The sequence below is a fragment of the Pleurodeles waltl genome, chromosome 1_2 (assembly GCF_031143425.1).
Source record: "Pleurodeles waltl isolate 20211129_DDA chromosome 1_2, aPleWal1.hap1.20221129, whole genome shotgun sequence".
Taxonomy (NCBI): domain Eukaryota; kingdom Metazoa; phylum Chordata; class Amphibia; order Caudata; family Salamandridae; genus Pleurodeles; species Pleurodeles waltl.
In genome coordinates, this window is record NC_090437.1 from 1,291,449,446 (window position 1) to 1,291,593,624 (window position 144,179).

The following is a 144,179-nucleotide window of genomic DNA, read 5'->3' on the forward strand; positions in this document are numbered from 1 at the left end:
GATGAAAGACTCACCATCAGAGACACAGAGAAGACCATCGCCACCATGGAACCAGAACTTCAAGTCTTCCTGATGATCTTCTAGGCCATGCTCCACCTGGAACACCAACGCCAACGAAGATGACGATGGTGAGTACAGCCACCTAGCACACAAAGGAGGGAGGGAGGAAAAGGAGAGTGACAAAAACACGCACAACACACACCAGACGCACACACACCATACACACAACCAGCTGCAGAGAAAAAACAGTCTCACAGGACAAACTTCACAGTAATGCAAGGACAACATTTATCCAGAACTGATAGTGTAATTTGATGCTAACAGCCACCATATTATCTATGTGACAAGAAATACATAAGTCACTGTTGAGAAAGGGCCAATGGGCAATCCAAAGTACAAAAGGTCCACATGGCCACAGGGTACAGTCCAAGGTCCAACTTGTCCCCTGACGTAATCCGCACTACACTGTGCAGGGGCATCATGGTGGGAATGGCCAGGTACCTCAGGGGGAACGGGAGGTGGGGGGCACCTCAGCTGAAGTGGGGAACTTGCCCACTGGTTCTGGAGGGGAATGCATGCCCATTTCTCTTTGCTGGGGAGTGCAAGCTCATAGTCTCTGAGGTGGGAAACTTGCCCACTGGTTCTGGAGGTGGCTCCGTGCCCATTTCTCTTTTCTGGGGAGTGCAAGCTCACAGTCTCTGAGTTGGGGATCTTGCCCACTGGTTCTGGAGGGGGCTCCTTGTACAACAGACCCTGGAGGATGGCCTACATGCCCTGTGTCTTAGCTGGAGGTGAGGGCTGCTGTGTCCCAGCTGGAGGTGAGGGCTGCTGTGTCCCAGCTGGAGGAGAGGGCTCCTTGCCCACTGTTGTTGGATGGGGCCTCTTGTCTGTCTTAGTTGGTGTAGTGGGAACCTTCCCTTTCTTGGGTGGTGGGGTGGGATCCTTCCCTTTCTTGGGTGGTGGACTGGGATCCTTTCCTTTCTTGGGTGGTGGAGTGGGATCCTTCCTTTTCTTGGAAGGTGGACTGGGATCCTTCCCTTTCTTGCCTCCACAACTAGGAGGTGCCTCCACTGTCCCTGTGGACTGTTTGGCTGAGGTGCTGGGCTGGGTCGTTGTGACCCTGCTCTTACGGGCAGGACGGGCGGGTGGAGGGGGAGGGAAGAGGTTAAGTTGGGCAATGAAAAGCTTCTTAGGGATCATGGGGCAGGATGAGGGAGGAGGGATGGGAGTGGAGGTTGAGGGAGTGGCTGTTGGAGGTGTATGTCTGCTGGACTTGGGTGCAGGTGTATCGGCAGTGTGCTGATGTGAGGTGGATGGCTGTTGGGTGTATGAGTGTGTGCGTTTGTGTCTCTTAGGAGGGGGCAGACAGGGTGGGAGAGGACACAGGGGACGCGTGGATGGATGTTGTGGAGGTGTCTGCAAGTGAGGTGTGTGTGCTGCTCGGTGTGGTGATCGTGGTGGTGGCTATTGATGCAGTGCATGCAGGTGTGATGGAGGATGTGACAGTGAGGTAGGAGTAGGGGGAGGGCGAGCCAGTGGAGTCAGTGGATGTTGTGTGTGCAACTGTCTGTTGTTTGTGTGAGTGCTTGTGGCCTAAAGTGTGCTGCCTGTGTTTGTCTGTGCCACTCTTGTGTGATGTTTTGTGTTCATGCTTGTCTGTATGTGTGCATGGGATGGGTTTGGGTTGAGGAGATTGGGACTGGGAAGTGGTAGTTGGAGGGGGGACAGTAGGAACAGGGACAATGGCTGCAATCAGAGAGGAGGCCAGAGCCTGGAATGATGTCTGCTGGGCCGCCAATACACCGTGAATGCCCTCCAAGAATGCATTGCATTGCTGCATCTGGGATGCCATTCACAATGGTTGACTGCCCTACAGAGATGGATTTCAGGAGGTCAATAGCCTCCTCACTGAGGGCAGCAGGGCTCACTGGGGCAGGCCCTGAGGTGCCTGAGGCGAAGGAGATGCCCACCCTGTTGGTTGAGCGGGCACGGGCAACTCGATGAGGGGCTACTGGGAGGGCGGTGCTGGTATGGGCGGCGGCGTCTGTACCTGTAGCTGAGGTGGACCCAGTGGTGTCCGATACCACCAGGGAGCTTCCATTGGAGGAGGAATCTGAGTCAGCGTTCTCACCTCCTGTCTCCACCGTGGTGCTCCCCTCACCCTCCGTCCCACTGGTCCCTTCGGCGTCGGTGGACTCTGCCTCCTGGGTCCTATGGGATGCAGCTCCCTCAAGTGCCAGTGCCCCTACTCCTCCGCCAGATGATGCTTATGCACACATGGACAGGATGACAGAAGAAAAAAGGGGATGGAGAGAAAAGGAGCACTGGGTCAATTGCAGCACCAACACCACAGATGGCACACACATTGCCGTCACACACAGGGATCAGGACTGAGCACCATGCATCGCACTGGCATTCCATTGGCTAGGTACCACAGCAAGATGTGAGCCGACCCCCGCCAACTGTACCACTCCTGGGAGTCACTAAGCCCTGTCCGACATGGAATGCAACCTAGCTAGGTTACCAGATTTAGCAATACAACGATTACCCTTGAGCTGGATCATGCTGCAATCTCTGACCTGGCATTAAGGGGCACCCACTATCTGACACCCACAACCAGGATCCCATGCCACCTACCAATTATAGTTGTAACGCCCACTGTACTCTCCCCCTTGTGGCTGCTCCGATGCCCTCAAGTACCCATCCGGCTCTGGGTAGGCCACCGCCAATTTGTGGGCCATCAGGGTGGGCAAGTTTCTGACGGGCACCTCTCCCTCGTTGGGAAGCCATCCCAAGCTTTTCCTGCAGGGGTGCTCCTCCTGCTGTAGACCTCCAGGGTCCGCAAGTCATTGGTGATGGCACGCCACAATCCCTTATTCTGATTGGTGCTGACCTGCAGAGGATACACAGACAGGAGGACACCATTACACATACAATCCAGCCTGTCACACATATGGCCCACAAATCCCTTTCCAGCTCCATTGGCACACACATCACCCAGCGCCCACCATGTACACTACCACCAGATGCACCAGACATACCACCCCCCAAATGACTTGATGCTTGCACACACATCTCCATGCAACCTTGTCACATGCATTGTGCCCAAGGTGTACTCACCTGTTGGTCTGGAGGCCCATACAGCTGCTAATACTAGGGTAGGACCCCATCCACCAAATGCTCCAACTGCTCCGAAGTGAAGGCAGAGGCCCTTTCCTCAGTCACACGGGCCATGGCAGGATCCAGACACAGGTCACAGCAGCACATGCAGTCCTGTCCTGTGGTCCTGTGGAAAGTCAGGAATCAAGTGAGGTTATAGACAGAAAATGGTGGTCACGTCCGCGGCAGTGTACACTGTCACCACCGCCGGTGATCCCCATTCGCCACTGTACTCCATAGAGCCCCATAATATCCAATGAGGAATAGCATGTCGGTGCAAGACCGCCTTCTGCCATGACGTGCATCGCCAGCAGAGTTACCTCACTTCCACCTGTCCCTACATACAGGACAGGCAGTCACCATTTTATGGTGGTGGACAACATACAGATAATCGAGAACTGCACCTTTTCTGTAAATTGTACGCACATTGCCATTCCCATTGTCCCTTCACATTACTGCTCTATGTACACTGAGGGTTCCATTGTTCAAATTGTGACAGTCTACTCACTCTTGTGTCCATTAGATACCTACCACTGCCAAGGAATCAGAGGAGGAGACAAGACCCCGTGTACAGACCTCTTGTGGACTTGGCTACACTGGAGGACAGGCACATACTACTGACCTATAGACTGGACAGGGCCACTATCACAGAGCTGTGTGCTCAATTGAATCCTGATCTGATATCAGCCATCCATCATGCTACTGGGATCCCCCCTCTTGTGCAGGTTCTATCAGTGCTCCATTTCATGGCAACTGGTTCTTTCCAAGTGACAGCGGGCTTGGCAGCAGGAATGTCACAGCCAATGTTCTCAATAGTGCTGGCAAGGGTTTTGTCTGCCCTGGTGAAACACATATGCAGTAACATTGCTTTCCCCCAGGTGGAAGATTTGGCCACTCTGAAGGCAGGATTCTATGCAATGGGACATATACCCAATATTACTTGGGGGACTGACAGTACACATGTTGCGTTTGTCCCCCCCCCCCGCCAGAATGAACAGGTGAATCTGAAGAGTTTCCACTCACTCAGTGTGCAAATGGTGTGCCTGGCTAACCAGTACATCTACCACGTCCCTGCCAACTATCCTGGATCGGTGCATGATGCTTTCGTCCTGAGGAATAGCAGCATCCCAAATGTGATGTCACAACTACAGAGGCACAGGGCGTGGGTAATTGGTGAGCCTGACTCCACACCCAATGTATGTCAGTGTATGCCTTCTGATGTAAAGCCGATACCATTGTGTAAGTCTAATGTTTGTCCTTCAGTACTTGCAGGCGACTCTGGCTACCCAAACCTATTGTGGCTCCTGACCCCTGTGAGGAATGCCAGGACAGGGGCTGAGGATCTTTATAATGATGCACATGGGCAAACCCGGCAAATCATTGAAAGGACCTTCGGCCTCCTGAAGGGCAGGTTCAGACGCCTCCATCTAACAGGTGGATCCCTATGCTACTCACCAGAGAAGGTCTGCCAGATAGTAGTGGCATGCTGCATGTTGCACAACCTGGCCCTCAGACGACATGCACCATATCTGCAGGAGCAGGAGCCTGGAACTCCCCCTGTGGCAGCAGTGGACCCTGAGTACAGTGAGTATGTTGAGGCAGAGGATGAGGATGTGGACAACAGAACCTCAGTTATACATCAATACTTCCAATGATACACAGGTGAGACAGTGGAACTGACCATTCCATGGATTATTTATGTTTTCTGTGAGGCTGTAGCAGGATGGCATTCACTTCCTTTGCATCTCTACTTACTGTCACCTGTGGCTTCTCATTTTGCAGATGTTGGTGATATAACAACTGTGCCTGATGTGATCACTACAGACAGATACAGGTCATTAAATGTATGCCATCGCAGTGTTCAGATCATTTGCACCTGATGTGACTGTTTCCATATATGCACATTTTCATCACATAAAACACTTTCACCCAGGTTGTGTTCAAAGGTGCTTATTGTAGTGCAAATAATTGACGGAAAAGTGCAATGAAATGGGGTTATGGTTGAGGAAAGTCCAGGGTATTGTTCCAGTCTGTTTGTAGCACAGGTCCAGTGTCCAAATGGCCATAGGAAGGGGAGCAAAGGCTGTTCGAAGTGGACAAGGTGACAGGGTGGGACACAAGGGGGACATTCAGGAGGGTCTTATTTCCTGGCGGTGGTCTTGGTCTTGGCTTCTGTCTGGGTTGCAGGGAATGTTTGCGGGGTGGTTCACCTTCTGCAGGTGGAGCTGTGCTGATGGCCTGTGGGTTCTGTGGCAGGGCCTCCTGTCCACTAGCTGCAGCGGAAGTGGTGGGCTGGTCAGTAGACTGGCTAGTGGTAGGGACCCGCTGGTGTGCTGCCCATTCCCTCATGATGTTTGCCATATCTGCCAGCACCCCTGCTATGGAGACCATGGTGGTGTTGAGGGCCTGCAAACCCTCCCTGATCTCCTGATGGTCTACCTCCTGCAGCCACTTGTTCTCCTGCATGTTGGTAAGGATCTGGCCCATCTTGTCCTGCGATTGTTGGTAAGCCCCCAGGACATTAGTGAGTGCCTCCTGGAGAGTCAGTTCTCTGGGCCTGTCCTTCCCCTGGTGCACAGCGGTCATCTCAGTGTCCCTGTTCCCCTGTGCCTGTGTCCCCTGAACAGTGTGCCCACTGCCACTGACCCCAGGTCCCTGATTGTCTTGAGGGTGAGGTGTGGACTGGGGTCTCTGTACAGGAGGGCACACTGCTGATTGACGTGTCCTGGGGACAGAGGTGTGGGGACATTCGGTGGGTGCTGTGGTGTTAGACACTGAGGTGGGAGGCTCTGTGGTGGACTGTGAGTGGGCTGGGGTGGCCAACTGACCAGTGGTCCCTGATGGGCCAGGTAGTTCATCCAGATCCTGAAGTCTAGAGTTACTGTTATCACTGGGGGCATCTTCTGTTGGGGGACTGGATAGTCGTGGCACCTCCTCGCTGCTGGGATAGGCTGGGGCACCTGTGGGGATGTAAGTAATGTATGATGTCTGTGACATTGCACCACTTTATAACGACTTGCGCCACATTATACCTGCGCCAGACATAATGTATGTAAGGAGGGCTTTCCAGCCCTGGAGGGGGGGCATAAAAATGGTGCAAAGTAATCCCATATAGATTCCTTTGCACCATTTGTATTAGCATTTTCTAACACCTCCTAAGTGCAGGCATTAAAAAGAGGCTCCCATTGTGTTTAATGGGCCTCTGGGTGCTTTTTAAATATGGCTCACACATGGTGGTGTTAGGGGGCGCTAACAGGCACTTTTCATAAATCTGGGCCTAAATGCTCTTATATGTCCTCCAACAAACCTAGCGTTCTTTTGCTGTTATTCCAGGATTTGGAACTCTCTCCCAGATTCCATTCCTGTCTTCTACTCTTGTAACATTTTAGAAATACCCAAATAACACCTCTTCAAACAGCCTTCAATATCAGGCTGTTCTATAAATTTCTCTAAGTTAAAAGAAAGGGTTATATATTTTCTGTTGAGCTTCCCCCAGCGAGGTTCATGCTTTAGAAAAATAGATATAAATAAAAGTGGTAAACTTATAAAAATATGAAAACCTAATATTTAATATAAATCAGCAACATTCTTCACTCTAGCCCTGGTGTGTTAATTGGCATTGATGTCAACATTACAAATCTTAAAAAATACTCAGCCTAACTAAACTATTCCTATGGGCAAAGAGCACCCAGTCCTACCTATTCTCTCAGCTTCTTTCTCTTTGTGACACATTATTCTTGGATATAATGACCCAGAAGTAGGTCAATGAAACCAAAGGGAATATACCAGGCTCATAAGCCTTTGACGTTAGATCATCAGAGTCTGTTTGAAACCTATTACATTGGCGAGATTGACCTCCTAGTCCATAGCAAAGCTAGAACTGTATCTGGAATTCAAGCTAAAATGATTAGTTATTGTGAAATTACAAAATTAACTGGACCCCAAACTGCAACTCAGAGATCTATCCAAGCTGGTATTGAAAATATTCAGCCATCTCTGTTCAAGCACAGATTTACAAAAAGACGATTGTAATAAACACAAAACTGTGTTAGCAACATCACTAGCAACAAAGTACAATACATACCATAATATAACCATAATATAAAGAATGTTCCAATACATAAATCACACTGCATACTTCTAATCAAAGCATTCCTTGGGTATGTTGTCACTGGAGAGTGCGAAAGCATTGGTAAAAGCTCTTCGACATACATAACAGAAGTAGATACATTGCTGGCACATGATTCTTGCACACAACAGGACACACCTAGAAACTTGGGTCAAACATATAAAATTGTGTGTGATTGCCCATAGAAAGGAGATCTTACGTATTTCATGATGTTTCTATATACTCTACACTCTGATCCTTTCTCAGAGTGTAGGCTCATATTTAGCCCATGACAACAAATCTGCCAGTTTGCCAATGTATGATGAGAGAAAACTACATGACAAATAACGTAAAGTGTTGTTGACTAAAGAACCCCACTGCCTAAAGGCAACCATAATAACATTGAGTGAGTTGGCAGCTATGCCTAAGAACACTACTAGAAGGAAGCACATAAAAGAGATGAGGGAAATTGACATCTAGGGCCAAATGTATCAAAGGTTTTTACCCAATCTGTGTCTATGGGAAAAAGTGTTTGTACATATGGCCCCTAGTACCTTACTTAATAATGGTTAAAAGATCATAAGGGAATAACTCCAACTAAAATTGCTATCTTTCAGTATTCTTGAAACCATGAGCCTCCTGAAACTGAAATACTGACACATACGTCCCTGATTCACACGGAATTAGAGTTACTCATCACGTTTCTCCTTTGATGGCAGAGAATTCGGGATTTTAGATGATTCAAAAACATCTCCAGAGTGCTTGTTGAAAGATACAAGAATCTCAGATTTCCATGCTTGGCACATACTTCAGTGAAATGGTCACAGACAACCCAAAATATTATGTACTATGGACACTCTTCTCTGTTCTCCTAGCTAGAAAATATTTTTTTCACCAAAAATATACATATAAAACTGTGTTGGAAGAAGCTGTTTGTTTGTGAGTACCCAGGCGGGTATAACGTTTTGGACATCTACCAATTCCCAAAGTCCTCCCCAATGCAACTGGTGAACACTCATGTTCCCACCTCTAATCCTACTTTTAGAACTGTGGAAAATCCACCCAAAAGGTTTTGAAATTAAGACCTACTTGTCAGTTTCCTCACTTCTACCCAAGAACAGGTTTCAGTAAAATAAACAGCTTGAAACTCTGAATCGTGATGGCAGGGTTCTGTCAATCATTAAAGCATCTTTTTAGGAACAAAGGCATACCTTCGTCACAAGACTCAGAGATTGCCTTGCTAGAAGAGCCATGCCTATATGAATTATGTTGGAGTTTGTGGCTTGAGAATGTGCTGGTGGAAATATTCTGAGTTTAACACTTTTAATTGAGTTGGATTACAGAGATTAATACATTTAAAACTACAGCTGGAAAAAACTACCAAAGTTCAGGTCACTGCGCAAGTCAACAAAGTAGAGAACACAATCCTGTAAACTCGGGGCCTGATTTAAAGTTTAAATGATGGTGCTCAATCTATCAGGGTGATGGAGAACATTACGTGCTGATGGACTATCATCACTAAATTTAGAGATGACCACCATATCAATGGTCATTTCTGTACATTGAAAGGAATCGCCTATCAATGTAATAAAAGGTTTGGTGGATGGCCACCATAAATTTCAACAGCCACTCACAAGCTTTTACAAAAGCAGAAGTTTGATCTGAAAAACTAAAAACTATTGACCCTCAGTTTTCTCCCAGATTATGTGGGTCATTATTGTTTTTTTGTTTCATCCCTGCAGGTTTTTCCTGGCAGTGACGAAGAGGAAAAAAAATACATTATATTGTCCACCCTAAATAGGACAGGTGGTGTAATGTCCTTTTTTCTGATGACCCCGTCTCCATTTGGCCATTGAAAGGAAGGTTTCCATCAAAACAGTCAATGGGGGCTCCGTTGACAGAAAAAGTAAGGCCCATCCATCTCTAAAGGAGGCGGGCAGACTGAGGTTTTGATGGACAAGGTACTTTATTGCGTATCCTGTCCATCAAACTCTAAATCAGGCCCTCACTTCTGCTTACAATTTGGGGGTCAAGCTTGAGTGCCTTAATGCAGCTGTCAAATGCTACTCATTCGCCCTTCGCCTTCTAACCCTGAGGGTACCATCACACATTTTTCAGCAAACTGCACAGGGTCATGAGTACTTCATCACTAAATGGAATATGCATCAGGGCCACCTAGTTCACTCTGAGCATCTCTCTTCTCGTAGATCATAAAAAACAGACAACTTAAATGACTAATTAGACACCACATTACACACAATCACTGCCTGTCTCTGAAAATGAAGTCAATGAGGTTTGATGTGGAGGGCTAACTCTGCCACCAGGTCACACTTAATTAACCACCAGAGAAAGAGGCAACCTTGCACACACCAATGTCGCTGGGAAATCTGTCACATAAAAGCCTTTTGATATTACTCATTAAACCTGCGCTTTACTGGTGATTTTCAAGGCAACCGGGACTTGCTGTTAATTTCCAGTGTGAAAATATATTCATGGCAGACTGACATTGTGTCACAGAGACAAAAGGTTTAATAAATCTAACATTTGAGTTTTTCACATTTAATAATGCAAAGAAAATATCACGCTTGGGAACTGTAACGCTGCATATTATGCAGCCATTTAACAGTTCTGGTTGATTGTCTATAAAAATGTTTCTGACTGAGATTCTTTCACCCTTTACACCTTACCTACGATGCTGCAGTGCTCACTGCTCCTTATCGGTTCAGCTCTTTGACTGTCACAAACGGTATTTGCACCTGATTTTAGCATTGCACCTATTAAAAGTGGAGACTTAATTGAGCTAGTTTGGGTTTTGCGTTTTTTCATGTCTTTTGCTGGTTGAAAGTCACGCATGACATTGTAAAAATTCAGTAATAACCATGCCTGGGCGGAGCTCGCGGAGATCTGCTACGCGGAATTCTGCAGAGCTGGCTAAAAACTCTGCAAGTTTAAGTGGAAATACGCAAGTGGGCAGAGCTGCTTGATGCGCCCCTTCACGCTATGTTTTGACGTTTAAGAGCATGATGCAAGCTCTGGAAACTGCGCACGAAAGGCACCATGCAATTCGCATTTGTGTGGCCATTTTGTTTTCTTCTGTTCTGTTCATGGTGCTGGGCCCTGCTTTTTTTAATCCACCCTTAATCTTTTCAATCCTCCCCTATCTGATGCATCCACCCCTCATTTTCCTTTATTGTATCAGTGTGTGTCTTTGGGTTTGTGTATTTTCCTTTCTACATTTTTGGGTGCTTTTCATGACTTTTTAGTACTTTTTTGTTTTTCCTTTACTTGTTTAGTTTTTTCTTTCTTCCTTACTTTTCCTAGCTTTTCCTTTTTTTTTTACCACCCAGCGCCATGGCAGAGCACTTTGCTGTCGTCGGTGCCACAAAGGGGTGCAGCCCGCTCCAGTTTTTCTGAGGCGGAGATGGAAGCACTTGATTTTTATGTGCAGCACAACCTCCCCTCCAAGCTGGCAGCAGTAGCAGGTCTGGGAGCGGCTACACCATGGGGGACTGTCGACTGCTGTGGGGGATGGTGCGCCTGTCTGTGCGTTGGCACTCTGAGGTCCAACGCACCCAGCAGCAGTTAACCAACCACTGGGTGGACATACTGGACCGCGAGCAGGACCTGCTCGACCTGCTGGGTGTCAAGGTGTTGGGGCTCGGTGAGTAATTAATTATTTGTTGTGTTCTACAGTGCTAATGTTTTTCAAATAGCATAATGCTCACACTCAGAGGTAAGTTAAGTTTATGTTACAATGAATATTATGTTATCCAGTTTGAGCTAGGCAGGTGCTCAGCGCTACCTAACCGTAAACATCAGCGCTCACTTAAAATGATTATTTAAGAAGCCATGCAGACTCATCTGTCCTGTCACTAAGATAGTGGTAGTAGTAGTAAGTAATATCAGTGAGTTATCGTTCTCTGTGCCTTTTTTTATGTAGTTCATATAGTCCGAATCACAGTCTCCCACTGATGAGTAGTATGCATCTAAGTATTGCAAAGGGAGAATGAGTTGGCCCATCAAAGGTGGTTGAGAAGCAAAGATAATTTGTTGCAATGCATTTGTAGTTCCAAATGTAGTTTAGGATTAGGAAATTTGGAATAGGACTTAGGTTTTAGAAATTAAGAAGAGATCACCTTGATACTAGTACTATAGGATATCTGATTTAGAAAAGTACAATATTACTGCGTTTGCCTTCGCCTGTCAAACTATTTTTTGGGAGATTAACTGTACTACTAATCCATTTTTTTATCTTCTTTATTTCTTACCTCAGCACCCAAGGACAAAAAGAGGGCAAGTTCGGAGGCAGGTCAAGGAGACGGATGTGACACCACCAGTGCTGTAGCTGGTGGATCTGCTGGCCCCAGTAAGTCCTCCTGGTTTATTATCATTATTTCCCTAAATTTTACCTTTCTCCATTTAGAATAATTTCCTCTTCTTTTGTTTACTGTAACTGTCTCCTTTTTTCCTACTCCTCTTCATTCTAGCTAAGGTTTGTTAAATTATTGTTATACCTGCATTATCGTAGTTTGTTTCTATATTTCATGTTCCTGTAACTGACTTTCTCCTGTCTATACTAGTCTGTAGCTTTCTTTTAGTTTGTTAGTAAGCTTTCCGTCTCACTTGATATAACTTGTGGACGGGTACTGTAAAACGAAAAGAACAAATTTTACAATAGGTACTCTACCATAAAGATTGCATGCCCAAATGATCGCAGGAGTAGCAGGAGGAATGGACTCTGGTAAGTTAAATCTTTAACTACTTCATCCCCCACCCTACCTGCATGCTATCACATACCCCCAGCCTCACCCCCATCACTCCAACTCCTCACATATGTCCCACTATCACAAACCACACATCCCAACACCAAGCCCTGCATGCAACAACAAAGCATGGACACCCATCACCAATGCATGTCCACTACACATACCCACACATACCCCTAAACAATTATCACACAAGGTCCTATACAGGAATGGAAGCACTGGGGTACAGGGTCACCCACCCATTGCACACCATGGCACACACAGATGCAATAATCATGCCTTTACACCCCTGCAGGACCCCTACCCAACGTCACCGGACAGGAGGTTCCAGACATGTCTACTCCACCCACAGAAGAGGCCCACAGTGATGACAGCAGCTCTGTCCAACTGGATCTAGATTACCAGCCTGGCCCATCTGGGACCTTGGGACAGTCGGTTCCCCTGACACAGTCACAGGCTACCACAGAGCCTCCCTCCTCAGGAAACACAAGCACAGCACCCACCCAGCGGGCCCATACCGCTGTCCCCAGGACACATCAAGCAGCAGTGTGTCCACAACTACAGGGACCCCAGGCTAACCCACCACCCCAAGAACAGCAGGGACCTGGGGGCAGTGGTAGTGGGCACACGGTTCAGGCAACAGAGGCCCAGGAAAACCGGGGAACTGGGAGGGCTGCTGTGCGATAGGGGGAGGACAGGCCCAAGGAACCCACTCTCCACGAGGCCCTCTCCAACATCATGGGAGCCTACTATCATTCCCAGGAGACGATGGCAACGGTACTGGCCAAGTTTCAGGAGACCCAGCGGCTGCAGGAGGAACAGTATATGGGGTTCAGGGAGGAACTAAAATCCATCAATACCACCCAGGGCACAATTGTAGGGGTGCTGAAGGACCTCGTGAACACCAGGAGGGACACTGTGGCACAACAAGGGGCCCCTGACACTAGCCTGGACAATGAACTGCCCACCACCTCCGCCGGCGCTAGTGGACAGGAGGCACCGCCAAAGGACCACGACACCAGCACCCCACCCCCTGCAGATGGAGAACCACCCTGCAAGCGTTCCCTGAGATCCAGGACAAAGACAGACAAAAATGCCAAGACCCCAGCCAAGAAATGAGACCACCCTGATTGTCATCCTTCTGTCCCACTTTGTCACCCTGTCCATCCTTAAACTTCCCTAGCTCCACTTCCTATGCCCCTTTGGACAATGCACCTGTGAGACAAATAGACTGGACTCTGCCATGGACATTCCTCCCCCTCTGACCATTTTACAACCCCCTCCACTATTTAGCACTTAAATAAACACCCTTAAATCACAAAACAATCTGGAGTCAGTCTGAGCTTTCACAATTGTGTATTTGCAATAACTGAGGGAAATAGCAATGTCCATTGTATTGTCAACATACCTATGTCACACAGCTCTAGTCCAGTGGTTCCCAACCTGTGGTCCGGGGACCCCTGGGGGTCCGCGAAGCCTTCTCAGGGGGTCCGCGACTGCTTAGAAAATTAAAACATATTAATAAATATTGACAAATTAGGTCCCAAACTTCCACTAATGACTCAGTGGGGGGGTCCCCGGATTCCAGTAATGAATCAGTGGGGGTCCCTGGGTTCAATTAATGATAAAGTGGGGGTCCACAGAAGTCAAAAGGTTGGGAACCACTGCTCTAGTCCATGAAGTAACATAGCAGAGATCACACAGTAGGAACCACATCTGTGAAATCGAAAGGCAAAGGGACAAATCAGGGCCCATACACTAGGTGAAAGTGACAGACAGATGAGAGGTCAAACAATTTTATCAGATGTAGGAGGCAGTGATGTCTTCTTACCTGTGTCTCACTGGAAGTATTGATGGATCACGGTGTTTCTGTTGTCTATGTCCTCTTCTTCTGCCTCCTCTTCTTCACTGTCCACAGGTTCCACAGCTGCCACAACACCTCCTTCGGGATCATCCTCCTGCAGAAAAGGCACCTGTCATCGCAATGCCAAGTTGTGCAGCATACAGCAGGCCACAATGATCTGGCACACCTTCTTTGGTGAGTAGTATAGGGAACCACCTGTCATGTGGAGGCACCGGAACCTGGCCTTCAGGAGGCCAAAGGTCTTCTCTATAACCCTCCTAGTTTGCCCATGTGCCTCATTGTAGCATTCCTCTGCCCTTGTCCTGGGATTCCTCACTGAGGTCAGTAGCCATGACAGGTTGGAGTAGCCAGAGTCACCTGCAAATGTCGAGGGACAACTGTTAGACACACACTAACCCTTAGGGACAACCCCAGACAACTATTCACACTGTATAGGATCCATGTCCTCACCTAATAGCCACACACTGTGCCTCTGGAGTTGCCCCATCACATAAGGGATGCTGCTATTCCTCAGAATGTAAGCGTCATGCACTGAGTCAGGAAACTTGGCGTTCACATGGGAGATGTACTGGTCGGCCAAACACACCATCTGCACATTCATTGAATGGTAACTCTTCCGGTTTCTGTACACCTGTTCACTCCTGCGGGGGGGGGCAGGGCCACATGTGTCCCATCAATGGCACCTATGATGTTGGGGATATGGCCCAGGGCATAGAAGTCACCTTTCACTGTAGGCAAATCCTCCACCTGAGGGAAAACGATGTAGCTGCGCATGTGTTTCAGCAGGGCAGACAACACTCTGGACAACACGTTAGAGAACATTGGCTGGGACATGCCTGATGCAATGGCCACTGTTGTTTGAAAGGACCCACTTGCCAGGAAATGGAGTACTGACAGGACCTGCACTAGAGGGGAGATTCCTGTGGGATGGCGGATAGCTGACATCAGGTCTGGCTCCAACTGGGCACACAGTTCCTGGATTGTGGCACAATCAAGTCTGTAGGTGACTATTACATGCCGCTCTTCCATTGTCGATAGGTCCACCAGCGGTCTGTACACCAGAGGATGCTGCCATCTCCTCACCTGCCCCAGCGGACTTGCTCTATGGATGAGAACAGCGATCAGAGGGTCAGCCAACACTGAGGTACGAAATAAACAACTTTATTGCACACATTTGTCAATCCGCTATGTGCCTGTTTGGAGTGGTGTGAATGGGAGATGGGGGGGAATGAGGCGTGCATGAAATGACGGTGAGTGGATGTGCATCAGGGCAAGGGTGGAAATGTGGGCCAAAGACTGTGACGGTCCGGACGGTTATAGTTTTTCCTTTTCCCCTGTACTATTCCTGTAGGTCAGCACCCACCAGAAGACGGATATTTGGCGTGCCATCGCCAAGGACATCCGGGCCCTGGGGGTCCACCACATACAGAGCACCCACTGCTGTAAAAAATGGGAGGACATTCGCCGCTGGAGCAAGGAGACGATGGAGGCCCAGCTGGGGATGGCCTCCCAATGTGGGAGGGGTGCTGTAGGAAGCTGGCTCTGTATGTACTATTTCAAAGTAAGAAATAGCATGCACAGAGTCCAAGGGTTCCCCTTAAAGGTAAGATAGTGGCAAAAAGAGATAATTCTAATGCTCTATTTTGTGGTAGTGTGGTCGAGCAGTAGGCTTATCAGAGGGTAGTGTTAAGCATTTGTTGTACACACACAAGCAATAAATGAGGAACACACACTCAAAGACAATTCCAGGCCAATAGGTTTTTATGTAGAAAAATATATTTTCTTAGTTTATTTTAAGAACCACAGGTTCACGATTTACAAACAATACTTTATAATGAAAGGTATTTCACTCAGGTATCTTAGGAACTTTGAATCAACACAATATCATGTACAGTTTTGGCAAAAATGGCAATAAGCTGTTTTAAAATTGGACACAGTGAAAAATTCAACAGTTCCTGGGGGAGGTAAGTATTTGTTAGTTTTCCAGGTACGTAAAGCACTTACAGGGTTCAAAGTTGGGTCCAAGGTAGCCCACCGTTGGGGGTTCAGGGCAACCCCAAAGTTACCACACCAGCAGCTCAGGGCTGGTCAGGTGCAGAGGTCAAAGTGGTGCCCAAAACATATAGGCTTCAATGGAGAAGGGGGTGCCCTGGTTCCAGTCTGCCAGCAGGTAAGTACCCGCGACTTAGGAGGGAAGACCAGGGGGGTTTTGTAGGGCACCGGGGGGGACACAAGTCAGCACAGAAAGTACACCTTCAGGGGCAGGGGGGCGGCCGGGTGCAGTGTGCAAACAGGCATCGGGTTCGCAATAGGTTTCAATGGGAGACCCAGGGGTCTCTTCAGCGATGCAGGCAGGCAAGGGGGGGGGGGGCTCCTAGGGGTAGCCACCACCTGGACAAGGGAGAGGGCCACCTGGGGGTCGCTTCTGCACTGGAGGTCGGATCCTTCAGGTCCTGGGGGCTGCGGGTGCAGTGTCTTTACCAGGCGTCGGGTTCTTTGAAGCAGGCAGTCACGGTCAGGGGGAGCCTCTGGATTCCCACTGCAGGCGTCGCTGGGGGGCTCAGGGGGGTCAACTCTGGCTACTTACAGGGTCGCAGTCGCCGGGGAGTCCCCCCTGTAGTGTTGGTTCTCCGCAGGTCGAGCCGGGGGACGTCGGGTGCAGAGTGGAAAGTCTCACGCTTCCGGCGGGAAAACGTGTGGTCTTTAAAAGTTGCTTCTTTGTTGCAAAGTTGCAGTCTTTGTGGAACAAGGCCGCTGTCCTTGGGAGTTTCTTGGTCCTGTTAGATGCAGGGTAGTCCTCTGAGGCTTCAGAGGTCGCTGGACCCTGGGGGACGCATTGCTGTTGCAGGTTTTCCTGAAGTGGGGAGACAGGCCGGTAGGGCTGGGGCCAAAGCAGTTGCTGTCTCCGTCTTCTCTGCAGGGCTTCAGGTCAGCAGTCCTTCTTCGTCTTCAGGTTGCAGGAATCTGATTTCCTGGGTTCTGGGGTGCCCCTAAATACTAAATTTAGGGGTGTGTTTAGGTCTGGGGGGCAGTAGCCAATGGCTACTGTCCTTGAGGGTGGCTACACCCTCCTTGAGCCTCCTCCCTGAGGGGAGGGAGGCACATCCCTATTCCTATGGGGGGAATCCTCCAAAATCAAGATGGAGGATTTCTAAAGGCAGGGATCACCTCAGCTCAGGACACCTTAGGGGCTGTCCTGACTGGTGGGTGACTCCTCCTTGTTTTTCTCATTATCTCCCCTGGACTTGCCCCCAAAAGTGGGGGCTGTGTCCAGGGGGCGGGCATCTCCACTAGCTGGAGTGCCCTGGGGCATTGTAACACGAAGCCTGAGCCTTTGAGGCTCACTGCTACGTGTTACAGTTCCTGCAGGGGGGAGGTGTGAAGCACCTCCACCCAGAGCAGGCTTTTGTTTCTGTCCTCAGAGAGCACAAAGGCCTTCACCACATGGGGTCAGAAACTCGTCTCTCAGCAGCAGGTTGGCACAGACCAGTCAGTACTGCACTGAACAATTGGGTAAAATACAGGGGGCATCTCTAAGATGCCCTCTGTGTGCATTTTTTAATAAATCCAACACTGGCATCAGTGTGGGTTTATTATTCTGAGACGTTTGATACCAAACCTCCCAGTATTCAGTGTAGCCATTATGGAGCTGTGGAGTTCATTTTTGACAAACTCCCAGACCATATACTCAATATGGCCACACTGTACTTACAATGTCTAAGAATAGACTTAGACACTGTAGGGGCATATTGCTCATGCGTGTAGGAAAGTACCATCTTGCCTGGCATGTTACCCCCATATTTCACTGTATATATGTTGTTTTAGTGTATGTGTCACTGGGACCCTGCCAGCCAGGGCCCCAGTGCTCATAAGTGTGCCCTGTATGTGTTCCCTGTGTGATGACTAACTGTCTCACTGAGGCTCTGCTAACCAGAACCTCAGTGGTTATGCTCTCTCTGCTTTCCAAATTGTCACTAACAGGCTAGTGACCAATTTCACCAATTCACATTGGCATACTGGAACACCCTTATAATTCCCTAGTATATGGTACTAAGGTACCCAGGGTATTGGGGTTCCAGGAGATCCCTATGGGCTGCAGCATTTCTTTTGCCACCCATAGGGAGCTCTGACAATTCTTACACAGGCCTGCCACTGCAGCCTGAGTGAAATAACGGCCACGTTATTTCACAGCCATTTACCACTGCACTTAAGTAATTTATAAGTCACCTATATGTCTAACCTTTACCTGGTGAAGGTTGGGTGCAAAGTTACTTAGTGTGTGGGCACCCTGGCACTAGCCAAGGTGCCCCCACATCGTTCAGGGCAAATCCCCCGGACTTTGTGAGTGCGGGGACACCATTACACGTGTGCACTATACATAGGTCACTACCTATGTATAGCGTCACAATGGTAACTCCGAACATGGCCATGTAACATGTCTAAGATCATGGAATTGTCACCCCAATGCCATTCTGGCATTGGGGAGACAATTCAATGATCCCCCGAGTCTCTAGCACAGACCCGGGTACTGTCAAACTGCCTTTCCCGGGGTTTCACTGCAGCTGCTGCTGCTGCCAACCCCTCAGACAGGTTTCTGCCCTCCTGGGGTCCAGCCAGGCCTGGCCCAGGAAGGCAGAACAAAGGACTTCCTCAGAGAGAGGGTGTTACACCCTCTCCCTTTGGAAAAAGGTGTCAGGGCTGGGGAGGAGTAGCCTCCCCCAGCCTCTGGAAATGCTTTGATGGGCACAGATGGTGCCCATCTCTGCATAAGCCAGTCTACACCGGTTCGGGGATCCCCCAGCCCTGCTCTGGCACGAAACTAGACAAAGGAAAGGGGAGTGACCACTCCCCTGACCTGCACCTCCCAGGGGAGGTGCCCAGAGCTCCTCCAGCGTGCCCCGGACCTCTGCCATCTTGGATTCAGAGGTGTGCTGGCACACTGGACTGCTCTGAGTGGCCAGGGCCAGAAGGTGGCCAAACCTCCTTTTCTGGCTATTTATGGTCTCTGCTTTGGGGAATTCTTCAGATACCGAATGCAAGAGCTCACCCGAGTTCCTCTGCATCTCCCTCTTCACCTTCTGCCAAAGGATCGACCGCTGACTACTCAGGACGCCTGCAAAACCGCAACAAAGTAGCAAAGACGACTACTGCAACCTTGTATCGCTTCATCCTGCCGGCTTTCTCGACTGTTTCCTGGTGGTGCATGCTCTGGGGGTAGCCTTCCTCCTTCTTGCACCAGGAACTCTGAAGAAATCTCCAGTGGGTCGACGGAATCTTCCCCCTGCAACCGCAGGCAACAAAAGACTGCATCACCGGTCCTCTGGGTCTCCTCTCAGCACGACGAGCGTGGTCCCTGGAACTCAGCAACTCTGTCCAAGTGACTCTCACAGTCCAGTGACTCTTCAGTCCAAGTTTGGTGGAGGTAAGTCCTTGCCTCCCAACGCTAGACTGCATTGCTGGGTACCGCGTGATTTGCAGCTGCTCCGGCTCCTGTGCACTCTTCCAGGATTTCCTTCGTGCACATCCAAGCCTGGGTCCCCGACACTGTAACCTGCAGTGCACAACCTTCTGAGTTATCCTCCGGCATCGTGGGACTCCCTTTTCTGACTTCGGGTGGACTCTGGTTCACTCCTCTTCTAAGTGCCTGTTCCGGTACTTCTGCGGGTGCTGCCTGCTTCAGTGAGGGCTCCCTGACTTGCTGGGCGCCCCCTCTGTCTCCTCATCCAAGTGGCGACATCCTGGTCCCTCCTGGGCTACAGCAGCATCTAAAAACCCTAACCACGACCTTTGCAGCTAGCAAGGCTTGTTTGCGGTCTTTCTGCGTGGGAACACCTCTGCAAGCTTTTTCACGACGTGGAACATCCATCCTCCAAAGGGGAAGTTCCTAGTCCTCTTCGTTCTTGCAAAACACCAAGCTTCTTCCATCCGGTGGCAGCTCCTTTGCACCCTCAGCTGGCATTTCCTGGGCATCTGCCCACCCTCGACATTGTCGCAACTCTTGGACTTGGTCCCCTTGTTTCACAGGTACTCAGGTCCAGAAATCCACTGTTGTTGCTTTACTGGTGTTGGTCTTCCTTGCAGAATCCCCCTATCACGACTTCTGTGCTCTCTGGGGGTTGTAGGTGCACTTTACACCTACCTTACAGGGTCTTGGGGTGGACTACTTTTCTAACCCTCACTGTTTTCTTACAGTCCCAGCGACCCTCTAGAAGCTCACATAGGTTTGGGGTCCATTCGTGGTTTGCATTCCACTTTTGGAGTATATGGTTTGTGTTGCCCCTATACCTATGTGCTCCTATTGCAATCTACTGTAACTTTACACTGCTTGCATTACTTCCTTTTGCTATTACTGCTTATTTTTGGTATTGTGTACATATATCTTGTGTATATTTGGCATCCTCATACTGAGGGTACTCACTGAGATACTTTTGGCATATTGTCATAAAAATAAAGTACCTTTATTTTTAGTACATCTGTGTATTGTGTTTTCTTATGATATTGTGCATATGACACCAGTGGTATAGTAGGAGCTTTGCATGTCTCCTAGTTCAGCCTAAGCTGCTCTGCCATAGCTACCTTCTATCAGCCTAAGCTGCTAGAAACACCTCTTCTACACTAATAAGGGACAACTGGACCTGGTACAGAGTGTAAGTACCCCTTGGTACCCACTACAAGCCAGGCCAGCCTCCTACAATGCAGCTATGCCCTCACCTGTGGTATAGTGCACCCTGACTTAGGGCTGTAAGGCCTACTAGAGGGGTGACTTACCTATGCCACAGGCAGCATTTTGTGTGCATGGCATCCTGAGGGGGATGCCATGTCGACTTTGCCTTTTTCTCCCCACCAACACACACAATCTGCAATGGCAGTGTGCATGTTTTAGGTGAGGGGTCCCTTAGGGTGGCACAACATATGCTGCAGCCCTTAGGGACCTTCCGTGGTCACAGGGCCCTTGGTACCACTGGTACCTTTTACAAGGGACTTATCTGTGTGCAAGGGGTGTGCCAATTGTGGAAACAATGGTACATTTTAGGTGAAAGAACACTGGTGCTGGGGCCTGGTTAGCAGGGTCCCAGCACACTTCTCAGTCAAGTCAGCATCAGTATCAGGCAGAAAGTGGGGCGTAACTGCAACAGGGAGCCATTTCCTTACAGGTGCCCGTCGCGCCATGACCCCCCTGATGTTCCGGATCCTGGCGGTGGCGTATCCAGAGTTGGATGGGCGCTTGAGGGCATCACAGCAGCCACAAGGGGGTGAGTACACTGACATCCATCTGATTCAGTGCGCATTGGAGGTGTCTGGGTGGGGGAGGTGGACTGTGGGTTCCCCAAGGCTAGGGCGAGCCTTGTAGGCAAGGACCCTTTGTGAGGCAGGCCCAGTGGCACCCCATCCCCACCAGTGGCCATGCTGTTTGTTTGTACCGCCGTGGCGGTCAGAGTGTTAAAGTGGCTGTCTATGTTGGTGGTTTCCGCCATGGTCGTGATTCCATTTTTTTTACCGCCGGCCTGTTGGCGGTCTTACCGCCGCTTTAACACCGACCGCCAGGGTTGTAATGAGGGCCATAGTTTTGCCAAATATGATCGAGTTTTGAACACACACTGCAGCCCACCCGTCATTTAACTTTCATGTCATTGTTGCATTTTCTGTGCCATCTACAAAGGTCTTACAACTACAAGATAGTTAAATAAGCCAATTCAGTTAAACCAATTTTACCCATTCTATTTTAGCGGCAGTGCTGCATGTTTTAGCAGTGTCACAAGGTTAGAGACCCTAATACCATTCTAGAAAAGGTGACAAGTTTGGGGCGTCTATGCAGAAAAGTTGAATTTTGCAGTCCATATTTATCAAGTGGAAGATGCCCCTTGATGAATTCTTTCACTTTGCATATGGTCACCAACCCCTTTTAGATGTGGACATTCAATCAATGGTTTGGGAAAGCAGTTGCACACCACTGACACCTGAACCGTGATTCAAAGTCGAATGCGCAAAAGTGCACATTTTAAGTTGGAAGGATTTTTCTAGTTAAAAAATTGCGAATTGCCTCTTTGAGATTCTATTCTATGTCAGGACCGAAGGCGAGGATAATGCAGATCTTTCTTCACTGTTTATTAAATAGCAAGTTCAAAGTTTAATAGAAAAAAACACAAAGCGACTACAAGTCCCATGAGTCTGCATCCATGGCAACCAACATCCAATGAGGAGCCGCTCCACACGCTCGTATCAATATCCCCGACCACGTCACTCTTCCTCTTTAGTCACTGCTCATAGCCAGATAAGTGCCTTTACTGCTTCTGAGTGATTTCTTCCGCATTGTTTACATTTCTGTCATGCGCTGTGTTGACTGCTGGAGCATGTTCGGCTGCGTTTATTTTTAGCAACGAGCGTTGCTAACAACGTGTTATCACAGCACAGTAGCCTTTCAGCCTGAGCGAATTTTTTCCTTCATGGTAATGCGTCGGGCCCGCTAGAGGGCGCGCATTGGAATTTTGACGCACGCGTTGAGCGCTCGAGACGCCTAGGCGCTCGGCACTCAATTACCTCAGCGTCGAGGAATTTAGAGCCTAGGCTCTGTTTTTTCCACACCCTGCCCCAATTACACCGTGTTGCGGTTGATTACCCCAGCAGGGAAGACATTTACAGCTGCTGCTTGTGACTCTTCGTGTTTTTCAGACAGCAGATAATTATTTTCTTTCTCCCAACAGAAGTGTGGGGAGGGATTACCCTCTGTAGATTTTTTGGGGTGTTTCTTCTGTCAGGTACCCCTGAGTCACAGGATGCAGTCCACACAGGACCACGATTCTTTTCCCAGCATGTCCCCTGGTGAGGGACCCTGTCACCGCGTCCTACCCCCGGGGTGGATATGCTGTTTTCACACACTATCGCTCAGGCCCTCGCTCCTCTCAAGGAGAGCGTGGCGCAGCTTACTGAACAGGTATCCAAAGGGACGGCATGTTTGGGGCGACGGGGTCGGAGAGTAGTACCTCTGCACTAACGGCCCCCAAGAAATCGCGCAAGTGCGACGCGGGGCACCTTGAAGACGTTGCGCTCCTCTCCGACGCCTTCAGTAAGAATGCCTGCGCGCACAAGCGCATACCCTCCCGGGAGGGGTCGATACCCGTGTAATGCGTGAAAAGCTTCACAACAAATGGGACCCTGATACCGGGTTACCTAAATGCATCACAGGAGACTCAGAGGGGGACTCCTCCTCTTTGGAGGTATTGCCGCTCTCCCTTAGTCAGAGCTTCGATGCCCCCGGGCCGGAATGAGCTCTACAAATACCTCCATCCATCCATCCATCCATCCATCCATCCAGGATCCCAGCCACTCCTGGCGCCCTGGAGCGTCCTTACCAGATCCTCTGGATCCAGGGGACTCGGACTCCGATATGTTTGAACCAGAGGGGATCTACCACCCTCGTTCCTCGGAGTGGCGGCCGGATCACAAGGTAAACGAATATGTAGCCAGTAAGATTCAGTAACCTCTAGATAAGGAGGTGCGGGCCCGCTTAAAGGCAGAATGCCCGCGTCCGACATTATCGGACAAGGTTGCAGCTACGCCGGACATTGATTCAAAGATGTATACCTTCTTCGCGAAGTACACTAAAGACCCTTAGAAGGGTATTGACCGGTCCTGGAGGGCTTGCCAGGACAAGCTCCTTGACGTGTTGGGACCCCTGACACAGATCATCCAACTGGCGGAACGTGCCAAGCAGTCTAACACGCCCCTTCCGACAGATATCGTGGCGGGATGGGCCCAGAGAGCTGTTTGTCTCCTGGGCAACGCCAACTGTGCCATTTCAGCTGAAAGGCGCAGGTCTTTGCTCATTAAAATAGACCCCAAATTGGGGGAATTATCCAACTCGGAGGCAGGGGCAATTGCCCAGGGCAACTTATTTGGCGATCCCTTTGTCAAAGAGTTGGGCAAGTTCGTTGCTACCTTTTCTGCCCTGGACAAAGCGCAGTCTTCCATCAAGAAGATTTTTCCGGGCAAGGTTTTTGGAGGGGCCGGACGAGGCAGGGGTCGCTCATCTGGCCGCGTTTCCTACAGGAACAACAGCTGGCGTGATGGTCGCCAAGGAACTTTCTTCCCCAATAGAGGCAGGGGAAAAGGCAGAGCAAACAGGATCGCCCGGGGAGCAAATAACGCCCCAGGAGGACCTTCTGGTAAGGCTTATCCCTTCTTCCTCTCAAAATCTTGGAGGGAGGTTACGCTTCTTCAGAGACAATTGGAGACGCATCTCCTCCGATGCATGGGTGTTGCAGACCGTCTCCGGGGTTCAGATCGAATTTTGGGGAACCCCAACCCAAGAGAGGATTCCCACGCCCTTGGTATTTACAGTTGCGAAGTCCAGGCTCATAGATTCAGAGGTCCAGGAACTCCTCCACAAAGAAGCCATATGCTTCACGTCTTTCCATCCCAGGGGTTTCTTGAGCAACATTTTCCTGGTTGAGAAAAAAGACAAAGGGTTTCAGCCGGTAATCAATCTCCGGTCATTCAACGACTGGGTGATACACCGACATTTCAAAATGGAGGGTATTCACATGCTTCGGGATCTCCTGTTACAGGGGGACTGGATGGTCTGAATGGACCTCAAGGACGCATATCTCACAGTTCCAATTTTTCCTCCTTATCGCAGGTTCCTGCAATTTCTGTGGAAAGTTCAGGTGTACAAGTTCACCTCTCTCCCCTTCGGACTGCCATCGGCACCATGGTGCTTTACCAAACTCCTCAAACCTGTGGTGGAGGTACTTCGGTCGCAATGGATCCGTCTCATCATTTATCTGGACGATCTCCTTTTTAATGGGCCAATCCAGGTCTCAACTTATATCCAATGCAAGCACAACTATTGTGCTTCTGCAGGAGCTGGGTTTCGTGATCAACCAACAGAAATCAGAACTTCTGCCTGCTCAGTCAATTATTTTTCTGGGTTTCCTCATAGACTCCCGGTCAGCATCTCTCAGTCTCCCGATCCCAAAGATCTCCAAGATGAAGAAGGAGTTAAGGAAGGTCTTGAGGCGCGACAGGATCTCGCTACGTCAGTTAGCCAGAATAGTGGGCCTGCTCTCCTCGTCGATTCAGGCCATCTTTCCAGGTCCCCTCCACTACAGGGCCCTTCAACGCCTCAAAGCCTATCACCTTCAACGCGGCGTGACGTATTCCGAACTAGTCTCCCTTTCTCCGGAGGTGACAACGGAATTACACCGGTGGCTAGACCATATGGAGGCATGGAATGGCAGGGCCATTTTTGGAGCCTCCCTGGATCTGGTGATAGAGTCGGATGCCAGTCGCCATGGATGGGGAGCGCGATGCGGCAACATCTCGTTCGGGGGACGCTGGATCCCTCAGGAACTCACCATGCACATCAATTATCTGGAACTCCTTGCAGGTTCTCTTTCGATCAGATCCCTGAGGCGGACAAAATCTCCTGTGTTGTTCTCCTAGCAGAGTTGGCGAATTTTTGGGGGCATTTTTGCCTCCAACATCAGATTTCCGTCACAGCGGAGTATCTCCAGGGGTCCCAGAACGTTCTGGCAGACCGGAGTTCCCAATTTCTGACAGATTCCAGCGATTGGCAGCTGGATCAGATGATTTTTCGGGCAATCATGGATTGATGGGGTCCTTGTTCAGTGGATCTGTTTGCGTCCAGGTGGAACTCCTATCTTCCTCTGTATTTCAGCTGGCGCCCGGATCCGGGAGCGGCGGCAGTGGATGCGTTCCTGCAGAACTGGGGATCGCACCAGGGCTATGCATTTCCCCCCTTCCTTCTTATCCCGAGGGTTTCAGCTCAGGTTCACCGTCAGGAAGCGACAGTGGTTCTCATAACCCCCTTTGGAGATCCCAGGCGTGGTTTCCGACTCTACTGGAACTCTCGTGCGATTTGCCAATACGTCTTCCGGTCTTCCCCTTGATTCTCCGGGACCTGGCAGGCCTCTTTCACCCCCTAGTCCTCCAAGGACACTTACCTCTAGTGGCATGGAAGATTTCAGGTCTCGCTGGCAAGACTGCCGACTTTCACAAGAAGCTAAAAAGTTCATTGCACAGGCCTGGGCACCAGGGACAGGCAAATGGTATAGATCCGAATGGAATCAATGGTCTCGCTGGTGCATGGACAGACATTTCGATCCCATGGGGGCCTGAATTACGGACATCATAAACTTCCTTGCAGAATTAACGGAGACTGGTCTGGCTTATTGTACTATAAACTCTTTTAGGTCAGCCATCTCAGCGGGTCATCCCCCTCTTGATAACCGCCCAATCGGGGAACACCCTTGGGTCTGTAAACTTCTCGAAGGTATCAAGCTTTTCAGGCATCCGCAACCCAGATATTCAGAGCTCTGGGACTTCAACCTAGTTCATCGTCTATTATCCTCGTGGCAGGACAATCAATATCTTTCAAGGAAGGAGTTGTCAGCTAAGCTGGCCATGCTGTTGTGCCTCATTTCCTGCAAAAGGGTATCGGATGTTCGAGCCTTAGATATCTCAGCTAGAGTGTTTTCTCCGGAAGGAGTAACCTTTATGGTTTCTAGGAGAACAAAGAATAATACCAGGTCAGTATCCTACCCTGTTTTTCCTCATGCTCCCAAATTATGAGTGGTACGGTGCCTGAAAGTCTATGAGGAGGTAACAACGAAGTTTAGACCTCCGGGTGAAAAGCAGCTGTTAATTTCCTTGAAGAAACCTTTTAAGGCAGTCTCCTTCCCTTCCATCGCCAGGTGGATCAGATGGATTTTGACTGAATCAGGTATCAACGTACGGGTGTTCAGGGCACACGCTACTCGAGGTGCCATGGCCTCAAAGGCCATCCAAGTGGGTGGCAGGTTAGAGTGAATGCGGCAGACTGGTCTTCCGACTCTACTTTTAAAAAGTTTTATTTTAAACCAATACACAAGGCAGACTCCTTGGTGGTGAGTAAGCTTTGAACTTGCATATTCCTCGCCTCCGGTCCTGACATAGAATGCAAAATTTCCTAGCTCTCGTGAAGGAAAGTTTCAATTCTATTAAGGACACGGAGGCGAGGATTATCCCACCCTACACTGGATATGTGTTTTTCCCACCCGAAGATTTATGGGAACTCGTACTGAGGTGGTATATTTATATATATGTACAGAACCGTTTTTTCTTACACGTTTTAGATCATAATGTTAAATTCTAGAAGGATTAAACCCTTGCTAATTATGTATATTTTTCATTGGAGTTGTCTGACATCTTGTAGACCAAACAGGTTATTTTCACTTTTCATTGGTGACTAGCCATGTTTTTCCTCTGGTTTAATCATGCATATCTTTCCATAGGATCCGAGACAACGGCCACTTGAGAAACCTATCATTCCTTTTGCAGTGAAGTCGAGGAAGAGTGACGTGGTCGGGGATATTTATACGAGCGTGTGGAGCGGATCCTCATTGGATGTTGGTTGCCATGGAAGCAGACTCATGGGACTTATAGTCGCTTTGTGTTTTTTTCTGTTAAACTTTGAACTTGCTATTTAATAGCAAGTGAAGAAAGATCTGCATAATCCTCGCCTCCTTGTCCTTAATAGAACTGAAACTTTCCTTCACGAGAGCTAGGAAATTTCGCATTCACCTGTGCTTTTCCAAAAGGAAGGCTTTATGAATGCAAAAAGATTTGTACCTCAAGTGCAAGATGTACAAACACATTTAGTGGTTGTAAACCATTTGATTCGGGAAATCTCTGGGTTAACAACCAGTAAAGGATTTTTTCAAATGGATTACATTCATTTAACATTCTGGTAACATGTTACCGAATTGCTAAATGGGTTTAGGAAACAATACTGAATCGATATTTGGAAGGGGCGTTTTCAGGGCGTTCCTTCCAAATACTGGGTCTTTATGGCATGTACTAATGTTTTGCAACTGAAACAGGTCACAAAACATTAACTTTTCACCGACTACTGGAAGGTAGTGGTAACTTAAAGCCAAATGTGAAGAGGTTCTTTTCCCTTGTGTGTATGGTCAAACTAACATTTTTCAGGAGTAGGTAGTGGCCCATTGGACCACTGCCTACTCTTAACAAAAGTTTTTAATTTTATAAACACATCCCATTATTCTTTAAGAAAGACACGCTGCATTTAAAAAAAAATCTTTTATTTAAAAGCAGTCAAAAACACGGTGGTCTGCTGACCCCAATAGGTCACCATCCCTGTGAAATTGTAGTGGGTCAAAATGTGCGACCTACCCCAATAATATTGAAAAGGCAGGTCAATTTAAGGCCCACTATGATATGTTTTTTTTCGTGAGCGGACCTATTAGTTCATATGTTAGTTTGCAAAATATGAACACATTCTGCAGAAGTGGGCGCGCAAATTGTGTCCCCTTTTAGTGAATGTATTCTTAGTACATCTGGCCCAGAGTCTCTCAAATGTCAAGATAATGAGGACCATTTCCCTGGATTGCTGTTTTCTTTATTGACTTTTCAAGTTACTTGTTCCATGATAATGACTGGAAAATAGTCCTGTTACAGCTCAATGTTGTCCTTTGGAAAGATGTAACAAGCTGTGATTCACTGTAATTCACTACAATTTGAAGTGGTTGGTGTTTGTGTGCCTCACGGTTGTCATAGACGGGCTGAGGCTGTAAAGTGAGGTCACAGCTTCTATTGGGACCTGGATGTACCATCTTATATTTTGCATTTTAAATGGGATAAAGAAACATACTTTTGCACACTTGCTTAGAGCTTTTCATTGAGGATGAAGATGATATTCAGCCCATCTGTGCAGTGATGGGCTCTAGTTTTTGCATGTCAGTTTTTCATCAGTTTCCTTTTTGTTGATTCAGTTGTGTTGAAGTTGCTGTGTGGTTGTTGGGCAGGAAGAATGATCAGTTTTATATTTGTACATTATTATTATGGGTGGTTTTGTGTCAGAGTAGTTTGTGGTTCTGCAGTGGCTGTGGCTTGTTCATGTTGGAAGAGTTAGATTACGGTTGAGTAGATTTTCCTTGTGCTTGCTGGGAAGGAGATATAGGCTAAGGTTCTCTCTATAAAGTGTATTCATAAATACATGTTAAAGAAGGAACTGATCTGTAAAGGCACTTGTTGCAAGCAGTTCAGCATATGAATGCAGTATTGACAAATAGTGGTGGTTGAGAGCAATTGTCGATGCATGAACTATTCATCGCATAACTTAACCTCTTTGCTGTGCTAGTTTTACACTCATTACAAAGTGTGCTGCCACACTGCATAAGTTTTATCCCTGGTTAAAAAATATGTCTAATGTACTGTTGACATTGTTTGCTGTCATGGTAGCGTGGTGCTCCAAGACTATCATGCAGTCTATGCAGGCCAAAATGAGGTGTAATGAGCTGCTGCAAGACTGCCATGCAGTCCATGCAAATCCAAGTGAGACGCAATTAGATGTTGTGGGGCTGACATAAGGTCCTTGCAGAGCACGGCATCATGTAATGAGGTGCTGAAGGTTTTTCATTAGGTCCTTGCAGATCAGTGTGAGACGTCATGAGGGGCTGCAGGGCCGCCATAAGGTCCGTGCAGATCAAGGTGAGACGTCATGAGGTGCTGCATGGCTATCATGAGGTTCATGCAGATCGAGGTGAGAGGTCATGAGGCTCTGCATGGCTATCATGAGGTTCATGCAGATCAAGGTGAGCCATCATGAGGCGCTGCATGGCTATCATGAGGTTCATGCAAATCAAGGTGAGACATCATGAGGCGCTCCATGGCTATCATGAGGTTCATGCAGATCAAGGTGAGACATCATGAGGCGCTCCATGGCTAGCATGAGGTTCATGCAGATCAAGGTGAGATGTAATGAGGTGCTGAAGGGCTGTTGTGGTCATTGCAGATCAAGGATGCAATGAGGTACTACAGGGCTGTCCTTAGGTCCATGCAGATCAAGTTGAGCTATCATGAGGGGCGGCAGAGCTGCCATGAGGTCACTGTGACATTTTTTCTGTCATTTTTAACACCTGTCCAAGACAGGTGTTAAAGTGACGCTCCCAGTGTTTCCAGTGGGCTTCCCCACGCATTGCTGGACTTGCACCATAATTTTTGGTGCTAGTCGACCAATGCACCACAATAGCATCAAAAGTGTTGACGCTAATGTGCACCATGGTGCGCGGCATTGTAAATACAGCACTACCATTGTGATGTTAGGGGGGCACAGAGGGGGTGCAAGAAAAGTGGTGCATCATAGCTGATGCACCACTTTTGTGTACATGTGTCCCTATGTTTTTACATTTTGGTTATCTCTTGTCATTTGCGACAAAGGGCTCTTTTTGTTGTTAAGTGTAAAGTGGACTGAAACTCTCTTGGATAAGATCGGAGTTGTATAAGAATCACAAAGTGACAACTTCCTAATTGTCTCCACGGCCCATAGTGAGCTGTACATGATGGGAATGGTATAGTTGAGGAGGTTAGAGCAAAGGCCCTTGGCGGATACGCCATCATTCACAAAAGCTTGTGAATGTGATGCAGAGGTCATGTGACCTGAGGGGCAGCCATTCATCACCTTGGACTTGTCTTATGAATGGACCAATGTGGTGAAGCGAGCAGGTGGATTGTCTGGGTTTGGCACAGTGCTGATATGTAGTTGGTTACTTATCCAGAAACTATTATATCAACACTCAGAAAAAGACATTTTAGCCTGGCATTCCAACAATATTCTGCTTCTCACTAGCCTGACCACCTCACTCCATGTCATCACAGACACTTTCCAGTCTCCCTTTCCACAGACGCTTCATTGCGATCAGGTACACTGCTTCCGTGCTGCGGAGCCACCAAAAGTCAAAGGTTTTCTGAAATGCCCAAAAGATGAATCTTTTCTGCAGATTTCACTTCGGTTTCACAAATTTAAAAAACATGCAATTTAGACACTGAGGACATCCCACCCTTGGCAGCATATGTAGAGTTAGGTCACAAGAACAAAAATTACTGCATCAAATCTTAATCCAGTGTGCTTTAAAAACTAATGCCACCATTAGGGTGACCACCCGTCCGTAAATTTCACGGACAGTCCGTAATTTCACCCATTTGTCCGTTCTCCGTGAAGACTTCTTTCACGGACGCCATTTGTCCGTAATTTCAATGGTTTTGGGTGACAGCCAATGATGTGGCTTGTCTCACCCTCCTATAATTATGCAGGACTTTGTATAAAGTCCCTAAAAAGCACCTAGGATTGGCTTGATATCCATCAGCCAATCCTAGTGCTCGCTGCTCCACTGGAGGACTTCTCTCATTGGCTGTGACCTTGCTTTATCAGGACGTGCAGAGCACGTTACCAGTAGTTACCTACTTTGTTTTTCCTGTTTGCCCCTTCGGAAGAGCGACGTCGTGACTTTCCTAGTCCCAGAAGAGCCAGTGGGAACACGAAGCCAACTGCCAGTCTCCATTACACCCTGCGATCGCGTTTTTAAAAGGTAAGTTGCAAAAACGTGCTGGATTTTTCTTCCGTTCCAGCAGCCTGGAAATTAGACAAACCCTGATAGGAAGCTAGTTTTCACTAGCTAGCTGGAGGGCTTGGATGGCAAATATTTTCAACTGTGTTACCTTTATTATTAGTTTTACTACTCAGCTGAGGAGGGAAGTGAGCTTGGCTCTGGAAAAAGTCTGTAAATCATCACAAACGCCTCTGTGGAGCTTGTTGTTTCTATGATTTAGGTAAACATTTGTAAAAATCTACTGTATAAAGATGGGTTGGTAGTTACACAGACAACGCTTTTTTCGTGAATCGGGTTAAAAAGATCTGGCAGATGTAATAGAAAAAAAAGCCAGGGATGTGCGCATAAACTGTGGCTGATGGTTATATCTCAGAATGGCGCAAGCAAATATCTACAAGAGTCTTCATATGCAGAATTTCAGTATTAACTACCAAAATATCAGAAATCTAATGATATGTGGTAGATGTACAGTATATATACCGATATGCAGGGCGCAGTATGCTATTAATTACATCGCTAAATGTGGGGAAGGAACATTTGAAGCATCACGTGGGTCATGATGCTCCTATCTCACTCAAAAATGGTAACGTGTAGCCCATTACACCATGCACATGTGCATATATGGTTAATGCCGCAATATTACTAACGTGGATTTGTTTAAATTGAAAGCATTTATTCAAAACCAGGATGCCAAGTTTTAACTGTGTGAATTGAGGTATAATCATGTTGAAGAGTCCTCTTGGCCAGTGGTTCCCAACCTGTGGGCCAGGGACCCCTGGGGGTCCGCAAAGCCTCCTCAGGGGGTCCGCGACTGCTTAGAAAATGTAATAATATTAGGGCTCCAGAATTGATAAAATGGGGGTCCACAGAAGTCAAAAGGTTGGGAACCACTGCTCTTGGCTATTGGGATGGTTGTTGTCCTGTGTAAAATCATAGTAACAGACAATTTCTGAGGCAGTAAACCGTGTTTTTCTTATCAACATATCTCTACTGTGTTAATAAGATGGATTTTGAACTTTGTACTTTAGGAGTAAATGTGTGTGTGTGTGTGTGTGTTTATTAGTGGAGTAGATCTAAATATCAACAATTAGAAGATCATGTATGATTTCATCATCATGTTTATATATTACACAGGCCACCTTGGTATAATTAGGTCTGACTTTCTATCGAAGGCCTGTTTTATTGGATTATAGTTTTTGGGTCACCACTTGAAAAATATGCACGAAACCTTATTTAGACATGCATATCCATTTGAGTTCTGTATGACGAGCTTTATGCAGATCAATCAAGTAGGGGGCAAAAAGAAGTTGTTCAAAAAAATTACATTTCTCATTTTAACTGCTTTTTGAAGATAGATTTTGATAGCTCTACAGAAATGAATGGCAGAATGGAATTACACTAAACTTGGTATAAAGTAGAACATCACTGAAGTAAATGCCTTTTCTTGCTGTGGCGTATATCTGAAAAAATGAGACTTAGAACAGTGGTTTCTGTAGGCCTCACAATGAGATGAGCTATCAATCAAGACTAAGGGCCTGATTTAGATATTGGGGGAGGGGTTACTCCGTCACAACGGTGATGGATATGCCAAAATAATCTATATTATTGGACAATGGAGCTTTTTCCCTCATCATTCATTTCGGAACCATGAACCGAAAGAAAGGGCCACAAACTTAGTGTACTGATTGACTGCACAATACAATTTTCTCTTGCAGATGCCAAACCTAAATGTGAGGTATGGCCCCTTGGTCCTGGAAAGAGGTTCCAAAAGCCATAAAAAGGTGTATGGTGGTTGCACCCTCACAGTCAGACCCAAGTGGGGATGTGTACCTGTGTACTGTGAACATTTCTTATATCCTACACATGTTTTTTCTGTCTTGAATTGTGTTCTAACTGAATGCCAACACTGCAGCATTATTAGCACTTGTGAAACTCCCATATAGCTGAATGCAGTGGTGTCATGGGTGCCTACTGGATGTTGAAGTTTTGCAATGAAAACCCTTTCATATTATTTAACGGTTACCTCAGTGGCTCGCAGTTGAGAGTGTGATTGTTTGTTTAGTTCGTGCTTGTTGTTGGGAATTGGGTTTCTGGTTGTCCGAGTATGCACCCTGCCACCAGCATACTGAAAAACCATGAAGTGCATGTTTGTCCACACCACTCCAAGTTGCACGTCACTATGCTTCCTAACATACACACCTCAGTGATCATCACAGAGGAAAGTAAGTGCCTGATAGACTTAATTTATTCATTGAAGAATTGAAGACAGTATGCATCTACATAAAGTCTGCTGAGTATTTTACAGAGTACTTTAAAAAACACAAAAAATGTCTGGTTATGAGTCGGGCGAAGGTGCCACAGAGGCAACATTCACATCGGATTTTGAAGGACTTTCAGATGCGACATCTACCTCGCAGGCATACTCCGTGCCTGAGCCACCCAAGAAAAAGGCAAAAAAACGCTTTGTGAAGTACCGACCAGAATGGGAACTTAGACACCCCAACATCCGGAAGTCTTCAGACGATGTGTACAAGGTCAAGTGCAACATCTGTAATAAAGACTTTTCCATTGCCTATGGAGGAGAGCGGGATATTAAAACACATGAGGCAGGATCACAGCATAAGAAAAATGCCTCAGGCAGGGCGAAGATGGCAACAATTTCGGCATACCTGCAACCAAGCTTTCAGCCGGAAGTAGCTAAAGTAAGTCATTGTATGCATCATCATAACATATCCTAACTCGCATGTAATTCATATACACTCTTCTTACTTTGTCACACTCTTTGTACGGCCCGCCCTGCTGTTGATTATGCCAGCATTTGTGTTTACCAAGTCAGGTTGCCTTCAACATGTTTTTCTCACTCTGTCCATATCAAGAGCACATTATAACTGTTTTTGGCTTGGTAGCTGACACTTGAATTTAAGTTTGCAGCTCTAAGAACCAAAGCGTTTTCTTCATCAGTGGAGACTTAATCTACGTGCCGCTTATACCCCTTTTTCATTTTTTTGGGTTTATTTTAGGTCACAGCTGCAGAGGTGACCCAGGTGTATCATGCTGTCAAACATCATATCTCCTATCGCTCCCTGGATTGTGGCTTTAAGCTGTCCAAAGTAATTTATCCAGACTCTTCTATTGCGGCAAAAGCATCCTGTGGCCGCACAAAGGCATCAAGTATCACAAAAACAGTGCTTGCACCTTTATCGTTGCAGCAAGCATATGAAGACTTGCAGGATGGATATTTCTCAGTTTGCAGCGATGCCTCCAACAAAGGAAACATTAAATTATATCCGCTTTTGTTGCGGCACTTCAATTTCACATCCGGTGTGACCTACACTCTGCTGGACTTCTATGATGATGATGCTGAGACTGATACTGCGATTGCACAGCAGATCACAAACAAATCAAAAGAGCATGGGTTGAAATTGGAGCATGCTGCTGCATACTGTGGAGACAACGCAAGTGTCAACTATGGCCGACATCACTCTGTGTTTCAGCTTTTGAAGAGAGCAAATGAAGACATTCTGCCTGCAAACTGTCCTGCCCACATCTTACACAACTGTGCTAAACAAGCCATTAATGGCCTCTCCATGGATGTTGAATCCTTTGTTCTAAAGGTCTACAATCACTTCTCTTCTTCAGCAAAGCGAACAGCGGAGTTGAGAGAATTTTTTTCTTTTGTGGACCTGGAGTGGCAGCCTTTGTTTCGGCATGTCCCAACAAGGTGGCTCACTTTGTTCCCAGCCATCGATCGACTGTTGAAGTGCTGGGCAGCCCTAAAGTCCTATTTCCTTTCTCTAGGTCAAGAAAAAACACCTACAGCAATATGGGATTTTCTAGGGCTAGAAAGTGGGGAGGTCGCCATGTCACGCGGTGAAGCTTACCTTTTCTTTGTTCATGAGATTTTGATCATATTCAATGTGTCTATTCTGCAGCTTGAGAAGGATGAGTTGAGCGCACCAGAGGTACCAGGCATCTTCAGGATATTGCGGAACAACTTAAAAGACAGACTGGAAAATCGGTTCTTTGGTTTCCAAGTGCACAATTATGTAATGTCCCATGATTCAGAGTTGAGCGCAACCATGCAGAGAGATTTTTTGACATTTTTGGAGCGCTCCTTAAAGTATTTAGAAAAATGGTTTGATTTTTCAGAGAGCCATTACTTGTCAGCAATAGAGCCATGCTGTTTAAGAGAAGTGCTCACCTTTCAGCAGCTCTGCAAAGCTGCTGATGCAATTAACTTGAGCCGTCATCTGGACGTGCAGTACTTATTCAATGAATACAGTTTAATTGCTCCTGCTTTGCGGGCTGTGGTAGGCTCTAACTTGCCATGTGCACAGAAGTGGTTGAGTGCTTTCTCAAAGTTGCCATGTGATGTCCCCAATATAAAAAAACTGATTTATACTTAGCTTGCCGGGCAGCAACGCACCAACCGAGAGGATTTTTTCACAATTGAAGTTCACCTGGACTGACACACGTAATAGGTGTGACGTTGAGCTTGTTAAGGCAGAATTGCAGGTCCAGGTGAACATGAAACATTCATGTGCAGATTTTTATCAGTTTTCTCTGAGGAACAAAGAACTTCAGACTTCTGCTAGTTCCGATAAAAAGTACAGTTTCAAAAACAAGCACTAAAACGTATAGTGCTTCGGTCCGTGACAAATGTCTGATACATTGGTGGGCAATTTTGTTTGGTGTGTTTTACTGCTTTTTAACCTTTAATAAACATATCTTGACTTGTACTTATGTTGGTTATCTATTTACTTACTTGTATACTATTGCGTGACCTCCTCTGAAGGTCAGTAAAACTTACCTTTTGTTCCGAATTTTTGTCCTGAATTTTGACCCTTTGTCCTGAATTTTTGTCCTGAATTTTGACCCTTTGTCCTGAATTTTTATACTCACTGTCCTGAAATTACACCCATGCCAGGTGGTCACCCTAGCCACCATGTCAAGAGAAGCACTTGATTGGCTATTAAAACTAAGAATGACTGATGGTGGCCTAGTGCACTTTTTTAACCAATGCATAAATATTTCAGTAACGCTTAGTGATGCGTGGGACAAAGTTCACTCTAGGTGCTGCATTTTCATCCAACTGGTCTTGCCTACATGTTTTAATGAAAGAACACATTCATACATGTATTTAAGCTCTTCTACAGCTGACGAGTTTAAGAGTCAATCATCCATTTTTGTAAATAGATTTACAGCAACAACTGCTTTCCAGCGGATGAAAATTATCTAAAACATATGTTTCCTTTGGTGCGTTTTATTACCTTCTTGTGGAGCTGGGGTTTAAAATGGCGGATCAATCAATTAGATATACGAGGAGATTAATCACACGCAGCATCATCGGAGGAGATTATGCGAAGGAAGGCGGAGGAGTCATTTGTTGGGGTGCCGTGGGGCTCCCCTGCAGCCTTTGCATCATTAGAGCGCCACATGTCTGATTGCTTCCCGGGCTTCTGTGATGCAGCGCGCGCCTCTGTACAGGTGGCGCGCGCGGAGGGGCGAGCATAAGCTGCTGCTTCTTCATAAACAGGTATACTGCAGACACAAGCAAAAATAGCTTATGTTGGACCACTTTCAAGTACTTTTGTTAGAAATACTAACTGGCCACAGTGGAGGTGTGCTAACCATTTTCGTAAGCACACTCGTGTATTTTATTGATGGCAACTTCTAGCATTTATATTCCAAATTGCATTATTCTTGGTCTTAGATCTATCCAAAGTTTTATGTTACAGTTCGTACAAAGTGCACAGATCAAACGAAAGAAAGGTGTAACAAGTGGTTCAATTTACAAGTAAATAGTTGGGCTGGGGCAGAGATCAGCTCAGAGCCATGTACTAAATATGACCTGCTGTAGCTCTCTTACTCTGTGCTAGCGCACAAAAGAGGATGACTCGTGCCATGCACACACCCCTGCACCATAGTGCAAAGGGAGGGTGTGTGTGTGTGTGTGTGTGCGCACATGTGTGTGTGTGTGCGAGCATATGTGTGTGAATGGGCTGTCCAGCCTAGGTTAGTCTTCCAGAACAAAATCCTAAGCTTAAACATTTTTTTTATGCATTTCTTACATTGAATGTGTGCTGTACTGTGATAGAGCGTTCCGTACTAATAATTTACCTGTATTTTGGACGCTCTTTAGGCCGATGAATCTTTTGGCTAAGTGAGACTCTCTTCACCCGAGATCAGTCAATTTAATGTAATCAATAATCAATATCGAACATAAGCAATGCCCTGATCAACATAACACTTAACAATTAATCCAGAATACATTTCGGCGAACCCTGACCTTTCAGTCAGGAATAACCACACCAGTTTATTCAAAGTTAGTGAATTTATTTCCCTATATTAACAAAGCTAGCACAATATAGATGTGTCTCAACACCAAATGATAAACATAAATGAACATTAATAGCTGTCCATAACGGCGGAAAAGATGCAATCTATGCAGTTTTTGGATAACAAGGCATTCGATAATAGCAATGCAAACCACTAAAACTATAATCTGTAATGAGCTAATTGCATACATTGGTCAGCATAGCAAGGTCTCAAATTGCATCGTGCAACAAAAGGAATCCTTATCTAACCTCAAATTAGCATCGGCATGTGGGACTTCATGCAAAAACAGTTTTAGCAACATTCATTTGGAAAACTCCTAACTAGGGATCTTATCAAAATCAGCAGTTGGTTACCTAAAAGAAACACAATGCAATTGTACAATTTCCTTTCATATTTACCAATTACAATCAGCATTCAAGGAAGTCTTCGTCTCACAGGTACCGTTTCTCGATCAGCATGGGACGGGGCAAAGGGGCAGGGGTGGACGGGGCAGTTGCCTCTCAGCGGCAAGGTAAAACTACTACTTCATGCAAGGGGATCAAAGTTAAAGTCTCTAAGGCGAGAATTAATTAAAGTCTCTAGAAGACGGCAAAATGACGAAGTCAGCAAGATGGGCCATAATGGCCAATGTCCTGCAAAATGGCGGGTATCGGGCTCGTAATGTCAAATAATGGCTGTTTTCCTCTCGTGATGGCGCATAATGGCTGGTAACGGCAATAATGGCTACTTTCTCCTTGTGCACTTGGTTTAAATAGACAACAGTTCAAATCCAGTAGGGTCTTCCATTGGAGGGTTCATAGGTTGGCTTCAAATTGTCCAATCAAAAACAACAGTTCTCAAGCTTTTACTTAAGCATACATTATCTTTGGAGACGGGTACGCAAGTTGCAACATTTTATACCAATTAACTCACTTTCAGAGCTTCCATTGTCCGCACCTGCAGATTGACCTTGGAGCAAAGAAAAAAAGATGCCAGGCTGGCACGAAACCTTAAGATAAGCATGTGAACGATCTCAGTGGAAAAGTACAGCTTCAAGCAGAAATACACGTTTATTAGCACATTGGAAAAACACGAGCATCTAAACCGTGAGACCAGGCAACTAGGCCAAAGCCTCCACTAAAGTTATGCTAAGCTAAAACATTTCAAACAAGCAAATCATAGCACACGTTTACGATTATGTCAGATTCGTGCAATTCTAATACATCACGTTATATAAAGCACGCTTATAAATGTTGGCAAACTACTCTAAGGGCACATTTGTCCCCGTACAATCTTTATTAGTTCGGTTAAAGTCACACTTGATTATTGCAGCACTACGTTTAAGCGCTAATAAATGTAAAACCTTCATTTCTGCGTCATCAACTGTACAGCACATGTGTTATTTTTTTGGCGCAATCACCCCAAAAAAGTAACACCCACGTAACAATCAATCAATCAGTGATTTGTAAAGTGCGACTAAGCCCCCATAGGGTCCCAAAGCACTGTTTGTGGGCGTGCTGCTCTGTAGAAGAGCCCGGTATTGAGGTCCTTCCTGAACTGCTTCAGTGATGCGTCTGCCTGAGCTTGAGAGGTGGCGTGTCCCATGTCCGGGCTGCGAGGTAGGAGAAGGATCTTCCTCCTGCTGTGATTTTCTAGATCTTGGGAACGGCTGCAAGTGCAAGCTGGAAAGAACAGAGACATCTGTTGGGTACGCAGAAGGTGAGGTAGTGCTTGAGGCATTCCCGGTCCTATGTTGTGCAGTGCCTTGTAGGTGTGGATCAGGAGTTTGTATGTGATGCGCTTGTTGACTGGGAGCCAGTGTCGGTCTCTGAGGTGGGAGGAGATGTGGCTGTGTCGGGGGAAGTCCAGGATGAGTCCGGCTGCTGCATTCTGTTTTCTTTGTAGTCTTGATTGTAGTTTCTAGGTGATGCCGGCATAAAGTGTGTTACCATAGTCCAGTTTGCTAGTGACTAGTGCGTGGGTGACTGTCTTTCTCGTGTCTGAGGGTATCCACTTGAAAATCTTTCGCAGGAGTCGGAGGGTGTGGAAGCATGATGATGAGACGGCATTGACTTGTCAGGTCATGGGTAGAGAGGAGTCCAGGATGATGCCCAGATTGCATGCATGGGGGTGTTTCCCAGTGCCATGGGCCTCCAGGAGTCATCCCTGGTGGAAGTGGTGGAGCCGATTACGAGGATCTCTGTCTTGTCCGAGTTGAGTTTGAGGCAGCTGGCTTCCATCTGGCGACTGCTCTTATGCAGTTGTGGAAATTTCTCTTGGCCTTTGCAGAGTCCTTGGACAGGGAGAGGATCAGTTTGTTATCATCGGCGTAGGAGACTCGGGCATATTTAGGAAAAATGGCACTGCACACAGTGCAGCGCCACTTTTCTTGCACCTTTTACTGCTGCTTGGAGTGCGGTTTCAGTGCTGTGGTTGCTTCTGAATACAGATTGGGATGGGTCTAGGATTTGGTGTGTCTCGAGGAATTCAGTGAGTTGCTGGTTGACAGCCTTTTCCGTTACTTTGGTTGGGAAATGGAGCAGAGAGATGGGTCTGTAGTTTTTCAGCTCCCTTGGGTCGGCGTTGGGTTTCTTGAGCAGAGGGTTGATCTCGGAGTGCTTTCAGTCTGATGGGAAGGTGGCGGTCTCGAAGGATCGGTTGATGGTTTGGCAGAGCTCTTGTGCTATGGTGGTGCTGCCAATGTTGAAGATATGATGAGAACACAGATCCCAGTGTGCTCCCAAGTGGATGGAGTTCATGAGTCTTTGGGTGTCCTCTTTGGTGATGGGGGTCCAGGAGTTCAGGATCGCTCCGGTGATGCAATGTAGAGAAAAGCAGGACAAAGCTGTAGATTTACAAAGGTTGTTTTCTGGTTTGCATCACTTTTATAACTTAGAGCAGATGCAAAATCCTTTTTTGAATATACAAACCAAAACAAACCAGTACTGCACTGTACAGCGCACATACAATGTTGGATTTTTTTAAAATTATGTCAAGGCATAGTATTTTGTACTGGAAGGCTACCCTTCCAGGACAAAAACTGTGCTCGACACTTGTTAGACCAAGTTGCAAAGGTATGTGTATGGCGCACAGCTGCCTGATTGTGCACCTACACTAGGGAGAGGGGAGGAGAGTGCTATATCCCTGCAGATATGGCACTCTTCTGCTTTCTCCTTGTCACACAATGCAGCACAGCAACTTTAAGTGCTGCACTGTGTTGTCTGGCATTGTTATAAATCTGGCCCTACTTGCGTTAAAAGAAGGACAACTTTCCAGCAAAAAAAATCGTTGCATTGGAAAGTAAATACTTTATCAAGACTTTGTACTGCTAAGGGTAATTTTGTGTGAGTTTGGCATGACACAGTCTTGCTAAGTCTTTACTAAATCACAGATTGAGATACTGTCATTTCCCCCCTGCCTTCTACAAGGTGATTGGTTTGGCTCATGACATGGTAGACTTCCTTTAATAGTCTTTGCCTCAATCCAGTCCTTCTTGACAGTGCTTAATTTATAAGAGAAAGAGTGCCAGTGACCGAAGCCTTACTCAGAAGCCCACGGCTCGAGGAATGAAAGATCATCACACTGAATATCAAGGCTGCGTAGCCTTGAATGCACTCCACGCCTCCTTAATTCACTGCCTTTAGCTCACTCCTAGAGGTCCCTGCTTTCTCCCTTCATGCCGCTTTTCCATCTTTCTCTTCATCCTTCTTTCCCGTTTGTGTATGTTTTCCATCTTCTGTTCTCGAGAAATATCCAATCAGGAAAAATAAGTGCTGGTGCTCAAAAAATATGTGCCGGTGGTACCTACCGGAAACCACCGGCTCAAATTAAGCACTGAAGGTCAATGGTACACATCACTCCTTTGGCGTTTGAACAGCACCTCCGAAGGGTTACTATTCTGTTTATTCCTGCAGCTTCACTATATACCTCATATGATACACCATGGAGATTTAACAGTGGCTCCAAATACTTTAGTCTCATGATGCTACTAGGGGAGCTCCATATGCAATAATGAACCCTACTGATGTACATCAACTGTGGCTTCTATGTACAGTACACCCATGCAAGCCTATTCTCACATCAACTACAACACGTGCTCATGGGCAGCTACATTAATTGGGCTGTGACCACATTATGTTGTCAAACCTTACCCAACATGTCCCATTAAGGCCTAACCACAAACATTACACTTTCATCCGTGCATTATGAAAAATGTCTAAACACTGCTCAGCAGGTGTTTAGAATGCTTACTCTGTCCTGCATGCTGTCAGGGACATTTAGGAGGGCCAAGCATCAACATGGGCAAGGACCCTGCTGGACCCCCCGTGACTTGACCCTCCCACCCTCTTTGCAAGTATCTACAATGGAACTGTTGTCTTAGCAAAAGCTGACTCACTGGCAGCTACTACCCCTCGTTTGCCCAATCATTTATTTTCTTCTGCTCTACAGTGCTATAGCTATGATGCACACACCAGCGACCTGCCTCCTTAATTGCCTGTGGCTTTTATGTGCTATTTACTCGGCTCCTCCGCTGACCTTACCTGAGAGGCGTGGGGTATCAACCAACCTACCATGTGCTCCAGGGTACATTCATCTGCCAGTCCATGTATTGCTGGGCCCCACCTCTTTCACCAGGAAGCAGATGTCCCATTTCAAATAGTAGTAGGTAAAGTGGGTGGGACTGCCCCAGAGTGCCGGGAGGACCTCCATTCCCTACATGGAGCCAGTTGAATTTCTTGACTCACTCTCCGCACAAACGGCAAAATGGAAATTGTGGGTGTTGCACCTAGAGATGCTACTGGCACCCAGCACTAAAGATGACTGGATACAACATCTGCTCATTCATCATTCAGGTGAGGGCATTTTCAAACTGTTCTTGTACCTGCCCGAGTGGGGCCATTACATATCTACTCTAGATGCCCATTTCATCCCTTTAGGGAATACAGATGATGAAAGTTTGCTCCTGTGACAAGCAAAACAAGGGTCAAAAGAGTCTGTGGACAATTTTTATGCCTGTTTCAAAGAACTTGCCAGCACATGTATGTCACATGACAAGAATAAAGAAATATGGGCCGGTTAATACCATGTGGTGCCTCCCTGAACCTACAGTGACTCATTCTCTGTGAAACAGGCAAGCCTCTGCCTGATATCCTCACACTCAGATGCTCCATTGTTTCTCTCCAGTTCTAGAGCATGACACGGAGGTGGCATTATCCACCTCTATGGAATCCAAACCAAACAACAAAATGTACGAAATAGCTGTCAAAGACGAAACAAATCAAAATGGGAACACTAAGGGGGTGTATTTCCATACTTGTGAGCATGGCCTGCCCAAAGAAAGAAGTACTCATCCTGTGGGAAATTAATCCATTTTGCCAAGGTCTGTTGTCTCAACTACCTCTCAACCCTCCCACCAAGACCCAACAGCACCATCCAAGAAAATATGTACAGTCACGCCAGTGCAGTACACCAGAGCTTGCTGACTTGGATGATGAAGAAACAGGCTTTTTACAGCCCCCTGTTCCCACTTTTTGCCCCTATTTGTACTACTAGATGCTGTGTTTTTGACTCTGAGGGTGCACTGAGGCCTGCTAACCAGACCTTAGTGCCAACATGTATGTTGAGGTGGCTACCCCCGATTGGTATAAGCTGACTTACTTAAAAGTCCCTAGTATACAGTACCAAGGGTACCCAGGGCATGTAAGACAGAGTGTCTCCCCCCATGCTGCAGCACTGGTTGTGCCACCCTGTGTGTGACAAAGTACAAAATGGCTCCCAGCCTGCCATTGCCATGGCGTCCCTGGAAGAGAAGTTTTGAACTTTAATCCAATGTGACCTTTAATCCAATGGCAAAGCCCCCCACTTCCCGTAACAACATGTGTAACTTTCTGCTAATGAAGTCCTATAGAGCCCCAAGTCAGGGAGTTGAACATTATTGAGTACATGCATTTTTAGCATGTATTAACAGCAATGCTTCCACATTGTTGTGTTTGCTGTGGAAATGTTAGGAGCTCTATTAGGTAACACAGAGTTACCAGTTGACCTCTGTCTGGCTAACTTTTAAATGGGATTACTAAAATGGATGCTTAAAGGTATCAAAATAATCATAGCATTAAACCTGACTTCAAGCCAAAGTGGAATTTAATGTCACTTTTAATGAAAAGCAACCCCGTTGTCCAGTGGCCTTGCACGATTGCTGGACACCGGACAGCCTTCTGCCCTCCTGCAGAGTTCTGTGAATGATTCCTAGGTTCAGGGAAAATAGTAGCTTACTACAGAGGGAGGTGTCACTTCTCCATTGCAGGAAGCCACTGAAGGTGTTGGACAAAAAGGCAAGCTTCAAAGGTGAAACCGCATTTGGTGGGCAAATGGTGATCACCCTCCTGAAGGGCTGCCCCTTTGCTGACCTAGACAAGCTGGCGGTGGGAATACAGAGGGGAGACCAGTGCCTAAACCAGTTTTCTTGTGGGTGTGTAGCCCACAGGTAGCCAGACCTCTAGGGTGGGCTATCAAGCTCGTAGTATCCAAGGGAGGGTTCAGAGATATTGAGAGTGGACAAAATAGAGCACTTTGCATCAAAAGGTGGAAGGGATCCTGGTAGCCCATCGGCTAGTGCCCACATCACCCCCAGGGCACTTTCTGGGCATAAATATGGCACCTCTGGCACTCTGAACCTCAGATCATCATGGGACTGGAGAAGGACTGCTCTGATGATTACTAGACCAGCCAAAAGAGGCAGCACCATTTGCTGGACTGCACCTACCACACCTTGGGCTGGCAAAGAGAGGAGTGTGCCAGTGGCTCTTGACTCATGTCAAGTCACTCCCAAGCCCCAGACCAAAGAAGTGACTCCAAGGCTCAGTGGGCTGACCCCCTGGAACCAGTACCAGGGCCATCAAAGCTAAACAAAAGCCCACTCCAGGAAGACAGTAGCCACATTCTTCGAATCCCCATTGACAGCGGCTGGGCAACACAAGAGACCAGTCGGCAATGACAAAAATTTGCACCTGAGTCTACTGGACCCAGGAGTGTTATATGAGTCGTATCCAGATTGGTCGCTCAAAGATGGACACCAACCCTCACCAAAGGATCTTGCTGGACTTGCTGTGTAGGGAGATCGGTAGCCCAGCCGCAGCTAGCATCTACTGTCTCAAAGAGGACTTTGAGGGATAACGACCACTGTGGCCAAAGTTCCTTCACCTTATCCGTAGCCCATGATATAACTGTAAGCACACCCCCAACAGCACCCAGAGCATCTTTCAGCATTCTCATCATCCTGTATCCCCAGCATCAGGACCACTCCATTGACGTCTATGGCGGTTTCAATGTAAAGTGTGGGACTGGGCTTGAGACTACTTTGGTGGCCATGCTTACTGGCCTACCTGAATTTCTCCCTGCCAATTTGGTCACCCTACTCAGGCCAGAGTAGCCAAACAGAACTCTTTCAAACTTTTCAAAAGTCTAAACCTTATGGTTACCAATGCTTGTTTGCACTTTGGACTAAAAAGATAAGATTTACATTTTACTTAAAATTCTATAACTGGAACCCTCCAGTGGATTGTGCTCATCTTGGTGTCTAAAATTCATAAACGCAAAATCTCTTTTTATAGATTGGTTTCAGATTACTTTTGTGTTGCTTGGCTTTCTATTTAAGCCTTGCTGCTCGAAGCCATAGCTACCCACGGCTGAGCTAAAGGTTTTACAAAAGAGCCTTACTGGACACAAGACAGTTTTGTGAGTGTATTACACTATTAGGTTGCACAATTATAAAATAAAATACACCACAATCCTCACATGTTGTATGCCATCAATCTCTGTGAAACAAAACTAGCAATCATAGACACCGGCACATCGATCAATGTACAACTGAACCACATGAACACAACGCTCCCACTGCACAAAGTATTCATGTTTGCATTCACACAAGAAAACTAGTGTGTTGCCACAAAATTCTGCTGCACCTTGTGCATTTCGCCCATGGTGTTTGAGTCTGAGACCTTGATACTTTGCAACATGCCTTTGATCTTCTCTTCTAAGACATAGGATGCATGAGCAATAAAATCTTTTGTGTCCACATTGATGGTATATTTAGTTAGAGATGACCATTATATAAATAAGAACCTCATGAGTCTAATAAATACTTTTTTTTCGGTATATATGTATTTTTATTAGCATTTCAAGGTAAGCAAATATTGTTTTATAAAATGAGGGTGGTGCAGAAATCACAACAGTAATGGTATCCAGCATGTTCTAATTTCTCCTCCCTTGTACTGGCATAACTTAATCCAATATATCTAAGGGCACAATCTTCCGCTATGTAATAGTTCACACCCATTTGCATTATGACTAAAACATGTTCATATGATAATAAACAACCCACTATAACTCCCCTACCTCCCCCTCCAGCTTCCTTAGTCAGTTGGATTTGAAGGAATCAAGTTCATATACGTGGTAACACTTGTCTTTTGGTATGATGGGTATAAGATAGTCATGTGTTACAATCTGACAAAACATTATACGTGACGTAAGTCAGGGCATAGCAACTTGCGAAGAACTGGCTTCTAATTAAGAGGATGTGGGGTCATCTAATACTGTCACCAGTGTTTGTGTCATCAACCTCCATGGAAGCAGATCATCTGATAACTTTTTGTCTTATCTAGTGCATCTCATATGAGCTTCATCGGTCGTCACGTTCCATGAAATCACCTCTCCACATCCGTATAGTTGGAGGTCTAGGACTCAGCCAGCATATTTCAATACTTTTCTTGGCTACCATCATTCTTAACACTGTATACTTCCTGCTCAACTTCTTTTTAGGGTTTACTGGAAGGAAGCCTAATAGGTGATAGCGCGTCCAGTCCTTATAAATTACTTATACTTGGACACGCCGGAGGTTGGTGAATCTTTTGACCGGTTTGAGCTCTCCTCATCCAAAGAATTGTCGGATCCCTCAAATCAATAATCAATAACCAATTATTATCAATAACCAATACTCAATTAGTAATCAATCAACAAATTAGTTAAACAGAAAATCAGTAATTAGACACACCATGACCTTTCAGTCATGAATAACCACACCTGTTTATTAAAGGTTAATGAGTTTATTTCCCTATATTAACAAAGCTAATACAATATAAGTAAGTCTCAAAATCAAATGATATGTGTATACGAACATTACTAGCTGTCCATAACGACGGAAGAAACGCAATCTACGCAAAATCTGGATTATAATGGACTTGTTAATAGCAATGCAAATCACTAATAGAAGTAACTGAATTTGACTAATTGCATACATTGGTCAGCATAACAAGATTTCAATTCAACATGGTGCATCAAATGAATACCTCAACTAACCTCTGATTAGCATTGGCATGTGGGGCTTCATGCAAAAGAATTTAATCAACATAAATTTAGAAAACTTCTAGCTTAGGCTCTGTCAAAATAAGCAGTTGGTACCTAAGAAGGAAAACACAATGCATAATACATTTATCCGTTCATATTTACCAAATACAATCAGCATTCAAGGTAAGTCTTCGTCCTTCAGGTACCGGTTCGATCAGCATGGGGCAAATTTCAAAGGGGCAAAGTTTAAGTCAAGTTTTCCTTGCGGCAGCAAGGAAAATGGGGCAAAAGTTATTGCATGGGCAAGGCGGGGTAACGTTAAAGTTAAAGTCTCTAGGGTGAGAATTCTTTAAAGTCTCTCTCTCTCTCTCTGGAATAGAGAAAAAGCATCATCAGAGTATCATCAAAATGGCGTCTTGAATCTGGCTTCAAAATGGCATCAAAGAAAATGGCTGACTTCTCTTTGTCCGGTGGGTTTAAGTAAGAAAACGTTCCAAATTCTTCAGGGTCTTCCATTGGGGGGTTCATAGGGTGGCTTCTTTTTGACCAATGAATAGTGTCTTTCTCTTAGTACTCAACACAAGTAGCAACAAAGTTTGCCAATTATTTCTGTATCAGTGTCTTTATTGTCTGCACCTGCGGAAACTGACCTTGCTTCAAAGGGGATGAAACTTGCCTAGCACGAAACCTTGAGATAAGTGTATTAGTCATTCTACTGGAAAAATACAGCTTTAAAGGCACAAAATATATGTTTGTTAATACAAGTGAAAACCACGCAGTCAAATTTGAGACCAGGCAACTAGGCCAAAGCCTCTGCTAAATTTAAGCTAAGCATATAACAGTTTCAACAAGAAAATCAAAAATACATCTGCAATTATGACGGATTACTACATTGTCGATTCTTCATGATTAATTAAGCTCGTTTATAATAATGGTGAACTACCTCGTGGGCACATTTTCCCACATACATTATTTTTCTTTGCTAAAATCACACTACCTTATACGATTTTGTTACATGATATATGAATATTTGTTAGCCTTTCTTTTTCTGCTTCATCAATCCCTCCTCTGATGACTAATTATGTCATCACATCAAATCTTCCACCACAATTCTTATTTGATTTAAAATTCTGTTTTAGTAATTTGGCATTTCAGTCAATTCCCTCTTCCTTTTTGTTCCCTTTGATTTTTCCCTGTATATTTCTACTATTTTATTTTGTTCTTTCGCTTCTCTTCTCCTCTTGCTTCTTGATTTCAATATTTTAATAGCCTTCCAGATTCCCCAAATACCTATTAAGCAAATCAGTATTATTAATATTCCTTTTTCTATTTTCAGTAATAGTCCGTTCCAAATGTTGCTGAGCCAATTTCCCACGGAAGCAAATCCTTTTCCCATACTCCTGGATCTTTCAATTCTTTCAAATCTGCACTCTTGTTAGATAAATTCGTAAGCATATTTCTAGTTTGCCCACTGTTGTCTGGTATGTAAGAACAACAGTGACGTGCACTAAGCATTTTGCAAACGCCGCCATTCTTTGCTAAAAGAATGTCTAAAGCAAGACGATTTTGAAGAATCATAACTCTTTCTGCAGCAAGTTCAGCATCAATCAGGATCATTGCTCCTGAGAATTTTGTTAACATGTTATCCACAATAGTAGACAACTTTTGTATTTTGATTGAATTCAATATAACTCCCACTGAAGGAATCATTGCTCCAAATATATCTCCTACCACACCAGAAGCTGTCTCACTTTTCTGAATACGATGTAATTCAGACAGCTTTGGAAATTTCTTTAAGTCATCCAGTTGAAAAATCTTTGGAAATACTATTCCCAAATAACATCTCCCATACCATCCCTTTGGAAGACGATAATAGGCGTTGAGCCCACAAATATAGTATACTCCTGGAGTAGCTGGATCTAGGCCATTTAACATGAATGTCCATGTGTCATAATATTATTTAGGTCTATATATACAAAGCTTCCCTACGTGTATTGTATCTAAAGCTAATTTCCCTTGTGTCTTTATTGCGGCAAAAGCATAGTTATCTACAGATGTCCTTTTGTGTAATTCTTTTTCTAATTTCTCCTTTACCACTTTCCTTCTATCTTCAGTCTTCAGTGTGATCTAAAAAGCTTTTCTCTACCGGTGAAAGCAAGCATGTAAGGTTTTCTCTATGAGTTTGAGCTGTGGAAAAAGGTGATAGTGGTTCAAAGAAACCCCTGACTATTTTTATATAATAATCTCTTGGTACTTTACTCAAGTACTCTATTATGGGGACATATGAAAATATGACATCATGATTGGAATAGAAGTATTGAATACACTCCTGGCCATAAAATCTGGTTAGTAGTAGAATACATGTTATTCCATACGTAAGAGGCATGCTATGATATGTACCTCCTTCTATTACTGAGGTAGGTATTTGTGTGCACACATAACAGTCTTTCGCATCCATTGTCTCAACATACTCATTCAGCAAGCGATCGAAGACGTTAGAAGAAAGGTCTTTCTTGTTGTGTAAATATTTCTCATCTTGTTCGAGTTTCTGCAAAGGAGTTAATTCAGTAGTAGTTTTAAGAGCAGAAGCATAATTCACGTCTCTTTCATTCCCTCCATGCATCCCAAGAATGATTGCCATAATTATTAGTACGCATGCAGTTATTAGACCTATACACATATATTTACAATACTTCATTTTATGTCCTTTTGTATTACTGCCTGGCATGATCTATATAGAATCAGAAAGTTGAAGACACGTTATCAAATCAAATTCGCAGGTACATATAGATATATAGATGAACGAGGTCAAAGTTCACAAGGTTTTCTTTAGCAGCTTAGGTGGTCATTACAACCCTGGCAAGCGGTGTTAAAGCAGCGGTAAGACCGCCAACAGGCCAAAATTTGCAATTATGACCGTGGCGGAAACCTCCAACAAAGACAGCCACTTTAACACTCCGACCGCCACGGCGGTATAAACAAACAGCGCGGCGGTCACCGCCAACAGACTGGCAGAAGACAATGTACCGCCCACAGTATCACAACCTACCAATCCGCCATCTTTTCCGGGGCGGATTCACCACGGATAAAAATACGGCGGAAACAGCCATTTCAAAGGGAAAACGCTCACCTCTACACACTCCAAGAGGAAGGAGGGCACCATGGAGCCGGAACTTCATATTCTGCCAGCGCTAGTCTTCCTGCTCCTCTACAAGGATCATCAACGGTGGCGGCGAAGACCACGGTGAGTACTGCACCTACGACATAGGGGAGGGGGAGGCAAAAACACAGGGACACACACACTCAACACCCCAACCCCCACCCGACCCTCACCCACTACCACACACACACCAATGCTTATCTATACATTACAGTAACACCCCCAACCCCCCTGGAAGAATGCAAAGACAAAAGGAAATGAGTGGAACCATTGTAATATATCAAAATACAGTAAGCAAATATATACATATATATATACACAATAAACAAAATATACACCACGATTAGTAGTGCAGGTATTGCACCATTCATAGTCCGTGGACCACTGGGCCCAAAATGCATGGGCGAGGCCCACACAAGATACCCGATCCAAACGGAGAGAACACTGCAGGGGCATCAGATAGAAATACAACAGGCACCTCAGAGGGAAGGGAAGGGGGGGCACCTCAGCCGGATGAGTGCACCACGCCAGATCCACGAGGGGGCTCCATGCCCATTGATGTATCCTGGGGAGTGCAAAGCCACAGTCTCTCAAGTCTCTACAGTGGGTGGGTTGCCCACTGTTACATCCTGGGGAGTGCAAAGCCACAGTCTCTCAAGTCTCTATTGTGGGTGGGTTGCCCACTGTTACATCCTGGGAAGTGCAAAGCCACAGTCTCTCAAGTATATACAGTGGGTGGGTTGCCCACTGTTACATCCTGGGGAGTGCAAAGCCACAGTCTCTCAAGTCTCTACAGTGGGTGGGTTGCCCACTCTTCCATCCTGGGGAGTGAAAAGCCACAGTCTCTCAAGTCTCTACAGTGGGTGGGTGGCCCACTGTTCAATCCTGGGGAGTGCAAAGCCACAGTCTCTCAAGTCTCTACAGTGGGTGGGTTGCCCACTTTTCAATCCTGGGGAGTGCAAAGCCAGAGTCTCTCAAGTCTATACAGTGGGTGGGTTGCCCACTGTTACATCCTGGGGAGCGCAAAGCCACAGTCTCCTAAGTCTCTACAGTGGGTGGGTTGCCCACTCTTCCATCCTGGGGAGTCCAAAGCCACAGTTTCTCAAGTCGATGCATGTCTCCACTGGTTCTGGAGGGGGACTGGTGCCCAGAGTGCTTCATCCTGTGCAGGACAGACGGAGTGGATGCATGTATCCACTGGTTCTGGAGGGGGACTGGTGCCCAGAGTGCTTCATCCTGTGCAGGACAGACGGAGTGGATGCACGTCTCCACTGGTTCTGGAGGGGGACTGGTGCCCAGAGTGCTTCATCCTGTGCAGGACAGACGGAGTGGATGCACGTCTCCACTGGTTCTGGAGGAGGACTGGTGCCCAGAGTGCTTCATCCTGTGCAGGACAGACGGAGTGGATGCATGTCTCTACTGGTTCTGGAGGGAGACTGGTGCCCAGAGTGCATCACTCACCCCGTGACGGTCACAGTTGCATCACTGCTCCTGCCGCAAATGGGCTAGCAGTGCTTTCCATGGCGGCCTTTGCCCTGTTCAGCGGTCCTTGGCCTGTTCAGCGGTGCTTGAGTTGCCAGTGTCAGACCTGTTCAGCGGTGCTTTCCATGGCGGTCTTTGCCCTGTTCAGCGGTCCTTGGCCTGTTCAGCGGTGCTTGAGTTGCCAGTGTCAGACCTGTTCAGCGGTGCTTTCCATTGCGGTCTTTGCCCTGTTCAGCGGTCCTTGGCCTGTTCAGCGGTGCTTGAGTTGCCAGTGTCAGACCTGTTCAGCGGTGCTTTCCATTGCGATCTTTGCCCTGTTCAGCGGTCTTTGCCCTGTTCAGCGGTCCTTGGCCTGTTCAGCGGTGCTTGAGTTGCCAGTGTCAGCCTTGTTCAGCGGTGCTTTCCATGGTGGTCTTTGCCCTGTTCAGCGGTCCTTGCCAAAGCGGTCCTTCATTGCCCAGCAGGGCTGTGGCTGGCGGTCTTTCATGGGTCAGCTGGGCTGTGGCTTGCGGGGCCCTCCTGGCTAGCTGGGCTGTGGCTGGCGGTGGCCTCCTGGGCAGTGACGATGGGGCTGGAGGTGGCCTCCTGGGAAGAGACTCTGACGGTGGCCTCCTGGGCAGTGACGATGGGGCTGGCGGTGGCCTCCTGGGCAGTGACTCTGGCGGTGGCCTCCTCGGAAGTGACAATGGGGCTGACGGTGGCCTCCTGGGCAGTGACTTTGGCGGTGGCCTCCTGGGCAGTGATGATGGGGCTGGCGGTGGCCTTCTGGGCAGTGACTCTGGCAGTGGCCTCCTGGGCAGTGACGATGGGGCTGGCTGTGGCCTCCTGGGCAGTGACTCTGGCGGTGGCCTCCTGGGCAGTGACAATGGGGCTGGCGGTGGCCTCCTGGGCAGTGACGATGGGGCTGGCGGAAGCCTCCTGGGCAGTGACGATGGGGCTGGCGGTGGCCTCCTGGGCAGTGATGATGGGGCTGGCGGAGGCCTCCTGGGCAGCGGGGATGATGGCGGTCTTCTCCGCCACGCTGCTCCTCCCAGACTTTGAAGATTTCTTCTGCCCCTTCCCCACCTTGGGAGGAGTCACAGCTGAGTCGACACTCCCCCCGGGACCCCTGTGAGCGGCTTGGCTGGCTGGAGTCTTCCCCCTCTCCCGCCGGGCACTGTCCAACTTCTGGTGCTTCACAGGGGGGGGACTGGCTGTGCTGTGGCTCCGTGCCACACTGGCTGGCCTGGTGGCCGGTGCACTCCACATACCTGTAACAACAGGCACCACTGGTCCCGGAGATTTTTTGGCTGAGGTGCTAGTACGAGACCTATGAGTTGGACGGGGGGGTGGTGGGAAATAGGTTAAGGGGGGACAGGAAAAGTTTTTTTGAGACACTGGGACGGGTAGCTGGAGGGGGTTTGGGAGTGGAGGAAGAGGTGGTGATTGTAGGAGGTGTAACTTCTGTGGATTTGGGTGCAGGTGCATGGGCTGGAGGCTGACGTGAGGTAGATGGCTATTGGGTGGGTGTGTGCCTGCGTTTGTGTATCTTCGGAGGGGGCGTCACAAACACACTGGGAGAGGATACAGGGGACGTGGAAATGGTAGTGGGGGTGGTGAGTGCACATGAGCGGGGTGTGGTGGTGGGTGTGCTGGTGCGGGACGTAGAGGCTGTAGTGGTAGTGCATGCATGTGTGAGTGTAGACGAGACTGGGAGGGAGGAGGGAGATGACGAGGAGGGGGACACAGTGGAGGCAGTGGATGTTGGTGTGTCTGTATGTGTGCGATGCTTGCGTGAGTGCCTGTGGGATGTGTGGTGCTTATGTTTGCCTGAGCTTCCCTTGTGTGGTGAGGTGTGTGCAGGCTGGTCTGATGGTGTGCTTGGGATAGGCAGAGGTACAGGGGATTGGGTCTGGGTGGAGGAAGTTGGAGGGGGAGGCTAGACACAGGGACAATGGCTGCCATCAGTGCTGAGACCAGAGTCTGAACGGTTCAATGAAGGGCTGCCTGACCAGAATGAATGCCCTACAGGAATGCATTTGTGAGTTGCAACTCCCTTTCTACACCCTGGATGGCATTCAAAATGGTAGACTGCCCAACAGTGAGGGACCTGAGGAGGTCAATGGCCTCCTCACTGAGGGCAGCAGAGGTGACAGGGGCAGGGGCTGAGGTGCCTGGGGCGAAGGTGATGCCCACCCTCCTGGGTGAGCGGGCACGGGGTGAAGGCTGAGGGGCTGCTGGGAGGGCGGTGCTGGTAGGGGGGGTGGCGGCTGTACCTGTTGAAGTAGGGGGCACAGATGTTGCCGCCACCACAATGGAGCTCCCATCGGAGGATGAGTCTGTGTCGCTGGTTGCAGATCCTGTGACCGCCGTGGTGCTCCCCTCACCCTCCATCCCGCTGGTGTATTCTGAGTCCGTAGTGTGGCCCTCCATGGCCATGTGGGATGCAGCTCCCTCGTGCTCCGGTGCCACTGTACCTCCGCCTGATGATGCTAATGCACACAAGAACAGGGAGACCACAAAAAGGGGGGGGGACGACAGAAGAAAGACAGGTTGAGTGCATGGCTTACCGCTACCGTTGGCGGACAATACAGACACAGCAGCCCCCTGCACTACGTCGCGCTGTTGGGCTCTACAGATGCAATTCCTGGGAAATGGCCTACAAGGCTATGGACGACATCTGCACACATAGATGACACAGGGGCATGAATACCTGTACTTGGCCCTCTACAGAGGGTAGGTGGGGTGCCACATGGCCTGCCTTACGGAGGGGCCTTGCCTACGGAACTCGCCCTGGCCTAGGGAAACCCACAGCCCTCCTCCCCCACCCAGACACCTTCACTGCGCGCAAAGTCCGCTGAATGATAGTTTACTCACCCCCTTGTGCCTGCTGTGATGCCCTCAAGAGCCCATCCAACTCAGGGTAGGCCACCGCCAGGATCCTGAACATCAGGGGGTCATGGTTCGACGGGCACCCCTCCCACGTTGGGAGGCCATCCCCAGCTGAGCCTCTGCCGTCTTCTTCCTCCAGCGGCAAATGTCCTCCCATCTTTTACGGCGGTGGGTGCTCCGTCTGTGTTGGACCCCCAGGGTCCGGACGTCCTTGGCGATGACACGCCAAATATCCTTCTTCTGGTGGGCGCTGACCTACATGACATGTACAGGGGAAGAAGAGAAGTCATTACCAACTGCACCGTCAAAGTGAGTGGCCCACATCCCTACCCTTGCCATGTGGCACATGCATTCACAGTCCTTAATGCATGCAGAACTCTGCCCCCTTCCTTCTTACAACCAGCCCTCTCCACACAGGCATAGCCCATACAACATGCTCCCTGTGTACTTACCTGTTGGTCTGGAGGACCGTAGAGTAGCGTGTACTGGGGGAGGACCCCGTCGACGAGCTTCTCCAACTCCTCTGCAGTGAAGGCAGGGGCCCTTTCCCCAGACGCACGAGCCATTGTCTCTTCCAGACCGAGGTCACAGCAGCACTTGCAGTGTAGGTCCTCTCCTGTCGAAGATCAAGTATCGAATGATTCAACAGATAGAAAATGGCGGTCACGTCCGCGGCGGTCACGTCCGCGGCGGTCACGTCCGCGGAGGTGCGTACCATCACCGCCGGCGTACATCGCCATTGGCTCCTGGGACCCATAGGGTCCAATGTTAACCAATCAGCATTGCGCCGCGGTCTTCGACCGCCTACCCCGACAGTGTACAACGCCAGCGCAGTTACCTCACATCCCATTGTCCCACTTTACAGGTCAGGCAGCCGCCATTTCAGGGGCCCACATGCCTAATTACCAACTGCGACACACATACCTAGGCCTTGTCTCACAACACAAATACAGGCCACATTTTGTGTATGAATGGTGTTCTGTGTAGACTGTGGGTACATACCTCTGAGTTGTTTGACTCTGTGGTCGCTGTTGTCCTTCATAGGCACCGTCCGCTGGGACATGTGAGGAGATGGTGGCATCCTCCGGTGTACCGACCGCTGGTGGACCTGTCAACAATGGAGGAAAGAAGTTTGATCATCACCTACAGGTTTGATCGTGCCACAATCCAGGAACTGTGTACAACGGGTTGTCCAGAGTGTTGTCTGCCCTTCTGAAACACATGCAGAGCTATATCGTTTTCCCTCAGGTGGAGGACTTGCCTACAGTGAAAGGTGACTTCTATGCCATGGGACATATTCCCAACATCATAGGTGCCATTGATGGGACCCATGTAGCTTTGGTCCCCCCCCACAGGAGTGAACAGGTGTACAGGAACCGGAAGAGTTATCATTCCATGATTGTACAGATGGTATGTTTGGCAGACCAGTACATCTCCCAGGTAAATGCTATGTTCCCTGGCTCTGTGCATGACGCCTACATCCTGCGAAATAGCAGCATCCCTTATGTGATGGGTCAACTCCAGAGGCACCGTGTGTGGCTATTAGGGGACTCTGGTTACCCCAACCTGCAATGGCTACTGACCCCAGTGAGGAATCCCAGGACCAGGGCAGAGGAACGCTACAATGAGGCCCATGGGCGGACTAGGAGGGTGATCGAACGCACCTTCGGCCTCCTGAAGGCCAGGTTCAGGTGCCTCCATATGACAGGTGGTTCCCTATTCTACTCACCAAAGAAGGTGTGCCAGATCATCGTGGACTGCTCTATGCTTCACAACTTGGCTTTGCTGCAGGAGGATGGTCCAGATGGCGGTGTTGTGGCAGCTGTGGAGCCTGTGGACAGTGATGAGGAGGAAGCAGAGGAAGAAGACATTGACAACAGGGACTCAGCCATCCAGCAATATTTCCAGTGACACGCAGGTGAGAAAACATTCCTGCCTACTACAAGTACTTTAACACTTCTACCTCTATCCTGTCTGTCGATTTCAACCATGTATGGTCACTGAGTTGTCATTTTCCCTTACGGTTTCACAGGTGTGGTTTCCAACATGTGTAATCTGCTTAGATTCCTCATGGACTTGAGATGTGACATAGGTATGTTGACATTACATTTGAAAAAGCATTTTGTCACTGTCATTGCTAATACACAATTTCAAAATCACAGACTGACTCCAGATTGTTTTGTGCTTCAAGGGTGTTTATTGAAGTGCTCAATATTGGAGGCGGTTGTAAAATGGTGAGGGAGGATGGTGGAGGAATGTCCATGGCAGAGTCCAGTCTATTAGTCTCACAGGTGCATTGCCCATATGGGCATAGGAAGTGGAGCTGGGGCAGTTCCAATATAGACAGGGTTACAAAGTGGGACAGTGGTTTGACAATCAGGGTGGTCTCATTTCTTGGCGGGGGTCTTGGCATCGTGCTCTGTCTTGTTCCTGGATCTCAGGGACCGCTTGCGGGGTGGTTCTCCGTCTGCAGGGGGTGGGGTGCTGGTGTGGTGGTCCTGTGGCAGTGCCTCCTGTCCACTAGTGCCGGCGGAGGTGGTGGGCAGTTCATCGTCCATGCTAGTGTCAGGGGCCCCTTGGAGTGCCACAGTGTCCCTCCTGGTGTTAAGTATTTCCTTCAGCACCCCTACGATGGTGCCCAGGGCGGAGCTGATGGTTCTGAGTTCCTCCCTGAACCCCAAATACTGTTCCTCCTGCAGGCGCTGGGTCTCCTGAAACTTGGCCAGGACCGTTGCCATCGTCTCCTGGGAGTGGTGGTAGGCTCCCATGATGGAGGAGAGGGCCTCGTGGAGAGTGGGTTCCCTTGGCCTGTCCGCCCCCTGTCGCACGGCAGCCCTCCCAGTTCCCCTGTGTTCCTATGCCTCCGTCCCCTGGACCGTGTGCCCACTGCCACTGCCCCCAGGTCCCTGTTGTTGTTGGGGTGGTGGGTTATCCTGGGTTCCCTGTAGTGGTGGACACACAGCTGATTGACGTGTCCTGGGGACGGAGGTATGGGCCCGCTGGGTGGGTGCTGTGCTGGTGTTACCTGAGGGTGGAAGGTCTGTGGTGGGCTGTGCCTGTGTGAGGGGAACCGACTGTCCCAAGGCCCACGATGGTCTGGGCTGGTCATCTGGATCCAGTTGGACAGAGCTGCTGTCATCACTGTGGGCCTCTTCTGTGGGTGGGGTGGAGATGTCTGGACCCTCCTGTCTGGTGACGTTGGGTAGTGGTCCTACAGGGGTGTAAAAGCATGATTATTGCATCTGTGTGTGTCATGGTGTGCAATGGGTGGGTGACTGTGTACCCCAGTGCTAGCATTCCTGTGTGGGGGCTTGTGTGATGATGGTTGAGGGGGGTGTTATGGGTATGTGCAGTGGGCATGCTTTAGTGATGGGTGTCCATGCTTTGTTGTGTCATGCAGGGCTTGGTGTTGGGATGTGTGGTTTGTGTTATTAGTACATTTGTGAGGAGTTGGAGTGATAGGGGAGGGGGCGAGGGTGAGGGTCTGTGATAGCATGCAGGTAGGGTAGGGGATATGATAGTTAAAGGTTTGACTTACCAGAGTCCATTCCTCCACCGACTCCTGCGAAGCCCTCAGGATGCAGAATCGGCAAGACCTGCTCCTCCCATGTTGTTAGTTGTGGGGGAGGTGGTGGGGGTCCGCCGCCAGTCCGCTGTACCGCCAAGTGGTGTCTTGAGACCACGGAACGCACCTTCCCCCGTAGGTCATTCCACCTCATCCTGATGTCATCCCGATTTCTTGGGTGCTGTCCCACTGCGTTGACCCTGTCAACTATTCTTCGCCATAGCTCCATCTTCCTAGCTATGGAGGTGTGCTTCACCTGTGATCCGAATAGCTGTGGCTCTACCCGGACGATTTCCTCCACCATGACCCTGAGCTCCTCCTTCGAGAACCTTGGGTGAGTTTGCCGTGCCATGGGGTGGTGTGGGTGATGTGTGGGGTGGTGTGTGTGGTGATAAGTGTGGTAATATGTAGTGGTGTGTGGTGTTTTGTGCGTGGAAGTTGTGTGGGTGAAGGTGTTGAGTGCCTGTGGCTGCTAGTTTGTGGATGGTGGTGTCTCTCTCTGGACTTCTTTCGGAATTTTTGGTAGTAGGGGTTTGTGGGTGATGTGGGTGTGTGTTTTATATTGTATTGGGTGTGTGCGTGTGGTGTGTGTATGTGTATCAGGTGTGTGTATTTGGAATTGTCCAATGTGGCGGTGTTTTGTAGAAGTGTGTCTATTTTGAGCGCGGCGGTGTGTACCGCCAATGGAATACCGCGGTTGAAAGACCGCCGCGTGGATTCGTAGGTCGTGATAGTGTGGGCGTATTTCTGTTGGCGTGACGGTGGAGGTTTTGTTTTCAACAGTTTATCACTGACCTTTAGTGTGGCGGACTTGTGTGGGTGTCTGAATTTTGTCGGATTTCGAGATGTGGGTCATAATAACTGTGGCGGAATTCCGCGGCCGCGGTGGTGTGTTGGCGGTCTTCTGCATGGCGGTAAGCGGCTTTTACCGCCAATGTTGAAATGACCCCCTTTGTCTCAAAATCGGTTTCAAAGTCAATCAAGTTATCAATGTCTTATTCGGTTAAAAAATCAATCAGGTTATCAATGTCTTGTTCGGTAATGGAAACGCAATTTCACTTTTCAAGTACCAAAGTGTCGTTCTGCTTCTTCATTTTCAAGACTGAGAGATAGAAATTCGTCTGACCAATCGTTAGTGGCTGTGTATGCCCACTCTGGACCAGAATATCTTCTGCTCGGTATTCTTTTCCTTTTCAATTTTGCATCTCCTTTCGATTCCCTTTCACTTACGTCTTGTTCTTTGACTGTGTCTTTTTCTTAATTCGATGTTGTTATTGCGATAGACACTTCTTTTCTTTTCTCTTTCAATTTTGGCCCTTCATTTTCTTTTAATGTTTCTTTAGTCTTTGATTTCACTGGCGATATGCTTTGTCTCCGTTTCGCGCTGTTTTCACCTGATGGACCTGCAACCGGTTCTGGAAGAATTTGAACAATTTCACTCTGCTCTGTCTTGTCTTCTTCCCCTAGGAGGTCAATCAGGGTTTCTTCTTCTTTGCCTGTATCGTCTGCTTCTGGGAAAGCCCTCCTCTTATTAGGCTCTCCTGCTTCTTCACCTGAGATAGGACCTTTGTCACCTCCAGGATCTTTGTCGCTTCCTGAGGCTTCTTCTCTGTTGTCCTCAAAAGGATCGACTGCATCTTCTTCTGAAAATATTTCTTCTGTCTCGATTTCTTCTGGTTCGCTCTCAGACTCTCTTCGTTCTGTCTCAGTGCCTGGTACTTTTCTGTCAGTTGCTGGTAATTTCAGTGCTTCAATCTCCTCTTCTGTGGGACACGTCACCCTTTTCGTGTGACTGGCGTGAATCCAGTTGGGAACCCCAGCACACTTCACAGCGGTGGTAGTTGTCAGAATCACTTGAAAAGGTCCTTTCCAACGGGGTTCCAGGCACGACTTCCTCACGTGCTTCTTTATCACCACCCAGTCACCTGCTTTCAGGGCGTGTCCTTGACCTTGGATCGGGGGCAAAGTGATTGCCTCCACCTGGTGAGAGAAAGAGCGGACCACATCAGCCAGACCTTTGCAGTAATCCAATACCATATCATCTGTAATATTTACAAGAGCATTTGGAGGAACTGCTGGAAGTCTCATGGCTCTGCCCATGAGGATTTCATGCGGTGAGAGTCCAGTCTTTCTATCAGGTGTGTTTCTCATTGACATTTACACCAAAGGCAATGCGTCAGGCCATTTCAAATTTGTGGATGCTCATATTTTCGCCATTCTTGATTTCAACGTGCCATTCATTTGCTCCACTAGTCCTGATGCTTCAGGGCGATAGCTACAATGCAATTTTTGCTCAATGTTCAATGCTGCACATAGTAATTTGATTACTTCGTTATTGAAGTGACTTCCCCTCTCTGATTCTAAAGAGATCGGGAATCCGAAAAGTTCTCTCAAGAGTAGTTTTGCGACTGTAAGGCTGTCATTTCTGCGTGTAGGGTATGCTTCAATCCAGTGACTAAAAATGCACACAATCACCAACACATAGTCCAAGCCTGCATGCATAGGCATCTCAATGAAATCCATTTGCATCCTGCTGAATGGCCCACCTGCTCTTCCAATGTGGCTCAAATTTACTACTGTTCCCTTCCCTGCGTTCATTTGTTGGCAAACGACGCAACGATGGCAAACTGCTTCAGCAACTTGGCGGAATTTGGGATTAAACCAATCCATTTTGAATAATCTAATCATGGCATCCCTTCCAAGGTGGGCTTGTCCATGATACAACCTGGCTAATTGCGTCAAAAGACTGTCTGGCAAAACTAATCTCCATTTGCTTGAAACCCACAAATCATCTGGTTTCTTTACGCATTGTGATTTACTCCATGAGAGTTTTTCATCCTTACTGACATTATTTTGTAGTAATTTCAATTCTTCCATTGTGTCTACAACTTTTAGAGCAAAGGCTTCACTTGGTTCAAGTTCTGGCTCATTTATCAAGTTCCATTCATCTCTGAGCAATATACAGTTCAATGCGCAAAACCTTGTGACTTGATCCGCATATCCATTTCCCAAAGAAACAAAGTCTTGTGATTTTGAGTGTGCACTGCATTTTACCACTGCTACTTCTCCAGGGATCTGGATAGCATGTAACAATTCTCTTATTCTTTCACCATTTTTCACTGGTGATCCTTTTTTTTTTTTTTTTTTTTTTAAGGACACGCAGCGGGTTACATGTTTGCAATAATAAAGAGGAAAAAAACAAAAACAAAAAAGAAGCATAAATACATCAATATTGTCGTACAGGTGAAGCAAACATTCTAAACAAGAGTCAATGATAATAGTTTCTACTCTTAAGAATCTCATAAATGTACTTATATAGTCGGCACGTTCTCGGGGCCCAAGAGCCATACGGAGAGAGGTGCCCAAGCTCTAGTGAATCTTTTACAGGCCGCTGCTCCTTTTAGTTCATACAGGCTATTCTCCAAGTGATACATAGATAAGAGTTGTGAAAACCATTGATTGAACCGTGGGGGATCAACATCACGCCACAGAGATGCTATGCAGTTACGAAATACTGCCATTACTATGAACAGAAAGTATCTATCTCGACTATTGCAGACTGAATGATCAACTCCCAGTAAAACCATTTGAGGTGTCAGATAGATAGACTGTTTCAAGATTTTCTTCAATATATCGGATATCCCAGTAATCAAACTTCCCAGTTTTACACACTGAAAGAACATATGACAGAGATCTGCTTTCGGGCAACCGCATCGTGGACACATAATTCCCGCCGTTTTGCCCCAGCTCGCAATCTTAGCAGGTGTATAATATAAATTATACAATACCATAAAATGTTGAGCTTGCGGGCCAGCAGACACTAAAACAGTCCGTGCCATTTCCATAGACTCACAAACCTCTGTCTCTTTTGCTCCAACCCGTGCTTCCCATTTTTTAACCAATGTCGCCAGGTCATCTTGTATAGAATTTAAAAGCAGTGGATACAGGTTTTTAATACCGCAGCTAGTGGGGTGTCGTGAGACTTCCATTAGCTTAATCTTATCCGTGTGCCAACCTTGGGTCATACTAGTTAGTAAAAAGGCTCTAATCTGTAAAAATTTAAAAAAGTCTGTTTTTTCCAGCGCAAATTCCGCACTCAGTTCCTCAAATGATTTGAGGTGGCTGCCAGAGTGAAACAAGTCCCCGACTTTGTGAATACCCCGATTACTCCACCTCAAGCAATAGTGGTCTTTAAATATAGCTGGAAGCGTGGGGGTAATCCACAAGGGAGTGTAGTGGCAGATTCGTCCTATACCTATCTTGCGCTTAACCTGGGTCCATGCCTTAAATGCAGCCTAAATTACCTTAAATTTAACCTTTTTATAGTAGCTGGGTTCCAGAATCCGCAGGAAGACTGCATCTGCTTCTTTGCCCAGAATCAGGGTATATATCGAAGGGAGAGCATCTTGCCCGGGTCTATCCGTAACATAAAGTATCTGTGCATACTGAAGCACTGCTGCCAAATAATAAAGTTTAAAATTGGGAAGTGCCCACCCCCCTTGCTCTCTTGGGAGAGTCATATAATGGAAAGCCCGGCGCGGTTTTGTATAGGACCAAATGAAGCTATTGACCAATCCCTCTATTAATTTAAACCAATCTTGCCCAATCTCTAGGGGGATTGTTCTAAAGAGGTAGAGTACTTTGGGTAGAAACACCATTTTTATCACATTACAGCGTCCCATGAGTGACAAGTGTAGATTGTTAATGCGAGCGAAATCTTTCCTAGTCTTTGTTCAAATTGGGGCCATGTTTATTTTCACCACTTCGTCAAGGTTTGCTGTAAGTTTAACACCTAAATATTGTACCTGTGTCAGCACCCGCTCGTCCTTAAAATCTACTGATTCATTCACCAATATTTGGCATTTACTCTTGTTCAGCAAATAACCAGATCTTTTCCCAAACTGCAGGGCTTCCTGCTCTATTTCCAATATAGCAGTCCTGGGGTCCGTGGTCACCACCGCGATATCGTCTGCTTATGCTAAAATCTTAGTACACCCCCCTTTCAATGAGACTGGCATGATCCGACCATTCCGGATCATTTTCCTGATCAAGGGATCAATATATAGCGCAAAAAGCAGTGGTGAACACGGGCACCCTTGTCGCGTGCCTCTCTGAATATTGATTGAGGACGACTTTAGCCCGGCAACTTGTATCGTAGCCGTTGGGTTTTGGTAAAGCTGTTGAATTGCCTTGACAAACCCGGGACCGATGTTATTTTTACGCAGGACAGACCACAAAAAGGGCCAATGGACCCGATCGAAGGCTTTTTCCGCATCTAACAAGATTACTGCCATGGGAAGCCTGGCTATTGCACTAACATCAAGTAACGTAATAACTCGTCTTATATGATCTGCCGTGCTTTTCCCCGGGATGAAGCCATGCTGCCATGGAGATACTAAGCCTGAGATTACCAAACTCAAGCGGCTAGCAAGTATTTTAGCGTAGATTTTGGCATCGCTGTTAATTAAAGAGATTGGGCGATATGAACCAGGCTGAGTGGGTTCCTTGTCCTTTTTAAAAAAAACTACTATCTTAGCCTCCCCCCAGGAGGCCGGTTGAGGAGCCCCTGCTTGTACTTCAATAAATAAGTTAAGTAGCTGTTTACATATCTCCACAAAAAAAACTTTATAGAATTCTAGTGGAATTAGATCCCCCCCTGCTGCCTTCCCACTTGCCAAGGCACGAGTTGCTACATCCAATTCCTCCAATGTCATAGGTGCTTCTAAAGCTGCCTTATCTTCCTCTCTTAACTGACCTGATATCTCATTGCCCGCGGCATCGATCCCTTCCTCTTCTTGGGGCTGTTCTTCCTGGGTATATAATTTTTGATAGAATTGTCTAAAGACTTCCATAATCTCAGGACCGTTGTGTACCATCCGCCCTTCTTCATTCACTAAGCTTTTAATACTCCCAAATACCTGCTTTTGTCTTATTCTTAAGGCCAGCTGTTGGCCCACTTTCCCGCTATACTCATAGCATTTCTGACGGTATACTAAAAATTTTGCAGCAGCCTTATCCATGAAAATCTTGGCGGCTTCTGCCTTGATGATATTCACATCACACAGAATGTCTGAAATATCTACTCCACTGCGGATCACTTCCCCTAGTCGCTGCTCAGCTTTAACCAGCTTTGTCTGAACTAATTTTAGCTGATCCGTGCATATTTTCTCCTTTCTTAACCCATAACTCAGGGTTTCTCCTCTGACAGCAGCTTTAAAAGTATCCCAAACTATCTGACAAGAAGCAGAACCCTGATTTATCTTAAAAAATTCAGGGATCCATTCCTTCATTTTATGGATATACACTGGATCAGCTAATAGTGTCCTATCAAATGTCCAAGATCTCGGCTGCGGGCCCTTTCTCCCTGTCTCCAAAGCCAAAACCAATGGGTTGTGGTCTGATATAATTCTTGGAAGTCTATTGACCCCTATTTGGTTTTGTAGAGAGGCTGTCACAAAAAAGTAGTCTAACCTGACTAATTTCTTATGCGGAGCAGAGAAAAAGGTGGACCCTGAATCCTGCGGGCAACACAACTGCCAGACGTCGATCAAGCCATGATTAATGGCCAATGACTGAAGTGCCCTAAAAACTTTGTTTTTTCTACCCAGGTAGAGTGTTTGTTCCTGAATGGGTTCTTTACTATCTAAATGTATATTGAAATCTCCACACATTATGATAGGTGTTGACCAATTCGTAAGTTCTAAATTAAGCCAATCCAGTATCTCTGGATCATCTGTGTTAGATCCATAAATAGAACATAGAGTGAACCTTAGTCCCTTAGCCGAGCATTCCAACAGAGCAAGCCTGCCAAGATTATCAGCAAATTGTTTATGTATAACCAGAGTACTGATCCGAGTTAATATCGCTACCCCTCTAGTGGTTGTGTGTTGTCGTGTAAAAACCGCTAGCTTCCACCCATAAAACTCCATTAGCTGCTTTTGTGTACCTGGAATATGGGTTTCCTGCATACAAATAATATCGACATTCCATGACTTGAAAACCTCTCCTACAAACTGCCGCTTCTTGTTATTATTGAGCCCACAAACGTTCACTGTGGCGATACGTATTTCACTTTGCTGTCCCATTTTTATGGATGCTGATCCTTCTAGTTCCCCTGTATGCCTTGTTCGACTTTGCTGCTTTCACACCCTGACACCTTTTCCACTGATAAGAGCCATCCCGCACCCCCTGCTGCGTGTCCCATTATCCTTTTTGTCCCTGTGGCCCCCCACCCTCCTCTAACCCACCCCCCAACCCTTACCCCTACAAATGGAATCGCCAGGCTTCTGAGCCTGTAAGATGGTAATTGCCAGTCCCGTTAGCCCACCCATACGTAAAACACCTTCACACACTTATGGCTTGCCAATCAATACACGCGGCCCCTCATCTTCACCCTCCCGATCAAAACCCTTAACCGATAGATGTTCAAAAAAACACCCCAATCAGTATCACATACATTTACATATAAACAACTATTCACGGCAGTCCCTCCCCCCCCTTCTCCCGTACCCCCTGCACTTGACCGGTTTTCAGCTGCTGTACATATTCCCCCGCCTTAATTTCTGAAAGAAAAAATCTTGTAGTTGTTTTGTAGACAACTTTTAGACGCGCAGGGCTTAGCAAGTAGGCTTCCGCCCCCAACTCTTGAAATTGAGCAATCATCTGCCTAAGTCGCCACCGTCTTTCTACAGTGGCATGTGCGAAGTCTGGCCTACTAAAGAATGATACACCTTCCACCGTCACCTTTGAGTTGGGGCGAGCTTTTTCAAACAGAGCCTGTCTCAGTAAAAAATTACCAAAATACACTATAATGGCCCGTGGGTAACTCTGGTCTCTATTAGTAGCAGTCAAAGCTTGTTTTTTCTTCATTAACGGAAAACGGTGTGCTCTCTGAATCTCCTTTTCCCAATCCCAACCATTCAAGTCTGGGAATGCTTGCTTAAAAAGTGAAGCTATATAAGCCCTAGTATCCTGCCCCTCGAGGTCCTCTGCTATACCCAAGATCCTCAAGTTATTCCGCCGTTGACGGTTTTCAGCATCTTCCAGTTTCCATTGAATATCCGAGATCTGCTGCCCTTGTGTCGTCGTCTGTGCTGTTGCTGCTTTAACTTCGATTTCCAGCTCCTCCGTTCGAGTCTCCATGGTGGCGAGGCGTACACCAATATCCTGGCAGGATTTGACCACTTTTTTAATAGATAGTTGTAGCTGTCTGCTAGCTGCTTTCGTTTTCCTGCTCTCCCTCTGAGTCTGTTCATGATTCTGAACCATTGTCCTGTAGATAAGATCCAAAGAAGGAGGTTCTGCAAGGTCGCCCGTGGGGGGGGGCACCAGAGTACTACAGGCCGAATCCCTTTTCGAAAAGGCCTGTTGGATGGCCGTATAATCCCACTGCATTTCACCATCCTCCTCTTGAGGCTTGATCGGGTCTCTCCTAAGCTTGGCCCCTGAGCTGCTCCTGGCTTCAGTTTGCTCAACTGATTTTCTTCTGCATGTTAAGTAGTTCGATACCCAGATACTTGCAGCAGAGCTACTCTCGATATCTGAATCTGTTAAAGGAATTTCTTCGTCCAAATCTGAGTCTTTAGACTTATCGGAGAGAGAAAAAAAACTCTCTGCTGTATCAAATGGCCCCTGATCGGTGTTTGTTGGTTTCGCCTCCTTTCCCCTCTGGGCAGGAGCTGGGGGGGTAGTCTCATATATCGTTGAGGACTTGGCCATATCGTCAATTTGTTGCAAATTTAACTTGCAGCTTGATGGACTAGATTGTACTACACATTTCTCTGGAATGGATTCCTGAGACCTCTGATTTGACTCCTTAAGTTCCTGCTCGGATAGCTTCGCACACCCCATTGGGGGGAGGGCCACCCCCTCCCCGCTATTTCCTGGGCTTGTACTGGCGGTCTCTTGACAGGGTGGCTCCCTCCCCCCTGCATCGAACATAGGAGTGAATGCTTCAGGAGATGTAAATGCAACAGGTACATGCTCATCATTGACTCCTAACACGTTTGGTTGCGAATCACAAGCTGCCTTTTCCGTGGACCTTTGCTTAGGCCGCATCACGCTAGAAAACATTGTTGGAACAGAGTACCTTGCATCTTTTTCCATGTCGGTTGTTTTGTGCGGGCCCCCTTTCACTTGAAGATTGCTGTGCTCCTTTGATCCGGGGACCGGTACATTTTTATCCTTTCTGGTTCCTCCTGGGTCTTGGTTCTGCCGTGCCCGTAAGGAGCGAGGGGTCCTGTTTATCTTCGGCGCCATCCGAGCGTCCCACACGGCCCAAACACCAACTAATATTGCCAGGAAGCGGCGGAAATCGCGCTTAGCCGAGAGGGGTAAGAGCGCGGGTCTGGAGCGAGCGTCACGCTCACATATTCTTGCGGGGCCCACCGGTGCCTGCCGTTGCGGCCCCGATCCTGCCAGGGACCACCAGAAAACCGAAAAGCACCCGCAGCGTCCACGGCCGCAGGTGAGCGAGAGCCGCGTGTAGTCTGGGGATGGGCTAGAGCGGTAGTGGCGATCAGCTGGGAAATCCGGCTGCCATCTTGGATTCCAGGCTGAGTTTTGCAACCTCCACTTTCACTGGTGATCCTGAAGAGGTCATGAAGCCTCTTTGTGACCACAACTGTCCAAAGTCATGCACTATTCCAAATCCGTACTGACTGTCAGTGTAAATGGTGACTTTCATTAATGCGGAAAGTTGGCAAGCTCTAGTAAGGGCTACTAGTTCCACTACTTGTGCAGAGTAAACTCCCTGAAGCCAAGATGCTTCTAGAACACCAGTTATTGTGCATACAGCATATCCTGCTTTCAATATTCCTAGTGCATCTCTCAAACATGAACCATCGACAAAAATAATTTGATCATTTTCTTCCAATCGAGTATCTTTGATATCAGGTCTTGGTTTAGTACAAAATTCAGTCACCTGAAGACAATCATGTTCGATGTCTTCGGCGTTTTCAATTTCAACATTTTCACTGGGAAACAAAGTTGCTGGATTCAACGTAGTGCACCTTTTCAGCTGCACATTTGGTGATCCCAAAATTATTGTCTCATACCTTGTAAGTCTAGCACCTGTCATATGCTGTGTTCGGGAGCGTGTCAAAAGTATTTCGACTGAGTGAGGGACCATAACTGTTAAGGGATGTCCCATTACTATTCCCTCACTCTGATTTAAGCTTATACCAACTGCTGCTACAGCACGCAACCATCCTGGTAAGGCTGCTGCGACTGGATCCAAGGTAGCTGAAAAATATGCTACTTGTCTGTTTACGCCACCATGGGCTTGAGTCAAGACAGACAAGGAACATGCATCACGCTCATGACAAAACAATGTGAACGGCTTTGTGTAATCAGGCATACCTAAAGCTGGAGCTCTGCACATGCATTCCTTTAATTCAACAAAGGCATCCATTTCATCTCTCTTCAACACTATTTCATCCTGCGCATCCTTCTGGGTCAGTTTCAGTAAAGGTTTGCCTAGAGTTGAGAAATTGGGAATCCATTAGCGACAGTAGCTCACCATTCCCAAAAACTTTCTCACCTCTTTTCTCTTTTTGGGTGGACTCATTTGAAGTACACTCGTTACTCTTTCTTTCATGATTCTTCTCGACCCTTTTTTTATTTGGTGACCCAAATATTTCACTCTCCTTTGGCAGTATTGCAATTTCGAAGGAGACACTTTGTGTCCATTCCTTCCCAAATGGTTCAGTAGGGCAATCGTGTCAACTGTACAGTCATTTTCTGTTTTGGATGCAATCAATAAATCGTCAATATACTGTACTAAGGTTGATTCAAAAGGTAATTCCAATGATTCCAAATCTTTCTTTAGAATCTGATTGAAAATTGATGGTGACTCTGAAAACCCTTGAGGAATTTGTCACCAACTGTAGACTCTGTCCAAGAATTTGAAGCAAAAGAGAAATTGGCTGTCCTCATGAAGAGGCACAGAAAAGAATGCTGGTGACAAATCAATGACTGAGAACCACTCTGCATCACAGGGAATTTGAAACATTATTACAGCTGGATTTGGTACTACGGGACAACATTTGACTATTATGTCATTTATTTTTCTCAAATCTTGAACAATTCGGACCTTTCCACTTGGTTTTATTAGTCCCATGATTGGCGAATTACATGGACTACTTAGTACTTCTTTCAGTACTCCCTGTTTCACAAACTCATCAATGAGTTGGGCGACTTTCATGAGAGTGTCTTGTGAAATATGGTATTGGGGAGTTTGAGGAAAATTCAGATTAGGTTTTACAGTCACTTTCACTGGTTCTGCTCCTTTGACCAATCCTACTTTGTTCCCTGTCATATCCCACACTTCCTTTCCAACTGTTTCTTGTAAATCAGCTGGAATATATGCTTCAGTGAGCATAGGATAAAGAGTAATCAGGGGATACTCTTCATCAACAGTTTCCATTTCGTCTTCTTCTAAACTGTCCTCTTCTTCCTCATCACTGTTTGTCTGAATTTTAATTCCATTATTTGAGCACATAATTGAGCATCCCAATTTGCATAATAAATCTCTCACTAACAGGGATATCGGACTTGAGTCACACACCACAAATTTATGGACCCCTTGAAAGTTACCAATTTTTACTTACACTAGATCTGTAATTGGGTTTGTCAGATACCTATTTGCTACTCCTACTACTTGAACTGTTCTCCCTGAAAGTGGCAAATTTGGTACTTCAATGCTTCTAACTGTGGAGCGTGTAGCTCCGGTGTCAACCAAAAATGAAACGCTGTGACCCATAACTCTTCCTTCCACATACGGTCCCTTTTGATCAACTTCCAAAGGTGCCGCAAGCATACAATTTCCCTACTCATCTGAACTCTCACTCTCCCATACATTGTTTATTCCATTCTCACTGTGTAACGGGAATTGGTGTACTGTGTCATTTTGATTAATTCCTTGACCTGTTACCTGTTGAGGAAGCATTACTTGTTGTTGATTCATTGGTGCTAAGGGTACTTGCATTTGCTGATTAGGTACCATAGGAAACTGCTGCTGCATTGGCTGCAACTGTGCCATTTGTACACGGGGCATTTGCACCTGCTGTTGTTGTATAGGTTGTAGACCCTGCATCTGATTTACATTATTCTGGAAATTTGGGTCTGGACCTCTCAATTTTGGTCCTCTCACATTCTGAAAAGTATTGACATCATTGTTTTGCTGACCTGCACCATCCTGCACCAACATTGGGCACTCCCGTTTCCAATGTCCGACGATTCCGCACGTGTGACATGGCATCACCTTCTTCATTGCCTGTATACCATTAGGAACCACAACATTATTTAAATCAGGACCATATTATTCACAAAACCTCCTCGGCCTCTGCCTCTCATCTGTGGCTTGAACATAGCATTTCCCTGCTGTCGCTGCTGCGGCAACTGTTGTTGGAAACCTTGAAAACCTGACTGAGCTGCTCTAATCTGCATCACCATCACTTTCTCTTTCAACCTTTTCTGCTTTGTCTCAATCTCATCACACCAGTATTTTGCATAGTTCAACACCTCATCGATCGATTTTGACTGCCAACAAATCAAATGCATTTTAATCATTTGGCTGATTTCGGGTCTCAATCCTTCCACAAATCTGAATACAAAATGGAGCATGTCCTTTGCCTCAATCGTTTCTGTGCCACTGTAATTTTTGAATGCTTTCAACAATCTCTCATAGTATGCATGTATCGACTCTTTACCCTCTTGTGCCGTTCTGTCAATTCTCTGCCAATCTACATTTTTCGACGCAACCTTTGTTTTCAAATGCTCAATCACCTTATGGTATAAACTCATTACCGTAGGTGATGGTGCACCTGTGTCCCTATCTCTTTCTGGTTCACTTGTTGGCCAACCTACAGCCCTTTTACAATCTTCCCACAAATCTGCCAGAACTACAATTTCAAATAAAGTATTCAGGTCTTCCCAAAGACATTTTGTGAGTTTCACAAATCTATGATACCATTCGATCGGTTTTTCTCTTAATTTAGGGAAGTCATCCGTAAAGGATTGAATATCACACCTGTGCCATGGTACATGGACAAGCTTTCCCCCTGCTGTTTCTCTCATTGGTAACATCGTTATAAGATCATCATTCTGTTGTGCTTTCTCATTCCGATCTGGGATACTTTCTTTCTTCTTATCTTTTTTCTTAACCCACCTGCTCTCCCACTTGTCTAGACATCTCCAAACCTGCGCGCTTTGCAGTATCTCTTTAAGGTGTGTTTTCATTCCTGCAGACCTCATGTGTTCAAAATCTTTTGTCTCAAAGTCTAACCTGTAACTTCTGCTCAAGTGTTTGGTTTTACCAATGTCTACTTTGTGTCTGTCTGCAATTTCCTATAACCTCCTATGTATGCTGCTTACTTCTCTTGTAATTCTAGGGCAAATGCATCTCAGCTCTTCTTCTGTGTATGATTCTAACCTGTTCAGACCCATCGTTCCTTCTACTAGTTCATCTGCTTCCATGCCCAATCTTATTCTATTCAAATATTCTTCTCCTTTCCCGCTGGGTGTACTCTGTGGGGAGTTCAGGCAGTTCAACCATTGCGTTAACTGTTGCATGTTCAGTACCATCAATGTAGCATTTACGTCGACTGCTACTGATGGTTTCTGTAACATTTCTGTTCTTGAAGTTAGCAGTACTATTAGTGGTGGACTTGACCTTACCACAGTTGACGGAGCACAAATTAGAATTGGACTAAATTCCAACAAAGACCCAGATCTATTTGGCAGTGTTCCTACCGGAGTCGTTTCTTAGTATTTTCTATATATCTCCTTCCTGTCTCATTTTGTGTCATTACCCCTTGATCGCATACACTCGGTTTTGCCTGTATATACAATGGTACTGGCGGACCTACAGTGATAGGCAAAGATATGGCATCCGGATTCTGTCTGTTTCCCAAATTCTGTGGCATGTTAATTCCCGCATTATGGCTCATCATTGCTGGCATGTCCAACTGGTTTTCTGCTGTTTGAATGTACCTTGGCACTTCTTGCATCTGCTTTTGAGGCATCAAAATTTGTGTTGATTCAGTTTGAATCAATGTCGGTTTTTGGTAATTCTGTCCTCCCTGCACCATTAAATTAGAACGCATTTCCAAATTATGATCATCATAATAGTGCCTTTGAACCTGTGGCTGATAATCATTGACAGGTTTCAATTTAGGCACGTCGGGATATATTCTCTGAACTTGTGGTATTTCTGGTGTAAAAGGCATATCGGGACTACTTTGCCTGTGTGATATTCTCAAATTCGGTGTTACAGTACCCTGTATTGGTTCTGGAGGGGCAGTACTAGTGCTTGGGCCATTTTCATTTTCCACATTTGGTGGCGGGCGGTCATTTAGCAATTGCAGAATGAACTCCTCATCATCTGATTCGACTGACCTTTTCGAGTTTCTTTTGTTTTCTCTATCTCTGGACTGACTCCTGTTTGTTTTATAGGTAGCTTTCTTTCCTTCCATCTCTGCTTCGTCAGTAATTGCTGGAAACAATTTAATTCCCTGCAATATATCTGATCTCCAGACCTTTTGAGTACTATCCCATCGAGCATCCGCTAGTGTCTTTTCTACTTTTCTCACTCTTGTCTCAAATTTCTTTTGTAGTTGCCTTCTAGCCATTTGTTCCCAAATTGCTAATGCTTCAAACTGTGCTGGTCTTGGAGGTATTTTCATGTCATATAGCGCAAATCTTAAATTCTCCAAAACTCTTAGATTAAACGACCCATGGGTTGGGAACGCTACACTTCCATGCTTTTCTGTTAATTTACACCATTGTTTTAACCAAAGACATGGTGCGACACCCTTTTCTTCAATTACGATGTAAGCTGGTGTACCCTCAGGCGGTGTTTCTTCTCCTACATTTGCTTTAATATATACATCTCCCCTCAAGGCACTTTTAAGTGCTTTGAAAAATTTCATCATTCCGTCTTTTATTTTTCTAAAAATATTTAGTCAATAAGTGACTTTAATTCCCGGAATACTCTTCGTTTGCCTTTCTCCACCAATTGCGCTTCACGGACTGCGTCCAATCCGTGCGCGACCCTTCTCACCAACCAACCTATCCCAGCACGGCTCCTAGTGACATCACACTCACACACTGCTGCTGAAAAAGTCTTGCGGCTTGTCCTCCTTCATTCAGCTTCACCCAAAGCTAATTTCTGCAATATATCGCGAGCACTAACAAAAAAGAAGAAAACAAATCTGTCGGTTTACTACAGGAAGGGTAATACAATCGCTTCAGAAACCTTAGGGATTTTTCACTAGCCTCGGCAGTTATTCCATCTTTCTCGGTTTCCCACTTTCGCAAGCAAAATTTGACCCGCAAACTTTACTCTCAACTGATCAATGAACTATTCTCGTGCACCTTAGAATTCGTCAAATCTCAAAGTCGAAATTTTTCTTTCATTCCTCAATATTCATACTGACTCGTTGACCACGCCCGATCAACCTAATAAACCAAACAAATTACAACATCAATCAAGTGTCTCATACACTTTTGAACATACTCCGGAGTCTCTTGACCTCGCAGGGCCGTCTCAACATCAACAACCACGTGGACAATTTTTCCTGCACAAAGCGCTACACTCATATGAAGTTCGACGACTTCCCTACTCTCACACTTTGGAGTATCACTCCTCTAAAATTTTGATTGGAGTTCGTAACCCCCTAAAATCCTCACAAACTTCACAATTCATCTGCAGCATAAGCTATGCAAGCCCAAAAGCCTAACTTCACTCATACCGTCACTAGAAAGGCCGAAAACATTGTCACACCTCCATTTCCTCCATTCGCAAGCTCCGAGATTCCGGGAAAGTCATTGGGGATTTAGGGCATCATCATCTCTCCAACTTGTTTTATCCAAGAAAATTCTAACTTGAATCCGTCTATTGTTCGATTGGGGTCCCAAAGGGCCAAACCATCAAACTCTGCTAACATATACTGATAGCGCGTCCAGTCCTTATAAATTACTTATACTTGGACACGCCGGAGGTCGGTGAATCTTTTGACCGGGTTGAGCTCTCCTCATCCAAAGAATTGTCGGATCCCTCAAATCAATAATCAATAACCAATTATAATCAATAACCAATACTCAATTAGTAATCAATCAACAAATTAGTTAAACAGAAAATCAGTAATTAGACACACCATGACCTTTCAGTCATGAATAACCACACCTGTTTATTAAAGGTTAATGAGTTTATTTTCCTATATTAACAAAGCTAGTACAATATAAGTAAGTCTCAAAATCAAATGATATACGTATACGAACATTACTAGCTGTCCATAACGACGGAAGAAACGCAATCTACGCAAAATCTGGATTATAATGCACTCGGTTATAGCAATGCAAATCACTATTAGAAGTAACTGAATTTGACTAATTGCATACATTGGTCAGCATAACAAGATTTCAATTCAGCATGGTCCATCAAATGAATACCTCAACTACCCTCTGATTAGCATTGGCATGTAGGGCTTCATGCAAAAGAATTTAATCAACATAAATTTAGAAAACTTCTAGCTTAGGCTCTGTCAAAATAAGCAGTTGGTACCTAAGAAGGAAAACACAACGCATAATACATTTATCCTTTCATAATTGCCAAATACAATCAGCATTCAAGGTAAGTCTTTGTCCTTCAGGTACCGGTTCGATCAGCATGGGGCAAATTTCTAAGGGGCAAAGTTTAAGTCAAGTTTTCCTTGCGGCAGCAAGGAAAATGGGGCAAAAGGTATTGCATGGGCAAGGCGGGGTGAAGTTAAAGTTAAAGTCTCTAGGGTGAGAATTCTTTAAAGTCTCTCTCTCTCTGGAATAGAGAAAAAGCATCAGAGTATCATCAAAATGGCATCTTGGATCTGGCTTCAAAATGGCATCAAAGAAAATGGCTGACTTCTCTTTGTCCGGTGGGTTTAAGTAAGAAAACGTTCCAAATTCTTCAGGGTCTTCCATTGGAGGGTTCATAGGGTGGCTTCTTTTTGACCAATGAATAGTGTCTTTCTCTTAGTACTCATTTATGCATAAGGTGTCCTTGGAGCTTTGGAACACAAGTAGCAACAAAGTTTGCCAATTATTTCTGTATCAGTGTCTTTATTGTCTGCAGCTGCGGAAACTGACCTTGCTTCAAAGGGGATTAAACTTGCCTAGCACGAAACCTTGAGATAAGTGTATTAGTCATTCTACTGGAAAAATACAGCTTTAAAGGCACAAAATATATGTTTGTTAATACAAGTGAAAACCACGCAGTCAAATTTGAGACCAGGCAACTAGGCCAAAGCCTCTGCTAAATTTAAACTAAGCATATAACAGTTTCAACAAGAAAATCAAAAATACATCTGCAATTATGACGGATTACTACATTGTTGATTCTTCATGATTAATTAAGCTCATTTATAATAATGGCGAACTACCTCGTGGGCACATTTTCCCACATACATTATTTTTCTTTGCTAAAATCACACTACCTTATACGATTTTGTTACATGATATATGAATATTTGTTAGCCTTTCTTTTTCTGCTTCATAATAGGTATTGCTTAACCTGTTTGGTAACCGTTCATCGTGTCATGGTTGCAATATGGGCTAAGACCTCCATCCAGAAGGACACTATAACTGGACAAATGTGTAAGAAGTCTTCTGCCTGGGCACTGGAGTGGGCACAGTGTGAAGTCCTTTGCGGATAGATGGCGTGTAGTCTCCTTGGTGAGAGGTACACCATGTGTACGTAATTGGATTGTATCAGTTTTACCCTCACATGTACAGAGACTTCTTTTACCCCTATGTATATTTTCCTCTATTCCTTAGTTGTAAGGAAGTCTCCACTAGCATGCCACCACATCTCCACACAGAGCAGCGTCACCTGCCTATCCTCCCGAAGGGCCCTGTATATGGGTGTTATCATCCGACAACCTCCGGTAAATGTCAACAAAGTGACTGATGTTTGTCTAGGCGTCTAAGCTTCGGGGAACAATGGCCATAGCTGCCTAGCTGTGGCAGCCATTTTTGTGTACTGCAAACATTGTCCCCATCCCAGTCCGAACATATCAAAGATGTCCTGTATAGTGATAAAACGATTCTCTGGGTATACGTCTGAGAACATAATGCAGCCTTCTTCCTGCCACCAGTCAATTGACATTATTTGGGCTATTTGTGCAAAGGGGTGTACTATACATATGTCTGAGTCTGGAGCATAAGGGGTCCTCCATGTCACACGTCGTATTGTCTGGTCCCACAGGCAACACATCAGTCCAATTACATGAGGTAGTGACTCTGAAACATATCTTCCTCTTATTAACAGTTCACCCAACTGATGGCCATCATGGGAGCCCACCAAAAGTGCCCTCTCCCAGATTTCCTCACCATCGAGCCAGTGAACGGCATGCTGTAGCTCAGCCGCCAAGTAGTAAAGCTCCAAATCCGGGACCTCTAACCCTCCTTTACCCCATTCTCTTTTTATGGTAGCAAGCCCTACTCTACAGTGGTTTCTCCTCCACAGTAATTGCAACAAAAGTTGATCGAATCTTTTAAAAATTTGGTGTGGAATTTCATAGCTCCTTGTAAAACATAGAGACATCGGGGCAATACCACCATTTTAATCAGAGCTATTTTACCCATCAATTTGTAATGCATTTCAGGATGCTATAGTTGGATCTAAGGCTCCAATCACCGGTCCTAAGTTGAGGTCATATGTAGCTCTCTCCCTGCGTGACACTTGAATACCCAGATATCTCACTGTGTCCATTTTCCAAGGAATACCCGCCTCTGGCAACCGATCAACCAGCAGATCACCAAGCGTCCTAATAGGGAACAGTGCTGATCTGTCTGTATTGACTCAGGGGCCTGTGAAATCCCCAAACTCTTGCATAATATTCAAAAGTATTGCTACAGGCAGGTTGGTGGAGATACACCATCAGATCATCCGCTTAAAGTGAGCCAACATGGTCCACATGTCTCAGCCTTGCGACAGACTTGCAACAATGAGCATCCCTACCAAGTGCCCCGCTGAAGTAAGATTTTATCTGACACAAAGCAACCCATACGGACCGTCGCCACCAGTCGCTCATACAACAGTCTCACCCATTTTATGTAAGTGTGCCCCAGTGCCACCCTCTCCAAAACCTGCCACATGTACTCCCAGCACACCAAGTCAAATGCCTGTACTGTATCTAGAAATGCTAAAGTGTATGGGTTTTCTGTTAATCCTGGTGAGTATGGCACTTGTTGTGTCAGTCGTCTAATATTTCACAGTGTGTTGCAACGGGGAATAAAGCCCAACTGGTTCTTGTGTACCAAGCACAGGAGGAACAACATAAGTCTCGCTCCCAAGCCATGGCTGAGTCTCTTTTGGTCTACGTTTAACATTGATCTTGGGTGATATGATCCTGCTACCATCGGATCCCTGCCCGGTTTTTGAAACAGTACTATCAGGGCCTCTCTCATAGAGGGAGGTAGTACCCCACTCTGAAAAGCTCCTTCATACACTAGTAACAGCTTATCCACCACAACTTCCGGGAAGGCTTTGTAAAATTCTACTGTGAACCCATCTCCTCCAGGAGATTTTGCAATTTTCATTGTTTCAATAGCTCCCTTGATTTCTCGTTTGGTCAGTGGGTCCCCAGCGCCTCTTTGTCCTTATTGGACAATATTGGGAGTGACAGCTCTGCCAAATATGTAGGGAGTGCATCCATAGTCAAGTCAGGTGGTGCTGTGTATACCTTTCGTAACTGGTCCTCAAATACATTGTTTATTTCCTGTTGTGTTGTGGTGATATGCCCCTCACTAGTTTTCAATGGCAGAACTGGCTGTATCATAGATTCAGCTTTTACAAGGCATGCCAACAATCGACCTGCCTTGTCTCCCTCCATATATAGTGAGTGGTGACTCACTGATTGTACATGCCTCTCTAGCTGGTACACACTACCTCGAAGAAAACAACATCCTGGACCCATCCCAGTCAGGGTTCCGCAGCAACCACAGTAAGGAAACCGCCCTCATCGCCGCCACCGACGACATCAGGGTCCTGCTTGACAACGGCGAAACCATGGCCCTCATCCTCCTGGACCTCTCGGCTGCCTTCGACACAGTCTGCCACCGCATCCTACGCGCACGCCTTCACAACGCAGGGATCCGGGACAAGTCTCTGGAGTAGACCATCTCCTTCCTCTCCGACAGAACCCAGAGCGTCCACCTCCCCCTTTCCGCTCCGAAGCCTCCAAGATCATCTGCGGCGTTTCCCACCAACCACGCACGCAACCTGGGCATCATCCTCGACTCAACACTCTCCTTGACCAAGCAAGTCAGCGCTGTCTCCTCAACCTGTTTCAACACCCTCTGCATGCTCCGCAAGATCTACAGATGGGTCCCCACAGATACAAGAAGATCAGTCACCCAAGCCCTCGTCAGCAGCAAACTTGACTACGGAAACACCCTCTACGCGGGAGCCCCGGCCAAACTCCCCAAACGACTGCAACGCATACAAAACGCCGCTGCACGCCTGATCCTCGATGCCCACACCACAGCCGCATCACCCGCCTTCTGAGAGACCTACACTGGCTCCCCGTCAATAAAAGGATAACCTTCAAGCTCCTCACCCACGCACACAAGGCGCTCCACAACACTGGTCCAGCCTACCTCAACAGACAACTCACCTTCTACACCCCGTCCCGCCAACTCCGCTCAGCCGACCTTGCCCTCGTCGCCGACCACCGAATCCGAAGAGCGACGCCCGGAGGCATATCCTTCTCCCACCTCGCCGCCAAGACCTGGAACACCCTTCCCTTGCCCCTACGACAGACCGAAGACCTGCTGACTTTTAGGAAGCGGCTCAAAACCTGGTAATTTGAGCAGTAGCAGCACCCTCCCCCCCTCCGCGACTTGACACCCTCACGGGTGGTAGTGCGCTCTACAAATACACTGATTGATTGATTGACAATGTGCATACCTGGTATCTCTAAATATCCCAATTAGATTGGTTGCCTCATGTATCAGCCAGCAGTCGCTCCAGCTTAGTGAGTATTTTCTCTCAATGTGTCAGCTTACTCTCTAATGTCTGCCTAATACACACTGAACTAGACATGCAGAAGTCCCTGAGGACTACTTTTAGCACCCCCACTCTATGGCTCTGCTAGATGCACTATCCCAGTTTGTTTAAAAATACTGATCGAGGTCCTTGTGCAATGTATTAAGGAACACCGGGTCTGTTAGGACTTCCACCCGGAGTCACCACAGTGGTATCTTAGGCAGAGTCTGGAGGAGTGAATACATCAACAACAATGCGGAGTAGTCTGATATATCCTTAGGTAAGATACGTCCTGTATCTGCTATGTGGTTATGGATTGACCCAAACAGTAATCAATTCTGCAGTATGTACTTGACACCAGAATATAACAGGAATGTGGCTGGGCATATGGGTGACGAATGCACACGATGTCAACCAGTTCCAACCCTCTCCTCAATGCTGTCTACATGTTGGGTTTGACTGCAGTGTTCGGGACAGTTTGGTCTATTGCTCCATCTGGGACACAGTTAAAGACCCTAGCCGTGATTATATGATTATCTCAGTGTCACTAGATACCTCCATGTCCACCCAAAAATGCTTCATCATCTACATTGGGGGCATATACGTTGAAAATGCATAGGTTGTGTCCATCCAATGTACCCTTCAGAATAACATAGCGCCCCTCTTCATCCACTTGCACCCTGGTGTTCTTAAATGGTGTTCCCTGTGCCACCCATATAAGTGTCCCACATGCATAACCGGAATAGAATGCAGCAGAAATCTGTCTTTGCCACCTTTTGCGTAGTGAGGTTATACAGTTCCCCCATAAATGTGTTTCTTGCAGAAACACCTCATACACCACATATCTCTTAGAATAGGTACACACCCTGTTTCTCTTTGTGGGGCTGTTTAGGCCTCTAACATTTCACAGAAGAAATTTGTATGTAGTGTCTCTATTACTCATAGTGGGTACATGTGGTTTGTTTGGGACAACTCAGGAGCAATTTGCACTTATGACCCTCCATATTAAGACATATAAGTGAGGAAGCTCCCTGATACAACAGCAAGACTAACATCAACAAAACTTCCCCAAATCCAACCCTCTGTCCATCCCACTGGCAGTATGAACGGAGCCCCATGACACAACCCACTGACAGTAGGGGCCCAGTTCCCGCCCCCCTTGCCCTCACCAAGAACAACTCCTACCCACTAATAAACTGTAGCACTAATTATCTCTGGTTGTAAATTACTGTCCAAAATGCCTACATCCCACTTAGATCGCCTAGCTCATGTGGGCCCTCCTCATTCCGCAGGGGGACTAAGCTCACGGTCTCTCCCTTCTGTGAAGACAACACCAATATCTAAGAAAGGTAAGCATCCCGTAGACAGTTTTATCCAGTTACAACATATCAAAAAGCAATGAGGCACTCTTCGTTCCCCTCCCAGTGTTAAGATCACCATTTAAAGGCAGGTTTGTGCTGCAAGGTAAGTACTGTCGCTCTTCTCATGCCTTTTACCGTGCATAACCTGCTAATACAGCAATAGGTGGGTGAGTATTCTAAGTTATTCTGCATCTGTATAGTCGCTCAATAGTTCTGAGTTGGCATCTCCATTGTCTTGGCCTGTAACGTTCCATCTGGGCAGACAAGGATGCGTCTGCCCGTTGATAACGCGTCCCACCTTTAATAATCTGACATGCACGGGGACTCGTTTTAAGCCAATGAACCTTTTGACCCTGATTGGAGACACCTTAAGACGAGATATCTATTTGCCATTTCAATCAATAGATCAATAACTTCATTAATATTCCCAATAGAGATCAATCAAATTGGTTAATGACATTAATAAGAACCGAGACACCTCATGACCCTTCAACCATAAATAACCACACATATTTAGTAAGGTTTATGATATTTATTCCCTATTTATTACACTCTACTAGTAAGTTTATTAGTCTCAATACCAGAAAACATATCAACAATGTCACAATGTGGCAACTTGAATAAGACTTTATCAACGCAAAGATCATGAACATTAGAACAAAGCACGACGTCAATATGAATTACCTTTAGCAGAGTATCATTAGCACATTATTCAACAAAGCGAAGATTCAGTCATTTGTCTACTTGTATTCGCTTTAGCGGACTCCTTAACAAACCTCGAATTAGCATCCGCATGTTGGGCTTCATGCAAAACAATTTAGTAACACAAATTTAGAAAAACATCTAACTATGGTCTCTATCAAAAGAGCAGTTGGTACCTAGAAAGAAAAGGCAAACAGAAAATTACAATTGCATCATCATATAGTTACCCTCCGTACTGGGTCAGCATACAAAGTCAGTCTTCGTCCTCAGAACATCAGTTGATTCGCCATCGGCCAGGACAGAACAGCAAAGTCTCAGCAAGGTAAAGTAAGAAGGAATGCTTCCCTCATAAGGAGGTGAAGTAAGTATCGGGCAAGGCAAGGAAGGTGAGGATGGTTTAAAGAATCAAACAGCAAAGTCTTAAGGTAGAATTATCAAAGTAACAGCATGAATGTCCCTATAATGGCTGATTTCCCCTTGTGACATGTCGTTATATCGAATCCGTCTAACAAGCTTCTAATTTCCAATTGGGCAATATTTGGTGCATCATTATCTCTGTCCAATGATCCATCGATCACCTTACTAGGATTTTCACTTAAGACAGTTCTCACGTAGTTTATTGGCTCCTGTAATTGACGTCTTCAATGGGTAGAATGTCAGGTAGGAAAAGTTACACTCATCGTTTCAGTCAGTAGTTCCATTGTCTTTACCAGTTCTGGCGACCTTGCACCTGTTGCGAATTACACTGTTGCATGCAACAAGAATGTCTCCTTGAGCAAGTCAGGTCTCATGAGAAAGAATTTACTACGGTTACACACATCTCTAACTTCTGGAAAAGTACAGCTTCATGTCCTTCAGCAAGACAGCACATTGCACGTTGGAAAAACACATTTAATATGAGACCAGGCAGCTAGGCCCAGACCCTTGCTAACTAAGGACTAGTGATTAATTTAACAAAACCTTAACATATAACTCTTAAAGCTAATACAGAATCATACATTAGTACATTATTAATCCATTATTAGTCAATTTCATTAATCATCGTATACATTGATGGCCACTCACCGTGGGCACATTTCAAACGCGTACATTAATATTAGTCTGTCACGTATTTATGCAGCTTCATTACACATTATTTTGCAAGCAGTTCATGTTAATTTTGATTATAAAAGCTACACTCCAACACCGTCGCCCCATCCGGCGGCCCAGAGAGGTGTTGTTACATCTATTTCTGTTAGAGCGGCGGTCCCTGTCTCTTCTGCTCTTTCCATTCAGTGGACTGCTGGCCTAGTCTGAGGCCAAATGCATCTACCCAATTTGTTGCGTCCTAGGCTGTTTAAAAAAAATTGACCTTTCCATTATGCTTGATTTGTAGCCTGGCCAGGTAAATCAGACTGTACTTGATGTTGTGCTCTCGCAGGCATCTTTTCATTGGCAGGTTTTTTAGATCCTGAACCCGCCAGGTATACTCCAGGAAGATTAGTATGTGTCCTCAAATGTCGGGGGCTGTGCATGCCCACATGTTGGAGGATCACATGTCGGTCTCTGTAGTTGAATTAAAGTGCAATTAGAGTTCAGGAAGGTGCCCCAGGTCCTGGCACTGCTGCCAGAGCGTGATGGCTCACTTAATCGTGAAGAACTTAGTGAGGCTTTTAGGTTTAAGCATGTTTACAATTCAGTCATCTAGAAACAGTTTTGTAGAAGGGCCATCAGCTTGTTCCAGGAAGCCTATTAGACAAATATTATTTTGCTGGGAGTTGCCTTCTGCATCTTCTAGCTGGTCCTCCATCTGTGATACGCTACACTTGAGGCCCACCACGGTGGCCTGGAGCATTTTGATTTCCCGTTATAGCATAGAAACAGCTATTTCACTGCCTGATACTCGTTCCACCACCTTAAGCAAGCCCAGTCGGAGGTGGTTGACATCCATTGCAAAGGTGTCCATCTTAGATTCCAGGCCCTATCCGGTGCCCTGTATGGCTGCTAATATTTCCGTCATTGCCAGGGACTGCGTACTGGGCCCCGAGTTAGAGTTCCCCTCGTGTATCATACCTTGTGGACCTGGGCCTGGAACCATCTATTGATCAATCTTTTTTGATTGCGCCAGCTTGAGGCCCTTATCTTTTCCCATTGCACCTTTGGGGTGGCTATGTCGGGCCTATTCAGAATCTCTGTCCATTGAAGCCAAGTGTCTATAAGCTACACCCTAGTTGGGGCTGGAGCTGGCGGCACCCAGTAGGGACAGATCCAGGCGTCAAACCATCTCCAGCTTAAAGATCATTTTTATTATACAGACCTTACGAGTCTGAGGTATGGGACAGCTTTGTAGAAACCTCCTTTCCACCTCCTCCAGGCAATCCCCATAGTCAGGACTATTCCCCAATGTTGAGCACCATAAGACAGTTCAAGGCCACAGAGATTCTCGATGCTGGCACCCCAGCCTGTTCAGCATTCTTTTAAGTTTATATAGATGTAAGCACTGGCCCCCAAACACTGTTCACAAGCGTGCATCATAGAGTTTGGGTCTCACAGAGGGCCCACTGAGGTCTGCAGTCTTTATTTCCAGGGCTGTGCGAAAGTTATGGACACTCCAGAAAAGAAACACCCCCACTGGGCACACGTGTCAACATTTAGCCCGCCAATACCTCTGCTCCACTGTAGGCCATGGCGGACAATCACCCTACTTGCTAACTAATAACTTGCCCAACTCAGACTGTATGGTTTCCCCTCACTATCCCACTCGTGGGGAGAGCTCTCAATATGCAGTGCTACCCACATTCCTCGCCATGGCTGCTGCTGCCTCTGGGCTGAGGCAGGGCTCCTGTGCGGCCCATGTTCTTGTTCTACTTGCCTCTGATGTAACCCCTGCAATAGTCCAATGTTCACTGCAGTTTTAGCAGTATTTATCTGCGTTGATTCCGCCAGGCACACGGAAGCACTGGGGGTCCAATGCGTTTGACCGCCCCAAGTTACTCCATTAGCTTTCACTGCAAAAACAGTAGTGGTGTGTTCTTTAGGGGCATCCCACAAGCAAATCACAGGATCAGCAGGTGTTACGTTCCACCTCCAAGCAGGACTCACAACTCGCTGTCAGTGATCATGATTGGTCCCCCGCATTGGGCAGCCAGACAGGATCTCTGCTTTGCTGAGCCAGTCAGGACCCCCTCCCGGAGGTTCACTTTGAGGCGGTCGCCATCTTGGGGGCCATACGTCTTCAAGCTTGCTCAGTTTAAGGGTTCCGCCTGGTGGGCTAATTTCACTGACCTCTGTGTGTGAACCCGTTAGTATGGTTTTAAGTACAAAGGGGCCAGGCCAGCACCTCACTTAGGGGGTCATTCTGACCCTGGCGGTCATGGACCGCCAGGGCCAACGACCGCGGAAGCACCGCCAACAGGCTGGCGGTGCTTCCGGAGGCATTCTGACCGCGGCGGTAAAGCCGCAGTCAGAAAAGGGAAGCCGGCGGTTTCCCGCCGGCTTCCCGCTGCCCCAGGGAATCCTCCACGGCGGCGCTGCAAGCAGCGCCGCCATGGGGATTCCGACCCCCTTCCCGCCAGCCTGGTTCTGGCGGTTTTCACCGCCAGAACCTGGCTGGCGGGAATGGGTGTCGTGGGGCCCCTGGCGGCCCCTCCAGTGCCCATGCCACTGGCATTGGCAGTGCAGGGGCCCCCTAACAGGGCCCCACATAGATTTTCAGTGTCTGCGTGGCAGACACTGAAAATCACGACAGGTGCAACTGCACCCATCGCACCCCTTCCACTCCGCCGGCTCCATTCGGAGCCGGCATCCTCGTGGAAGGGGGTTTCCCGCTGGGCGGGCGGGCGGCCTTCTGGCGGTCGCCAGCCAGCCCAGCGGGAAACTCAGAATGACCGCTGCGGTCTTTTGACCGCGGTACGGTCTTCTGGCGGTTCCCGCCAGGCCGACGGCATCCGCCGCCGGCGGGGGTCAGAATGACCCCCTTAGAATCAATGTGTAAAGTATTTGTGCAACACTTCAAACAGTAAAACAGTGAAAAACCACACAAAAAGAATCAACACCAGGTTAGAAAAATAGGTCTGAATTTAGTAGTGGTGATGTGAGTCTATGGCGACAGGTCCAACCGAGGCAGCAGTGGCAATGCATTGGTTCTGCTCGAGAATGAGCCACTCAGCCAAGGAGATGCATTGGTTCTGCTCAAGGATGCGTCACTCAGCCTAGGATGTGTCTGTTCCACTGAGAAAACACCTCAGACCCACTTCTAAGGGTCCAGGACTGGGGTGGCACCACCTGGCAGTGTAGACTCATAGATAGTAGAGCACAAGTGTAGAAGCAGGGTGGTTGAAAGTCTTTTATGTCCCTGATACTTCGGATCAGGAGGCCAGCCAACAGGTCCTTGGAGTCACTCTGAGTTCTGGCTTCAAGTGAGGCAGTTCCAGTTCCTTTTCACCCAGGCAGAGGGCAGCAGGCAGCAGGTCAACACATCAAAGCAGGAGTCCAGCAGAGTTCAGTCCAGCAGAATGGCAGTCCTTCAGCAGCACAGCAGACCTTGCTGGCAGAATATCTACAGGTCCGGAAGTGTAATGAAGTAGTGGTGTCTGAGGTCTGGTGCTTATACCAAGTAGTGCCTTTGTAGCGGGGGAGGCTTCAAAGACATGCCTTTGTATTGCAGAGAGGCCCTGCCTTTCCTGTCTTGGCTTCAGACTCACTGTAGGCGGTGTGCAGCCCTTTGTGAGGGGACACGCATTGCCTATTTAGGTATAAGTGAGGTTGGGTCCAGCTCTGTCCCTCCCATCTTGCCATGATGGGCCATTAAATCACACCTAAGCTCCTATTTTGTGTTGCTGACTAGAAGGAATACACAAATCCCAGCTGTCACCCACCCCAGACATGTGATCAGAGACAGGCAGCAGGCACCAAATGGCTAAAGTAAGCAAATGCCAACTTTATAAAGGTAGCATTTTCAGAACTGCAATTTCAAATCTGACTTCACCATAGTTTGGATTTTAAATTGTGATTTAAGAGACACCAAACTTGAAAAGTCTATCTCTTCTCAATTAGGAATTACACTTATAAGACAAAATAAGGTAATGCTAATGTTATCCTTTGGGAGAGATAGGCCTTGCAGTTGTGAGAATGACTTTGGGAGTTTTTCACTACTAGGACATGCAAAACTTAATGTACATGTCCTGCTTTTACATTCATTGCACCCTGCCCTCTGGGTTGTCCAGGGCCTACCTTGGGGGTGTCTATGTGTATAAAAAGGGAAGGTTTGGGCCTGGCAAAAGCATTATTTTGCAAGGTCGACAAAGCAGGGTCATACTTCTCTGAAATGGCTGGCCTGAGACATGGTTAAGGAGCTACTCAAGTGGTGGCACAATCAGTGGTGCAGACCCACAAGTAGCATTTAATTAAAAGGCCCCAGGTACACATAGTACCATTTTACTAGGGACATATAAGTAAATTAAATATTTAATTTGGGGATAAGCCATTATTACCATGTTTAGGGGAGAAGGCACAAGCATTTTAGCACCGGTTAGCAGTGGTAAAGTGCACAGAGGCCTAATACCAGCATAAACGAGGTCAGAAAAGTGGAGCAGGTAGGCAAAAAGTTGGGGTGAAATCTAAAGTTTAACAGCTACTATGCTGAAATAAAGCAGTGTTAAGTTTGTTGTTTATTTTCTTTTGTGTTTGCTGGAGGGATGTAGGGGGTCATTCTGACCCCCGCCGGCGGCGGATGCCGCCAGCCTGGGGGGAACCGCCAGAAGACCGTACCGCGGTCGAAAGACCGCGGCGGTCATTCTGAGTTTCCCGCTGGGCTGGCGGGCGACCGCCAGAAGGCCGCCCGCCCGCCCAGCGGGAAACCCCCTTCCACGAGGATGCCGGCTCCGAATGGAGCCGGCGGAGTGGAAGGGGTGCGACGGGTGCAGTTGCACCTGTCGCGATTTTCAGTGTCTGCCATGCAGACACTGAAAATCTGAATGGGGCCCTGTTAGGGGGCCCCTGCAGTGCCCATGCCAATGGCATGGGCACTGCAGGGGCCCCCAGGGGCCCACGACACCCGTTCCCGCCAGCCAGGTTCTGGCGGTGGAAACCGCCAGAACCAGGCTGGCGGGAAGGGGGTCGGAATCCCCATGGCGGCGCTGCTTGCAGCGCCGCCGTGGAGGATTCCCAGGGGCAGCGGGAAACCGGCGGGACACCGCCGGTTTCCCGTTTCTGACCGCGGCTGTACCGCCACGGTCAGAATGCCCATGGAAGCACCGCCAGCCTGTTGGCGGTGCTTTCGCGGTCGTTGACCCTGGCGGTCCATGACCGCCAGGGTCAGAATGACCCCCGTAGTGTTTGGCTTTGAACAATTCATTTAATTCTTCCTGTCAGATTCTCCCTCCCTTTTGCAAGATATTTTGTTTGGCCATGATGTGGGATAAGCGTATAAATAAAAATTGACACATGTACCCAAGCACTGATGTGATAGTGTAGCCCGTGACTAAATGTCTGTGTCCTCTTTGCCACACCAACTTTTCAGACTCACTAGCCTTTACCAGACTGAGGGCTTGATTTAGAGTTTGACGGGCGGCTTACTCTGTCACAAATGTGATGGATACCCCGTCTGCAATATTACGATCTTCGTAGGCTTCTATGGAAGAGTAACATGGCGGCTGGCACATCTGGCACTTTTGAGAGGGAGCAACCGCCTCCGCCAAACTCTAAATCAGGCCCTGATTCACAAACAGTTCATTTAGTACCTCTCTGGGTCCTCCCACTCTGTCACCCAAGGCGAAAACCCATCAACATCTGTCATGCTCCTAGTAGGTGGCCTTTTCTGACTCTGCACCACTTCGCTCCATGGCATTATCGCTTCAATGCCATAGAGAGAGGGCTTCTCCCGTCATCTCTCTGCTGACAAATCCAAATCATTTTCTCCTTTCTAACTTTTAAATCCCACCTCCCCGAGAACGGCAGGAGGGAAGCCTACATTGCACCGAGGAAACAGGCCATATCTGCGGAAGGTACAAATCAATGACTTCCATATGACATATATAGTGCCATCGCACCAGCAGCACATGTGTCTGACGACGCCTTCTGGTTCTGTGAGATGTGGTCATTTGGAGGCACACCTTCTGCATGTAGCCTGGGAGTTGCTGGGGGTACTCCCCTCCTGGGAGGCAGTGGGGAGGGAGATCTCTTGGGTACGATTGATCTGACTATAAGGGTGGCGCTCTTGGGGCTTCTGGAGGAGTTGGGTGGACCAAGGAAGACCGAACCATTATGGGGGTTGCATGCCTAGAGGCTAAAAGAAACGTTGCTCTACTGTGGAGAAACCCTGACGCACCAGCACTATCTAAATGGTGAGCAGGGGTTGACTGGCGCTCCGAACTGGAAAAAGCTATATATGAATCAAGTGAGTGTCTTCGGAAATATCAGACATTTTGGTGAAAATGGAGGGCCTACCATGATTTGCCATTCTGAGCAAAATGACTTTGTTATTTTGGGGAGGATTGTGATTGTCATCATGTGTATTTGCATGCTTTTAGTGATTTGACAGATATGAGCTCACTGTCTTTGTTATGCCACTTTTTAAGAAATAAATAAAGTTGACTATTAAAAAAATAAACCCCACCTCCCATCACATATTTCAGTATAACACACCTGGCAGCAGTGGTGTGGAAAAACAACCATCTAAGGGTAAATTCCCACCAACATGGACATTGAATGGTTCTCAATACAAAATTCCAGAATCATAAGAGTTATTTTATTTTTACAACTCTTTTTACAGCTGTCACATCAAGAAGCATGCGTTGGCAACTACAGTCTATTTCTTTTTTATTCTCTACCATATTTCACGTGGAAGTGAGGCATGTGTTACTTTATGTGGTTGAACTGGCATAAGTGCTCAAAATAAAGAAACAAAGTAACATATTTGCCTTTTTTCTGCTTGAATTGGGTCAGACACCAACAGGAAAGGCGAAAGGGCAGGCCAAACTTGGAAAAAGTGCCAGAATTTATATTGGAAATTAGATTTTTGCAGGACAACTGACGCTTATCGATGGTGCATATGTCAGACATGCTTGAAAAGTGGCTACTGCCGGGTTAAAAAAAGTAGCGTCTGCCTTTCTTTAATTTTCATGTAGTTTGCTGCTAAGTGAAGGTTTGTTATGTGACTGACGGCTGATTGTACAGTAGTGGTGGGCAGAGCAACAAAACAAAATGTGTCAGTAACAGTGGTGGTGGTTTCAGATACAACAAGCAAAGATGAACCAGGGCTGGGGGGAATCTGCAGCTTGCATAAGGAGGGCATTTTGCAGTCACTCCTCAGCATGTTTACAATAGGCTGCAGAATGAGATGCATGTGTTGCTGATGTCAATATTACCACTAATGCATGCCCATGAACAACGCAAGGCTGAGCAGTCAGCCCGAGCTTGGTTGCAGTTGAAAGTGGTTCCTGAGAAGCTATCAGACGTGGGTAAAATATTCCGTTCCGCCAGCGGAATTGGGGAAATTTTGGTGACTCCGCCTCGGGAAGTTCTGGCCAAATTCCGCAAATCGCCACATGGCAGAGTTTGCTCTTGCAAGCATGCCAAAGCAGTAAGTTGGTGAGCGTGAGTGAGATTTTGCATCCCATAGCGTGATTTTCGGTCGCTTGGACGACAGCTGGGGAGATTTTTCCAACGTGGGCAGTCGTGAGCGTTCATGGTCAGAAGGCCGCCGCTCGAGTAGAAAATCAACTCCAGCGACAGCAAAATCAACTCGACTAGCTGCGCCCTCTGGCTCGCTGTGTGGTGCCGTTCACGTTGATTTTTCAGCATGGAACGCACTCCTGTCGCTAAATTACAGCGTGAGCAATGCAACATGTTGCATTACTTATTTCTCATTTGGAATATTTGTATTGTCTTTTAAAATGAGGCCACTGCAACACATTTTACAAACACCTGCTAGAAACAGTCTTACCAAGTAACCCTGATTTATACTGCCAGAGCAGCCTTCAGCATTAAAACATAAAAACAAATTGAGTTGGAGCTCAATCAATCAGACAGGCATCCGCTGTAGGCAAGAGTTTAATTTCTATCATTATTTCTACTCCACTGCAAAGTCAGAACAATGTTTCTCGGCCGCCGCCACCTGCCCATGAGATGGAAACTAACCAGGCCATTGAACCCTTCCAAGGCCAGCTTGTTGATGATGGCCAAAGTTAATCCGCAGACACCAGTTTGTGCCAAGGTACCTGTGCTACTTGACTCCAAATCTACCGAACAACCAGTTTCTGGACAACAGTTCAGATTCTAAAAAGAGCTAGACGCTCCCCAGGACCGTCGAAAATAGCATGGGTGGCTTTTAAGACACTATGGGACATATCTACAATAAGTGGTGCAGCGCGCCCGCTGCGCCAAAATTGGCAGTGCCACGCTGCACCACTTCTAAAATGTAGGGATGTGCCATATTTACTAGAATACGGCACTTCCCTGTGTTTCCCCCTACACCGGCGTTAAATTAGCTGCAAAGTGCCAACGCAGCCACCAGTGGCATAACAAAGGTCCTCGCAGCCATTGCGGTGCAGGGGTCCCCAAGCTCCAGGGGGCCCCCTCAGCACAGCACCTGGCCTGGGTGGATCCAGAGGGGACCCCTCCATGTGCTTTGCAGGGGGGTCCCATCCAGTTTTTTTGCGCCACTGGCAGCCACCCTTGTGCCATGGTGCAAGGATGGCTGCGTTGTGGGTAGATTGTTTTTGTCCAGGAAGGGATACCTTACTGCACAAAAACAATCTTGAATGGCAATTTGCTCTTTCTATGTGTGCTGCAGAATGCAGCACACATAGAAAGAGCAAAATATGAGGAGAAATTAAAGCATTTCTCCTCGTTGCGCCATGCTAACAGCAACCCTGGCGATTTCTCCTGACTCTGCGGCAGCGTCATACCCACAGCAGCACCCATTGCACGCCCCTCCCACGCAAAGTGCTGCTTGTGAGGGAGCCGTATTCACAAGGTAGTGTTAAGCCACAAAATGTGGCTTAATGCCGCCTGGTAAATACGGCCCAGTGCACAAAGCCACCGGAGCGTCACAAAAATTGACGCTCTGGTGACGCAAGGGCCTTGTAAATATGCCCCAATTATTTGTTTGCAAAAAGTGACTCTTTTGTAATAATGATTCAAAGCTCTGAACTACACATTTAATTTTTTTTAAAGGAGTGACACTTCCGCAAATAAAGGATGAACTACATGGCATGCAAAGCTACGACTTCTCAATGATGTGTACATAGATGTTGGTTTAGCAGCAGAAAATTTTCTAAGCAGCTTATACATATGGCACTTGAAATATGGACCAAATTAGGTGGAAAAGTTGACTAAATTATGCTACAAGAAAAGGTAAATTGTGCAACATAGAACAGTAGTTTCCGTGTATTATTTCACTGGTTGTCATTTTACCCAGTAGCGGCTCACAGGGTGCGGAAGGTGCGGCGCAGAAGGGATGGGGGAATAAACATTAATTTAATATATTTATAAAACAAAACACTTACTTTCCCTCGCCACTGCGCTGCTCCTCTCCTCTGTCGCTGCAGGCAGGCACAGGCCCCCAATCTGACCTGCGGCCAATCCTGACACTGCTCAGAGCAGCGTCAGGATTTGCTGGGAACGTCCATCCAGGGCGCTCCCAGGCAGACTGGGAGCCAGTGCATGCTCTCTCCAGCCCAGCAACACAGTGCCGGGTTGGAGAGAGTCTACTGTGCAGATGTGTTTGGCCGGCCCAAGAGGGAGGGGTGCTGATCACTCCCCCTCACTGCTCGTCACCACCATGGCCCCGCCCCCTTTCCAGAAAACAATAATAAACTTAGGCCCATATTTATACTTTTTGACGCAAAACTGCGCCAGTGCAGTTTTGCGTCAAAAATATTACCACCGGCTAACGCCATTTTGGTGCACCGTGCAGGCATCATATTTATGCTTTGACGCATGGCGGCGCAAACAACAGGTGGGAGTCATTATTTTTGACGCACACCGTGGCGTCAAGTCGTAAAGGAAAATGACGTTAATGCGGCGGAAATGACTGTGGGTCGATTTACGACACCGCAAACCGGATATGCGCCGTTTTTTTTAACGCAGTAGCGTCAAAAAAACCAGTGAACACAGCCATTTCACCAGAGGAGAGCCAAAATGGATCCCAGATGCCACTACAGACCCCAGGAAGACGACAGCAGACCAGTAACTAGCCAGGAGGACCCACACAAGAACCAAGACACATTTAAGAAGAAAAGAAAGTGTTGCTTTAGTGCAGAGGAGCAGGAAATTCTGGTTAAAGAGGTGACGGAACATCAGCACCAACTGTTTGTCACATCAAAGTTGCCAATCAGTAGGAGAGAGGCCATATGGCAACAAATTGTCGACAAGATTAACAGTGTGGCTGAAGTACGCAGAACAGTCACAGAGTGCAAGAAACGCTGGCATGACTGCAAGCGCAGAACCAAGGAAAAGATGGTCAGGAACAGGAAGGCAGCACTGCAGTCTGGAGGTGGGAGTCCAGCACACCAGGAGGCCCTGGACCACATGGAGGAGATGGTCGCAGCCGTCATCCCTGAGGAGATCGTCACAGGGATTCAAGGACAGGACAGCACAGACTACCACGAGACAGCGCACATGCAGGATAAGTCGCATGGGGAATTAAAATGCAATAATGTCATCTACAACCGGGGGGATACCGACCACAAAATGCATGGAAGCCATCTAATACATGGAGTGGCATGGGTAAAGGGGCACGGCAGGGGGGCATGGCCCGTTCTGAGAAGACCTGGGGCACACCATTAGACAACACCAACAACAGTCCCGTGGGGGCATGCTGTCATGCCAAGATGGAGCAAAGGGAAAGCCACGACAGGAGGGAAGGCCACTACGTCAAACTGACATCCTTGCACACGTCAGCCAACATACCCCCTACATTAACTAGGGCCCTATTAGCAATCCTCTAGCCATACCGACAACTGCAATGTAACTGCGACAACAGGTGCCACTACCACCTCTGCTCTGTGTGCAGCTCAAGTAGCCAATGGGAGGTAACCTTCCCATGGATCATACACACCTAAATTAGGGGGTGAGGATGACAACTGCAACAATCCCCAGAAACAAGACAAAGGCCCCAGTACTCTCAAATGTCAATGCCCATAGTTGTCGCAAACATCAGCCAATGTAAACAACAATAGGAGCTACACAGCACTAAGGACACACCCATGCTGCATATGTCAGGGTCCTTCCTGTGCCTGGGTAACAAGGCAACATCCCAAATGTCATACTGCTCAGACAACAGCATTGAGGAGGGGACACATGTAACTGGTCACTGAAATACACCTGCACAGTCAGAGGAGGAAATAGGACACTGATACGACTATCAGGGCAATCCAATGTAACACACATTCCCCAAAATCAGCAGGACACATTAACAATGTCAACATCCATATCGGATCATAACATTGCCATGCATAGGATATGCCACATGTCAATGACATTTAAGTGGATGTGAAAGATCAGGGATTGGGGCAGGTCCAGATTGTTAAGTGTGCTGCCAGGGCCATCAGTACACCCACAGCCAGTGAAAGGTCTCACCATGAGAATGGATGTACACGGAGGGTCGAGTAGGAAAAGAAGGTGGCAATTCTCTATTTGGCAGAAATCAACACCTAGAGGCGATGAGGCTGACAAGTCTGATAACTCAATAGCATACATGTGACACACAGGTGGGCCATAGGCCTGGAAGAATGCCCATCTGAAGGACTGGAGAAATTACCACAAAACAAGATCACAAAGTGAATTCATCAAAAGGCAGGCACGTCACATCAAAATTGCCACAACACAGACACACTAATTGTACCCTGTTTCATTGCAGAGGAAGATGGATCTCCTGCCGATATGCCTGTCCCAGATTTCCATGATGACATGGATGACGAGCCGATAAACATTCCCCAGGAGACCATCCAAAAGGTCCTTGAAACCCTCCAGACCCCACCTTCTGTCACAAGGAGGAGCATAGAACAAGCAGCCATCGCAGAGGAACCACCCACCACCCCAACATCTATCTTGCAGGAACTGCAGAAAACCCAGAAGGAAATCAGCACAGCTGTAATACAGTTGACCCAACACCTACAACAGCAATCCTGTCAACGCGTGCACAAATACAACATTGAACCCCTCAGAGCCGACCTGGCTGCATACCATCGTGATGTGGCTGCTATTCTCCAGAACCAGCAGATCCTCCTTGCTGCAGTACTGCCCTTAAGACCTTCACAGGTAGCACCAACCGGGATGTCTGACTCCACGTCTTCTAACACTGAGGTGTGTGTTGCCCCTTCACAACCAACAACAACAAGGACAAAGCAGGCAACACACACATCAGAAGAAGACATGGAACAGATCACATTCACAAGGAAAATGACCCGGAAGCACTAGTCCCTGCCACATGGCCAACTATTACCAAGGCCCTGCGCTTTGTAACTTGCCAGTCTTGAAACAACTGTACTCAAGCACTGTTCTGCAAACCACTGTATATCTTGCAACCCAGCCCAGTCATTGTCTGTCTCTTACTCATTGGCTAAGTCTGTCCCTCTGCACTGTCTGAAACAGCAACCCCAGCATGTCAAAAGCATTTCCGTAACCCCTTGTGTACGATCACAATGTAAGATGTCACTATAATGGACTCACAATCATGGACAATGTACAGATAGCACTACAGCACTTTTCAATAAATAGCACTTACACAACAAATCTGTCTCTGGATAATGTGACATATCAACTGTGCAGTAGGTAACTGAAATGTGCCTACTGTCAAATTACGTAGCTTGTCAATACAACTGTCCTGATATTATGCAGTCAGATAAATCTGCACAGTGCCCATGATTGCATCATACTCTGCCCATCCTGAGGGAATAATCTGATAAAGTGAGAAACCATACACCATCATGCTGTGTTGGACAGAAGAATGCTTCCTCAGGGGATATCTAAGTCATCAAATAGTGTTAGCAAAATGTTGTCAACATGCAAAACTAACACAATAAACATGCCACACTAATCTAAGTAAACACCAAAAAAACTGCATAAATGAAGGTGTCTGAGTTAACATACAAATAGGTAATCATGCCAAACTGTGTCACAAATGATGTATGAGGGTCATGAAGACAAGAATACAATATTGCCAATGAGAACTCATAGAATAAGGGTGTGCATGATCATCACACTGCAGTCAGACCTAAAACTGTTTCCCCAATATCAAGTCTGGAAGCACTGTTAGTGACTTTGAAAACACACTTATCAACAGAAACACATTGTCATCCATATTAACTGTGATTGGTGGTTGCAACAAAGGATCGACACTTTGCAAGGTAGCTCTGGTCTAGCTGCCAATCGTACAACTCATTTGGGATTTGTTTGTAGCATAGGACACAGATGTTATAGTACCAAATTGATGTACACTGAATCCAAACCCACGATCAAGTACCATTCAACACATACTATTAAGGGGTAACCAAATATTTATTAAATGCTAACCATAGATGAGGAAACTGAAGGAAAAATCTTACCTACCCTAATCTACCCTGACTACTCATTACCCACAACTGTCCCTAACTAACTTAAGCTACACTTACTTATCACATGTAACGAAACGTTCTAAACATCTACCCCTCACCCCCCTTATGAGACGGGACACATGGAGGACAACACATACTAACCTAAACACATACTATACTATCCTAAACAAATATATATTTTTTTGTATTTTTTTTATTGTATTTGTTTTGTTTTTTTGGTATTTTTTTTTTTCCACACAAGAACCCCAACATAGACCCCCACCCACCCACCCACACATGTAATAAGTAAAAAAAAAAACAAGCAGGCCCCCCACCCCACACCCACTAACACTAACTAAACTAACAGCCTATACTAACCTAACACTAAGCCCCCTAAACCCACTAACTATAAGAACAAGGAAAGAGGAGGGAGGGGAGGGAATCATGTCCATCAAAAAAAGTGTCTAGAGGTTGGCCCTCCGGAGGGTCCTCTTAATGTCCTTGACCCGCCGTTTAATGTGCCGCACGTCCCGGCTCAGGTGGCTCAACTTGCGCAGCACTTTGTCTATCTTATGTTCCATTCTGTTGAAGGCTGCAGGGTCAAAAGATGGAGCAGTGGCAGTCTGGGTACCGGTGGAGGAGGTCTGTGTGGGCTGTCCTGCACCGGTGGCAATGCTGGGGCCAGGAAGTCCAGCAGATGTTGGACCAACAGTGGCAGCTGTGGGTGGGGCCACCTGGCTCTGATTGGTGGTTGTGTTGGTGGTGGCTGTGGTGGGCAAAGTAGGCCCACCCTGTGGGAAGGCTTGCCATGCCCCGGAGGCCCATTCATGGCTGAAATTCACGGACCTGGTCTGGAGTCATGTTAGCAGCTGTGAAGACAAATGCAGATATTCTACATTAGTAACTGCATTGTGTGAAACGGCACAGCAAGTTAATCAGACATTACATCTACTGTACTTGTAACAGCTCATATCACAATACAGAGCATTGAATGTCCCTGAGGAAGTATATGGCAGGCCAGACTACAAAAGTCACATCACACAAAGCACATCCATAACCTACAAGATGGGTAATAACTGGCTTTGACTTGCAATCTGAGTTCTGACAGTTATCATCTAAGAATCATGCTGCATATCCTCCGCCAAGAGCTGGGCTACAAATGTCAGTGTACGGAAAGCAAAACTAAAGCCACATGGTCTGCAAGTTGTAACTGGACTTGCCAGTATAGTACCAAATGCCAAACCTGAGTGTGTATACTAGAATGCAACCAAACCGTCACTTATTCACATGTATGTGTAACATACTGCTAGCATCAGTACTAGGTACCCCATTCACAAACCCATGGCCGTGTTTGAGGGGGGGCGGTGGATACACAACTATAATTTGCCAACAACATGTACACAGAGGAGTGTATAGGAAACTCCACACATGTTTGTCTCTACAGACACACCACAGGTAAGGTCTATCTACAATTAGGAGTCAGCAAACCCTAGAGCACTCATAGGGTCAGACATGTCAGGAAATGCAGAACTTAGTACACAACATATACTTCCAGTGAGGCCTGACTTACATCAGACACAGAGTTGCTAGAACACCCATGATCATGAATTGCATGCACACCTAGGCCATTGCACTCAGGTTCCACAGACTTGATGCACTACATGTGGAAGTACATGCTGCTAGGAGGTTCTACCTACTGTTTCAAACTTACGTAGGTAAATAGGGAAGCAGATGTCTATTGGAAAGCTATTAGCTCTACCAATCTTAGAGAATGTGGGTCTGACAGGCTGACTAAATTGGGGCTGACTTCCATTGCGACTCTTGATGATACAAGTGTCATACACATGACTATCCCCTGTACTCACAGTGGGGCCTACAGGGATGTCCTACAATCCCTACATGATACCATTGGATACGCATTGGCAAACTCAAAACAACTGCATTCCCACTCATGGAACAAGTGAAAAGCTTGCCCAACGCATCACACCTTGCTATGCGTCCAACTCACACGAGTCCATAACCAGCAAACACAACACATAACAGACATATCAACACTTACTGGAGTGGTCGGGGTCCTCAAATGTCGCCACCTCTCCCACAGTGTAGGGTGCCGGTCCACCTGTAAGGTATGGAAGGAAGAAATGTGCTCAAAATCTGTGCACAGTGCAACAATTTCATAAACATTTACAATGTGTAGGCTTAATAATGAAATGGCAGCCATTCAGACATGATGGTACTGGATCTGATATATCACAGCCAACTTGTACATAGCATGGGTCTCCTGTGACAGTTACACACATATCTGCACACATACATTGGCCCTAACTATCATGTGGTTGCAAACATGCCCCATAATTGGTGAGCACTAAGAAATATGGAGTGTAATCGTCTCATCATGTGCATCCAAGAGAGACATCCAAAGCCTGGTTACTTGAGGACTGCATTACCAGTCAAACATGCCTTGTGGCCATGACAGATTTATTGCACATAGGTCCAATGTGCAGAGGGAGGGGCAGGGACTTTTGTAGGCCATCCTGTTGTTACAGTATAGTCAATTGATGTGGCCCAGCTACGGTGATTTGCACCAACCATGGAGATGTGAAGCCATGTGCATACACTTGGAATGCCATCCATATTTGAATTGTGGCTCAACTAATTCCAACAAACATCTTAAGATGTTAGCTGAGGGCACTTTACACCTTTTCAAGATGTTTTCAAATCAAGAACTGACATGTATCCAAAAAGATCAAGGAACACATTAATCCCACACATTCACAGTACTTCTGTGAACGCTTTCCTTCCACACTCACCAGACTCACATGAGACATATGTCTGAGCCACTTTGCTATTATCAATTGACGTGAAGGCAGCACTCATTTTCTGCATCATGTAGTGATTCTAAAGTCAGTCTAGCAATTGCGTCAACATAGTTGGCCTAAATGTTGGTACATCTGTACTTCTCTGTCAATAGTACCCTATATAGACATGATTGGCTCCTATTTTGTTAGCTGTTCTGACAAAAAGGCCGCACCAATTTCCTTCATGGAAAAGTAACCTGTAAGTGTGCTGAGCACGTGCTACCTGACAGCTAGCAATTGTGATCCTTGCCATAGTGCATCAATGATCCCCTTATATTTCCCCAGCATTACACACAGTCATCAAGTTAGCTGGCAGACATTGCACTAATCCCCTGATGTCACTACAGAGCATTTAATCGTGCACATTAACATAAGTCGTACTCACCAACAGTGCCACCAATCATGATTCCCAGGTGGTCCAAGAGATACTGCTCCCTGGTGATGAGGTCAGCCCACCGGTGCTTCAGCTGGTAGTCACTCCTCTGGCTGGCATACACACGCTGCAGGTGATGCAGCACCTTTCCCCACCGGATTCTGCGCGCCTCTGTCGGATACCGTTGTATGACCCTGCCCCCTGCCTGGATCATGAGCGGCAAGAAATGCGTCACCAGCCAGATGAAGCCCCCCAACTCCTCTTCCCTCATCCTGCCAAGACGTGGCCTACCAGACATACTTATAAGTGATGATAAGGAATAGGGGTAAAAGAAATAGAAAGGGGAAAAGGGTGAAAGTAGGGGTACAAAGACAGAAAAAAAGTAAACCTAAACACTAAAAGAGCTCAACTATCCCCAAACTAACACTACCCACAACAGACTCCCACAAACAAGAAAAACACAAGATAAATGGACAAATGTAGACAAAACACAGTACTACAGTATACACAAACAATATTTATTTCACAAAAGAACTTTACAGATAGCACACAGGACAAAAACAGCACAAAATCTCTGGACAACACTCTCTACACAGCCACACAGTCTAGAAGGATCATAGACTGCAAAGTGAAAGTGAAAGTACACCCACTGTACATGATCTGTAAACAGGATATCCTATTACATCACTTCCTGTATGAAAAGTCCCGCCTTTTTCGCGTTATGCGTCATTTTTCGTTTACCAAAACTGTATTTGCGTCTTTTTTTTTTACGCACAGACGTGAATATTAACCCGCATCCACATAATTGTAATTGTAATTGTAATTGTAATCGTATTTATATAGCGCTTACTACCCCTGACGAGGCGTCGAAGCGCTTTTCGATGAGTAGCACGCTACTCCGGTACCCAACAAGAATTAGTGATGGATTAGTATAATTTAATAAGGAGTACAGTTTTAGTATTATTATGAGTTAATTTGAGTTGTAGATATGAGAGTTTGTTAGTTAGATTGACTGGAGTAATGGAGGGGTGGAGGAGGAAAGAAATCCAGAAGTGTTAATTGGGAGTTTATCCTTCATTTACTCAATCCAAAGGCTTGAGATGAATAATAGGGGAGCAGAGGGGAAAGAGGATGTGGAAGGGTTAGGGAGAGCATAGAAGTAGGGTGAGATGAATGCAGGAGAATTTAGTAGGGTTGTGTGGGAGGTCACAGAGGTAGAGTGAGGTTTGGTGAGTTAGATGTGGAGGTGGAGGGGAAGAGCTTAGGCAGAGATATTTAGGAGATGAAAGTGGTCAAAGGGATTTGGGATGAGTCCGAGTGAGAATGGAGGATAGTTTGATAGAGACATGACATAAGAGTGATGGGTAGATAGGTGTGATAAAAAGAGAGCAGAAATTCATAGATATCAGGAGCCATGCATTGATCCACAAACATGCCAGGCACAGAAACAACATATACACATACATACACATATATATATATATTTATATACACACACACATGAATAAAACACACATATGCACATACAATACATAATTAGAATCATGGGTAAAAATACTTAGTCGGATAGGTTTAAAAGAGTGTGTGTGTATTTTATTGTTATTGGTTTAGTTTCTGTAAAATGAGCATCGTGGCCTACCCAACCGGAGTATTTTCTACGAGTATGTCAGTAAGCGTTACCTAGTATGTTTTATACGCCCCGTTTATATTGTACAGTAAGAGTACGTGATGGGCCACGGGGTAAAAAAAACGTCTCCAGCAACCTTGTGTGCCTTTGTCAATGTGATTGTTACTAGTGCGTCTTTGTGGATAGGTCCTCGTGCTTCTGAGCATCAACAACGCACCACCGGAATCGGCGGTAAACGCAGTGGGGTCGTTTGGAAAGCTGTCCATCATCGTGGTAAAAGGCAGGAATTTTTTACCTACTACGAGTGTAGATGGGGCGTGGTTCAGCGGGCGGGGCTTACAGGTGCTTTATAAAGGGAGAAACCTTCTACTCTGTGTCTCCAGCAGAGGAAGATAGAAACCGCGCGTCACAGTCAGATACAGATTACGCTCTAGGACATCATCAGTTCACCTCCAGGAGGGATTCTAGATCTTTTTCTGCTATGGGATCTCTGAGCGCACAGCCTTGCTTTATCTTTGCCAAGCCCAAGAGTTAGGGTGGCTTGTCCTTTCCAGAAGCTGAGCTTCAACTGCGGCACCTGCTACGATTATATTTGTAAGTGCTTCTTTTGAGGTTTAGTTTCTGTAAAAATGAGCATTGTGGCCTACCCAACCGGAGTATTTTCTACGAGTATGTCAGTAAGCGTAACCTAGCATGTTTTAGACGCCCCGTTTATATTGTACACTAAGGGTACGTGATGGGCCACGGGGTAAACGTCTCCAGCAACCTTGTGTTCCTTTGGCAATATGATTGTCACTAGTTCCTTTACCTACTTCGAGGGTGGACGGGGCGTGGCTCAGCGGGCGGAGCTTACAGGTGCTTTATAAAGGGAGAACCTACTACAAAAACGATTTTGTGTTTATATTGTACACTAGGGTACGTGATGGGCCACGGGGTAAACGTCTCCAGCAACCTTGTGTGCCTTTGGCAATGTTATTGTTACTAGTGCGTCTTTGTGGAGATGTCCTCCTGCTTCTGCGCATCAACAACGCACCACTTGAATCGGCGGTAAAACGCAGTGGGGTCATTTTGGAAAGCTATCCATCATCCTGGTAAAAGGCGGGAATTCTTTTACCTACTACGAGTGTAGACGGGGCGTGGCTCAGCGGGCGGAGTTTACAGGTGCTTTATAAAGGGAGAAACCTTCAACTCTGTGTCTCCAGGAGAGGAAGATAGAAACCGCACGTCACAGTCAGATACAGATTACGCTTCAGTACATCATCAGTTCACCTCCAGGAAGGATTCTAGATTGTTTTCTGCTTTGGAATCTCTGAGCGCACAGCCTTGCTTTATCTTTACCAAGCCCAGGAGTTAGGGTGGCTTGTCCCTTTCCAGAAGTTGAGCTTCAACTGGGGCACCTGCTACGTTTATATTTGTAAGTGCTTCCTGTTGAGGTTTAGTGTCTGTAAAATGAGCATCGTGGCCTACCCAACCGGAGTATTTTCTACGAGTAATTCAGTAAGCGTTACCTAGCATGTTTTATATGCCCCGTTTATGTTGTACACTGAGGCTACGTGATGGACCAAGGGAGAAAGTCTCTAGCAACCTTGTGTGCCTTTGGCAATGTGATTGTTACTAGTGCGTCTTTGTGGATATGTGCTCCTGCGCATCAACAACGCACCACCGGAATCGTCGGTAAACGCAAATGGGTTCGTTTTGGAAAGCTGTCCATCATCCTGGTAAAAGGCGGGAATTCTTTTACCTACTACGAGTGTAGACGGGGCGTGGCTCAGCGGGCGGAGCTTACAGGTGCTTTATAAAGGAGAACCTTCAATTCTGTGTCTCCAGGAGAGGAAGATAGAAACCGCGCGTCACAGTCAGATACAGATTACGCTCCAGTACATCATCAATTCACCTCCAGGTAGGATTCTAGATTGTTTTCTGCTTTGGAATCTCTGAGCGCACAGCCTTGCTTTATCTTTGCCAAGCCCAAGACTTAGGTGGGCATGTCCTTTCCAGAAGCTGAGCTTCAACTGGGGCACCTGCTACGTTTATATTTGTAAGTGCTTCCTGTTGAGCTTTAGTGTCTGTAAAATGAGCATCGTGGCCTACCCAACCGGAGTATTTTCTACGTATATGTCAGTAAGTGTTACCTCTCATGTTTTATATGCCCCGTTTATATTGTATACTGAGGTTACGTGGTGGACCAAGGGAGAAACGTCTCCAGCAACCTTGTGTGCGTTCGGCAATGTGATTGTTACTAGTGCGTCTTTGTGGATATGTGCTCCTGCGCATCAACAACGCACCACCGGAATCGTCGGTAAACGCAGTGGGGTCGTTTGGAAAGCTGTCCATCATCCTGGTAAAAGGCGGGAATTTTTTTACCTACTACGAGTGTAGACGGGGCGTGGCTCAGCGGGCGGAGCTTACAGGTGCTTTGTAAAGGGAGAAACCTTCAACTCTGTGTCTCCAGGAGAGGAAGATAGAAACCCGCATGTCACAGTCAGATACAGATTACGCTTCAGTACATCATCAATTCACCTCCAGGAAGGATTCTAGATTGTTTTCTGCTTTGGAATCTCTGAGCGCACAGCCTTGCTTTATCTTTGCCAAGCCCAAGAGTTAGGGTGGCTTGTCCTTTCCAGAAGCTGAGCTTCAACAGGGGCACCTGCTACGTTTATATTTGTAAGTGCTTCCTTTAAGGTTTAGTGTCTGTAAAATGAGCATTGTGGCCTACCCAACCGGAGTATTTTCTACGAGTATGTCAGTCAGCGTTACCTAGCATGTTTTATATGCCCCGTTTATATTGTACACAGAGGCTACGTGACGGACCAAGGGAGAAGCGTCTCCAGCAACCTTGTGTGCCTTCGGCAATGTGATTGTTACTAGTGCGTCTTTGTGGATGTGTGCTCCTGCGCATCAACAACGCACCACCGGAATCGGCGGTAAACGCAGTGTGGTCGTTTTGGAAAGCTGTCCATCATCCTGGTAAAAGGCGGGAATTCTTTTACCTACTACGAGTGTAGAAGGGGCGTGGCTCAGCGGGCGGAGTTTACAGGTGCTTTATAAAGGGAGAAACCTTCAACTCTGTGTCTCCAGGAGAGGAAGATAGAACCTGCGCGTCACAGTCAGATACAGATTACGCTTCAGTCCATCATCCTGTTAAAAGGCGGGAATTATTTTACCTACTACGAGTGTAGAAGGGGCGTGGCTCAGCGGGCGGAGTTTACAGGTGCTTTATAAAGGGAGAAACCTTCAACTCTGTGTCTCCAGGAGAGGAAGATAGAACCTGCGCGTCACAGTCAGATACAGATTACGCTTCAGTACATCATCAGTTCACCTCCAGGAAGGATTCTAGATTGTTTTCTGCTTTGGAATCTCTGAGCGCACAGCCTTGCTTTATCTTTGCCAAGCCCAAGACTTAGGGTGGCTTGTCCTTTCCAGAAGCTGAGCTTCAACTGGGGCACCTGCTACGTTTATATTTGTAAGTGCTTCCTTTAAGGTTTAGTGTCTGTAAAAAGAGCATCGTGGCCTACCCAACCGGATTATTTTTTACGAGTAATTCAGTAAGCGTTACCTAGCATGTTTTATATGCCCCGTTTATATTGTACACTGAGGCTACGTGATGGACCAAGGGAGGAGCGTCTCTAGCAACCTTGTGTGCCTTCGGCAATGTGATTGTTACTAGTGCGTCTTTGTGAATATGTGCTCCTGCGCATCAACAACGCACCACCGGAATCGGCGGTAAATGCAATGGGGTCGTTTTGGAAACCTGTCCATCATCCTGGTAGAAGGCAGAAATTTTTTACCTACTACGAGTGTAGATGGGGCGTGGCTCAGCGGGCGGAGCTTACAGGTGATTTGTAAAGGGAGAAACCTTCAACTCTGTGTCTCCAGGAGAGGAAGATAGAAACCTGCGCGTCACAGTCAGATACAGATTACGCTCCAGTACATCATCAATTCACCTCCAGGTAGGATTCTAGATTGTTTTCTGCTTTGGAATCTCTGAGCGCACAGCCTTGCTTTATCTTTGCCAAGCCCAAGACTTAGGTTGGCATGTCCTTTCCAGAAGCTGAGCTTCAACTGGGGCACCTGCTACGTTTATATTTGTAAGTGCTTCCTGATGAGGTTTAGTGTCTGTAAAATGAGCATCGTGGTCTACCCAACCGGAGTATTTTCTATGTATATGTCAGTAAGTGTTACCTCTCATGTTTTATATGCCCCGTTTATATTGTATACTGAGGATACATGGACTGTACAAGTATCTGGATACAGGCTAAATTTCACTCCTGTGCGTCAAAACAAATGACGCAAATACAGTTTTGGTAAACAAAAAATGACGCACACCGCTAGGGACGTCAAAATTACAGTGCATTAACTGGTTTGGGGCATTTTTACTTGTTTTTTGGTTATTTTACATTTGGAACACATCAGAGATTGGCTAATTGAAGACAGTATGGTGTTGATGGTGTATGTTCACATGTGTGACATCATACTTCAGCGGAACATCATCCACTACACCCTTCACAGTATTTTTACAGTTGGCTGACGCAATAGATGATCATAAGTGTGGCCTACATATATGTGTTGCACAAATTGTGCATGTTTGGCATAACGAGAGGATAGCAATGTGACGCACATATGTACAATACCTAAATGCCTTTGGCTCAAAGTGTGTGCTTTGACAACTAATGTGTTGGTTGACCAAGTGTGTGTGTATCACATGAAGCATAATTGTACATATGGTTGTATGAATGTGACGTCCATGTGTCCAATCCTTAGATGCAAGTCAAATTGAAAATTAGCAAGGGCATGTGTTAGTCATACATGTAACAACACCCGTAAAGTGTACTTCCAAGTTTTAGGGTCACGTAGACACCACATGTGACATAGCATGCAGCAGATGGATGGCAGACGCTTGTTCATGTCAATGGTCCACATTTTCTACATCCTATGTCCTAGAGTATTGGTAAGAGCTTCCTAGGCACTAGATGGTGAATCCCACAGTGAGTCATACACATGCATTGAGGAAGTGGGTACCATGTTGTTTGCACAGACAGACATGGGTGAATCTCATATGTATGATGACACCACAGTTGAGGCCATAGAAGTGAGCCCCAACTATCAAGTGGCTGTGGTGGACCAGCATACAAGACAGCACGTGTCCACATATTTCCAGTGATCAATTGCACATAGGTGTCTTGTTCATGTGTGTGGTCCAATGATGATCCTGTAGATTGTTTGGGGTGTAATTTGTCACAGTTCGGTCCAGGACTCATCATGAGTCAGTGGCAGCTATTCCTGTAACTACTGAGTATCCTTGGTTGATCAATGTGAGTAAAGTAGATGTGGACATGTGAACCAACATGTGGATGGTCCCACCCTGTCACTAAAGACGTGTAATGAGACAGTCAACAGGGCAACCTTGATGTGCTGAGTGAGATAATGTCTCAGGTGTCATGTTCCGGCAGCTGTCATTACAACATTTGTACACAGGTTGGCCTCTGCACTTCCCACTGCATCTGAGAACATCATAGCCTCTGTGCTGATTATTCTCGCAGCTATTCACCACGCACGGCCCATCACTATGTTGTGCGCACTGTGATGCTGTGTGTGAACTGTCATGGTCCTGACATTTGTGTATTATTCATGGACATTATCAGAGGTTGCTGGTTGTGCTGAAAGCCCCGTACCCAATCCCTGCCTACGGCTCTGGGACACTGTCACACTTTGTCATTCATGCATAAATGCAACCCAGACAAGGGATGGGCCATGAATTTTGCTTTTCCAAGAGGATGTAACTCAAATGGTACAGTTAAAAGGCAGATGATGCTATACAATGTATTTGGGTATGCAAGGAAGAAGCCCATGCCCAATGCCCCCTGATGAATGGCTGGTTTGCTAATGCAAGTGTGGTACATATGTAGACACAGGGATACTTTAGTGTGACGCACAGACAGTTGCCAGTCAGGCTGACAGAATGAAAGGTGATTCAGGATCCAGTTACTTGACAAGTTACGTAACCAGTGGTCTGACTGAGACTGTTTTGAGGACAAAGTAACAGTTGACATGTCAAACTGTGTACGTCCTGTGTTTTTGAAGGTGACAAATTAACCCAGTGGCTGTGTTACACGGCTTAATTAGTATCAATGGTTGACGGTGTATTTGACATAATGGCAACTCCTATGCTGTTCCAGGCATCATCAGGGGCAGTGCTTTTTGAAATGTGTGGTGTGCATGGAGGTGATCATAGGTGTGGGCTGCATCTGTTTCTCACCAGTCCTGTAGGTGAGACTTGCATTCTAAGGGCCAACAGACATTTTGACAAGGGGAAGCAATCTACATGTGCTAACAGGGCTTTGAAACTAGAAGACAGTGTATAAATTGACCTGACGTCCTTGCAGTCAGATGTTCTATGACAATGTCATACCATAGGAAAGGGTGTAGCACACTGGTTTGCTAATGTTGGTCTGTGTGTGTAGAGGAGGTATTATCAGGGTACACATCTTAGTATTCCAGGGACGTCTTCCGACAGGTGGGTTGTGACCAGGTGCATGGGTGTGTAATGAGTAAGGAAATGGCCTGACATGTACATGGAATGTCAAGTGCGCAATGCATGTCATATGTGTGGCACTTGTGCTGCTATGTTCTGCTTCTATGGAACTCTAGTCACAGATAGTCCTTGCAAATATTGGATGCAGTTGGACTAACTGCTGTCAAGGGTCTGGTCAGGCATTCCTGTTACTGATGCCAAAGCACATTGACTGCCTCATGTATGAGGCTTGTTTTCCCCTTATTGAGTGATGGTGTCATAGTTGTGTGCCATATGCTGCGTTGGACCTTGCTTTCAACATGTATGTGTGAAATAGTTATGGTCCTCTGCTATTGGCCTTCAAAGGAGATATGTACATGATATATGTCATTAAGAGTGTGTGTGTATGTGACCATTGTATGTTAGGCATCACATTAGCTCTGGGATGTTCCGTGTCCTACTCAGCATCTCAGCAATGCTCCATGAGGCAACACTCTTATTCTGATAAGTAGAGATGAAGGTGTGCAAAAAGGAATAGCCAGACCATGATATGGTGATTAGAATAGGTGTTTATTTAAATTAGTTAACTAAAGTGGTGAAGGTGATCATATTCAGAAGAAATTATTTACAATCTGTTGCCACCTGCGCATACCAGCGGCCGTGTTCTGTAGTTCCCCCTCCTGTTGTTGTAGGCCAGCATCCTCCTCTTCCTCCTCTTCAGGCATGTGTGGCTCTGGTTCCAGGAGGGGAATGTTTCTTTTGATACAAATGTTGTGCAATATTGCACATGTGAGGATGATCCTATAGACCATCTCGGGGGAATATAGGAGGCTACCACCAGTGGTGTCGAGGCAGCGGAACCTTGACTTGAGGATGCCGAAGGTCCGCTCGACAATGCTGCGTGTCCTCCTATGGGCGTCGTTGTATGCACGCTCTGCAGCAGTACTTGGGTTGCCAAATGGTGTCATAATCCATGGCTGGATGCCATACCCCTGATCAGCTGCAAGAGAAAATGAATGGGATCATGTTGATGTAGCTGGCACTATTGAAAAGACCTTTCATGGCAGTAGTTATCTTGTGTTGTCTGTGACTCTTTTGTGAACTACTGTGGCATCCTATGCTTGTAGGCTGTACCATCTGCATTGTGTTGTTTTCTTGGCTGAACGAGTGTTTGTCTGCTAACTGTTTGTCAGCAGTATGTTTTGGGATTTGCAGTACAGTGTGCCCTTCCTAGCATTGTGACTTGTGATACAGGTGTCCGTGTGTCTTCACTGGGGGTGAGATTATAGTTCCATGCACAGTTAAAATTGAAAGTGTTGTTAACACGTTCATATCAAAGTACCCTGGACATCCCATACCTTGAAACTTATGCAATGTATTAATGTAAAGGTCATTGGGACACTTACAATTTGCAAGGTGACATTTAGGCAACCACACTCATTAACGTCTTAACATTAGGCTGTACAGTAATTTCCGATGTGTGACAGGTTCAATGGTGACTTAAGAAACATGGCTAGTGATGTCACAACCTCAGTGTGTTCCTGTTGACATGTTGCTGTTGTGGTGTATGTGTTGTGTGTCCTAGAGGGTTGCTGTGCAGTGTGTATATAAGTAGGTTTTTGTACTTACCAACAAGTAGTCCATTGCCATACCGTCCATCCTGGAAGTGTTCATTGATGGTGCAGTGACGGAAGATATATGAGTCATGTACACTTCCAGGATATTTAGCCACGATGTTGGTGATCAATCCCTGGTGATCGACTATGGCCTGCACATTGATGGAATGTGTGTGCTTCCTGTTGCGGTAGAGGTGTTCAGTTGCAGCAGGTGGCACAAGGCGTACATGTGTGCAGTCGATTGCACCAAGGACGTGTGGGAAGCCACTGATGAGGTAGAACCCCTGTTTTGTTTCCTGCTGCTTCTGCAGTGTGTTAGGGAAGCAGATGTGGCGGGGTGTCAGTCCAATGATGGCATCCAGTACTTTGGGCAAAAAGGCAGAGAATGATGGTTGTGATATTCCGCCAACCAGGGCACCAGTTGTTTGGAAAGAGCCACTTGCCAGCATATGAAGTACGGCAAGCAGCTTTGTTTCTGTCGGGATGGTGCGGGTGTCACCAAAGTGGGGGCCAACTGTTGCTCAATGTTGCGCAGCAGCTGCTGAATGGCCTGCCAGTTTAACCGGTACCTCTGTATGATGTTGTGTTCCCTGAGGCCCTGCAGGGTGGTTCTTGGGCGGAATATCCTCTCCTGCCTTCTGCACTGCCTTTGGGGTCCCTGCTGGTGTTGTTGTAGCTGCTGTTGTTGCTGCTGGGCTCTGCATCTGCGTGCACGCTGGATTAGTATCACCTCCATGGCTCCCTGTTGCTGCTGTGCTGCTCTGCTGTTTGTTCTGTGTGTTCTGATTAAATACAGGTGTGTTTGCCCCATTTTAACGCCTGCCCGGACCCAGGTGTTAATTTTTTACGCAAATCGGGCTGTGCGTCATTTTCTGGCTCCGCCTTCCGGCAGTGAGTCATTTTTGCCCGAAAGCATAAATACGACGCACGGCCGTTTAAGCCATTTTTTGGACGGGAACGCCTACCTTGCATATAATTAACGCAAGGCAGATTGCCCCCTCCAAAAAATGACGCACACGACGGAATTTTGTTGTCCGCGGGCTCGGGCGTCATAGTTTAAATACGGGGCAACGTTTGCGCTGATTGTGCGTCAAAACATTTGACGCACAATCGGCGCAGACGGAGTATAAATATGCCCCTAAGTTTATTATCATTTTCTGGTAAAGGTTTAGCAGCTGCCGCTGCTGGCACAGAGCAACGCTGCTCCGCCCTAATGGAGGAGCCGCCCCTGATTTTACCACATGTTAGTACAGGCTGGGGAAAGGTTTCATCTCATTATTACGAGTTTTACAGCTGTCTAATACAATCAGCAACAGAAAGTAACTAGTTTACCTCTGCCCAGGGTCTGGCAGTGAGCAGAACCAGGTGTAACGGCTTTAAAGTAACTTGGCCAACCACTCCCATCAGCACCCACATGGTGGAACCCACACCAATGGCAATGGCCTGTTATGTGTTACTGTATTGCTCAGTCTTGTCTCACTTACTGCTCACTATTCCACGCATATGAACACACTTGGGGCCTATTTGCAAGCCCTTTGCGCCACCAGATTGTCACTTTTAGCAAACGCTCCAGTGGCCCAATGCCCTGTGACATATTTACAAGGTGGCCTTAAGCCACATTTTGTGGCTTAACGTCGCCTTGTAAATACAACCCTTTTACACGCATCACAGCAATGGGTGTTGCTGTGGGCGTTCCACCGCAACACCCATTGCATTTTGATGCTGCCCCAGATTTACAAGAAATCGTAAACCTGAGGCAGCGCCAAAAACTAACCCGACCCCAGGGGTGGCGTTAGCATGGTGCAGTGAGGAGAAATACTTTTATTTCTCCTCGTTTTAGCTTTTTCTATGTCTGCTGCGTTCTGCAGCAGACATAGAAGGAGCAAAATGCCATGAATGGTTGTTTCTGTGCTGGAAGGTTCCCTTTCTGCACATAAACAATCATTAAATAATGACGATTTGCTGCTTCTTTGCTTCATTTTGCAGCACACATAGAAATAACAAATCGCGATTATTGATTGTTTATGTGCAAGAAGGGACACCTTCCTGCACATAAACAATAATTCCCTGCAACACAGGCACCCTTGCCCTATGGTGAAAGGGTGCCTGCGTTGGTGCTGGCAGCTAACTTTAGTGTTTGCCCTACAAAAAACAAAGCGGTATGCCGTATTGTCTTAAATACTGCGCAGCCCTGCGTTTCTGAAGTGGTGCAGCGCTGCCAAATTTGGTGCAGCACCGCACCACTTTCTAGTAAATGAGGCCTTAGGTTTGTTATCACACACTATTAGTTTCCTATGTACCAATATCCGTGATTCAGGTGTAAATGATGATTCATATATATATTATTTCAGGTCAAAATGTTCAAGGTACAAAAAGGACAAATAGAAAGAGAACTTGTTGTTCCCACTACATGCAGAGTGACTTGTTCCACCACAAGCACCATCACTTGGTCAATGCCACCACCTTCACCAAATGCACCTTAGGTGACTCCTTAAGTGGTATATGTATAGAAACAGCCATATCTATAGTAGTATATAAGGGATACAGTACGCCCTGCCATATATTAAGAGGATATTGCAAGTCACCAAGGAGTTCCAATCCACATAGAGGAATGAGGTGGAAAGTTGTGTTCCTTTATAAAGTTTGGAACTCTGAGGTGGCTTGCAATGCTTGCGATATCCTTATCATGTTTGGTAGAGGGTACTTTATCTGATATAATGCTTGGTCATACTGCCACCTTTCCCACAAACCACTTAAAACCTTAATGCGTGGCTCTTTCATATGAAAGACAGAGCATGTTTGTCCATCCTTACACTGTTTCTGGAGAGCAATGGTAGGCTGCTTGTCGGAGTGCACGTCGCGCTCGGTTCCGTTTACATGGGAGGTCTGTGTGCTGGGCCTCTTTCCTAGGGGCACCCGACATAGAGCTGCTGCAAGATTTCTGGATCTAGGCTTGATAACAGCTAAGCGGCTGATAACCCGTAGGTGGAAGTCGGTGGACCAGCCAACCGAGCGGGCCTGGAACTATTCATTCGAGATTTGGGCAAGTGCGGAGGGGGTGGCGTTAAGACGGGAGGATGCACTGGGGTTACGCAAGTATCCGTTATCAGACAGCTGGGAGACGATGATGGCATGCCTGCAAGGCTCGGGACCGGACACAGGTGTGGAGGAATTAGTCTAGCAGCTGAGGTGGGAGTGCACCTGATCCAGACGCGGGAGCACGAAGCGGAGGGTGCCTGGGCTCGGGTTGCTAGCCTAGTCTCTGTCTTGGGGGTGCGGCTGGGTCTTATACGGGTAGCAGGTGTCTGCGGTTTGGATGTGTTCCCGTCCTATAGTGATACGAATGGATACAGCAGGGGGGTTCCCGCACACATGACGACGCGCTTCATTCAAAGGCTATTGCCTGAAGGAATAGTACTCCAAAGTTTGTAACTGTTCTTATTGTTATCTGTTGTTTGACTTAGGATCAATATCTGCAAGCACAATTCTGTACGAATGCATTGATCTTCGTGTGCGGATTAGAGGGGTACTGGGGTGTTTATCGTCCTCCAGGTTATCCATGAGTCTAAAGATCTCAGTGCATGGACATTTTCTTTTGCATTCGTGTGTCAATTAATCCTGCTCTATGTAAGTTCTGGCAGAGTGTAATTGAGTACTCTGATTGGAGGTCTAGCTTGAACAACTGTTTCGATGCCTACTTTCTCCTGATGTAATTATATAGATGACTGGTAATTGCACAGATTTGTTATCCTAGTGTTGTTGTAAAAGTCAAAATGTTACAGTATGATTGAAAATAATAATAAACAGATTTTTGGAAAAAAAAGAAAGACAGAGCATGTTTACAAACTTGAAGAATAAAAATGTAACCTCTAGTGCAATATTAAACACATCAAAAACCTGTTATATATTTGTTGCAAAAGATATTAGAAACAGTTCAACATTAGCCAGCTTTGTTTTTTAAAAAAAAGCTGCTGTTGCTCAGAATGTGTAGAAACATGTAGAAAGATTCATACTTTTCTGTAATTATAAAACATGTTCTTTCTGCTAGTCATTGTAAAATAGAAAATAAGAAAGAAAATCAACCATTTTTGTTGCTTTAAACAGTTACTCTGTGACCTAGCCTGCTTTTCACCAGAACTGCTGGCTCTAGCAGCAGACACTGTGGCATCAGAACTCAACTGTAATAGCTTATAATAGTCAAGTTCTGACATCTTTTGCTTTATAATTGGCGACTGTGTGTGTCACAAGATGCAGATTAAAAAGAAATTAGAGCAGACAATTATACAGGAATTGCAGAGTTCCATTTATTATTGCCCTACTCTCAGCGGCCACTGCCGGAAATCTCAAGGGGGGCAGGAGGGAACGACAGGGACGGGGGAAACAAATAATAATTTTAAAAAACGTACCCGTTCCGAGGACTCGCTCCTCTTGTATTCTCTTCTGGTGTCCAAGCATTCCCCTGGACACCAGCACAGGCTCCCCAGCAATCCTGGTGCTGCTCTCACGCTAAACCTAGCATGAGAGCAGCACAAGGATTGGTCTGAGCGGATTGGTCTGCCCCTCAGACAGCGCACTGGAGCCTGTACAGTTTCTCCAACCCGGATGTATAACACAGCCGGGTTGGAGAAACCTAATTGCGCATGTGTGTTTGGCCAACCTGAGATGGCTGGACAAACACACATGTGCACTTAGTGCACAGACTCCACTCCACATCACCTCTCCCCCTCCCCTCCCCTTGCCTAGCCGTGCCCCTCCCCGCACATGCTGCTGGCTGGACGAGCAGCTGTAAAATAAAACAATAATAAGATATTGTTTTATTTTACAGCTGCTGGCTCTTAGCCAGGGGGCGACGCTCCTCCACCATTGCGGAGGCCCCCCCTGTCTACTCTGCACAGAGTACTGAATGTTAATGAGTAATCTATTGCAGCAAAACTTATTTTCAAATTTCATAATGAAATCCAAACATGAACTGTTTAGCAAATAATACATTGAAAGCTTTATGAAAATGAAGTCTGCAAGCAGTACATTGCACTGCACAAGATATGGCAATATCTCAGACATAAGAACAACAAGTAATTACATGCCAACCTGCAGGGGAACATCAAATTCTCAGCCCACTTTTAGGTGTGACACTGGAAAGTTTGCTGTGACTTTCACACTAACAGAGCAGACACATAAATAATCACAGCGTGTATTTGTCCAAAACATCGATCGCGATAGCTGGATAAGTATTTCACTTTACCATATAAGGTTGAACCAATGCGGCTCTGTATTCTCAATAGAATTTAGCTACCAAATGATTGCAGGTGACAGTTGAAAAAAGTTGATGAATGAATTCGAAAAATATGTATAGAAGATTATGTAGAACCTTGTGCTTTTCTCTCACGATTCTACAAAACTGATTGCACATCTTCCAAAACCCAGTTTACGACATCGACATACTGTTTTTTTTTAATTTCATTCATGTTTTTTGGTTTCACATTGCGCAAAGACGGCGCGGGGGGGGGTCATTCACTGATTAAAGAATATAACACTGCGGCCCTTAATATTAGCTGGCGTTAAATATCGATTGATATATGGTAACAGGAGGTATCAAGTTATGAAAATTCCGATTAAAAAAATCCCAGGATACATTTCGGTAAGTCAAACCAGACGATGTTTTTGAGGGAAAAATGCCCGGTAAATACCGTGGCATGAAGATTCTGCTGTGGTGGGCATCATAATCTGCACCTTATTTCCCATGATCGGGAAAAAACTTGTAATTAGGTGATCATTTCTGTACTCAATAAATTCTGACCCGGCAGAGTGTGATTTTATCAGATTAGATATACATCACACCAGCTATAGTGCAGCTCATAATGGTGGCCTGAGAGTAATACAGGAAACTCGCTGATACTGAATATTTGTAAAAAAAACTGTGTAGAAGAATATGATGTAGTGAGGTGTAATCTATAGGAAATAATCAATTTTACCACTGTAACATGTAGTATGAAAAAGAAACGGGTCAAAGGCGTAATGTAATGACCAATAAGTCTTAATTTCTACGTTGGAAGTTTATGACATGGAGGGAAGGTACAATTACACGAAATTCAATTTTTTTATACATAAGATAACAATACTTCATTTAAATTTGGGGTTGCCTCTGAATTATTGAAATAATTTTATATATTTTTGATACACTGCTTTCCGTTTTATATTTATGGCCAAGTACTTAAAGGTGTAAATAGGTTTTGTTAAAGTTAAGTTATGCATTTATACTTGGGGGAGGAGTGTCTTATCTGGAATAATACAAATTGATAAATTAAACAAAAACATGAAAGCATTAAGTGTTAAGCACAAATGTCTTAAAAATAAAACTGTATAACACAGTACTGTAACTTTTCTCTGCAGACACTATCACCATACATAGAATAGATTTTGGTGAATATTCAACAACCAAATCTGTCAATTTTTGCTTGAAAACAGCTAAAATTCAGAAAAAGGCATTTTTCCAACTCAAAATATTTCTTCCCTTTGCTAGGCCATTGACGTCACATTCCAAGATGGCATTGCAAGTGATTGTCATTATTTAGGACAGACACAGTGGGGTATTAAGTACAATCATTTACACTGGGATCAAGTGCCAAAGGGGCAGGTCGATGATATTGCTCATTTGTGTTACCACTGCACATCTGTATAGTCACTGCACCATTGGAAATACAATGCCCCTGGGCTCATGACGTGCATTGACTCTATTCATCAGAGGATGTGTTAAAATCCATAATATTGAATAGTGGTTGAATTTAAACATCACCACCACTTTAAAGAGAGCTTCATCCATCAGGACTCTGAAGGTACAGTGGGGGGCATTGGTTTTCAAATAACCTTCATTATTGGATTGTCTTTCTACTTGTGAAAAAAGAGCATCTCTGAAAAAATGTTTTGTGCAGGCAAGTCAAACATACGTGTGCAAAAAGTGTGACCTGCACTCGAACACAGCTGATTTTTAAGCACAAAATCAGAATTTGCAGATTTATCTCTGTGTAGACTGTAGAAAGTTCAGCAGATGGGTGGATTTTCATCAATCCTAGGTGCAAAGTGCTGGCAGTAAAAAAGGATGCCTCCTTGCTAGCGTCAGTGGAGATGGCACGGAATAGGTGGCGGCGTCCCACTGTGTCATAGATTGGTGGGTGCTCACTTACTTTATGTTGGTTAGGTCTTGCTCCAACAGCCTCATTCCAAGTTACCCAGGCATCCCAATTCACTGGATTCCAGCAGAACTGGGATTCCAAAAGGTAGGGTAATTCTGTAAATGGTATCACTGCATCTTTGTGATTTTGTGAAAATATTTTATCTGGTGGAATATTCCCCTGAAACAGGTAAATTACACACAGGCTTTGGTGCAGGAACACTGACTACAGGGGGAAACTAGGAAAAATGCCTAATGCCACACATGGAAATTACCACACACTGTGGTAGTGTGACAATGAACCTCTTGCAAAATTTGGAACGAGGACCTAATTATTAAAAAAACAACCCTAAACAACCAATTTTTGCAGGAAGGGTGGCTTCTTCACATGGAACTATTTTTCTACATGAAGGTGGCAGAGATATTATTGATGTGAATAACTCCCTCCCCACACCTGAGGACAGTCTGCTTTGAGCACAACACACTGGCACATGGTTAGGGGTTAAAGGTGTATGCCAGGGGTATTACCAAGATAGAGATTTGTGAACTCCAATAAGTGCCCTTTGTGTGTATAGTGTAGGCTTCCGCCTCATCTTTTTGACTATCACTAGAACAAGATGGCTGTCCTTCATGATGCAAGTGGCCAAGCTGACCAAGGACACTACTGTCAATTGAATTCTAGCAAGATAGCTCAGTCGACTAGCGCACACATTGAAAGGAGAACTAAAGGGGCAGCTCCTTGTGGCTCACCATGGGCCCCAACTACTGTGCTGTAAGGCAGTGAAAGTGGCAGTCAGTGGCCATTCGCGCAGTGGAAACTGCCTTTGAGGGACTGTGGGTATCACAGGGAGTAGACAGCTGAAGCATGAACTGTTGCATGCTCACCCTGATGTCCCTTTGGTGTTATGTGGCAAAGCACCAACATCTGGCCAAGTTGAACTGGAGACACCGTGTTAAGACAGTTCAGCAATGCAACCCGGGCAATCATAAATTGGGTTCCCAATCCTGGCAGATACACTCATTCATTCTTTCTTCAGTAGTTGATAAAGAAAATGTACATTATCACGCTTTGCCTTATTTTATGGGCTGATTCCATTTAGAAGTTCACTCCATCGTATAGTACAATCAGTGCCATAAGTTGTGTATGATAGTAAGTAAGTAATATCTTTATTTTGTATTTCAGCGTTAAGGATTTTCTTTCTACAAATATGTCTGCACAATTACAGCATACCTAATAGCAAGCAAGTAAATATAATATCTTCAATTCTTTGCATGAAAATATCCATCTTAGTGCACATAGCACACTTATAAGTAATCGTTTTCCATGAAGAGCATCAAAATGTATGGGCATATTTAGATTTGGGTGGAGTTATAGTGTCAATCTGATTCTCTCCCCTTCTACCGATTAGGGCCATGGTAGCGCTTTCTCCTAATTTTAGGTGCACCATCAAAGGCAGAGGTGGTGATCATCATTGAAGTTTTGTCGCACCGCACCACGCGGCGCGAGCCGAACATTCGGGACGCGGCGCGCCCCGAGCCTGCTGTTTACCGCGCGAGGCCCCAGATTTTACTTGGGGCCTCGCTCTGCTTTCTGTTGCGTCCCTGTTTCCCTCTGACCCCTCCTTACCTGTTCTTTTTCTTCTTTGTCTTCTTGCTTTCTGAGGCATTTTTCTTGTCCTTTCTTTATGTCTTTCCCCCCTTCCCATATTACCTTTTTCTTCCCAGCATTCCTTGTTCCCTATTTTCTATGGTTCTGTTCTATTCTGTCCTATGTACTTCTTCCCTATCTAAGATGGCGTCTTTACTTCCTGTTTGGTCATTTCCTGTTTCTTGGTATATAAGGGCTCTGTTTTCTCCCTTTCCTTGCGCTGCAACACTATCTGCTCTGATTGTGTCTTCGCTCCTGATTCTTAGCCTTCGGTTCTGAATCCTGTCAAACTCGTGTTTACCTGCATTTTTGTTTCTTTTTGATTCCTGGTTTTTTTTGTTCTTGTTTCAGGAATCCACTGTTTGGAGGTTTTTTCCCCTTTTGGGGTTTTTCCCTCTGGCACTATTTCTAAAGGGCACGGTCTGTTCTTGGCGGTTCCATTGCCTGCAGCACCGTGGCTACTAGAAAGAGTCGCCCCTTTCTAGGCCAAAGCCGAACCTTCAAGACCCACGCCACAAGATCTGCGGTTTCCAGGCGCAAGCAGCACGTGAGTCGTGACAAGTTTAGCTACAATCTAGTTGATTTTTTTTTTCTTTGATTCTTCGGGGGGCTACTGCTGGCATACCTGGTGGAACGCCCTTAATGCTGCTTCCTGAGGGGGAATTCAGGGCATGTACAGGAATGTGGTGAAATCCCATAGCACATTTTTACTTTGCAAGTTCTAACTTCTAAGATCCACTAAAAACCTAGGGGCAGATTTACTAACAAGTATCGCAATGTAACGCAGCAAGACCACTTGCTGTGCTGTGTTGTGTGACTTTGAGAGAGCAGGAATGGGCCAGCTCTAATAAAATATGACACATTCCTGTTCTCTTCCTGCACTGGCACACTGAGTCCAGCCTAGTGGGAATGGAGGCACCCTTGCACCGTAGTGTAAGGGTGCCTGGGTTACAGGCAGGATTGTTTTACACACAGGAAGGAATGGCGTTGTGCACAAAAACAATCCTCTGAGGCTTTTTTCCACTTTCTACATATTTCTCCTCATTATGCCTCACCTGGGAAGACTTAGCATTTTCCAGGGTTATTAGTGTTAGTAAAACTCAGACTGCACCAAAACCTATGGGTGGAAGAGTAGGAACACCCGTGTTCCACCCTTGGAATGCCTTCTCAGGGCAGAGTAGTGCAAGGCTGGTCAAGTTGCACAGCCTTGCATTACTCCAGATTTACTATGCCATCCATAGCCACACAAGGTGGCTCTCCGTGGCATAGTAACCCTGATTTAAGGGCTTGCGTTGCCTGGCGTGATGCAAGAGCAACACAAGCCCTTCATAAATCTAGTCCCTAATGTCTTCATTGGCGGTAGACATCTAATGATGAGTTTTCCAAAGGTTATCCCTTCTTCTTAAACATCAAGAGTTTTTCATGTGTCACCCTAACTGTTTCGGCATGGAATAACTATTCTATTCTACAGGGCAAATACTTATGTTGTAGTTTGTTTTCTGACAATCATCAAGCCATGTTTTGTTCTTAGTTTTTCTGTAAGAGACTATTCCACTTGATTCCGCAAGGCCCACCTTGTGATCCAAAGGAATGTCAACTCTACTTCAGTACTATCTCTCCATTAAGTTGTGAGTGTTGTGTACTTTTCAAAGCACATTGGTTCTTGCTTGTGTCCAAGTACACCTGGGGAAGGTTCCATATCCTGGGTGCCCACACATTCAAATAGGGCTCTGAGCCTTTTTTTCCTTTTTTATTTTTTTTTATTATGTTTTCAATACACAACACAAGCAACATTGAAATATACCTTATTGAACCTCGATCACATACAGATCGAAATCATATCATACATCCTACTACTCAAACATGCACATTTTTTTGCTATTTTTCATGGTTATTTCTTGTCTTTTCTTAGCTCGAAGCATGAATTTTACAAAGTGATCTTAATGAACATTGAGGGCCTCCTCTTTCCATGACAGTTGATGTCCACCATAATAACTTCATTGTTATGCGTTAGTCATGGTCTATCTTGAAGGAACTAAAGCGCTTGGACAAATTGTCTCCAGGCTGTAGAATCTTCAGGTAACTTGTCATTCTTACCGACACAGGAGTTTCTAATGTCTTCTGCCTTGGACCTTTCAGCCATGTCCTTCACCAATTTCTGTATAATGGGGAACTTTTAACTCAGAAAGTTTATAGCTATCCTGTGTCTTCTCAGAACCAATTCTAAAGTAGGAGCGGGAGTAACTCATGCATTTTGCTGTAGCCAAATTATGTGAAATTACAGCAAAAGTACACAAGTACGCAGAGTTACACGGGGAGGGTAACTCAGCATCGAGTGCTATTTTTCTTACCACAAAACGCACCCTTGTATCCAAAATGGACGGGAGGAGGCATTTTGCGCAGTTAATAGTGCTAAATGTAATAGAACAAAAACAACAGACGGCAGAAGCCACTCATGCTCTGTTCCTCTGCTCTTGCAGCATTAATTTTTCTTTAATTTTTGCACCAAATTACACAAAATTACAGAATATTACGCCAATTACTGCAGCGTAATTCAAATTTCGCCCAGGCCTACTAATTATGATGCTTTTTTGCAGGTTTTCAATTTGATCTTAAAAGCCAAAATCGGCAATAGACATTACGATTTTTTTCTATTTTATTTCTCATAGCCACTTTAATCCTGTAGACGACCTTCCCCCATACTCGTTAATTTGGGGGCGCTCCCATACCGAGCTATAAAATGTGGCTTCTTTGTGACCCTAGTTGGGATATCTAACATTTCTAGAAGGGTCAATTTTATATAGCATGACTGTTGTAACATTTTGTTTTCTGTTAAATACAACCATAACAGATTATTATGTCAAACAATAGCATTCCTAAAATCTATATTCAAATATCATTGTTTTCCATTTAAATTATTTTAAAATGTACACATTTAATTCATAACCTGCTTAGCATCATTATTCATAAGAACTTTTAAAAATATATTATTTGCTTCTAGGATATGAATTATTTGCTTCTACAGCTACTATTCGCAATGCAGATGTTAACAGATGGGAGCAATGATTGCTAAAATGAGAACAATCTAATAAAATATGATAGGCGGCGATGATTACCCTAGTATAACAATATTGGCTTAAAGGTCCTCCCGTTACTTCCAGTCCAGACCCCTGTATGCCAGAAACCATTGACTTGTCCCAAAGAGATCATTAGAACCACTCCTCCTACTTCTAGATTTAGAGCTGTAAATAAAGAAGCATCAAGTTACACTGAGATACAATCAGACACTCAGAAGGAGAACTGCAACGTTCTCCTTAATGCCTGCTCATCAGTCATATCTACAAACCTTGTGACTGTATTTTTAGCCACAATCCTAGACTGATTAATACAGTGGGCTCAGTCTAGTTATTGGTATATTGTAATATCCTGGCCCACTCTCTGTGCCTTTATGGCATTCAGCTTCACAATAGGGTTCAGCATATACTTTACTCCATAGTATATAATGCAAAGGTCCTTAAAAGAGTGCACAAGAGGTTGTATTGGAGTGTATGACAGTGCAGGTGCTAATTTAAATTCTACCCTGATTGGTCCCACTTCAGTCACAAGAAGAACCATAAATTCCTGTCAGCCTTCAGCATCTGAAGGCCTACTAGGTTCCTTTTTACCTGACCGAAAGCAGCTGTCTTATCATTGGAGTGAGCTCTCTGAACGTAGCTCTGGGGTGTAGATACCACCCTGAAAGATGTGCAACACTTTAAGAAGCACTATCCTTTTGGCCAATTTTAACAAAGGCAGTGTGGGTCAGATTCAACATGATTTCTAATATTTCTCACTACTTTGTAAATATTTTGAATTCTCTTACATTGTTCCAATTATGCTACTAATACCATGCCACCTAAATATCTGCATTTCTGTCTTTGGCATTTCATAGATAGTACTTTCAGAGTATTGTTGCATGCTGCATGTAGACCTCCCAGCAAACATATGCGCATATCCCTATTTTATTTCAGTCCTGAATGGATGCCTAACTTGTCCATACAATAAAGCAGCTGTTCCCTGTGTTATCCTGATTTTGTAATATGCCATCATATCATGCTACTGTCTTCCCAATTTTCTACCCCCTCTCCACTCATATTACATAAAGAGACTTGCCAGCCAACAGCACTATCACAAAGAGTAGCAGAGATATTGGGCAACCATGCCTCATCATCCTCTCCAGTAGTCATCTCGCTGATTTCTCTTCATTAGTCTTTACTCAGACCAGAGGAGCTGTGTGTAGTAGTTTTACCTTTGTGATGAAGTGTGGGTCAAAGTTCATACTGCAATTTGCCAAATAGATAATGCCACTCTGCACTGTTAAAAGCCTTTTCTGCACCTGTTTCCACCAATGCCTATTTATCATCATCATACAAGTCTCTTCTGATACATGCATCCATTTTCTCCAATATTTCTATACATCATAAATTAGCTTTGGCCAGATGTACCAAGGTAGGTACCACCATGCCCAGTCTATTTGTTAGCTTTTCCCAAGAATGTTATCATCAATGTTTACTATTGACATTGGTTTCTAGGCTCTGTTTTTAGTGTGATCTCCCTTTGACCTGGAGCCTATAACTATTTTGGCCATTTTAGTAGATTCTTCTAATGTGGCTCTGTCTTGTATTTATCCCCACATCTCCAGGATTCTCTTAGCCAATATATCAAAAACTTAGTTACAGAACTTAGCTAGGACACCATCTCCTTCTAACAACTTGACTAACTTAGATCTCACTGACTTGAGAGGAATATAATGCTTTCAAATATGTAATAAAAACTTTACTAATCACTTCCTGGTGTGTTGTTCACGCCTCATTTACTAGTGATGTAATGGGTATGGGTAGTTCCTCTTTTCTTAATCTGTACCCTTTCCCTAAATAGCCTATGTGGGAAGGAGATCAAGTGAAAACTTTCAGCTCCCAACATTAGTGCCATCAGCTTTTCTTTCCTTCTAAGTAGACGTTCTCTCAAATGTGCCCCTCTCCTAGCTCCTTTCTTTTCCTCCGGGGCTCGGTGCCTGTGGAATTTCCATATTTATTTCTCCAACATTCTTCTGTTTACCACTATTTTACTCATAGCAAACATCTAATATCCACCTTTATAGCCTCCGACTCTTCATTAGTCTCTGTTCTTGCAGTCCTCTTAAAATACCACTCTAACACAGTATGGAACTCTTTCATAATGTGCCATCCAGTAGAGCATCCTGGGGTACTTACGATATTGGATTTCTTGGTTTGTCTACCAGTCTACCACCTGTACTGAGTGATCAAAGGACATTCTCCCTGTGACTTCGGTTCCGCAAGTGTCTGCATTGTTCTGTTACATATATTGTGTCTAATCTGAAATGCACCCCATCCACATAGGTGAGTAATTAGAGCCAGTATTATAACTGGTATACTGTGCTAGTCAAATATCACCAATGCGTAGTTAAAAAGTAAGGCTCCTAGTTTCAATTTTTACTGATTTTTAGAGACTAATACAGACAGAAAACCCCCTCATTTCACAGCCTGCATTTATTGTATTGATGTTAATAAAATGAAAAATAAGTCTTCTTTTGAGTATCTGTCAATGCTGGAAGTCATGACTGCCAGACTAATGAAAGTGCTGCCTAGCAGAAAGAAGAGTTAAAAAGGACAAGATTGTCTAATGAAGCCTTAAATAGCTGCAGATGGTCAAGTGATGCATTGTATGTATCTTCCTATCCCATCAGGCATTAAGGTGTGAGTGTGCCCTTGCGCCCTTATCAGTGGATATGTACTAGTTAAATTTTTCTAGAAAACACAAAATAAATATGGATGAATACAGATAAAATGAACAGAAGATAAATATGGATAGATAAAGAAGGAAAAGTAAACATTTTTAAATATACTAAAGCTGAGATCTGTAATCATAAATTACTCTCCTTGATGGCTTGGATTTCTTTTTTTGTTTTTTGTTTGTTTGTTGTTTGTTGTCTTTGTGTGCTTTGCACCATATCGTTTATGATGCTAATAAAGTCCCCTATCCAAAAAAAACATGGTTTCACCATCCTTGGTGAAAGGGACCTAACGTCTTCATTGGGAGAGCAAATGTTAAGTAAACCTGTATCATCTACCATCTAGCCTGCCACCCAACCTGGCATATCTGTCCAATGACTCCTGTTTCTCTCGAACATGTCTTTCTTGTACTGTTCATTGGTTGTGAGTTTCTTGATGTGTGGAAAGAAGATGTAAGATGTAAGGCACAGCTCCCCTTTTCCTATGGCAAACTGTTAAGTCAGGGGTGGGTAATTAACCTGCAACCTAGCTCTGACTAGGACGCACATGTAAGAGAAACATTTTACAGAATGGAACCACAGCCTGCATTTGTTACTGCTGCAAAGGAAGGGAGACACACAGATGTTGTCAGATATACGGGTACGTATCATAATCCAATCTAGAGAGCAAGGTGGATCTGGACAGATCTAACTTAAGTCTCTTATTTTATGTTGAAGGAGGCATAAAATACAAAAACACAATCAGTGGCAGCTGGTGAACTTAGAAAGTTGAAGGGCACAAACAAAGTCCCCAACCTTGACCAAACAAGACAGCGAAAAGAACAAGCTAAACCTCTCCTAGTAGGCTCAGGGAAAAGCGGGATCTCTGCCAAAAAAATTGAAAAAAAATCTGAGCCTAATGGAGTGTTCCACGCCGAAATCAGCTCACAAATTGACCTAAAAATCCAGATGGTGGGTGAGCCATGTAGGAAAGTACCATCTTGCCTGGCATGTTACCCCCATATTTCACTGTATATATGTTGTTTTAGTCTATGTGTCACTAGGACCCTGCCAGGCAGGGCCCCAGTGCTCATAAGTATGTGCCCTGTATGTGTTCCCTGTGTTATGACTAACTGTCTCACTGAGGCTCTGCTAACCAGAACCTCAGTGGTTATGCTCTCTCTGCTTTCCAAATTGTCACTAACAGGCTAGTGACCAATTTCACCAATTCACATTGGCATACTGGAACACCCTTATAATTCCCTAGTATATGGTACTGAGGTACCCAGGGTATTGGGGTTCCAGGAGATCCCTATGGGCTGCAGCAATTCTTTTGCCACCCATAGGGAGATCTGACAATTCTTACACAGGCCTGCCAGTGCAGCCTGAGTGAAATAACATCCACGTTATTTCACAGCCATTTACCACTGCACTTAAGTAACTTATAAGTCACCTATATGTCTGACCTTCACCTGGTGAAGGTTGGGTGCAAAGTTACTTAGTTTGAGGGCACCCTGGCACTAGCCAAGGTGCCCCCACATTGTTCAGGGCAAATTCCCCGGACTTTGTGAGTGCGGGGACACCATTACACGTGTGCACTGTACATAGGTCTCTACCTATGTACAGCGTCACAATGGTAACTCCGAACATGGCCATGTAATATGTCTAGGATCATGGAATTGTCACCCCAATGCCATTCTGGCATTGGGGGGACAATTCCATGATCCCCCGGGTCTCTAGCACAGAACCTGGGTACTGCCAAACTGCCTTTCCAGGGTTTTCACAGCAGCTGCTGCTGCTGCCAACCCCTTAGACATGTTTCTGCCCTTCTGGGGTCCAGCCAGGCCTGGCCCAGGAAGGCAGAACAAAGGACTTCCTCAGAGAGAGGGTGTTACACCCTCTCCCTTTGGAAATAGGTGTCAGGGCTGGGGAGGAGTAGGCTCCCCCAGCCTCTGGAAATGCTTTGATGGGCACAGATGGTGCCCATCTCTGCATAAGCCAGTCTACACCGGTTCAGGGACCCCCCAGCCCTGCTCTGGCGCGAAACTGGACAAAAGAAAGGGGAGTGACCACTCCCCTGACCTGCATCTCCCAGGGGAGGTGCCCAGAGCTCCTCCAGTGTGCCCCAGACCTCTGCCATCTTGGATTCAGAGGTGTGCTGGCACACTGGACTGCTCTGAGTGGCCAGGGCCAGCAGGTGACGTCAGAGACTCCTTCTGATAGGCTCTTACCTTTCTTACTAGCCTATCCTCCTTCCTAGGTAGCCAAACCTCCTTTTCTGGCTATTTAGGGTCTCTGCTTTGGGGAATTCTTCAGATACCGAATGCAGGAGCTCACCAGAGTTCCTCTGCATCTCCCTCTTCACCTTCTGCCAAAGGATCGACCGCTGACTGCTCAGGACGCCAGCAAAACCGCAACAAAGTAGCAAAGACGACTACTGCAACCTTGTATCGCTTCATCCTGCCGGCTTTCTCGCCTGTTTCCTGGTGGTGCATGCTCTGGGGGTAGCCTGCCTCCTTCTTGCACCAGGACCTCTGAAGAGATCTCCCGTGGGTCAACGGAATCTTCCCCCTGCAACCGCAGGCAACAAAAGACTGCATCACCGGTCCTCTGGGTCCCCTCTCAGCACGACGAGCGTGGTCCCTGGAACTCAGCAACTCTGTCCAAGTGACTCCCACAGTCCAGTGACTCTTCAGTCCAAGTTTGGTGGAGGTAAGTCCTTGCCTCCCCACGCTAGACTGCATTGCTGGGTACCGCATGATTTGCAGCTGCTCTGGCTCCTGTGCACTCTTCCTGGATTTCCTTCGTGCACAGCCAAGCCTGGGTCCCCGACACTCTAACCTGCAGTGCACAACCTTCTGAGTTGTCCTCCGGCGTCGTGGGACTCCCTTTTCTGACTTCAGGTGGACTCTGGTTCACTCCTCTTCTAAGTGCATGTTCTGGTACTTCTGTGGGTGCTGCCTGCTTCTGTGAGGGCTCCCTGACTTGCTGGGCGCCCCCTCTGTCTCCTCATCCAAGTGGCGACATCCTGGTCCCTCCTGGGCTACAGCAGCATCCAAAAACCCTAACCGCAAGCCTTGCAGCTAGCAAGGCTTGTTTGCGGTCTTTCTGTGTGGGAACACCTCTGCAATCTTCTTCATGACGTGGGACATCCATCCTCCAAAGAGGAAGTTCCTAGTCCTCTTCGTTTTTGCAGAACAGCAAGCTTCTTCCAACAGGTGGCAGCTTCCTTGCACCCTTAGCTGGCATTTCCTGGGCTCCTGCCCACTCTCGACACTGTTGTGACTCTTGGACTTGGTCCCCTTGTCTTACAGGTACTCAGGTCCGGAAATCCACTGTTGTTGCATTGCTGGTGTTTGTTTTCCTTGCAGTATCCCCCTATCACGACTTCTGTGCTCTTTGGGGGCTGTAGGTGCACTTTACACCTACCTTACAGGGTCTTGGGGTGGGCTATTTTTCTAACCCTCACTGTTTTCTTACAGTCCCAGCGACCCTCTACAAGCTCACATAGGTTTGGGGTCCATTTGTGGTTCGCATTCCACTTTTGGAGTATATGGTTTGTGTTGCCCCTATACCTATGTGCTCCTATTGCAATCTATTGTAACTTTACACTGCTTGCATTACTTCCTTTTGCTATTACTGCATATTTTTGGTATTGTGTACATATATCTTGTGTATATTTGGCATCCTCATACTGAGGGTACTCACTGAGATACTTTTGGCATACTGTCATAAAAATAAAGTACCTTTATTTTTAGCATATCTGTGTATTGTGTTTTCTTATGATATTGTGCATATGACACCAGTGGTATAGTGGGAGCTTTGCATGTCTCCTAGTTCAGCCTAAGTTGCTCTGCTATAGCTACCTTCTATCAGCCTAAGCTGCTAGAAACACCTCTTCTACACTAATAAGGGATAACTGGACCTGGTACAGAGTGTAAGTACCCCTTGGTACCCACTACAAGCCAGGCCAGCCTCCTACAAGCCACTGCAGTCCTGAGCCAGATACCCATCTCAGCCTATGGTCCTCTTTGACCCTAAATCCCAAAACAAACAGAACCACAAAGGGCCCCGCCCTCCACCCATGCTCTAGCCCCATGTGCCAAGATTAAAACAAAAGCATCAACCCATGATGCATTCTTTGGACACATGTCCATCAGGACATTAAGGGGACCAAATTGTGTTCAAAAGGAGATCATACTTATCATACCTCACTCCACGATTCCTTAGTTTTTTTGGGGGGGGGATCCTCCCTCGCTACTATTCACTAGTACAATGCTTCATCATCGGGTCTTCACTTAGAACACCTAGGGGGTTATTACGACCCTGGCGGCCGGCTTTAAGGTGGCGGTAACACCGCCAACAGGCTGGCGGTGTTCCGCTAGCAATTATGACCGTGGCAGAATTGCCACGGCCATACCGCCGGCCCCTGCAAGCACTGCTGCCCTGGGGATTATGAGTCCCCGACCGCCAGCCTGTCCGTGGCAGTAAACACCGCCATTGAAAGGCTGGCAGTAAGGAGACTTGGGGTGCCCCTGGGGGCCCCTGCACTGCCCATGCACTTGGCATAGGCAGTGCAGGGGCCCCCAGGCATAGCCCGTCGCGCATTTCACTGCCCGAATTTCAGGCAGTGAAATGCGCGACGGGTGCTACTGCACCAGCTGCACATCAGCATTGCCGCCGGCTCTATTACGAGCCGGCAGCAATGTTGATGTGACATTTCCGCTGGGCCAGCGGACGGTAACACTGTTACCGTCCGCTGGCCCCGCGGAAATGTCATAATAGGGAGCCAGGAATACCGCCGGCAATGGCGGTATTTTGTCTCCCGCGGCCTCAGCGGTCTTTTTGCAAAACCGCCGAGGTCGTAATGACCCCCCTTGTGTGCCAGAGTGGACTCAACCTCCCGAAGATGGAGCACTTCTATGTGAAACGGTCAGTGGGATCTGTAGAGTACATTAAAATTACCTCAAGTGTCCAGTTAGTTTTACTCAGTATATGGACACTAAGGTAAGGTTAAAAACAAGAGGGGATGTGAATGGGGATGAGTCAATGGTCCCCCACATCAACCAGGACAGTCTGAATGTTTCAGCCACTTTGAGTCTGGTGGCTTTCCTCAGGACCTTTCTTTTTAGCAAATCCCTGTTCACTTAAGCATTTAGGATATCCTACATTCAATGTGTCAGTAGTCACAAGTTGCGAGACGCCAGTATAAGTACAAGTGTGTAGAATTAAATTCGTTCATGCATGCAAGTCACAACTTGCATTCTCCATGGGTGCATTGGCCCAGTACCTGTAAAGATGAACAGAATCAAATTAACTAAAACAATAAATTAAGGTATTGACCATGGTCTTAGTATCCAAAACTATGTCATCCACAGTGAACACTGTTAATCAGTATCATAAATTCCTCCTTTTGTGGAGGCGTTGCAACAGACTTAGACAAACACACACATGCATCAAAATGCTTCTTTTGTGTGAGCCCACAAGGGCTATGTCATATAGTGCTTATGTGGTGTAATTCGCTGCCATTTCCACATCCATGCACTATAAAGTAGCAGGCATTCTGTTAAGTCGAAGACATGCTTCCTGATAAGTGAGAGTACCTGAAAAAAGGGCTGTTAAGGCCCCAGAGGGCAACGTAGAACAAAGCTGTAAAAGTGGGTCAGCCCATCATGCTGCAACTGGAACTCCTTACATGCAGCTTGCACACCGAAGACTATTTGCATCAACCCACTCAGAAAACTTAAAAATGGAAACAGAGTCCTGGAAGTTGCACTCATGCTGCACATTAATTCCATTATATATACCTGAAATGTGGACCTAAAGATCACAATAAAACATCTGCAGCAGGCTCTTACCTATGTGAGGCTGGGGTTCAGACTTACTTGTGAGCTGCTGTGGGCGTTCAACAACTGAGCTGGCTTACTGATGCCTAGATTCTGGTCACAGGTGTATGCTTTCTTGAGGGCAGCACATTAATACCCATACTGATGTCTCATTTAAGTGAGTTTCCTAGATAGCTTTCATTGTGGGATAAAGCATGAGCCACGTTTATAGTAGCTCATGTTTTTGTAAATACTGGATCATTATCATAGCATTGAATTCCTAAATGTTCATCTTGTCTATGGAAATCCTTCGATCTTCCTAATTAGGCTTTGCCTAGTTAACTCAATACCTATTGAAAACTGGGGGACATATTTAAGAGCACCTAGCACCGCCGGAGCATCACTTTTCGTGACTCTTTTGAGGCATAATGCCCTGCGCCGTATTTACAACGTGGCATTAAGCCACTTTTTGTGGCTTAAGGCCACCTTGTTAATATGGCTCCTTTACACCCAGCATTTTGGATGTAAGGGGCACGCAATGAGTGTTGCAATCTACCCCTCAACACAGCCATCCTTGCACTATGGTGCAAGGGTTGCTGCGTTGGTGCAGGGCAGCAAATTTAGCACCTGTGCACGGGGAAACAAGGGGTGCGCCATATTCTAGTAAATATGGCGCATCCCTGCATTTGGAAAATGACGGTGCGTGACGCTGCCAAATTTGGTGCTGTGATTTTATTGTGGTATTACTGTGACTTTGTTTTATCTATTTTTTCAAATACCCTTTTATGGTCATATTTATGTAACTGAAATAAAGTTATTACTTTCTTACTTACCCATGACATAACATGCTGGGATTGGAACTGGGAACTTGCAGATTACATACACATCTATGTTTGTCGTGCAGCAATTTCAATGACCTTACACTTCAGATACTATGTCCACTTCTTGATGGTATCCTCCTTTTAAGGGTGTGTGGACAGATGATCCACCTTCACAGAGATGCTATTAATTCAAGAAGCAGGTATCTTTACACACTAAGGGGGTTATTCTAACTTTGGAGGAGTGTTAATCCGTCCCAAAAGTGACGGTAAAGTGACGGATATACCACCAGCCGTATTACGAGTTCCATAGGATATAATGGACTCGTAATACGGCTGGTGGTAAATCCGTCACTTTTCCGTCACTTTTGGGACGGATTAACACCTCCTCCAAAGTTAGAATAACCCCCTAAGCTATTACTTGCAGGTTGAATCCAGTGACTTGCATGTCTAGCAGAGATCTGCTACAACAGCATCATCCAGCTGTGCTATGCTATTGTTCTTTTTCAAAGAAATGGATAGTCATACCTTCACTCTCTCGTTCTAAATATCATCCACTGGATCTCCCAAATTTACTGTCCACCACTGTTCCCCACCAACAAAGCTCCAAGCTACCTCCCGCACACAAGCATGCACAACTACGCCCCTAAATGCATACCGGCTGGTGCACACTCGCAGACAGACACATAAACAACATTCCTATGCTCTTACTCATACACTCAAGGTGGAAACTTACCTGGGGTAGTTGACACGCACTTTGCTCTGCACATCAAATGACCACCAAATTCCCAACTTCCCAGTTCCAACAAACAGGGAGCTAGAGCAAGGCTCACAAACTTAGGCCTAATCAGAAACTCAGACAGGGCGATAGGCTGACCTTTTTCATGGCGTGTGATGGGGCATAAGCGAGCATGATTGACAGTCCCCAATCACCATTATATGAGATTTTGCACTGCTTGCTGCAGCATGTCAGATATGTATTGCATCTGTGTGAGGACGGGCTGTAACAGCGCCCGCCTGGCACATGCGCATTACAGCCAGTGGGGCCCTCCTCTGCTGCCAAGGTGACATTACAGCCTTTACATACAAACAAACAATCATTAAGACCACATGTTTGTATGTAAAAGATGCATTACGTAAGCACTGAGAAGCAGAGTGAGGCATGATGGTTTGGTGCACCCTAGAGAGTAGCTGCCACTGATCATAATACAAATGTAGACTAATTCGGTGAGGTTTGTGCAGAACAAATGGCTGGCAACAAATTCCAGAAATACACTATGATAACTATATCCTTCACCTACAGCAAGTGAAATATAGTCCATGAAAAATTAATTTCAGAAAAAAAGGAGCAGAGGTACAGCAATTGGCATTTGAGACTCCAAGGATGAGGCATGTAGTTTGTGAATGGTAGTAACCTCCTGATCAGATTCTGTGAATGTGTAGGATGTGTAGGAGTCCTGCGAAGAGGAGGTGTCTGGGTGGTTGGTGGAAGGACAACTGTATGCAAGAAGGTGACCATTTTTAAAGATGGACAATACTTTTAACAGTGTTATTACTCCAGACTTCTCCCCATCGCAGACCCACAATACCCGAAAGTCACTCAACTGCTTCAGTATACTGTAAAAAATAATCATTTGCATAAGCTCATGCACATTGATTTGTGCATGTATTTAATTGAAACTGCATAGAGATGTGCTGCATATTTACATTTTTACTTGCTGCAGATAGAGATGGTTTCTGTTATCCCAGAGCTACTGCAGAGCAACAGGACCATTCATTTGCGCTTTGTTGAATGTATTAATTGTCAGCTGCTGCTGAATATTTGTTTCCCATCCAATGGTATGCACAAATCTTCGAACAAAAAAGCATTTGCAATTCCAGTACATTCAGCTTAATTCATAATGCCTTTAAATGTGTTCTAAGGCGGTCTTTGTACAGTTTGCCAAGATTCCTATTGGTTATAATTAAGGGAGTTGCGGTTGGTAGATTAATTACAGCATAAACCAGGTTCACTGTCAAAAGCTGAGAAGAATATAAAAGAGAAAAGGAAAATCATAAAAATGAACTTCAAAGCAATAACAAGGCTTCAAAAATACTAATCACTCCGGCAAAGTACAATACAGATTTTTTAGCCACATAATGAGCTGCCAGCTTTGACATACAAAAATTGTGATTGCTTAAGCATATGTTTTAGAAGCAAACATACAAGCAAAACAAGCATTTGCAATGCAATGGGTCTCGCATTTGATCAAGTTAGAGCTATTAGCATTTTTAACTCCTAACCAGACTTTTCTTGCCACGTAAACTGAAAATGAAAAGTAAAACAGTTTCACATAAGCGAGCTAATGGCCGCCTTGAGCATGAAGGAGACATAAAAGGAAACAGAAGTTCTTCCGCAGTCAAACGTATCGGCAAAAGTGCAATTATCCATGTAACAGGGTCGATATCATGCAAAGCACTCGACTACTGCCCAGCGAGATAGCATTGCGTAGGAAATAAAAAGAAAAAGTAGTCCAGCAACCATACAGAAAACACAGAGCCTCGTATGCTTTCCATAGCTTATCGGTGCTTTCGAGGAGGGCTAAACACCGGAAAAGGCATGACGTATGCATGCCTTTCACTAATGAAATCAAGCGAATTTTAAAAGGCAAGCCCACAAAACAACCAAACTGATGGTTGTGGTTAAAAGCCCAGAGAGAGATTACAACAGGGAACAGAGCACTTGCCCACTCGAACCTAAAAATACACACACACACTTACAGACCAATACAACTACACACATACTCATCCACACACTCATACACCCACTTACACACCCAAACAACCACTCACATACCATACAGTCACTCACACACCCACTCACAGACCCACAAAACCACTCACAGACCCACACAGCCACTCACACACCCACACAACCATTCACACGCCCCCTCACACACCCATATATCCACACACACCTGCTCACAGACCCACAAAACCGCTCACACACCCACACAGCCACTCACACACTTACTCACCTGCCCACACAGCCACTCTGACATCCACTCACTGACCCACACAGTCAATCACACATATATCCACACACCCACCATACACTCACACACTCACTGACACACTCACACAACCACTCACACACCCAGGTAACAGGGCCTTTATAGTTCGGAAGTAGCATTAAAAACTGTAGAAATTCACTGCAAAATACAAAGGTTACAGGGATGTTATAGTTAGGTTCAGATTATACACACACAAAACCAATTAATCACTTATAGTTATAGTTATCTCAAGTAACTATAACTTGTGAGCTAAGGTAACTATAAATTAATCCCTTAGATGCTGGGGCTTTTCTGCACCGAATGCTGAGCCTTTTTTGAAAAATGTGTGTATTATAACTTTTTTCCACATAAGGTATACACACCAAATTTGTGTTTTTTTCCAACATTGTGAGGATTTTAAAGGTTGCCATTGTTTGAGAGTTTCCCTAGAGGGCACAGAGAAAATAGCCAAAGTAAATCTAAATTGGATAAAATCATAAAAAGTGTTGAACAAGAAAGTGTATGACATTGTTTTTTGCTAAAAATGGCATAATCGAAAAGTTTGCTGAGCTAGGATCACCATCTTCCCAACTTCCAGGAGCAAGTTGAGTTGTATCAAAAACATTATTTAGCTGCAGTTTTTCCATTATTCAAATGTTGTTGTTTCAACCTACTTGCACTTTGTAGTGGAAAAGGTATGAAAACAGTGGGTGACCCCAGAAATCTATAAATTCTTGAAAAGTAGACTATATTCTGAATTTAGCAAAGGTTTATTTGTGGGCTCCCTCAATGTTTTCCTAGAGAAACTAATTGTTGGAATATAGTGGCCGATTTGCTAAAGCAATGTACTGTTACATCTGATAGTCTCTTATGGTCTTGGAGAAATATAGGGACAGATTTAAGGGACAATAACGGTGTGTGTCGCTGTGCAAAATGCAATGGGTGTTGCTGTGGCACGCCCACAGCAACACCCACTCACACCCCTTCCACGAAAAGGTGATAATTATGAACACAGCGGTAACAACCGCCATGTTCATGCTGGCGGTCAAAACACTGACCGCCAGCGCCCCCGAACCCCACTGGACAAATTATGAACATTTCTGTTGGCCGGCGGGCGGAAACATTGTTTCCGCCCGCCGGCTCACAAAAAGGCCCGGCCGGGACATTGCTGGCAGCTCCACATGGAGCCGCCGTCAATGCCTCTGTGCGGCAGGTGCAGCAGCACCCGTCGCGCAGATCACTGCCCGATGACCTGCGTGACGGGGCACTGCACCTGGGGCCCCTTCACTGCCCATGCAAAGTGCATGGGCAGTGCAGGGGCACCCCCTCCGCCAGCCTTTCCCTGGCGGGTGAACCCACCAGGAAAAGGCTGGTGTAAATGGGAACATTATCCGCAGGGTAGCACAGCTACCCTGGCGGATAGTGTTTCCACTCACCGCCGGGCTGACTGACGGCGGAAGCCTGGAGGTCAGTGAGGGCTGCCGTTGGCGGCCCTCACCCGGTCCATTATGTGGCGGACTATCCCACCATGCCGGCTGGCGGTTTCAGCTGCCAATGCCGGCATGGTGGGACAACCCGCCATGTTCATAATGAGGGCCAAAGTGCTGTGTGTGAAGGGGCCATATTTATAAAATGGCGTTAAGCCACAAAAAGTGGCTTAACGCCACCTTGTAAATACAGTGCAGTGCACAGCACCACTGAAGCGTCACTAAAATTGACGCTCCAGTGGAGCTAGAGTCTCTTAAATATGCCCCATAGAGTTTGTAGGTTCTCTTAAAGCACATCCTACCCAAAGCTAATAACTGAGCTGCCGCTAATAATGATTTTTTATTGTGTACTGACAATGCAGCAATTCATATGGTAAAATATAATGACTGCAATATGAGCATGAAGGAAACCTATGCATTTCTAGAATTAACAGGATTCTGAGCTAATGACAGTAGTTATTTATATGCCTCTGCATTTGGGGTTACCCATACCATCATGTGAATCAGGGGGCATTTTGCAAGCCAGGAATGTGGAAAAACTAATTTTGTAATAACAAATGTTCTACTGTTCTGTGTTCTCACATATCCTCCCATAAAAATTGTACTCCACTTTTAAAGCTGGGCCTAGAGGCCATGAAACAAAACACCCCAAATTTGACTTTGAACATCATATTTGGCACAGCAAAATCAGCATTTTTTTCATAATGTGGGAAGCTGTGGAATTTGGGCCCTAACTGGGCCACTATCCAAGGAAACCTACCAAACCTAGACATTTCTAAAAACTAGACATCGTGGGGAGTCCAGGGTGAATAAGTAAGTAAATAAGTAAGTAATAACTTTATTGTATAATTACTTAAAATCGTTGCAAAAGTGCAAACATTAAGCACAGCAAATGAGACAAAATGAAATTGGAATTTACCTGCACTCTCCTAGTCCATATATAAAAACTACATCCAGAAACATAGAAATGTCCTTCAGCTTGCCATGGGGATAAGGATGCATTAGTCCCTAGGGACCAGAAACATTGTTGGGGCTTTAAGGTTGGCCAAGAGATCAGGATGGACTGGCCCGCATCCCATTATTTCTTTAAAAAAATACCCTGGTATCCAGTGGGCTTTCTGCCATTATGAGGAGCAGATCTTTCTGGTCGGGCAGAAAGATTGTGCTGTCACTTTTGGGGTGGTTGTCTCACCTGTCTGGGTGAGACACCTCACTTCCAGGTGGGCTTTCTACTGCCCCAGGGGTACATTAGAGCTTAACCCCCAATCAGGACAATTTTCATACCTTCCCAATGTGGGGTAGAGGACAGAAAGACTCTAATGCCCTTTCTGGCAAGGTGGTACGGCTGAATGTTAGGAGGTCCACCCCCATCTTTCCAGGTGCAATTTAAAAAATCCTTGGAGGCTAGTGGGTGGGTTTTCTGACACCCCACCATCTGTGGGGCCAAATCGAGGCAACTTCCCCATCCCCCAAGGGATCAGAAATGCTGTGTTGCCCTTTTTGGAGTACAGTATGTCCCAATGCCTTCACCCCCTTTTTTTGGCCCACCGTAAAATTCTTGGTGTTTAGTAGGCTTTCCCCATGGGAGGGAGATTTAGGATAAACCCCCAAATGAGGCACATTTCCAATCCGCCACTTGTTCGGACAGGAAGATTCAATTGCCCCTTCTGGATAGGGGGTGTGGCCCAATGCCAGATTGGAGGCAGAGAAGGGAGTAGGTCTTCAGTGAAAGAGATTCTGCTTTTGCCCCCGCCTTAAAAAAATTAAATTTTCAGTGCACTCAATAGCCTCCCCAGTAGTTGGCTGACAGCCACAGGGGAGATACTCCTAGAGTTAGCCATTGGCAGATGCCCCCAGCAAAGGGGTTAACAGCATGTATAGTCTCCACCTACACACATTTTAGGAAAGTCAAGAATAAGGTTTGCAGGAGCACTGGACTCTCTACCTGTAACCAATCTCCATGCTGGGGATTCGCCATGGAGTAGTACAGCCATGAATCAGTAAGGTCAATTGGCCAAAGTAATTTGTTGCAAAACTGACTAGTGTTTTGTTGTTTTACTGAATTGTGCTGCAGTTAGGGCTGTGAAAAGGTTGAATCTTGCATTTCTTCGGTTTAGTTCTAAAAGTCTAGTTAAGTGGTGCAAGTTATGGATGGATGCTTCCGTGACTTAACATCACATTCATTGTTGGCTGTAACGCAGCGTGCTGTTCAAAGTTAAATATGTCCCTGAATAATTCAGATTCAAGGAATTTTCTGATTTGGACGTTGTCGGCCTCTTCTCCTTCTGTCGGATTGAGTGCATTCCACAGTTTGCTTTCCTGGTAACCTGCTCCATATTTTTCTGCCATTTAATTTTTGACTGAATAAGTAAGTGGGTGTTTGCTTATATGAGTCACCAGTGTCTCTGAATGGTATATTACAGCGCCGTCCAGCCTGTTTCTGAAGCATCACCCTGACCAGACCTCTGAGTTTTAAGGCCAGATGCAGCCATTTGATGTTGAGTCAGAGAAGTCTGTTTGAGAGCTTTCTACAAATGCTAGTGTTTAAGACTATATCTGAGCAGTGCTGCTGGACCTCTAAAAGGCTCTTCATAGTACAATTGCAGAATGAAAAGTTGATGTTCATAAACACTATTAATCTTACATTCAAACATGACATATGAGTCAAAGAAGACATCCAGGTTTTAGGCATTGCACACTGGAGCTGTATTAGGTCTCAAAGTTGAGGTCTGTTTCAAGGAATAACCTCTGTGCTTGTTTTACTAACATGATTTGTGCTTGGCCATCACTTAGCTTGAGCAAGTCTTCATCCAAACAAATACATGATTTTGGCGCTCAGAGGTGCCTTTGTTTCTTGACCCATACTCCAAACAGATGTATATCAGCGTGTCATTGGCATACAGTTTGAAATTGACTTTATCAGAATAACTGTTTAAAATATTTTAATATGTCCAATTTGCCAACTAAAGAATCGAGTAACTCAACTCATGCTGCAATGGTAGAAGCTTATATGTGCAGCAAACTTGTTAATAACATACCTACCAATTTACATTGCCAAAAGTGCTATTCCGTGCCCTTTGATCTTTACCAGAATTGTTCATACTGCATTCCAAAAGGATAGGAATAGTTTACTTGACTTCGGGATTTTATGCTGAACTCCAAGATCATATCAATGTGGACTATCTCCCACACACCTATATGGCTACCAATCAGGCTTAAGATCACACTGCAACATGGAGACAGCTACATTACAAGTCATAGATGATGCCCTCCTGACCATAGATGAAGATGATTCCTGCCAACTGATACTGTTGGCTGGCTCTGCAATGCCCGACGGGCCCCGGCAAGGGGGCTCTGTGCCAGAGATCTTTTATTATAAGCGTCCACAAGGGTAAGTAGGAGAGAAATCAGACCTACTAAGAAGAACAGAGAGAACTTGAAATAAAATTGGCTCGAGAACCTTCCAGCGTCAGATTTATTGTCGATGGTGGACCTCGGACAAGATTAAAAACACAGGGAGTATAAGGAAATTGATGTCCCTATACTTTAACCATTAATATAAGGGGTACAGAGGACATTGGTTCTCACCCTAACTAGAAGGTCAACATGTTTCACACCTCAGCTGTCCCTAAGGATCAAATGGTGTTTCATCAGGACCACAAAGACCTTAGTTCCTCTCAAAAAACAAAAATACACATAAGGCCAAAGAGAAACAGAAACTTACATGGACAGCTAGGGTTTACAAAGTGGCGCAATGCATGCATTGAGCCACTTTGTAAATATGGTATGGCGAAAATGCCACATTAGCGCCACCTTAGCATAAAAAAACGACGTTATGATGGCGCTAAGGTGGTCCTAGGGGCTCTAAAATCTGCCCCAATGAGCTTTGAATCACTGTAACCGGAGACAAGAATAACTATATTGAAGTGAAAAGAAAAAAGTCCAAAACATTGCCTTCCAGACCTACCTGAGGCAGTGAGATTTCAGAGCTTGAATCTAGCTCTAAAATGTTTCAACAAAAGCCAAAGGATGAGGCCCTTTCATGGGGGGGTTGAACATGTGGAGGTGCATATTTTGCTGGGCTTTTGGATGATGGGGATGATGGGGTAAAAAATTAGCATAGCCTGTTTTTCAACCACAAACACTGTACCTGACAAACTGTCTCTCACAGTGATGAAACACAAGGCACTTTACATGCACAGTCACATTGCCTTTCAAACTATCCAATGTGTTTTGCAAACAGTAAAGAAAAAAGAGTGAGCTTTCACTGAAAACCTCTCTCTCCTTTGCTGACTCCTGCTACACTCACTGTCCTGTTTTTCTACTAAATGTGAAGACATTTCTAGTTCCACTTTCCAGGGACACTTCTGCATGCAATCTCTGGCTGCCTTCCAGAGAAATTGTTTTCTATTTTGTTCACTGCAGGAGGTGCAGTTAATTGCATATGACTGTTAAAGCATCCTTAAAAGCTAGAGGATCAGAGGCTGAAATCAATGGGTGGTAGGCCTGCCTAAAAAGTGAGTTCACTGCCTAAAATGGTGTTGTAGTGGTGTATATTGCACATAATAGCATGTTGCCAAATAGCACTCATTTACTACTTTGAGCTTCAGAAAGTATTCCAGTTAAGCAGCATGGAGACATTGCTCTGTATCATTGAGGTGGTACAATTGGTGCAGTTGAGTGAGGTGGTAACCGGGGGTCATTTTTACAACAGATTGGAGTAGAGCAGTGCTGCAAATCTTCTTGCTGTGTTGCCCTACGCGAATGTGAAAGGGCAGGAATGCATCGTATTTATGAAATACAGTGCATTCCTGTTCTTTCACCCAGTGCTGGTGCATAATTTGGTGCCTGGTGCCAATGCAGGATGGTTTCTGTCCAGGAAGGGGCACCTTCTTGCACAAAAACAATCAGGAGAGGTGGTTTCCTCTTTCCATATGTGCTGCAGAATGCAGCACACCTGGGAAGAGGAAAGAATGAGGAGAAATACAAATACTTCTCCTGGTTACGCCACCCCTGTGGAGGCGTAATGTTTGGCACTGTCCCAGGTTTACGTGATTTAGTAGATCTGTGGTAGCAAAAAAATCCATGGGTGTTGCGTGGGAAAATCCACCACCCATAGAACGCCCCCCTGACGCACAGTAATGCAACGCAGAGATTTGCGCTGCCTTGCTTTACTCTATATCTATGAGGCCATAGAAAGCCACTCAACGTGGTTTTGCATAGCCTCATAGCTGTTGTTGTTCAGTCTGTGCCACCGAAGCACCAAAAAAAGTGACACTCTGGCAGTGCACAGGGCTTGTAAATATGCAGCTGTGTGTATAAGAATGCATATTTATCCAGTAGCACTGAAACACTAATGTACAAATTAAAGAGCACACTTACCCACGGGCAACCAGATGCCCAGGTCTCTCCAATAGAGATTGTTCACATCTGCTGCATTTGCATGAGGAGAAGTTAATAAAACAGGATGAAACACACAAAAATTGGAAAGCGTAAAATAACATCCATCAAGCTACTCACACGCAACTGAAAGTGTCATTAGAAACACAAGGAACAAACTGGGCCTGATGTAGAAAAGAAGCACTTTCTACAACAAACCTTTTCTTTGAACAATTAGGTCTGGATCTTTCACAGAGTCTAGACTAGTCTATGCATGAGTACCTTATCCAGCCCAGTTTCATTTTATTTTCACTGTGGTATATGTAGTAGTGATTGTGTAATGTTGAAACAGTACTACCAGTATTAGAATGCAAAGAAAGAAATCTTGAGTGGATGATTCAATCATGAATGCATTTGGGGAACTTGAGAGATCTGTACTGATGTATGTTTCTAGATTTGCAGTTAAAGCAAGAAATGCACTGCAAATGTTTGTGAACATTTATGACTGTTGGTGTTCTCAGCAATTTTGTTGCATTTTCCTGATCACCCATTGATTCTCCTGAGAATACCCACAAATACACAAATGCTTTGTGAACATAGACGATCTGGAACAGAACCTATACAAACTTTGAGTAACTCTTTCCTTAGTGTGTTCCTAGTTCTTTCATGTGTGCTTACATGTCTTAACTGGTCCTCTACACTCCATCAGCATTGTAACAGTCAAAGTTAAAAATGTGTTCAGGGGTCCATTAAAGCGTTATTTATATGGTGCCCAGGTGCATGGTTAAAACATATTAACACATGCTAGGATCTATGGGCTGTGACTGGCTAACATGTTTCATTGTCGTCTATCATTGTAGCAAATTTGTCAGGGCCAGAGGACCACAATTTCATCCATAGTGCACTGCAGACCATCTGTACGTAGGGTACGTACTGTAGTGAAATCATTTTCCTTCACAAGGGTTTGATGAGTATAAGTTTATTTCTTCAGAAGAAACCCCCCACACAGCTATGCCAGACACAGCCAGCAATTGAACTACCTTAACCAAAAAACCCAAAGCACACTGAGATGTCACAAAGGCATTCCCTAGCAACATGCTCTGCATTAGAACAATGAGCTCTCTACAACACACCCTCTCCCTTACTGACAAAATAGACACCAACACAGTTACCACATAGACAAGACACCGTACAAAACAAGCAGACCAAACCACTGGACAAGACAGAAACCCCAGACCTAGGGTAGGACAAAACACATTATCCCCAAACATAATCCCCCAAGTATCCAGGTGGTCTCCTAGACCTCACAACCCTTTCCACCTAAATTCTCAGGTTACCACTATCACCACTCTCAGGCACTCCCACACTCATACTCCCTTGATAAGTCTGAAACTCACCATCTTTAATAAGCAACCAAGTAGAGCAATCCTCTTCAATGGGCTTCACTTCGGCCTCTCCATACCTCTGAAACAAAACAACTCTCCTCAGATTCAAGTATGAGCATTCTCCAGTTTGATCCAATTACCCCCAACAGCCTTCACTTTATAGGGCCCACAAAACTTGGATAGCCCCCTACCAACACCACCTGGTCTGACCTTAACCCAAACTCCTTTATCAATGAGGCACATCTGCTGGTTTTTCAGCATCTCCGAACTCATTTTCTTTAGACCGTAATCACGCATCCATGGACACACCAATTTATTCCCATGCTGCCTACCACGCATCATTTCAAACAGTGACCAACCTGTGCTGGAGCTTACAATAGTGCAATAAGCCTGCAACATGTATTTAATGGCATCCTGAAAAGACATAGCACCTAAACCCACTCTCAGATGCTTCTCAGAATTCCTGCACACCTCATACTCCTCCACTTAACTCATCACTAGACCATCCATGAGCGGCCACCAAAAGATTAATTTTACTCACTTGAGGGACAAAGACTGACCAAGGTGATCCTCGTGTGCTAAATGCACCAATTTGGATGTTATCCCATTGGATGGCACAAATCTCTTTCCTCTCATCATCGACTTGAACCAACAGTTCATCCACGACCTTATAAAAAGACTTTACTGAATCAGGTAACGTACTCTCTTTCTTGACCTTGCCTTTAATCAACTCTACCACTACCTTAAGAGTATTGTTAGCACATCGTACCTTAATGAGTAAACGTACAAGGATACGCAAATAGGTCATTGAACATTTTGAATTGCTTCGAGGTTTTCCCACCATATATCCCACTCATGCAGATCAATAATCAATAACAATCAATAACATTAGTAATCAAATATGAGTCAGTAATTGTCACACACCATGACCTTGCAGTCATGAATAACCACACCCATATGTAAAAGTTAGAATGTTTATTTCTCTATTTTAACAATGCTAATGTCACGTAGGTTAATATCAAAATCAAATGAGAAACATACAAGAACAACACTGGCTGACCAAAGCAGCGAAAGAATTGCAATCTAATCCAGGCTTGAGCCACTTTATATTCTAAGGTTACAGTACAAATGAATAGCAAGAATAACTGTGCAAACGTTATAACATACATTTAAATTCAGCAAAGAAGAGACATCTAACATCTGACCATGGCGCTGTCAAAATAGCGGTTTATACCTAGAAACAAAAGCAAATAAAAACGTCAAACAGTATCATAGTCAATATACCTATCCTCAGTTTGGATCAGCAAGCTGTGACAGTCGTCGTCATCAGGACATCAGTTCGGTCAGCTAGGCATCAGGATTCGGCATTGGAGTTCAGAAAAGGCAAAGTCGCTTTAAGGAATAAAGTTAGGCACGTCTCCTCTCCAGACGGAAATGTGGGCAAAATGGGGGTGTCTCCTCTCAGTGCAGTCTGGCTAAGTCAGATATCCTAAAACTACTTCCCAAGTCCCTATTGGTCAAGGGACCGCATGTTTACATTTAATCCAATGAAACTAACCCCTCAAATCAACAATTCTTCTAGTACATAGTTCACATGTCGATGATTGGTTCTCATCTCTTCCATTCTCGTCATTGCGCCCATCAGGTAACAATACTGTTGCAGCTTATACTCCAGTCAGTATGATCATTGAACTCTCCTGGGAAAGTCACTCTTACACACATTACATTAAACAATGTTGCATTAGCTAGTGCATCATCTCCTAGCAAGGGGTTCTCATGAGTAAGACTTGTAGCTACAAGCATTTGGTCAGCACAGTGGAAATTCACAATTTAATTCTCTAAGCATCCATTTTATAAGTTGCCTAAGCAATGCAGCTTGACATGAGGCCTTGCAACTAGGCCAAGACCTCGCTAAGTTAAGGCTCATCATTAATAAAGCTCATGCATAATGCATAACCCCCAATATGACATATTACTACATTAATCAAACATAAGTTCATCATTTTATTTTGATAAGCCATTAATAAGTATACTTCGTGAACACTGATGGCCACTCTAGTGGGCCACCTTCAGATGTGTGCATTATTTTTCCCTAAGTTATTACATTTCCTACGCAAATCCAACACTCAAAATACATTAATATTCTTTATTAAAATCAGCGTTAACAGTACCTCTCGGTATCGCTTATCCATTCCTCCTTGGACACAGAACTCTCCAAGCCTTCACTGGCATCATTCACATTTGCCACCACTCCCTATGTACCTGAGTCACACTCCTCCACTAATCTATCAGGAAGCCTCGATAAGGAATTTGCAACCTTGTTCTTCCAACCTCGAACATACTCAACCCTACAATCATATAATCTTGCAGTTTTACTGCCAGTCTCACCAATCTCCCAGAATAATTTTTTGTGGCTGCCGGTTCCAGGACCTTGACTAACGACTTGTGGTCTGTCTGCAACAGCCCAGTATTCCCCCCCAAAAAAGTGAGGAAGTAACTGGTTGCCCATGCAGCAGCCAATGCTTCTCATTCGATGACAGAGTAATTCATCTACTTGCCAGACAACAAGCGAGAAGCAAATGCCACTGTCCTCTCCATGCTCCCATGCATGTGTAATAGCACTGCACCAATCCCAACTGCAGTGGCATCTATGGTAATAATCATTTTCAACCCTGTTTGAAACAGCACTAAAATACCTGCATTAGTGATGTTGTCCTTAATCAGAGAGAAGGCTGACTGCTGTTCCTCACACCATGTGAATTCCTTCCCCATCCTCAACAACCCCCTCAAAATTCTGTCTTATGGGTGAAATCTTGTACAAATTTAGAATAATATTCCACCAAACTCATAAAAGACTGAAGCTTGTCCTTGCCAGTCGGCACTTCAGCATTTACATTTGCACTTCCCAAATTGACCTTTGTCTTAACTCCCTCCCTCGTACTGAGATAATCCAAGTACTCAGCTTCCTGCAACTGAAAAACACTATTCATATGTCAAACCAGCATTAACAATGCGGGACAACACTTCAGCCAATG